This window comes from Teleopsis dalmanni, chromosome 2 (assembly GCF_002237135.1).
Source record: "Teleopsis dalmanni isolate 2A chromosome 2, ASM223713v2, whole genome shotgun sequence".
Taxonomy (NCBI): domain Eukaryota; kingdom Metazoa; phylum Arthropoda; class Insecta; order Diptera; family Diopsidae; genus Teleopsis; species Teleopsis dalmanni.
In genome coordinates, this window is record NC_051847.1 from 193012425 (window position 1) to 193129969 (window position 117545).

At 29.3% G+C, this 117545-nt stretch overlaps 10 protein-coding genes and 1 non-coding gene across 14 annotated transcripts; 6 read left to right on the plus strand and 5 right to left on the minus strand.

The window, feature by feature from the left end:
• Positions 1–17338: 17338 nt before the first annotated feature.
• On the minus strand, positions 17339–17502 carry LOC119686522. The gene has a single exon (XR_005252945.1). It is a non-coding gene; the product is annotated as a U1 spliceosomal RNA (small nuclear RNA).
• A 7473-nt stretch (positions 17503–24975) lies between these two features.
• Positions 24976–40327, plus strand: LOC119684931. Its single transcript, XM_038099072.1, has 12 exons — positions 24976–25186; positions 25325–25406; positions 34515–34797; positions 34871–35833; positions 35916–36212; positions 36274–36511; positions 37478–37620; positions 37684–37864; positions 37927–38295; positions 38358–38503; positions 39598–39739; positions 39814–40327. The coding sequence occupies exons 1-12, from the start codon at positions 25138–25140 to the stop codon at positions 39816–39818; spliced, it is 2898 nt and encodes a 965-aa protein (XP_037955000.1). The 5' UTR covers positions 24976–25137; the 3' UTR covers positions 39819–40327.
• Positions 40328–40492: 165 nt separating this feature from the next.
• Positions 40493–43526, plus strand: LOC119684932. Its single transcript, XM_038099073.1, has 3 exons — positions 40493–40804; positions 42203–42291; positions 42539–43526. Exons 1-3 carry the CDS (start codon positions 40536–40538, stop codon positions 43462–43464), a joined length of 1284 nt encoding a protein of 427 aa, XP_037955001.1. The 5' UTR covers positions 40493–40535; the 3' UTR covers positions 43465–43526.
• Positions 43527–44614: 1088 nt separating this feature from the next.
• LOC119676467 lies at positions 44615–47476 on the minus strand. The gene is made up of 3 exons (XM_038087705.1): positions 46222–47476; positions 45334–46154; positions 44615–45250 (listed from the first exon to the last, which is right to left on the minus strand). Exons 1-3 carry the CDS (start codon positions 46766–46768, stop codon positions 44615–44617), a joined length of 2004 nt encoding a protein of 667 aa, XP_037943633.1. The 5' UTR covers positions 46769–47476.
• Positions 47477–49122: 1646 nt separating this feature from the next.
• Positions 49123–51873, minus strand: LOC119684398. Its single transcript, XM_038098433.1, has 4 exons — positions 51727–51873; positions 50630–51501; positions 49745–50565; positions 49123–49669 (listed from the first exon to the last, which is right to left on the minus strand). The coding sequence occupies exons 2-4, from the start codon at positions 51180–51182 to the stop codon at positions 49133–49135; spliced, it is 1911 nt and encodes a 636-aa protein (XP_037954361.1). The 5' UTR covers positions 51183–51501; positions 51727–51873; the 3' UTR covers positions 49123–49132.
• Positions 51874–53121: 1248 nt separating this feature from the next.
• On the minus strand, positions 53122–55502 carry LOC119676468. Its single transcript, XM_038087706.1, has 3 exons — positions 54610–55502; positions 53710–54536; positions 53122–53649 (listed from the first exon to the last, which is right to left on the minus strand). Exons 1-3 carry the CDS (start codon positions 55160–55162, stop codon positions 53122–53124), a joined length of 1908 nt encoding a protein of 635 aa, XP_037943634.1. The 5' UTR covers positions 55163–55502.
• A 145-nt stretch (positions 55503–55647) lies between these two features.
• Positions 55648–59206, plus strand: LOC119681533. The gene is made up of 3 exons (XM_038094757.1): positions 55648–55873; positions 57867–58136; positions 58523–59206. The coding sequence occupies exons 2-3, from the start codon at positions 57959–57961 to the stop codon at positions 59050–59052; spliced, it is 708 nt and encodes a 235-aa protein (XP_037950685.1). The 5' UTR covers positions 55648–55873; positions 57867–57958; the 3' UTR covers positions 59053–59206.
• Positions 59207–64670: 5464 nt separating this feature from the next.
• Positions 64671–69753, minus strand: LOC119674190. 3 transcript variants are annotated; one of them, XM_038085315.1, is made up of 3 exons: positions 69519–69753; positions 69312–69404; positions 64671–68565 (listed from the first exon to the last, which is right to left on the minus strand). In XM_038085315.1, the coding sequence occupies exon 3, from the start codon at positions 68538–68540 to the stop codon at positions 64677–64679; it is 3864 nt and encodes a 1287-aa protein (XP_037941243.1). In that variant the 5' UTR covers positions 68541–68565; positions 69312–69404; positions 69519–69753; the 3' UTR covers positions 64671–64676. The 3 variants fall into 3 exon arrangements, with proteins under 3 accessions (XP_037941243.1, XP_037941242.1, XP_037941244.1); XM_038085314.1 differs by having other exon boundaries at positions 69312–69416; XM_038085316.1 differs by lacking the exon at positions 69312–69404.
• Positions 69754–71549: 1796 nt separating this feature from the next.
• Positions 71550–85891, plus strand: LOC119674191 (zinc finger protein 436-like). 2 transcript variants are annotated; one of them, XM_038085317.1, is made up of 6 exons: positions 71550–71929; positions 72176–72334; positions 77464–78001; positions 78079–78188; positions 78276–78644; positions 85684–85891. In XM_038085317.1, exons 1-6 carry the CDS (start codon positions 71639–71641, stop codon positions 85687–85689), a joined length of 1473 nt encoding a protein of 490 aa, XP_037941245.1. In that variant the 5' UTR covers positions 71550–71638; the 3' UTR covers positions 85690–85891. The 2 variants fall into 2 exon arrangements, with proteins under 2 accessions (XP_037941245.1, XP_037941246.1); XM_038085318.1 differs by lacking the exons at positions 71550–71929; positions 72176–72334 and adding an exon at positions 74924–75002.
• On the plus strand, positions 85891–89153 carry LOC119674192 (myb-like protein W). The gene is made up of 3 exons (XM_038085319.1): positions 85891–86175; positions 86400–86974; positions 88876–89153. Exons 1-2 carry the CDS (start codon positions 86050–86052, stop codon positions 86703–86705), a joined length of 432 nt encoding a protein of 143 aa, XP_037941247.1. The 5' UTR covers positions 85891–86049; the 3' UTR covers positions 86706–86974; positions 88876–89153.
• A 4712-nt stretch (positions 89154–93865) lies between these two features.
• On the plus strand, positions 93866–95997 carry LOC119685341 (putative uncharacterized protein DDB_G0287457). Its single transcript, XM_038099594.1, has one exon. The coding sequence runs from the start codon at positions 93915–93917 to the stop codon at positions 95619–95621; it is 1707 nt and encodes a 568-aa protein (XP_037955522.1). The 5' UTR covers positions 93866–93914; the 3' UTR covers positions 95622–95997.
• Positions 95998–117545: the final 21548 nt, after the last annotated feature.

Consider the following 117545-nt stretch of genomic DNA (forward strand, 5'->3'; position numbering starts at 1 on the left):
TGTTACAAAGTCGCCAGTCGAATGTCAACTAACAAAGCCCAAATGATTGCATAAAAATTTAAAAGAAGTGTTAAATTAATTTTTATTTCGCTTGAACGGCTGGTTGTGTTAGTGACCGGCTGGCTACGCGCCTCAAAACGGTTCGTATGTATGCTAACTCGTCATAGTTAAAGAAAAAAGGTTTTACTTAGCGAACTTCGACGAGTCGTGCTGCTCGCTTAAACACTGTAAAATAGTAGTAGACTACCTAGTAGTAGTACCTAATCTTTTACGCTCTTATTGCTACTGTTAATCAACAGCACAACAAATTTCAGCAGCACACATTTTAAAACTTTTTGTTAGCTGGCAACTGCTAACTGGCCACTGTTAGCTGGTTACTGCTAGCTGGTTACTGTTAGCTGGCCACTGTTAGTTGGCCAGTGTTAGTTGGCCACTGTTAGCTGTTAACTGATAGTTGCTGTGTAGCTGTTAGCTGTTGTTGGTTAGAAATGCACTGTTAAGCAGAAACTGGGTCTTAACCAAATTTTATTTGTGACGTTTTTGGCTTTAACATTGTACGATTTATTTAGTTTTCTATTGAGACTTGTTTCTTGTGTGTATTTGTGCCCTTGGATTTTTATATTGCAATTTTCAAGTGCTTTTGATTATTTTGAAGTTGTTAGTGTTTTTTGTTGTTCTGTCATGTGTAGTTTGCAGTGGCTGAGCTTAGAGGCTTTAATTAATTCTCAAGCCACAAAATATTTCAAGTTGACTAAAATTGTTACTTAGAATTTAATTAAATTATTTTGGCCTTGCGTGGTTTAATTCTTGTGGGTGCATAATTTTTTACGTTTTATCAGACCAAATAATATAATTATAAAGGTATTATTAAAAAGATATATAATATGATATTAATAGTGTCAATTTAATGTCACTATTGTTATTTAAAACACAATATATGATTGTTTAAAAATAATTTTTAAACAATTTTTAATGAAAGAACAATTGGATTAATTCCCATTTTGTTTAAACAAAAGATTTTTATATAAATAAAATTTGTAAAGAGGTTTTTTTTTGAAAAGTAGTGAACTAAAATAACAAAAATTCATTATTATATTATTTTTAATTTATTGAATTTTTGTCTGACCATACAGCTGTTTCGAGTATTGCCAAATACATGGGTATTTGGTAAAACATCATCAGTGGTCTTGGAATTATTTCTTATATTAATTTGTACATAATTTTTGAGACTACAAGTACCAGGAATCAAACTCGAGCCCTGCCAACTTTGAAGCTCAGAAACAGCGCCAACTGACCCAAAGCCATATTCGACTTTTATGTTCGCATATTTTTCTGGAGTTTTGTTAATTTGCTGTAAAAATTCATTAATAAATTCACTTACTGTGTTTATATTAGAACAAAATTATAAACCAGCTGTAGAATAATTGAATTAATTAATCATATTTTTATTATTAATTGTTAGATTCCAATACTATTCTGTTTGTAGAGGCATTATTTGTTGCACGATAAATAAAATAAAAATCTAGACAAAAAGTATTTGTGGTGTTAAATTGTTTTAAAGTAGATTTCGTTCGATTTATAATTCTGTCCTGAAATGTAAGTGATTCTGTTCTTCTAAGTTACACTTAAAATCTTTCTTGTCTGTTTTTTCAAATACTGTTAAGAGAATAAGCAAATTTTTCGAGTTGCACTTTTCCGACTATGTTATAGTCTATGCATCAGTACTCCAAAAACATCGCAGATGTCTTTTGTTCCTTTAATTTGGTTTATTTTCTATTTGACTAATTATTATGATTGCGATCAGAAACAATAAATCGAAATGTGGCAAAAAAATATGAAACAATAGCACTCAAGGAAGATAGTCAGCTAGACTGATACCAAATATAATCACCTGACTTAAACAGAAATCGGGAGACACAAGACCTAGAAAGAAGAAGAAACTAGGCTAATAAATAGTGCAGAAGAAAATCAAGAAAATGTGATGAAAAAATGAAGGTCTGGATGCATATCGTTAAACACAAGAACATGGCTTGTAATGCCAACATAAAAGAGACCCTCCTCGAATAAATGTAAAAGCGGTTTATGTTTCATACCGTATTCTACATATTAATGTTATGGAGTCGCGCAAATTATTCCGACGATGGACGGTCAGACGAAAGAATTTCATCTTCTCACCACAAAAAATATTATAATTCTTATTACTACTTTTACAACTTATTACTACTTTTAGAGAGTTAAAATATACTACTTCAGAATTTATCATAAAATTATGTCATATAATTACTATAGATTGAATAATCATCAAACGAAGTTAGGAATTCAATCCAACTAAGACTGAAGATACTGTAGAAAAGAGAAAGAAACTGCATACCATGTGTTTGGGGAGTGTCCGGCACTAATGCGCAAGCGGAAGACACACCTAGGAGGGTATTTCATGTATCATAAGGATCCAAGACTAGGAAAGATAGGCTCTATACTATCTTTAATTAAAGAAACCCAATTTGGAAATAGACCCTAATCCGATTAGAGACACAATAGATGTTTTAGGTCGCAGTGCACTACCCCTTTTCACAATAATAATAATGTCATATAATTAAAAACATATTGTTGACCATTAAGTAAATATTTATTTATTAAATTTAAGTTTTATTGTCAGACAAATATGATTATAAACTCAAATACAATGTAATAATTGGAAATACCAAACAGTCTTAATTAGAATAAATATATTCACTTCTTTATACATATAAGTAAGTAAGTCTTAGATATTTGGTTTCCCGCAGAATTGAAGCTTCAAAAAATTATGCTTCAATAATTAAATATAATTATTGTTTACATATTGGAATTTGCATATTATAAGGCAAATTAATTAATGCAAAGTAATTATGGTTGAATCGAAATGCCAGATGTAAAACTACGTAAAACATATTTTTTTCAGATTTATAAATAAAACATTATAAAGTTCTCCAGTTCGGAGAAAAGTTAATACAAAAAATATTTTGTTTGGTCAAGACCGGTTAAGACAAAATTACATAAAATGATTTAGGTACGCAAATTTTGTATTATTTATTTTATATATCATTTAATTCTTTTAATTATTTTATTAGTCACATGAGCAGCTTGCGGTTTAATATGAACTCTTAGTGCAATTTTACACGAGTCATTGTAACTACAGTTCTTGATAAGGAATTTATTGATTAAAATTACAATATAATTAACCACAAAAACAATGTCCTCACCAGTGACGACGCGTGCCCTATCTGGAAGGGTGTGCGGCCCTTCTATAATGTTGTTTTTACATGTACCACTTATATTAAAATATATGAGATGTTTTATTAATAATAACTATATTATGTTAGGCAACAATATATTCGTAATATTATATTAACAATTCATTAACAAAATAACATATTAAACAAATTAAATTAATAATTTATATATAAATTTAATATTATATCAAAAACAAAACTTTTCATATACTTGTAACATCAAACCAACTTTTTTCAAACAAAAGAGTTTTAACTCAGAACCATACATGTTTATCCAGTGATCAAACAAAATCAAACTCACTTGCAACGTACAAATGTGCGCACATGTACTCCGCACAGTAAGAACAGAAATTCGTGGGTGTTACTGTTAAAAGGGGAGAGACGAAATGTGATAGAAATGTATGGTGAGATGAGCTGCAAACTTCAGCCGCTCATGCAATCACTTTGGCAAATCATCATGTTGGATTCGTATGCATGCAGTTGATATTCGAAGAGAACAGAAAATTACTCTCATACAATTCCCACTATATAAATCTCTATTTCTGATATTACGAACGGGAGCACACACACATTATTTTGTTCATATGCAACGTATGAATGTGTGGTCAACTTCTTTGCACACAAAGGGGAGAGACGAAATATAATAGAAATTTTCTGTGATTTGAGCTGCAAATATATGAGCACAACTAACAAGTATAGCAGCTAACAGAAGCAAATTGATTGAGTTTTCATAGACAATTATATTTAATTGTTTTTGCTAAAACTTTAAAAATATATATATATGGAAATGTAATAAATAATAATAATTCTTGATGTGAAGATACTTAATAAATTTATGTACCTATGTTATTTAACATTTTGCAAATTATGTTAGGGTGTTCACCGCACACCTCCGCACCTTAGAGCAGTCGTCACTGGTCCTCACTAATATCCTCACTAAAAATAATTATTAAATGAGTAAAAATTTAAATTTGAGTTTGATTTCCACGAAATTTATCAATCATGCTTGGTATATCATGAGCAAATATTTTGAAATCGAAACACATCGATCAGGAGGTCATTTAAAAATATTTTGACATAAGATGTAGACACAAGTGGCCTGAAGCCCTGAAAAAAATTACCTGTTGGGACTGGGAGATTTCGTCGCTTTAATAAAACAAGCAATGTCTTTAGTTGCTAGTGACATTTGAGGAGATGTAACTTCTGATTGTATATAGGTTTTCTGACGAGAGTGGACAGTGATAGATTATATCATTAATACTCGTACCACCTCTTTTCCTTTTAATCTTTAGCTAAAAAAGTAATGGTTACAAAAATCTTTTAAACGGTCCATAGGCTCACCCATAAAACATTTTCATGTCAGTACGGCAATAGCGTCAAAGATTGAATGGCAGACAAAGCTTTTCAGTTCATCTCTAATCACTTTTTTGTATATATAGTTTGACAAATGAGCTCTTTACGCTATCTTCAGTTCAACAATAAAAATATGGTTAACATATAACTGGCTTAAATGAAACTAAAAGGGTACTCTCATCTAATGTATAACACTTTAGCGACACTACAATTTCCAGGAATACTACTATAATCCGTAAGTCATTACTGTTTAACCATAAAATGGATCGACGTCTTATTCAAAGATATACAATCTTCGATACAATTCAATTTAATATACGTCAATTCCATAAACTATTCAATTTATTTATTATTATCTGGATAAAAATTGTTGCTCAAAAACCTAAAATGTGGTGACCCGTCAATTTTTTATTAAGATGTAAAACTCTTTATTGGATTTATTAATCAAATATAAATAATTTATCTTTTTTATAAATACTGTTTCATACTCAGAAAATATTTCAAAAACATTTCTAAAGCAGTCCTTTATCAGAACTTAATTAAAGACAAGTTGAAGAATATCTCAGTTGAAGAATTGTAACAACTACAATGCAATTCCATTGTCTAACTATGCTTCTATATTAACATACCCGATAATAATAAGTTACGTTGCTAGTTACTTATCGAACTATATAATTAAAACTTGTGAGAATTATAATCCTGATACAATAGATATAATTGTTATATTAATTCTGCGTTAATAACAGTATTCAAAACACATTTACAGGGTTTAAAAAATCTTGCTATTATTCTTTTTTTTCAATTGTTATGTTTTTGTAACTATTAGTATCAACTTTAATTGTTTATAAGTATTTTTCTTTTTGCCGGGTTTTGTCATTTTTTTTCTATATTAAACAATATATACATTATATAAAAATTTGCTTCTACAAACAGATTGATTCAGAATATATGAATAGCTTCTCCAATTTAACTGTCAACTCCACTTACCCCTAATACAACCTATTTTCACTGAAGAATTTCTAACGACCGATATCTGAAGTTATAACAGTCTATATCATCTATTGAAGATATAATAACAGTTCCACAATAAACATGACAAGTATGTTCGAAAGCCTTAAAGGAATCTGAAAAATATATTTATTATATCAGTTATTATAGCCAACATACTAATAGGACAAAGGCTTACTTACTTATTTAGTTAGCCATTGTAGAAGTGACTTGTCCTTGTCTGCGTCTAGTAGTCTCTACCAGCAAGTCCGATCAGTGGCTTGCTGTCGGCAGTTGGTAGTCCAAGTGAACCAGGAGTCCAAGTGGTAGTCCTTGAGTTGATGACTCGAAATATAGGATATATAAAAAAATAATTAACAAACGTTGAATTTTAATTTCAACAAAAAATAACCTATAGAAATATCTAAACATAATTAATAATTAATCATAATAATAGTAATAGTAATTATACTAATGCAAATGATTATATTACCAAGCTGAACTAAATTCTTTGACATTATCTTCTCAACACCAACGGCAAATTTATAAAATTCAGACTTGATTTGTGAAGTCATATAAGCCAGCTTCATCACTGACCTGCCTCGCACAGGAATAAATTGACTACCGAGGCTGTAGTAAAACAACAGATCTATAAAATCAAGGATAATATATTCAATCGATAAAAATCAGATGCATTTGGAAGTATACATTTTATATGCTTTTTTTCAAGCCGATCATTTTTCCATTAAAAATTCCAAAAATAAACTGCGTATGCAAGTATATTGTTTAACTACACTTGAATAATCTAGTAAGAATATTTTTTTTATCTAAAGAAAACAATGAAGAAATTGCGACTAAAAGTGAAGAATTATTTTTTATAAGTATCTTAAAGTACAAAACAGCATCAACACTTCTGTTCTGCATAAATTGTTTAATCTTGGTTTTCTTTTTTACAAGACCGCCTCATCAAAGCAAGCTCAAGTTCATCTTTACACCAGTCAAACCCATACTACGTGCTTTATAGACTTTAATGTGCGTTTGAGTTGAACATCCTGGACACATATCATATTAAGAATTTTTTTCATATATAAATTCATATATAAAATATGTTCAATAAACAATTATTCCATTTTTTTCATTAAATCTAAATCTCTGGACATGCATCTCGTTGGGTAAAGAATATATAAACTACAATTGATATGCGCATACTAAGCAATTACTATGTCATGTCAACTTCACCCAACGTTTTAATAGTGTAGGGTATAAAAATAAACTTTTTTAAATACATATATTATATATATATATGTATAAGAAAAAAATAAATTAATAGAAAACAATTTATGCTATATTATACAAGAGTTCTAAACAAGAATTCACAATTTTAAAACTTATGCTTAAAGTAGAAAAGCAAAGATAGCCTCTTTGCCTTTGGCCTTTATGTAGCGAAGAATATTAATTACAAGTTATACCTGATGCGCCTTGTAACTTATATCGTTGATATTTAACGATATTTTACATATTGTAGAAAATTGGTTTCTTTGGGTAAAAGATTCTGTAATATTCTGTTCATAATTACGTATTTTAGCATATTTTTTAATCAAAACAATAAATCATTATAGTAGCATAAATTGCTGAAAACTAAAACTATTTTTAAATATCTTACATCAACAATAAATATTTCCATAAAAATAAAATTCTTATAGAATTTAAAAAAAAAATAACAAAAAAAACAAAAAGAGTAAATTAACAAAAATAATTTAATATGTAAAAATAAAAAAAAATTAATTCAAATAATATTTACAAGCTAGATTGGGCAGAACTAAAAAAAAATCGCTATATACAAAAAATGTTCAGAACACAAGAATTCTGAGAAAAGCACATAAACAATATACGAACCTAGGGCAACTTCAAAGCGAAACTAGTTTCTGTATTTATTTATTAAAATATAACTTAATCCTAAAAACTAGTCCACATAATATTTAAAAAAAGTACGACTTAAATTTAGCATTAAACAATGTTTAATAAAATACACTTTGCTTACGACATAAGAAAAAATTTATTTAAGTTGCAGAAACCTTTAAGTTGAAAAATAATTAATACTGAGAATATTAATTAAAATCATAAAAACGCCACTTTTTTACAGTTGCCTATGCTAGCTATAAGTAATGATACTCGTCATGCCAATATTAACACCACAATTGCCATTATTACTCGTATGCATAATCTTAAGTTACTGACAGCAGTAAGTATCTTTAAAGACAAACCCAATATATAAAATGAACACAATGCAACACATCACAATGGTGGGCAGGTGTTGAAGTAACCAAGAGTAGACAGTTAAGTTCTCCAAATGCATGTCATTTTCTGTTAACCCTTCTATAACCAAACTTGACTATGGGCAATTTCATCAGCAAATGCAGAAAAGAAGTTTATATCAATTTTTTTCATTATTTTTTGCTTTTGTCTCTCTAATGGATTGTGCTAAACTCATAAAGTACAAACCTGGACTTAGATAATTTTTAAATAAATATCAGATAATATTAATCTTATAAAAATAATTTACTAATTTATTTTAATTTCACAAAATGAAAAGTCGGACTGCATGTATATTTCTTCTTAGTTTTGTAATAAGAATTTTCAACTCTCAAGCCCTATATTTTGAAAACTAAAGTGTATTAACATATAGCGTAAAGACAAACCTCTAATAAGTTATAACGTAAGGGAAAACTGTTCAATCTGTCTGTACTAAAATGCACAAACAAATGAGCGGGCGAGCCCGACTATTATAATCGTGCTCAATCTATCGTTTATATAGATAGGACACACATAAAGGAGGAAACAATTCACTTAACAATTTACTAAAAACGCGTTCTTAAGTAAGATGAATCCAATAAAGACCATTTATCAGCTGGTATTGAGTCATAAACAACTCAAATAGAGCAGAATCCCTAAAATGATAAAGACACGACCCGAGTTAGTATAACAACTAATGATAAATATTAATAAATATATTAACAAATGCATGTTCTAAAATATTTAAAGTCGGAAAAATCGTTAGTAAGATGGTTGAACAATATGGCCAAAGGTGTTTAAAAACGTGTTCATATCTGATGTGTCGCAGAAATATATTGAGCAGACTTCTTCAGTCGAATAAGACATCACCTAGACTGGTATAACAAACTGGTAATAATAATGAACATGTTATATTAACAAATTTATGAGTTTCTATAATTTTTAAAACCAGCCATTTTAATGTAAACATTAAAGGGTTAACAATTAAGATAACTTCTTAAGCTTAATAAACAAATGATCGATAATAGTTAAGATTCTTAGACTTCGACATCAATCAGCACTAAAAAAAATTATTAAAATCTCTTATTTGACTGATGCTAAATCAATTCTTTTCAAAAAATAATCTCTTCATTTCATTATTGGCTTCCCGAATATTTTGTTGCAAACAACAGAATACGTGATCATCAGCATTATTTAACACCTAACAATTCGAATATTTTTTCGAAATAAAAAAAATAAAAAAATAACATAAATAAAACAATTTCTTGCTAAATAAATTTTATTGTTTTTTTTATGTTTATTTCTAAAATCAGAATTGCCCAATCATTTCTGAATCATTCTAGTAAAAAATTTTACTAACATATGGCAACTGCTGCTAACTCTGCTAATAGTAATTGCAGTTAGGATTGAAGGCGATCAAGCAGCAAAAAAGCAAAAATCATAAACATTTAATAAGACACAAACTTAATAGTAGTAGATTGGACTCACTATGCTTTGTTCTTACTCATATGCATCAATGTTTTTATTATGTTTCTTCGAGACTCCAAAAAAAAGTACAGATTTTGTTAAATTATCATGTCACAATTACAGACTGATTACTTAGAAACCGAGCAGGAAGTGTCTGGCAACTGAAAGAAATAAATTTAATTTTTGACACTTTTGGTTTCTTTAATAAGCAGAAAAATAAAACAAAATTAATATCAAAGTAATTATATAAAAAGTGTATAATTTTGTTTTCAATTCCTCTGCAAAGTATGAGTTAAAAGATCTGATTGTATTTAACTTAAAATGTTTTTACCATTTTATGTTAACCAACAATTAAATTGGTAATTAAATTTGAAGTGCGATTCTTCGCAAAAACTTAAAAGATACTTGATTACGTAGTCAAAAAAAAAATTAAAATGTATGTATGTACTTCCGAGTATGTATGTATGTCCAGCTAAATGACGGCATTCGCAAATGATCAAAATAAATAAATTATAAATCCGAATAAGTGTTGAAAAACAGTAGCAGTGTTTACAGCAAAAACATTTATGTATATATTAAAGAAGCAAAGAGTAGATATATCTTCTTAAGAAAAGAAAAAAAACTAAAAGAACTAAAATTAAGTGAAATTAAGAAGTATGATTAAGAAATAAGAACTAAAAGAACTAAAATTAAGCCAAATTAAGAAGTAAGATTAAGAAATAAAAGAAATAAAAATAGTACTGAGGAAGTAATATAAGGATATTTATATAGAAGACTAGTGAACCCTAAATAAAAAATAATTAAATAAAAAAATGATTTTTTGTTATAAAAATTATTTCTTTTTAATATAATCCTGAACTTCAACATAGTTATTCCAACGATCCTTCAGTTTATGGACCCCAGCTCAATAAGTTCACGGAACAATAATAAAAAAATGGATTTATAATTATAAAAATTACTTTTCTTTAATATATTATAATAATTAAATGTCGTTATAAAAATTACTTTTCTTTAATATAATCCTCACCTTCAATATAGTTATACTAACAATCCTTCAGTTTATGGACCCCAGCTCAAAAAGTTTGTGGAACGGAAATATAAAATGTATTTATAGTTGTAAAAATTATTTTTTTTTTAATATAATCCTGAGCTTTAATATAATTATTCTAACGATCCTTCAGTTTATGCACCCCAGCTCAATAAGTTCACGGAACGATAATAAAAAAATGGATTTATAGTTATAAAAATTACTTTTCTTTAATATAAACCTCAACTTCAACATAGTTATTCCAACGATCCTTCAGTTTATGGACCCCAGTTCAAAAAGTTTGTAGAACGGAAATAAAAAATGTATTTATAGTTGAAAAATTATTTTTTTTTAATATAATCCTGATCTTCAATATAGCTATTTCAACGGAATATTTTGATGAAAACCAAATATTTCTCGATTTGATGAAAACCAAATCTTTTGAGATATGAGGTCAAAGAGAATATATAAAAGCGTAAAGGTTGGTCCGAAGACAACTTTCGAAATAAATTAAATAAAATATTGACTTAAGTTTTTTAAGATCTGTGTTTATTGTATCCATCAGGATGCTTGCTTTCTATTCCATTATGTAATATTTTAATCAGCGAGCCCCAAGCATTTGCAAGGAAAATGTTTAGTTGTTTATTTTTTCTAATCCGTCTAATCCTTTTCACAGCTGCTACATATTTAACTTTTCAACACTGCCACACTTTTTACTTCTGTCCTGGCACTGACAAGTACCATAGGGTTTTTGTTATCAATAAATATTAGATTTCTTTCCGCAGACCTAATTTTTCAACTCCACCAAGAATCCATCCATCCAGTAGGATTGTCTTTCTCGATAAATGATAGCTTGGCCATGTTATTTCTGGATTTTTCGCAGTTCATCGTGGTTCACTTTTTATGTATTGGTATTCTTAAAAAATGAGATCAGTACTTATTCCTCGGCTAAGTAAGCTTTTAATCGTAGTATGAGAAGTAGTTAATCTGTGACAGCATTAATAAAGTATGAACAATGCTAAGTATTACAAAAGCATTATACATTATTATTCTTAGGTTACTTTAGGTTATACCGACGATTCCTAGTGGATCCACTTAAGCCTATTGACCTATTGTATTACCGTATATAGAGGAAAAACACGGGATTTGAAACCACCCAGAACCTTTGGCTAAGCTCAAAATGCTGTTTAGTGTCAGGTCTTATAAATCATTACTATCCTCAAGAAATGGAGTGTTAATTTGCCGCTGTGCATGAACATAGCAAATATAGAGTAGATGAGAGGCACTCTCATCGTCTTCCTCACAGCTGCGATAGGTATGATTGAAAGGGAGATTGAATCTTCTGGCATGGTTCCTAGTTTGTAGTATCCTGTAAGTAAACCTAACATAAGACTCATATCTCTACGGGGTATCTCAATAAGAATATTGGATTTCCTTTTAGTGGAAAATAACCCATTATTATTCTCACTACTAGAATAGGTAAGACACAATTTACTATGCTATCACTAAAGCTGGAAGACAACACTGGAGTTTACTGAAACAAATAGTTATAGCACTTAGTTAATTTTTTAGTTGAGTCTGATCCAAACCTATAGCACAGTCCAAATACTACGAAATATCTTTTTGATGGTTTTAACAGTAATCGCTTTATGAATCATGACTTGCAATTTAATATACTATATCGTAAGCATCAGATGGATATTTAACATTCAAGTTTATTTTAGTTTTATTAGAAAATCTTGATTCTAACTTTGCTTAATAGACTTTAAAAACATGACTTGCAATTTAGTATATCAAAATCTACAAATAAATATATTAAACAATTCTATATGTACATATTCAAATGAATGCAAACATATTTATTTAAATTTAGTATCTACACAAAAATATTTGAATTATTTTTCAATATGAAAACTAAAGAATAAACAATGTATTTCATTAATAAACTAAGGACGTTTCTAAAATTTATTAAAATTTTAAACAGTAGTTTACTAGGTCAGTGCAAACTCTATGGCAGGGTCAATATGTGTATTAGTTTTAAAGATTCAATACAGCTAAAATTTAAATCTTTTTGCTAATTTTCTTATATTTTCAATGCAGCAATAAATTGTTCGAAGCGCTACACTAAGCACCCAAACTCAATACTTCACAGTCAAAGGCATTAACTACTGAAGACGTCGAACTGCTCGAACCGCTTCTTCCAGTTTATTTTGAAGCCGTTGTAGCCGGGTGTTTTGTTGTTGGTAAAAGGTTTCGTTTATATTGATAATATGCATATTTTTGCCAAATTAAAAACAGAAAAAAATTTTAACTGTTAGAGTTGTTAAAATTTTACTTTTATTTTGTATCTTTAATGCGTTTTTTGCTGTTATATTCCATAAGGTCAAGTTCATTTCCGTATTAAATTTTGTTTGAAATATTATAACATAGATTTAGTAGTATAATTATTAATTTTTTTTTTTGAGTTTATACGAATATATTTTGTTATGTTCATGCTTTTCTTAATTTTTAAGTACAAAAGGTCTAAGAAACTCTTGAGATACTTTGGCGAGTTGTGGTGTCACGTATGCATGCTTTTTGATTTTAAATATGGGTACATTTGAAAGTAAGATTGTTAAGATAGATATCTCTTATTGAAATATATAAATAAATGAAACTATTTTATAAAAGATTGTTTACAATTTTGAAGTACATTTTAAGCTTTCTAGAATATCTTCTTTTTCTTCTTATTTGATACCACAGTCCAGTGTGAACCTTGGCCTCTCTTACAATCTGCCTCCAACTGTCCCGATCTTTTAAATTTTGTAAAATATTTATCCATACTTTATAAAGAGGTTTCTTCGAACAGTAGTGAACTACAACAACAAAATTCATTTTATATTATTTTAATTAATTGAATTTTTGACTGACCATACAGCTGTTTCGAGTATTGCCAAATACCCATCATCAGTGGTCTTGGAAATAATTCTTGTATTTAATTATTCGTAAATAATTATTTTTGAGACTGCAAGTACCAGGAATTGAAGTCGGGTCCTACCAAATGTGAAGCTCAGAGTCAGCGCACCTAATCCATACTTTATTTAATATAAAAAATTCTCAAGTATCTGATTAAGTTCATGTGATTCAAAAATATTATATTGAAGTTGATTTATATGCAGTAAGTTATTTTTGTTTTCCTATTATAATATACATATATAAGATACTTAATTAAATGATAAGTAATTGTTGTTGTAGCAAAGTTTTTTTTTGATTTCCAAAAAATGAAATAATATATGTGTCTTCATTTTATGACTATCGTTCATAATGCATATAAAATAGTCATAAAAGTACATAGGTATAATTGCTTTTTAGTATTTATAATAATGAAATTAGTTTTGCTACCATAAATTTTTTTAACTCATTTTAAAATCTCGTAAAGCTTATTTATGGTACTAAACATTTGAAGCCATGTAATTTTAAATACCATGAAGTATAAAATAATAAATTTAACACTTACAACATTACAGAAATAATGTCTGTAAAACAAATTACTTTATTACAAAAGAATTTTTTTCATGTTAAAGAAATTATGAAATAAAATAAATTTTTTTAACATTAGCCATAATTGTTTTTAAATTTATTATTGTTGTTATTGTGGCCAATTCTCAATTCAATTTGAGAGCTCTCTAACTCTTAAGAAACCTTATAAGTGAAAAAATAGAATAACATAACATAAAAGACTCGCTTTTTACGTTTCTTTTAGGGACATACGTCTCTAAAGTTACTGGTTACAAGCAATAAAGGCAGGTTTCCACACAGACTTTAAAAAATTTTTTAATTTTGATACTTCAAGCCCGAACTGTAGTAATAAGTGATAATAGATCAATATGCCCCCAGGCAGATAACAACCGCATTTAAATACTAAATGCAGGGTAATAACGCTGTCATTGATATAAGTAGAAAGCAAAAAAAAAGGGGTTTAATAGCCTTTTTATTCTGAGAGAGAGAGAGAGAGAGAGAGAGAGAGAGAGAGAGAACATTATCAATCATAGAATATACTAAACAACGAGAACCAGTTCCAAACTTTATTCAAAGACAAAATGTTGAACAACATCAGTACAAAAAAAAAAATGGAAAATCTATACTAAAATCATTTGCAAATATCTTCTATTAATATAAACTATATAACGAATATGTGACCTTAGAAGCCTTCCAAACATCGGCAAGCAATTACCTAAAGCCACCGAACAAATCTTACTAATTATTTAAATGTATTAAAGTATTAATTTGTCAATGAATGTAAAATCAAATTTTCAAAATCAAACGTTGAAAATTAAATGTTTTAAATCTATATGTTAATGTAAGGTATGAAAGTATAAAAGCGGGGGTACCGCCTTTTTGATCGTGGTAGCCCCACGCCAGGTAATTATGATCTCTGTGCCAAACATTTATGTTAAGAGTGAACTGACTTCTAAACTGAAACACTTCAACATCAAAAGAACAGATAATTTGGTGGTGAGTTGTAGCTTCCTCTATAACAAATCAGTTCTCAACATCTGTCTAATTTTGAGCAAGAAAATTTCGTACAGCGTGAAAAACAATGTATAATTTTTTATATATGGATTTTTTAACAATATACATAATTATAAAAATATACCAAACCAATAGATTAATTATTTATTATAAATTATAAATAAATATTATATATAGTCTATAATCTTTTATCTATATAAAGTGTTATATATAGTCCATATTATATTATATATAGTCTTATGTATGAAAAATTCTAAAATATTAGATTTCTTATAGAATTCCTTATAGAATTTATTAAAAATCTTGAATATGTTTACAATCAGAATCATAGAAAACCATTCTTAGTATTTTTATTTTATTTAACGTAATGCAAAAAATAATTACAGATTTAACTGTAAGAACAACCCACGATTTTCATTGGCTTTTTTATTGTTTTGATTAAATAAAATTAGTAGTTTTTAGAATACAAAAAAGCTTTTCATTGCATTTACATATACGAACATAATCAAGTTTTAATTTACTGTAATTTTTTTTTTTTAAATATGCCAATGCCGTTGCTATATAAAAACGATTTGACTTTTTGGGAACCTCATACTTTTTAATGTCGTTTTAGATTCTTAGAATGGCCTTTAGCTTTAAAATGCCAATATTCTGAAATCATAGTTACTAATACGTACTTGTTTTCGTGTTTACAAAATTCATTTTAGTTTTATAGTGTCAATGTTCTTAAATCGTATTTCTTGAGATAATTTACTACACATATTAAATTTTATGAATAATTGAATATTGTCAAAACTTGCAAATATTTTTAGAATAATTTTAATATTTGTGTTTAGCTTACAAACATTATATGTAGGACATCTAGATCTTTTTTTTATAAAATAGTACAAGTACAAATAGATATATAGATAGATCATTGTTTTACAAATCGGATAGTTTTTGACTTCTTAACCTGGAATGCGGCTATTTTTTTATGAATTTCTCTAATAAAACAAAAAAATAACAGTCACAATCGAGGGAAGAGGTCAAAAGCTAACCGATTTGTGAAACAATGATATATATATCATACATATAAAGCTTGTAAACTATATAAAACGTTTAATATATATACAGATATTGTTGAAGGACTTCCTAAAATATTATAAAATTCGATTTCACAATTATATTACGAGCAAGCACGCACAATTAAAAGTATATGGTTTATAGCGTACAGTAGCTGATAACTCCCACTGTAGTTCAGATATCTTAAATACAGATGTCTCTATGTTTTACGTGATTTCCTGCCAGGGCGGCTCAACATCACGGTGCTCTTAATACACGTATTAATTTAAGCGTCAATCAACGCCCCATTGGAATAGTCTGCTCTATTCCGCCGGTACCAATGAAGAAATTCATGCAAGTTGTAACTTCCACCTTGGTAGGATGCAAGGCCTACCTAATACCTCTGCTACAATTTGGGCTGCAGCACCCGGTTTGAAACGCACACCACGGCGAATGAATGACAAGCAAAACATTCTTTTCGCTTGAGTTTGGGTATTAACCACAGCCACTTCGAAGCCAACACCAATGGCCAGTACAGCCGAAGCTGCTGGGCCACTGACCCCCGAAGTACCAGATAGCATCATCTCTGGTCAGATGTCACAAGTTGCCGCCCACAACTCACTAACATTTGCACTTCTTGCATAAGTGCCAGATGCCATAAGTGCACTGGGGGATGTTAGTCGCCTCTTACGACAGGCAATCCTAACCGCGGGAGTATTCTTTTCCCCTCTCCGCAGGAAATACTTTAAATAAAATAGTCATCGAATATTGTTTAATCGTGAGCAGTGCGTCTGATATGCATTTACTCAACTATATTTTTGAAATTATGAGCTACTATAGCCAACAAACTATGGTCCGGGCATCCTTTTGTTCCCTTCTAGTGGTAAGCGAGATCGTCATGTACACTATAACCATCACCATTGCAAAAAATAATTTGTTACATAGGAAAATGACAATATTTTATGGAGTAGTAAATCTAATTTTTTCTGCACAAAAGAATGATTTTAATAAATATAAAAAACAGTTTCAAACCACCTTATCTCACCATTAGTCTAATGGATAGAACTATATTTAAATATAAACATATTGGCAAATATATAATACATAATGTTATATATAATGCTATGCTTACTTCAAAATCTAATACATAATGCTCGTATGTCGCAATTTTAATATGTTTTAAGTAAGGAACAAAATATATTCATCATTAAACTCAATACTTTACGACCATACATCAACCCTAGCTTACTTTTCCTAATCTCAAACATTTCTTCTAAGTAAGAGAAACACTGCATTACATTACTAACTTCACCACCATAATAAATAAGACTCAGTAAATAATATATGTAGTTTCAAAACCTTGTTTTCGCTATCTGAATGTATTAATAACACCGGGACGGCGCGAACGCCATTCCCGACTACCAAAAATTACACGCACGAGTTATTCGCATTAGGAATAATCGCGAAGGTCAACTCAACCGTAGTGCAATGGCCAAGCCTCACTCCGGGGGAACCGCCTTCTTGATCACGGTAGCCCCTACGCCAGGTAAGTATGATTTCTGCGTTCAAAATTCATACTTTAAGTGAACTGACTTCTAAACTGATTGAGAATTATATTTTGTATACACAAAAACACATAGCATTCTTCTGTGCATAAACACACAAGCACGTAGAAACGTAGAGAATGAAAAATTCCGGCTTATAGTTTCATAATCGCTGCCATACAGAAACATGATAACCCATTTTTTTTTGTTTGTATTCACATATTTCTATGTAAATAAAACAATAAAATAATATTTTCTAAAACAATATGAAAAGAATATTACAATAATAATTATTATAGATTTTAATAACAATAATATTACATTTATACACTTTGTAAGTAAAGTGTATATGTACATATGTATATAATCAGAATGGTTTGAATAAGAACATCATATTTAATTACTGCAATTTTTTTTAAATAATGATAAAAAATTTTAATACATTTTGATAAAATTTTGAGTTTATTTATTAACCTATTCAATATAGACAATGGAATAAAGAGGATGACGCTTAGATATATATTTTATTAATATTAATTTATGTTAGATTCTGATCCTAATGATGAGCCTCAAGGAGAGTCGAAATATAGAATATATTAAAAAATTTTAAACATACGTTGAATTTTAATTTTAACAAAAAGTGATCTATAGCCGGATAAAATAGATATAAAAACCATTTCGATAAAATATATTAATAAAATAGGAATTAAAATTTAATAATTCGAGTCGAAGGCCCCGACAGCTAACGCTCGTTTTTCCTATCTTAGTTATAAGATTTTATATTTTGTAATTAATTATAACAAAAAACCAAAAAAAAAAAAAAATAAAAGGAAAAAAATTATTAATAAATTAGTTAAAACTTCAATATAAATATTATTAATAGAATATATATAATAGAAAATTAATAAAATATATTTCAAAAACATTCAATTTCTTATAATATATTAAACATATAAAAATTCATTATCTATAACATAACTGTATATATGCATACAACATATGTTATATTAGTAAGAACATAAGAACATATAATTATATTAAACTCTTCTCTCAGTGGTTTCTATTCTTCTCTATAATTGAAACTAAGTAACAAGTACCTTTTTAACATTATTTAGCTATAAACTTCATCTTAATTTAATTGTAATTAATCAATTTTAAATTAAAAAAATAAAACTAATTTACTTAGTTTAGCAATATTCATACATCGTGTGAAAGAGTTAATTACTGAATTCACTTTATAACCGGACAATATAAGATAATCTATGTTGCTATTTTAAGCAACAAAAACAGAGTTGCCAACTTATTTTTATATATATTAAAAAATATGAGCTATTAATATTTAGAATAGGGCTTTTTATATTGTAAAGAACTCATAAACTAATAAGTATTGAAAAAATAAAGCGCTGATTCGCTTCAAATTACTTTATATAAATATATATAAAATCTATATAAAGCAATCGATTATCAAACTCTAATATGTTTATTTCGTGTAAATATTGAAGATATTTTCATATATAAATATTGCAGGCACCCGTAGCAAAGCAAGAGTGCATACCTAGTAGACAATATATGTAGATAAAACAATTGCAGTAGTTATATTAGTAAATGTACAATGTAATGTTAATGGACTTAAAATTTATAAGTACATACCGTTATGCACAAAATTATATATTGACGTACTTTTATTTTATATTTTATTTATTCATTTTGACTTACAACAATGTTTAAAAAACTTAAAATAGTAGAAACTTAATTTGGTATAACTAAATTTTATTATTGTAATTACAACTGGCAACTCTACCGCTTTTGTAATGCGTTAAGGGTCTAGTAAGCCATGTGAATTTATATTTAATTTAAATTTTTAACACATTAAAATCTTTTTAAAATGTTTACAGTTTCTAAATTAACTAAGATGTCTTTAATAAGCTAATAGTTACACTTAACATCTATACTAATTTGAAAGAAATAATAAAACTAACTTTATTTTAATACTTGTCCATTTACTCAATAACGGAAACATTACATTATTTAAAAAATAAAAATATGTGCAGTTTAATTTTCTTATTGTCAGCTGTCATTTGAAACACGTCCAATATCGTATAATATGTTATCAAAACTTCTCATATATACATATATTGTTAATTGTTTAATACAAACCAAAATAATTTCGATTAAGTGACTTTCAAGTGAACTAAGATACTATAATTAAGAAACTTATCAAGCAGATTCTTATTGTACTATTATCACTTATTTCTTAATACATTCTATTCTGAACATTCAGAATCTATTAGATTGTATTCCAATTGTATACCTAATTTAGTATATATGTTAATTTATAAAAAATATCATTTTTAATCATTTAATATTGAATCGACTAAAAAAAGTGAATTTTAAAAAATTTTTAATAATTAAAAATGTTAAATTAATTATCTTGTGGTGATAATAATTTTAGTGTACAACTCGTTCAACGTAGATCACTTCTGAAAAAGTAGATCCATGGGTTGTTTTTTTTTATGCTGGTTAATAGGTCTGTCTAATCGATTATCTAACTCTAATGAGCTACACTCTCTCAGATGTTCTCATATATTCGAAAATTTGCTGGTGGAACGCACTTGTGTAACATATACACAGTGTTACTTAAAGTTCCTAAGAGTAGCTCGTGGAACAGACCTAATATAAATTTACTAATTGATTTTTTAAACATTTAAAAAAAAAACAAAATGGCAACGCCATAATAATTTACTAATAAAATAAAATATTTAATTTTTTATTATTTATTTTTATTTTTATTTAATAAAAAATTACAAAATAAAAGTATTTATGTACATTATTGTTATAAGAAGAATAACACATTAATTCGAATTCAATATAACATTTCAAATCAAGCACGTAGCCATGGGGCTGAAGAACGGCATCCCTTTCAAAATAAATTTAAAGATTATATTTATACATACATATGTATTTCAATATAAATGCATAATTATTGTTTAATAAGATAAAGATTTTATTTTGCAAATTACTTAAATTATCTGAAAGTATCACCCCTAATTAAATTTCTGACTACGGGCTTAATTTTTATGTACAGTACTTAAAAATATATGTATGCATTGACATACCTGCCAGCAAGTAACAATGACCAATAATGATCATTAAAAACTCTGCTGCTCTGCCGCAGCGCTGCTACAAAATGTGTTAAAAACGTGTTGAGTAAAAATTGATTACATTACTGTAATGATGTTATTTATAAACTTATCGTTAAAAATATAAAATTATGATATATGATATACTTTATTTTATTTTTATATTATTAATTATTGACACTTTTAAAATTAGTGTATAGCACTAAAATATTAATGGTTATTAATATTTTAATCATTAAAAGTTTAATATGAGCTCATTTAAAATTTTTTTTTTAATATCGTGTTATTTATATACTTATTATTTCTAAATAATTTACTAAGTGTTTATTTTTTTATAGGCTAATTGGTCAAAACTTTTTTTTATTGTTGTTGTTAAAAATAAAAACAAAAATTAAGAATTCACAATTTAATAATTTTTATTTTTCTTCGATATTTCGACTTTATTCTAAATTTAACATTTAAATAATTTACTTTTAATTTTTTTTTTGCACTACAATTCAAAATAGCGTTGAACATTTTTTTTATTTAGAAAATAAGTAATTATAAAACACAGTTGTATAATTATTTAAAAAAATATATGTTTATTAAAATATTTACACTTTTATTACTATTTGCACCTTTAAATGAATCGCTTATTACTTTAATAAATTCAAAATTATTACAATTATTTTGACATAAACAAGATTTTTGCTAAAATCTTCTAATCAAAACAACGCTTCGCCTTAATGGTTTACTATCGTTAACTGCTTTTAATTACACTTTCGTTGTTTTTGTCTTCTTCACTTTTATCAGATCATAATTTTTTGCTAATAAAATTTGCATAGGTGAAATTAGGTAAACAAAAGAAGATGTCAAATGTCAATGCCAAACTCTAAGAGCAAAAAAAAAATGAGAAATGAATGCTTGTTCTTGATTTATGTGTGGGGTTTTATAGCACAAGAATTTAATACAATATTTTAAGTATGGTTTATTAAGTATTGCGTTTACAAATGTTAAATGCAGCACGATTAATTAATAATGTAATTACAGTACAATCTTGTAATTACAAAAGATATAACATCACGGCCTTTTGTTAATTTGAAAGTACTTTATAGATAATATTCTTTAATTAAAGGTTATTTTAATTATTTTTTGGTGTATTGTTTATTTGATCTTACGTTATTTAGAGAGTATATTATGTCGGGCATTTGTTAGTCCTAGAGTCTCATGTAACTTCATATATAAATAATTTCGAAAAAAAAATTGTTGTATTATTTATTATATATAAAAATATATATAAATATAAAAAATTGTTTATTTCTACAAAAAAAAAATATGTTACCTCCATGTGGTAAACAAAATTTTTTTTTATTTTTGCTATAAATCTTTTTTAAAATCAATTTAAAAATGTAAAACTTGAACTTTTCAAAATTCCTCTTACCTGCAGAATCCGAATCAAGGTCATGAAAAACCACAATTGTCTACCATACAGAATCGACACGGCAGCGCTGAAACATTATCACAAAATTTGGATTTTTTTTTTCTATTTGGTGTCTTAACTGAGGTGATTAAAACCAAGTTTCCATTAAAACCGAACTTCAATGATTTTGCAAAGATTTCAAACTTTAAATGCCACACCAAAATTTTAAACAAGTAACAATTTTTCGTTGAAGATAAATTTTTAAAATGCTGTAAGCTTAGATCTTGAATGCATCTAACAGTGACCTTCAGTATTTAGTGGTCAATGTTCTAAAATTTTATTCCATCTAAGAAAATTGACGTAATGTATCATTAACGTATAAACGCAGATGTGTATTAAAAAACAAATTAATTATTTTGGTTAGATAAATAAAATAAAAAGAGTCATCACTTAGCGACAAAATTATACGATGAGGACAACTTGTTAATTCATTAGCGTTGCAGCAAGAAAACCGATTAGAAATGGTCACACTTGAAAGTCTCAACATATATATAATGATATCTTTCACAAAAAAAACAGGTAAGGGTCTAAATTTCTGTATAAGATACTATCTTCATACATAAACCCTCTGTTTCTGGCATCGATCTTTTACGATTAGGGAAGACTTTCACTATAAAAGATTATGATGTGATATATTTCTTCAAACACGCTTTTAGAGTGGAGGTCTCTGGCTATCCTGTTTCAGTACTGAATTTGTTTTAGTGGAAGGCTGCGCCCGGTATTAAGATTTAATTCAGAGCAGTACTTAGCAGGGTCAGTCAATCCAAAATTGATATTTAAGATGTTGTATCTTTTTTGATGTGTGTGATTATTTTTTATTAATTCAACGTTTTTCTTTTGAGTTAATAACTGAGATTATAAATTGGAAAATAGTCCCGAAATTTTATATATGGGTAAATCGCGAAATTTTCAATCCAAATTCCACATCTGCTACTTACCCTCACATAAATAATTATATAAACACATTAATTTATAATTCATAAATAAGTTTTTTGATTAAAATAAATCTGATCATAATAACAAAATAATTTAATTAAATGGTTTGTTCTCCGTAAAAACTCAATATCTACTACCGTAAGAAGCTATGAAAAATTAGGTTGTGTTCAATAAAGTTCAAGAAGCCAAAAACATTTAATTATAAAAGAGTTATAAATGATTTTCTTTAAACGAACTACAGGTGTGCAATTTTTATAAAAATTCTTATATGATTTTTAAATAATAAATGTATAGTAATACATTATGATTAGCAAAAATAATAAAGTAATTATTAACATTCTTAATGAAACATTATTATCAAACACACCTAGTAAATATTCTTGAATGGTTTTAAATAAAAACCATGTCCAATGTGGAAAAGAGTGTGGCGGTTTTTAAACTTTGTGGGCATTGAATACTTTTAAACAATGGCCATGTAACGAATGTTTACACTATTTTGAGCTACTCTTTTTACTACACTATATGCCGTAATAACTTAGTTCGTGAGATATCGGGTTGTTAACTCTTATATTAATAACACTGACAAAAAATAGTCACACCTTTTAACTGCAACTCAATATAGATGCTTATTGCAGTTGTAATTTTATCCCATATTTAATCTTTATTTAAATTTTATATAGTCGTTATTTAATATATCATAGTTTGTGTAATGCTATGTTCGGACACACCTTAATTTCAGAAAAATCTTGATTTCATCTTCGTTTCAGCGAAATTAAGTTGTTTTTTCCATACAAAATACAGTTTTAAGGTTAGAACGAAATTAAGAAAAATGACCTTAATTTCTTTAAAACGAAAGCTGAAATTAAGGGACATTTCAAATGCAACTATACGTTAAATACATTTTTAGCAAAAGATAAAGTTTAGATAACAAAAAAATGATACTTTTTTTAAATAAATGTTAATGACAAATGAAAGTAGTGCAAATTTTTAAATTTGAATATAGTAAAAAAACTTTAACTGTTATTAATTTAAAATAAAGTGAAAATTAATAACTCACATACCTGTAAGCTAATAAAACTACTGTATGTCATTCTTTATAGCTATAATAATCAACTTTTAAAATTTCCCAGATGTAAATAGTGTTTGGAGCATGTAATTTTTGACATTTGATTTGTAAACAAAAAATATATGATTTCCTTAATTTGGGGCAGTATGAGCAGTGTCGAAATTAATTTAATTTAATTTTTACGAAATTAAGGTATTTTGGCTGTCTGAATATAGTATAATTAATTTTTCATACAAAAATTATCACTTTTTTACCAAGTAGATAAATTTATACATTTATAAGGTTTATAAGGCATTTTTCAGTTTAGATGAGTACTCGTACTATTCTAATATCTAATAATGACATTTATTGGCACAAATGCCATTCAATTCATCTTGAAAAGATTATTTCTAATACAAACATATATTGATACCCTGTATAGGTAACTAAAATTTTATTAAACATGTACTAAAAATATTAAATTATTTTACAAATGTGTGTAAATGTATGTAAAATATTTAAAAAATAAAATGCCATTCATTTCATCTTGAATAGATTATTTCTATTACAAACATAAATTGATACAGGTCACCCTGTATAGGTAACTAAAATTTTATTAAACATATGCTAAAAATTATAATTAATTTAAAAATGTGTGTAAATGTAAGTGAATATTTAAAATAATTATATAAATTCATAATTATACAAATATATTATTATTATTAATAATTATTATTATTATTAAATAAAATTTTTAATAAATAATATACATCTTGCGCAGCACTATCCTATGTTTCATTTTCACTATTCCGCAGTGTTTGCATTTTTTTTGCTTTGCTTTTGCCTTTTGCATTTGTCATAATTCTTTCAACGAAATTCTACATTTTTCGATTATTCATTGTGCATTTGGACGTCTAAAGTGACTAAACGATTAAAATAGGGAAGTTGGAGTATTGTATAGAAAAGTATTAATTTAATAATATTTTGATTTAAATTATACAAAAAGTGTTACAAATTGAGTTTAAAGTGTGAATTTAAAATTATTTAAAGCAAAATTAAGTAAAAATGTTGAAATTAAACGTTGGCCTTTGTGCCATTGTTTTTGTTGTTTTCGGTAAGTGTTGGGAAAAAATATCGCTAAAGATTTATATTTATTTACTTATATTGCGTCGTTTAAATTCAATAATAAAATGTTCAAAGATAATGTAGAAGTTTTAAAAAATATATATAATTATATTTATTATATTTACAGGGGCATTTGTTGTAAGTGCAACGCCATTACTTGGTGGAACCAAATGCACTTGGGGCCCGAGCTATTGGTGTAGCAATCTCACGTGAGTAATTTAAATTAATTTATTTTAATAATTCATATTTACTTAATTTATTAAATAAAAATATAAATTTAATTTAACTTGTATTTGTCATTGTTAAATTGTTGTAAGTAAGTTTTCGTAAGAAACGCAATAAGTCATTATTGCCAAAAAAAATACTACGCCGTCTTAACTTTTCCTCTGCTGACGTCGCAGCGTTAATTTTTGATTACGATAAACAAATACAAACAGTAAAAGTAAAATATTTCTTTCTGTAGTGTTTGGTTTGCTTAAAGCAACTAAATTTTGTGGTGAATATGGAAAAATACTATTCCCACCCCACTGTCTAATGAGTATACCGGGTTCATCCATTTTCTTTCTTCACTTATATTTCCAAAGCTAAAGTATGACAATCTCAAATGCATTTTTTTTTAATATTTGTTACGCTGTGCTAATTTTTTATTGTTAATAGATTTTTTAAAAAGCGAAAAAATTAATAAAATCTGAAAAAAAACATGAAACTTGATAAGAAAATATTTATTATATTTTCAAACACTTAGTATTTATTGTTGTTGTTGTTGTGTCGTTGCTATTGCCTTTGTTCTACTGCCTGCCGACCCCACCTCTTTTAATATAAATGTGTGTACTTTTTTTGTAGACTGCAAATCCCCTCAGTGAAAATAACAAATTAATTTATTCTAAATATGATAACCTATGGTTGTGATTATATGCATGCAATTTTATTTAATTATTTAATAATTTTTATTTATTTACATTTAAACCTTTAACAAAGTTTAAATGAGGCTACCAAATTTAAACAATATCTTTTGTTTTTAAAAAGATTTACACAAATTTCTATATTCTTTTTGTATTTATATATACCTACATATATTATAATCTCTTCAATAATATATTGATATATAATGGTGAGATTTACATTGTCAATAACATTGACGATGGCTCTAGAGCGTAGATCTCACCGCTATTGTTGTGGTAATTTCTTCGAATCTGAAAGGTATGGCAAAAGACACATAAATGAAAGAAACTGAAGAAAGTGAAAAGAAGAAGTTTAATGCCGATTAGCCGTTATTGGGAACATCGTTCTTAAAATGTTTCAATAGTCATCGGATTCATGTGTCTAAGCTTCTTTCAAATTTTGTTGAGACTAACTGACTACCTGGTGTTTTGTTTTATCATTTGAAAGGAATAAGAACCACGAAAGAATGTCCAAGTTACAGGAAATTGAAATAGAGTAGATTATCTTAAGAACTAATAGAAATATTTAAACAAAAACAATATTTGCTACAACAATTCACTTAAAATAATCAAAATTTTCTTTTCAAATAAGCCTTTTGTTTCCATTTCATTCGGACTGAACTGGATAGTTTTTTTCTTGAGATATGAGATACTCTCATTAGCATACATTGACTTTAAAGGTATAATAGTTTCCAGTTTTCATTTAAGAAGTATGTTAAAAGAATATAACAACAGTTCTACTACATCAAAAATAACTATTTAAAGATTATGAATGGGCAATATATGATGAGTTAAGTACGTTGAATACAATTTTTTTACACTTGAACAATAAGGAATAGCTGATAATCCGGACGGAACTGGCAGTACGGTCAGTATTAGCTAAAAAATGCAATAACTTTTAAAACATCTGACGTTCTTTGCTTTAAATAAACTATATTAAACACATATTTAGCTATATAGATCTGGGATAATTTTTTCAATCGACTTTTAATTTTAGTTTTTCGATTGGTAAATATCGAGCAAGTTGTATAACACTCTAGAATAGTAATCAGAGTAGCAAGATTACATTGTTATTAACAGCTGTTTTATATTACTTGGCTTATATAGGGTGATTTGATTCGATATATGTATTTATGAAAACTATAAATGTCTACTAACACTACCACAAAAATGTTAGATTACTCTAAAAATGTTCGATTAGGCAAAAAAATTTAACAGATCGAGACTTAATCTAGATTGAATTCAGATTTACCAATCGAAAGAACAAAATGAATTATAACAGTTCCTCAGTTTAAAGCATAGTCCATTTCTTAACTATTTGGTTGTTTATTTAACATTAAAACTCTTGCAAAGCTGCATAATTATTAGTTGCGTTATATTCTCTAGTCTATCCTATATCAAAGATATCTATAAAATTATTTAATGCTTTTGAAAGCTTGTTTAAAGTATATTAATCGAACATACAGGGTTGGATTGTTTTACCTTGAAACAATAGTAAAAAGCTGATCAAGACGTATTTGTTCATGATACAGTCCAAAACTTCTTCAGCTACTCTATTTACCATTTTTATGTATGATATCCATTAAAACATTGTACGTTCTGGTCAAAGTTTACTCCCACAGTCTTGTCAACTTTCTTCTATATAGATCAGGGAACCCTTTTTTAATTTTATGAGATTTTGTTGCACAATATTTTTTTAATTATTAGTTATGGAATTGGAGTTATGAGAATACAAAATTCTAATTAAAAAAAATGAACGTAAATCCCTGTTTTATAACAGTTTTTGAGAAAAAAATTAACAAATGTGTTCGGCCTGACATGGCATTGTACGATATTTTTCTGTTCCCAAAACTGTAATTACTTTTAATGAGTATGAATAATGGATTAGGACTGTATTGCACTTTATGAGGCTTGCATTTTAATTAAAACTTTTTTATTTTATTTAATAAATTTATATACTTTGTATACTTAAAGTGTATTCCATTTTTGCTCATTAAAAACATCAATCGCCAATATTCTAGAATATTCTTCCGGTTCAAAATGGAATATATTATACATGGAATCATCCTTTCCTATTCTTCAGTTATCATTCTGCGAATCCCTTCTCTAATTAATTTCCGTTCTGTAATTCTTAGTATTCGTTTAAAAATATTTTTTTTATTGGTTTCAACAATAATGCTTAATTAAATTAGCAACCGTTTTAACAACAGAAATAAAAACCATGCAACATTACTCGTATGACTTAAATTGCATGAGTAATGCATTTCATTCCATTATTAAGCGTTTTCAGCGTAGTGGAAGTGAACTTGTGTTACGTTTCACATTTGATTTTTAAAACTATTTTAAGTGAAAAATTTTTCTTTTTGTCTGAGTTTCAAATTACATATTTTTGTTCTCTATATGCATTTATTTTTCATTATTTATTCCTCACAATTTCTTAATAAAATTACCTTACAATATTATTTTACAAAAATGTGGTTGCAAATGGACTTTAGACCCTTCCTACCGGTGCAAATTGTTAGATATATGAGACATTTCAAAATTATATATTTTGGAACATATATTATAATTATATATATAATTATATGTGTCTTATATTATTAATAAATATTGCTAAAAACGATTTATTTTTATTGTGATAAAATAGTGGTGAATTTCCATTAATTTTTTAGCTTATTAGATAAGCTATAGAGTATGACACATATAAGAATGACTCGATAGGTTAAGAATAGTTTAAAGCTTCGAAATTGCTGTTCTAAATCTTGAATGCTCAATATTATTTTCTATATATAGCAATAAGAGAATAAGTTTTATACAATAGGTTCTAAATTAATGTTGGAATATAAATTTGTTGAATCTCAACACTACTTAGAAACATAGAATATAAACTCTTTCAACTTTCATTACGATTTGAAATTTGTCCAAGTACTAAAGAAATCAAAACAACACATGTATCAATACCAAAATGTTAGTCGATTTTTCACTCTAAATAGATCTGTATTCAGATTAATCACTAGTTTCTTAAATAAACCGTAATATTTCAAGAATAAGAGTAAGAGTAAAAAGTTCACCCATCTTATCTGTAAGAGCCTTGTTATGTCCTTAAATTACGCCCAATACTTTCATACGGCTTTCAAAAAACCGTTGAGATAGGTTAATAACTCTGTTTTGAGTTGGTTAGCTTAAGACCCTATTTTTTTTAAAAATATCTCGGATCGCGTGTTACCTTTGGCGCTTCTAATACTAAAGTTGATTGTGTACTTTATCTATGATATATTATGAAGATAATAAAGTTCTGCATTAGTTCTCCTACCCTCGAGCGTTTGAACCCTAGTTTTTATCGTTCTTACAGACACCTTTCTGATTCTAGATCTGAATGGTGAATCTCTAACTGAAATCGGGAGAGCGAAAGTGGTTTAAAAGACAGGATATTGTGTTGTCACGAATTAAGTTCAACAATTCAATTATTTTTTTTAGTTTAATTTTTGATACATTTTTACTGCTGAATTATACTTTAATGAAATTTTATGTTTTATTTATCGAGTGAATACTGTCTAACCAAATTATCTATTTATATATTACCATATGTTATGCTTTCTTTATTTTATGCTTTCTATTCAATGATGTATAGATTTTTAATCAAAGGTTTTTTGTAGAGAGGAGTATTTAATCTCTACAGTTCATAAAGTGAATCAAATTTAAAAATTATTTAGGAGGATTTTGTTACTGAAATATATACTTTCTGAAATGAGGATGAGGACAGATTAATGGTTATTTATAAAGTTAAGGAAGTTTATTATAAGAGTTAGTTGTGATTATTGAGTTATCTCTTTATGTAGTTAAATCATTATTTTTCCATTTATATAAAATAAGATTTGTAATAATCTATATATTATATACATTTGCATATAATTCATATAAATTTTGAATTTTATTTGTGTTTGCAAAAATATTTTGCCATGTTGGATTATAATTTTTGAAGCAAAATTATAATGAAACTTGAAATTTTGCAGACTTGCACTTCTAATAAAGCGGCTCTTTGAACTTGAAATTTCCGCTGAGCTTAAGATAACGTATAAACATAACTAACATATATATATATTCTTTTTTTGATTAAGCTATATTGACAAACTTTATTTTAGTTAGTTTAAAGAGGAAGTTCTGATTATAGAGTTTTTTACTTAAATCAAAAATCTTCCACTTGAAGTAATATTAAAAATACCGTGTCTATAATGTACTAAACAAAAAAATAAAATATTAAAAGTATTTATTTAATTATACAATTAAAATTCAAACGTAATTAAAAAAAATGGGAGCAGTGATTACATAGGCTTATGATTGGAATATATAGAACACGGTTTGATTTGCGTACTCTCTAAATATTTTTCCCAAGTAATCAGATTTGCTTTCTTTTCATTTGCTTTCATTTTAAAATAAGATAAGCAGATTGAAGTCCAAAGTATTTCGTATGATTAATACAAATATATTTGTAAACCACCATCTTCTTTGTTTATTATTAGTATATGAAAAAATAATACAAAAAAAAATAATATGGTAATTAAAAACACATATTCAAGTGATTACTTTACCATATGTTTATGATTTATAAATATTAATTTATTTATAAATAGTTATAACTTACTTAATTGGCTTTCGGTACGGTACTCTTTCGTCTCATGCTTGAAGGCCATTGATGCAACTTTAAATGTCTTGTATACATATACAATCTATTCTATATCAAAATGCACCGGAACCAGAATAGATCTATTGTGCATAGTCTTGGATGGATACATTAACTATAAAGAAGTCACGCTAACTGTAAGGAATTTTTAAGTTTATCTAACTTAACGAAGGTACCTTTTTTTAAATTTCCTTTGATGGGATCAGAATTTGTCAAACTTCGTCATAAGACGAAGACACGTCATTCTCAGCAGGAAAAAATTAGAGAATTAGAGAATTTGTCTTATTTGTCGTTGGGTTATAATATTAAACAAAGGATCTAAAACTTTTATCTCTTACTGTTTTAAGATAGTTTCATTTGACACGGTAGCGCATCTGTTACAGTTAAGGGGATGTGTGGTTAAATAATCAATGATTTACATAAGTTTCGTATTCTGGGATGCATTCTAATACTATAGTATATCGTTATTACAAGATCATAAATGAATACCATTCTTTCTATATTTATGTGGTAATTACTTAAACACAACGATATTCTCTGAAATAAACTGGATTAATACTGCGCCATTGTGACAAAGTTCAAACGGAGTATCATATTCTTCGAATTAAGATTAGTGATAGACGATTGCAGCTAGCTGGGGTGGATTCTTTAGTATCTCTACATTATTTGTTAATAACTTCAATTCCATTTATTACATTGCAACAAATCATTCATCAATAGATTGTCAATTAAACAAAACATATTTTATTTACTCTTCAGTTATCGTAGATGATTACGATTACATGCATTTAAACCGCTAATTATATTTTACCCTCTAAAAAATATAAAATAATATTTATTTTTTTGTTATTAAGCCAATCAACTCAGCTTAATCACTTAAAATCATAAATGAGTAAATGAAATGAATACTTCGCAAAAACATCTGGAACATGCTCAGAAATTCAACAAAATTTACATATTATAAATTAATGACGCATAATAACATCAATTTAAATTTTATTATAAATTATATTTAATATGAGGCATTATTTTAAATCTCATAAAATAAAAAAAACTTCAACTTCTAAATTACATTCTTATCAGTTTCAAATAAAATGCGATAAAAATAAATATTCTCACTTCTAAGTCTTCCCAACAATGGCTTAGGCTGAGTAGTCCTCATAGTTTTGCTGAGGTTTGTTTATCTCTCTTTGGGATGCTGGTGGAAATTTTCGTTTATATTTATTAATATTCAATTCATCCAACTGAAACTGATTCACACAATTTTTAAAAAAAATATTTACTTTATAAACTCACACAAAAGTAGAAATATTTTTAGGATTTCCGATATCAAATGCGGGTCAATTTTATTTTTTGTTATTGTGGATTGGATCGTCGCCATTCATGCAAAACTAAGCATTTTATCATATAAACTGAAATTCTAGGAATAATACTGATAAAATACAAAGTACAATAAATGCATGAGTTTGGAAAATAATTTATTTAGAATAGTATTTTTTATATATTGTATATATGTATGTAATCCATATTTACGTATGCATATTGTATAACGGGTATCGAGTATAATTATTTGTTTATTGCGGTATATTTAATGCCAATTATGCACATATTATTATTAAAAGAGTAGACGTGAAAATTGCCAAACAGCCGGTATTGCGGCCAGAAGAGACCTATTGTACCAGTTTCACTATTGATTAAACAAAGCCCCTTAAAGCTTTGTGAATAAAGTCTAGAACTAAATCTAGAGAAGAGTTCTTAATCTGTTCTGGTGACAGAAATTCTTTATGAAACAGGTTTCTTCTGTGCGTTATTAAAGCTGGACAGTCACAAAGAATATGCATGGTCGTTTCCTCATCTTCGAGGCATAATCTGCATTCCGAGTTAGCAGATAATTATAGTTTATGAAAGTGATATTTCAGACCATAACGGCCTGTAATGAAACCCGTTATTATGCACATAAGGTTGAATGGTTTTAATTGTTGTTAAAAAAAAAATTATAGTTTGATTCAATTTAAGAATACAAACAATTTTTAAGGTGAAGGACAACAAAAATTATTGTTCTCAAACTGTACATAATTCTATCAATATCACGAAAGCTGAAAGGGTCAGGAAAGTCGCCGTTATGGAGGGGGTTGACGTAGGATAATGGAAAAGGTACTGAGGAGGTTTAAAGCTTGAATAAGGTCTTCAGGGAGGGTATAAGGAATGGAGACGTCAGCGGGGAGGTCAAAGCCGGGTGAAGTACCTACGGACAAGTAACAAAAGGTACTCGTCAACACAAGTGATCTTGGGTCTTGTCATAGAAGACAGAAACAAGAAGTGCTTGCCGTTAGACTTACGCTTATAGTTGATGCAATCACGAAGCAGTTTCTGCTTAAACAGGCGGATTTTTTCCAACTGAGCGGAAATAATTACTGGCCAAATACGGAAAGCGTAGGTGAGAAGAGGGCAAATAAGATATTTATAGCAGAGCAGCGTAACTTTGTAGTTAAGCTTATTATGTCTTCGAAGTGCATTTTTGAGTTGAGTGTGCCTGAACCGAGCGTTACGGATGGCATAATTAACGTGAGAGATAAAGTCGTGTTGTGAGGAGAACACAATGCCAAGTTATTTTAGCTAAGTTATTTTTAGCTCAGAGAGTTGTTGAGCCTTTGCTCGATATCACAGGCGATCACGCTGAAAAATACTATGTCAGAGATCTTGGGAGGGTTGAGCTTAATCTCTCGTCTGATACAGTAGTCAAAAAGATATCCAAGGTGAGCATTAAAAATGCGGCAGGGATAAGACGACCCTATGAAGACAAGGAAACCAAAATATTTTGATTTTTCGTCAGACTTACTCGTTGTTTTTCGTATACAATCGGATTTTTGTCTACTTCCATGCAAATATCATTCTGTAAACCTCGTTTAAGTGCACGTATGATTCTTTTTTGTATTACACATATAGTATTTTTTGCTGAGCAGTTTTCAAAATAATGTCGACAGTAAATGATGTGTAATAGCAACTTCTTACCAAGTCAACGCGCCAATAATGATGTGTAAAACCCGCTTTAGGAAGGATGAATTAAAGTTCTTGATGCTATTTGTACTCCAGGTAATTTCCCCACGTTCTTGTTGCTGTTGTTGTAACCCTTCTGAAAACACAAACCCGATTACTGCATTGAGTTCATGTTGGGAGAGATGAGCTACGAATAGTGTCTTTACAACTATGATGAGAATTGGCAATTTGTCAGATGACGATTTTAAGTAATATTTTTAAAAAGTATTTTTAATAAAATGAATTTATTTATATTATATACATTTTTAAAATATTATTTTGCTTATCAATGGTGAATCAAACGTTTGTTTAACAATAATTGTTTTCAATCCGTTTATCAAATATATAAATAAAGTTCAATGAAATATAATCATTAGAATGAAATTTACTCAACACAGAACTGAAAAAGTGAACAAATTTATTTATGTTAATACAAACAAATGCACTTTAACAACAAAGAATTGCTGCCAATAAATTTTTATCTTATCTTTATAATGTATATTATATATATATATATATATATATATATATATATATATTTATATATATATATATATATATATATATATATATTTGCTGCTGTTTTAATTTTAATGTTATTGTATTTCCCCCCAAAAATAAAATGCTTTTAACAATTTTCTTTGTTTGAATTTTTGCAGTAATGCTAAAGGGTGTAATGCTGTACGCCACTGCATCCAAACTGTATGGGAGAAGCAATCTGTACCTGTTGATAATGATTCCATCTGTCAGATTTGCAAAGATATGGTTCAACAAGCACGTGATCAGCTACGTAGTAATGAAACCATGGAAGAGTTAAAGGAAGTTTTTGAAGGATCGTGCAATCTAATACCTCTCAAGGTAGTGAAGAAATCATGTTGCAAATTAGCTGATGATTTTATACCCGAATTAGTTGAAGCACTTTCGTCACAAATGGATCCAAACGTAAATTTAATTCAATAAAATATAAGAATCAAGTTCAAGTAAATAATTTTTTTTGTTCTATAAATATATATAGCAAGTTTGTACAGTTGCTGGACTCTGTAATAATGCGGAAATTGATAAGATTCTGCAGAGTTCCTATGCTGCAGCTTTAGATGGCACACTGGAAGAGAAGGATGTTGTAGTTGAACCAGTAAAAGAAAAGAAGGAAATTGCCACAATTACCAGTCCAAAGGAATATAAACTAACTTGCAACAATTGCAATCATATTGGTACACTCATTACAAATAAATTCAATGCAGTTAATCGTGATGAAATGTTGGAAAATATATTACGTCTCTGCGGTGAAATGTCTTCATTTTCTGATGCCTGCGCGAATATTGTAATCACTTATTTCAATGATATTTACGCTAAACTGAAGACTAATCTGAACGCAGAAGGAATTTGTCATTTGTCTGCAGCTTGTGTAAGTAAATATCATAAACACGCAGAAGATCCAAAAGAAGAAGTAGATACCGCTGTACTCGCCTCTGTTATTGGTGATGATATACCATGTCAATTGTGCGAACAACTAATGAACCATTTGCGCGATGTACTTATTGCCAATACAACTGAATCTGAGTTCAAACAAGTACTTGAAGGACTTTGCAGACAGACTCAAGGTTTTAAGCAAGAATGTTTAAGCATTGTTGACCAGTATTACGATGTAATTTATAAGACTTTGGTTGATAAAATGGATGCAAATGGAGCATGCTTTTTGATTGGTGTTTGTCCAAAAGGAAACTTTTCGGAATATAAAGGAGAAATAAGACCATTGTTGCCAGTTGTAGAACCTGCTCAAATTAAAGTTACTATACGCAAATTGGGTGCTAACGAACCTAAATTCACACAGGAACAAATACATAGTATGGCTTTACCTATTGATCATTTAATGGGTGCTGCAAATCCCGGTTTGTTGGTTGAAAATGGAGAATTGTGTACACTATGTGAATATATGTTACATTTTATACAGGAAGCATTAGCTACACCTTCAACTGAGGTAGTTATTAATAGCACCTTTTATTTACTTTATAGAAGAAAAAAAAAATGAAATAAATTTGTATATAATTTCTTTATGTTAGGATGAAATTAAACGCGAGGTTAACACAGTTTGCAACAAGCTTCCAACAGGCATACGTGGACAATGCCATAACTTTATTGACATGTATGGTGATGCAGTCATTGCATTGTTGATACAAGGTCTAGACCCACGTGAGGTATGCCCTAAAATGCAAATGTGTCCACCAAATCTAGAAAACCATGATGATATGGAGGTGTTTGACCCAGCACCTGTAGATAGTAGTGACAAACCAACTTGTCCATTCTGTTTGTTTGCCATAAAAGAAGCACAGGAAAAAATTAAAGAAGATAAATCAAAAGTAAATTTTAAAACAAGTTATTATAAGTTACATATATGAATTTGTCATTTAATATTTGCAGACTAACATCAAAAATGTTCTGGATCATTTGTGCGTACATTTGCCAAATAAACTTCAAGCCGAATGCATTGATTTTGTACAAACGTACACAAACGAATTAGTTGATATGTTAATAACCGATTTTAAACCACAAGAGATTTGTGTTTCCCTTAAATTGTGCACAGATAATAATACATTTTTGGAAGATATGGGCATAAGTCTTGATGATGAATCTAGTAACGAAGATGAAAACTCCTCTGGTATGTAAATATTTATTTAATACAATACATTTCTCGAAAACCGATCCTAAAGAAACTGGCATAAATAGTTAATTTTAAGTGTCAGAGAATTAGTTATTGGATGTAAATATGCACTTTCAGATTTGGTTATATTTAATCAAAAGTTTGTAGTTAGAAAAATTAAGTTAGTACTTAAGTAGTATTTCAATCATAACAATTTTTCAAGCATCGGGAGTATTCATACTCGAATTCGAAGTCGAACATTTAAATAGAGCACTTTAATTGTTCAAGATACTCGAAAATGATGTTTGAGCTACACGTAAATGATTTACTTGATGATCATGTTCGACAGATTCCAAGATAATGTTTGATCGAAGATGATATTCGACTTGATTCTAAGATGAAATTTGCTTTGATTAAAGTTGGTGTTCGAGATACTCGAAGATGATGTTTGACCTCCATTAAAATTATGTTATAGTTATTTGAAAATGTTGTTCGATCTACTCGAATGAGTAGTTGATTCAAAGATATTGTTTGACGTAATTCTAAGATGATGTTTGAGTTGAATGAAGATGATATTCGATTTCATCGAAGATGAAATTCGACTTGATCTAAGATGATGCTCGAGTTTCTCGAAAATGATGTTTAAGCTATTCGCGATGATGATGTTCGCGTTGATCAAAGATAATATTCGGGAGTTAACCGAAGATGATGTTTGAATTAATTGAAGACGTTTTAGCTACTCGAACAGCGAATATGCTTTATCGTTAAGACATCAGTACATTTTGTATTTATATCAGTACTATATATATTTTAATTTTGTATTTATACAAAAGCATATAATAACAAATACTCAACACCATTGTTAAGCATTTAAATCGGGCTCAAGCATAGTTAAACATCAAAAAGCTTCAAACATTTCGAAAAATATTTGAAGTTTTACTCGAAAGTAAAAAAAATAATTGTTAATTTTACATTTTCATATAGATTCAAACGAAATTAATAATAGCGAGGAAATGCCTATTGAAATAGTGTTCGAACGTAATGATGAAACTGTTTCGCCAAATTGTTGGTTATGTGAAGAGATGATTAAGAATGCTGAAAAGAAAATGAAAAAGCATCCAACAAAGGTATTGACATATAATATTATTGTGATTAATATATTTTAATTAATAATTTGCTTACATATTTAGGCTGACATTGAAGCGGCACTACAACAATCTTGCAATAAGTTGCGTAAAAAAATACAAAACAAATGCCATACGTACATTGATAAATACGGTGATAAAATCGCTACGCTCATATTAAAAGAAATGGAACCAAAAATGATTTGTCGTGAATTAGGTTTATGTTTATGGAGTGAACAAGAGGATCGTAAGTTGTCTAAGCTAATATTTATTTGCATTGATGTTCACACAAATATTTTGATTTTTTAGTGGAAATTGATGAAGCATTAAAATATGATGTAGTTGCTCTTCCAAAACGTAATGTTATCTTAACGCCATCTGAACGTTTTACTGCTCTTGAACCAACTGGTATCATAAAAGAACCTCCAACTTGTGTATTGTGTGAATTTGTTATGGCTAAACTTGAAGTGGAATTGAAGAACAAAACTACACAAGAAGAAATAAAACATACAATTGAGAATATTTGCAATCATATGCCAAAAACAGTTGCCAAAAGTTGTGATAAATTTGTCGATCAATATGCTAATGCAATTATCACATTGATTGGTACAGTACCTCCAAAAGAAATTTGTCAAAAAATACAATTATGTTTTGCAAATATGGATAAAGTTGTAAATGGTATGTATACAATAATTAATATTTACTATATTATGAAATATATTAAAAATTATTTTGCATAGATGAAGTAATCGAATGTGGCGTTTGTCATGGTGCTGTTATGACATTATCACCATATTTGAAACAACATTTGGATTTAGCTAATTTGAGTGCACAGGATATGACAACTGCTGCTTGCGGCAGTTTACCAGCAAAATATTATCAAATTGTACGTATAGAATGTTAAAATTAATATTACTTAATTATTTTTTATAATAATTGAAAAATTATTTAGGATTTTATAACTTTTATTATTTGTAATTTTATATTTTACTCAATTCTTAATTAGTTAATCAGGAACCTATTAGGTAATGGACATTTTTAATATTTTTAATTTTTTTTGCAATCACATTCAGATTCTGTCAGATTTCAGAGTCTGTCGGAATTGTAAGCAATAGTGTTAGGCTTATGGGTGTTAGTCTTGATTTATGATGATAGGTTATGGTGCTAGTTTCAGTAAAAAAAAAATACATTAAAGCAACACAATCTTTTGTTTAGGAGTGTTTAAAAAAATCTCAAGTACATAATGGAATTAGAATAGGATAAAGTAGACCCCGTTCAGTGCAATACAACCAACGATATAATTCATTAACTTTGCTTGATCCTCCATATATTTTTCGTATATGGAAAAAATCGAATATATAGATGGTGTATTGTATAACGATAAGTAACCTCGTCAATTTCTGATAGTCCCCAATTTCGCATAACATCTTCTATATAATTGATTAATCCAAACTTAACACTCTGTAATATCTACATCATCAATTGAGCAATTCTCATTTACGGTAAAATGGTAAGGTAAAGGCGGTTCCTAATCTTATCTTTCTGATACTCTAGCAAATCAAAAATGGAAAGAGGCAGTTCCTATTTTTGTTAAGAAAGAAGAAATAATTATTAAATAATTTTTTTGTAAAGATTTAATTACATTATTTTTAAGAATTAAAATAATTGAAGATAATAAGATAATATGCCGTATTTTTATTCCCCAGTTTGCTTTATATTTAAAATAGCTTAAATACCTACGAATTAAAATAAAAAATTTATCGGTTTAAATGTATTTAAACAGAGCTTAGTTATATATCATTTTATTTGCAATTTTAAAACACAAAAAATCGTTGCTATAATACCATACTATTTGAAGGTTCCATAATGCAATTTTTTTAATAAAATAATTTTATTAATTTAATTTTTTTAAATAAAAGTTTTTATATTATTAAAAACAAACTTTATTGTATTTATTGTAATGTATATTCTTTTTTCTAGTGCTCCGAGATGATGGATATTTATGGCATTAGTATGATGCATTTGTTCGAGAAAGATGATGTTGAGGAATCACACATCTGTGCAGAAATCGGCAAATGCTTTAATCATGAAGAGTCGAGCTTGGCATTTGCCAAAATTTCAGGTAAATGAAATACAAATTAAATAATTTAATTAGTTATACTAATATATATATATATATATATATTTTCTTTGTAGCTTAAACAAATCGACATCGAGATACTGTAAACAAATAAAATAAACTGATTGAAATAATGTGATGAAAATTCCTCTTGCACTTTAAAGAATTACTATTCTTTCTTCTCCAAATTATTTTAACATTTGTATATTTTTATTCATATATTCAAAATAATTTTAAACTTTGATTTTTGCTTTCAATTCTTAACTAATATAAACTACTAGTGCATTCTTAATATATCTATCACATATTATAATTTTAAGAAAATAACAATATAAGCGTAAAGAAATAGAATGAATTGTTGTAGGGTGGGCTTGTTGAATGTATTATTTAAAGAACAGTTTAAAAAATAAGAATTGTTTAAAGAATTCGTTAAAATTAAGTAAACAAAATATTTTTATAAAAATTGTGTATTTTTTAACTATAAAGGAATGATTAGATTATAAAGAATCCTAACAAATGTAACAAGTATGCGTTATATAAATTAAAAAAATTTATTGATGAATTGTTTTGATTAGATTAGCTTAAACTGAATTTACGTTTGAGTTTTTTAATGTAAGAATCTATTAAATGACCATCAAGTAGTAGTTGATGTATATTTAGAAGAAATAACTTAATAGAAATAAAAAAAATATATAATAAAACATATATTTTTAAGTCAAATTTGTTTTTGTTGAAAAAGAAATATATATAGTTACACTTTATAGCGATCAAATAATTTTATGTTTAAAATTAATTCAAAATGTTCGAATACTCTTTAATAGTAGTTAATTCAGATTGTTTAGCACAAAGTACTGATATAGTGTTGATGTTAATCAAGAAAGGATTTTTCATACAGACACGTCGGATACTACAATTTTCTGCTGAACATGCCGCTGAATTTTATAAAAATGAAGAAGAATCAACATTTATGAGAAAAGTTATTTTACTCTCGAAAGGTAGATGTGAGGCTATTTTGGTGACTAAAGAAAATGCAATAGAACATTTATTAAACACTATGATTTGCTATTTGTAAGTAATTGTAAGAGAATGCTGCATAATTCTATATGTGAAACTTTTTTTAGCCAGTATATATACGTAAAAAGTTAATGAAACACTCATAAAAATAAATATAAATTTATTAAGAGCTATCCACTTTGTCCGCCTGATTTGGCAGCACTGTTTAAGTGGCATATGTTAAGCAAAATTGACATCCAAAGCTTATAATTAGTTTAAGGATTGTCATCTTACAACATGAATCGTTCAACATCCTATAAACGTAGACGTGACGATTTTCCATAACAGCTGTAGGGTTCCAAGAACGGTCGGGTCTACGTCCCGGAGCCACTCGTCACCTACGACGACCAAGTACCATTCAACACCTCTCAAAGGGACTCCACAAGAAGGTCCCAGCGGGTTACAACAACAACAACCAACTGTAGAAAGAATATACGTAAAATCACTGTATGGTACCGTATTTCGTCTGTACTTGCGGTAGGTTCGCACTTTTTCTTCAAATGTAATAGATGTAACATAAACTGTCAATTTAAAACTCTACAACCATAGGCTTGCTAGTATTTTTTAGAGGTGGAGTGGAGGTAATTCAAAATATGGATGTGGAAAATATGTGCTTTCTACAAGATAGGGTTTTCTTGAATTTGTTATTACTAGCACAAATGTTAGCAATATTATATTAGTTATTAGTCAAGCTTAATACGGTGATCTTAGAGATCTGCTTAGGCACCATTGTCTTTTTCCAAACCATGTAATGATAAATAGAATCACGCTTACTACTTTTAATGGTAATGGATTGATCAGATACAATTCTATTTAGGAATATTTGGGGTTAACTATTGATAAAACCTTGGTGTATAAAGAGCATATTATCGGAAAATTGCTCAAAGTGAAAAACAATATCCAAAAACTGGCAAGAATTTCATGAAATGTATTACTTATGTACTTTGGAGCCTATACTTGGCTTATTCTATAAAGCTGAACTAAATACTTCTTACTTCGTTGTTACACTCTATGATGACGAAATGGTGCAATATAAATTAGATGTGTCAATTAAAGTAAGAATACCTAGCAGCAATGAGAAAATGGGACCTTAAGGGTACTCTAAAGTATTAATATTGTCACTCGTAGCAGCAAAGTGCCCCACATATTCTTGACGACTGTGAATACGCCCTTAGAGTTTTAAGGTTCACTTATGGAAGGTAAAATATATTGAAAGTAAACTTTTGGTATCATTTAAGTGATACCAGGTGCGTGCGAGTCTACGTCCCGGAGCTACTCTTCATCCCGAATGTCTTGTGGTTAAAATTTCAATATGTCATATATGATTTATAAAATATTTTACTATATATAGTTTTTTTTTCTTAATTTATTATTACTAAAAGATATCGCTAATGGCTTTTTTGATTTTTCTAGCTGCTCTTCCAGAGTCATGAGTGAATTCGTGCATGTAAGCAAAAGCAAAGCGGATGCTCTACATGAAATATCATTTGTTTTCCCAAATCGTAAATATATTTACATATTATTAACATGAAATTCACTTGAATAGAGGAGTCGCGGCTTTAAGCGCTATCTATACTGTGACCACTATGGTCCCTTTGGTTTGCGAATCAAAACGGATCATTATTTGGACTGAAAGTGGTTACAGTTTTGCTGTATAAGCCCGCCACTCCACTCCATCCAAGTCTAACATAAAATTTCAATTTATTAATATGTATATATGTAATTATAACATAATTTATTAAATTTAAGATATATTGGAACCCTCACTTGTAGTAGACAAGAAGAGCTTTTGTAAAAGCAAAGTTACAAGTACTGTTGTTGAGAAAGCATATGATATACAGAGTCAAGGATTATTGGAAAATTGGTGTGGTGTCATGTCTGAATGGTTAATGATGTCCAATAGTAACGTACCGATTATGACAAATATGTGCAGTGATACTGTAAGTCCACTAAAAAGAGAAAAAGCACAACAAACTGCATTAGAACATCCAGCACGACAAGTAGAACCCAAAACAAGTACCGATAGTTGTCGAAAATCTACAACAATTATTAGTTCATTTATGTCGGTTGGGTCATCAATGAAATTGAGTTCATCAAGTTGTATTACATGTTCTGATTTTGATGGCGATGATTACCATGCAAAAGAACCGGACCCTTGTTTAGAGTATGTAAAAGCAAAAATGACACGGCCAAAAGTATGTAAGAGTGAAGAACGAGTGAAAACACCAGAATGGGATGAATCATCTATATCTACTAGTACGGAAATTCCTGAGAATCCACTTATGACTTGTTTATTAAAAGAACCTTCAATTGCTAGTAAAACATCAGCTGGTAGCAAAACTTCGGCTTGTAGTAAAAAATCAGTTATCCCTAAAGAAGACGAATGTCAAGATGATTTAATTTCAAGAGCTGCGGAAATGTTAATTTCCGAAAATATGCAGGAGTCTGAATTGCCTGATCAATTATCCGTTGAAGGTGAAGAACTAATGGACCAAGATGAAGTCATACGTGCCGAAATTTTGGACGATGGATATGGGGAAGCTCTGGAACCAGCTGAAGATGAAAGAGGTGATGAAACAGAACCACCAATTGAACAACCAGAAGAAGCAAATATACCAGGTGATGAAGCTGAAGCTGCTGAAGGGGACCAAGCAGAGGCTCCTCCTGCTGAGTAATTTTCTATTACAAACAATAAATTATTTTATAAAATTATTCAATTTTTCAAATTATATGTATGTATATTTTATGCGATTTATTAAATTTAATTTAAAACATATTTTTTTTTAGTCATATCATTTAATATCAATATTATATTGAAAGAATTACCCTTAATTAAGAGTATAAAAAAATAATTAAGAGTATATTTAATAAGAGATTGAAACAAACAATACAGCTCTTTACATAAAGTTAACAAAATCTTTGGATTCCTTATGTTGTTAGAAAGATATACATTTCTTTATATAAATTTGCTCTGTATAAAGATGTTGTAGTAATACAAAATCATTTATAATTAATTATAATAACAAAAATAAGTCTGACCAAATGTATAAAGACACTGAAAACAGAGAGCACTTCTAAAAGTCCATAAAATGGTTTTACTCATAATATGGATTCATCGTTCACAATTCTATCCCTCTGTCTCAACCTCAACCTTACTCTTATTAATACCCATATTAAAAGCATATCCTTAAAATGGATTGATATGATTCATGATGCCACACTCCTATCCTATCACCCTTATGATGAATAAAACCGATGAAATAAGTGCATCCATAATATAGATGTTCCTAGTGGTGTTCTCTCTATTTATACAATTACGAAAATTACGATTCTAATCCGAACGTGATAATCCCAATGCATTGTAAAAGGTATTTAGGCTGCAGCAAAACTGAAAACTTAAATATTATCCACTTTCTTTAATAACAGCCGTTTTTTTCTTTCAGAGTTGAAAAAGAACAGCATTCAGTTTAGTTAAAACAAATTGGTATCACTTTTAAAATATGTTAAATGCTTATTATTGACATATGTTTTTTGTTGTGTTGTGTAGAATATGATATATAAGAATTGTAAATATTAAAAATTAATTAATTTAAATAAAATAAAACAAAATGAATATTAGATGGAAAATAGTAAGCATTTTTATCTTATATATTTAAATTAATTTATTTATTTATAGATTAGAACTTATGAATAAATGAAATGCTCATATGATTTTAATGGATGACTGGAATTTTGCAACATATTACCATTGAAAATATACTGTAGACTGATTTTTGAATTTGGCTGCACTAAAACTTAAGACGTAAAAATATTTGCGAGTAAAACCTAACTCTGAACATTTTCAGAGCATTGTTGTTGCTTAATATTTTTTCTTTCGTAAGTTTTGATTATTTTTTTGTTATTTGGAAAGAAAAAATTACGGCTAATATTATGATCTGAAATATCTAAATCGATATTCTTTGAGTTAAGCTCTTCAAAGTTTAACTTAGTTAAAAGTAAAGAATTTAACGTGTTATTATCTACATTTGACTCTAACTTAGTTATAATTGTAGATAATGCATTGAAAGCTTTCTCCATGAACACCTGTGTAACTGGTACTGCCAGTGCTACTGATGCAACTTTTTTAATGTCATGATCATGCTCTGGTGTATTCCAAAAACTTAATATGTCAGTTTGAAGTGGAACTTTCTTTTGATTTGAGAGTAATGTTAACTTTTGCTGAAAAGTAAGTTGCGCATTTAGATTGCTGACGGATATCATTGACTTCATCATACGTTGTTCCAGTTTTGAATAAGTGGATTCAGAAGAAGTTGACGGAAACTCAAATGAAACATTTGATGAAGTGTTTGAAGAATCTAATTCCATCTTAAGGCCTTCTACTTGTGGTTCCTTCAATTTTAAACCTCCAGGTTTTAAATCTTCCAGTTTTTTAAGAACTTTAAAAGTTTTTAGCAGATTTGCCTAAAAAGAAAATTGTTTATATGAATAATACATATAGATGTATTTACACAATGAATATTATTTTTTTTTAAATGAAAACTTACAACAGCTATTGATTTTTGCTCTTCGGTTAGCACAATTGAGTTTTGAAAATTAAAACGAGGATCAAGATACAGGGCTGAGAGGAAAGCGCCATTATCTAAGAGTACCTTTTTTCTTTTTTGCATAGATTCATGTAACAGTGAGGCATATGGTGTAATTGAGAATAAATCTTCTAACTCTATTTCACAGCATAACCAATCTCTGTAGAAGTCACCTATAATATATTGTTCTGTTTCCATTTTCTTTGTAGATGTTATCAGCGGATTAAAGGCAACTACAAAGTTTCTAATGAAATTCCAATTGATGTTGATAATAATGTCTCTTTGTATATACCAGGTTTCTATTGGTTGTCGTATTTGTAACAAGGAGTATAACATTTCATAAGTGGAATACCAATGTTGTGAATTATCTAGATTTGGTATTTGTATTTGGGCATTACTTTCCGAGAAAGTATTTTGAAGTTGTATAACAATGTCCCTACATTCGTTGAGATGCGTTTCTAGATTTTTAAGTATATCGTAAACTGTCACTTGGATTGTATGGGCAATGCTCTGACCCACATGTAAAGCCATTGAGAATATTGAGTGTATGTTCTCATCATTATTTTCGGCACTACCACATTTTTCTTCAATAAATTCATCAGAAATTTGCTCTTCTTTAACATTGGAAATTATGTTACTTATTTGTGGTATATTTTCACTATTATTAGATGTGCTGAAATAAATCTGTTCCATGTCTATTTGATATGTCTGTAGGTATTTGATAATCTCCTCTTTCTGATACATTGCCTGATGATGTTGTTTAAGCTCTAACATAATGACACCTATAGCAATAATTTTATTAAGTATAAGTATAAGTGTATTTAACAAATATAATTATATGATATTTACCTATTGTATTAATGCATATTTTAAAGTCTTCGATATAGTGTATATTAATTACAAGAAATCTATTGTCCATTGTGGTTGCAATTTCAAATTCTAAAGATATCATTTTATTTTTAATATGCTCTCTTATTATCTGTTGTATTTCTATGCAAGAATTTTTTATGACTGCAATTATATTTCTTGAGTTTAAATTTGTACCGAATTTTCTTTCATATGGAGCTATTAACGTTTTGAAGAATTTATCATCATCATATATGTCAAGCGGTAAGTTATTGACAGCTACTAATCCCACACAACATCTCAAGAATTTACTTATATCAATATCAATACGTACACCTTCCCGATTTACACGCTCTGTGAAAGAAGCCTCTGCACATTCTTCGTAAACGCTTTTTTGTTTTATTTTCCTCGGTACTTCTATGTTATGTACGTCTTTATAATGTTTTCTAATATTCGAAGTCGTTGGTCCCAATACTACTTTTTGGCAATAGAGACATATGCTTTTATTATTTTTTATCTTTGTATAAAATTTACTATTGTCGATTTTCATATTTAAAATTATTTGTTTTATATTCAATAACGACAAGAAAAAAATAAATGAATTCCCAGCACAAACACAAGTTTACATTACAACGTACAACAAAACACTGAGTTCTCTTCTCTATACATAGACTTGTGATTAAGCACCACAGACTAATCATTATTCGTTTGCTTTTTCTGTGCTATTCGGGTTTGCCACGGTACGCTATTCGAGGCGAGTATTCATTGAATTCATAAGTGCTTCTATATATTTACTTACACACACACACACACAACAGTTCGCATGCACATACATACATATGCAAAATATTAAAACGTTTATGTGTGGAATGATAAATAGAACAAAAGCAATATGAAAAAACTGGTGAGCTAGCAAATGGGTTGTCTGTGTACATTGTTATTGTGCTATTGTGTTATTCAGTTGTAGAGTTTATTTTAAATTGCTTTTAAAATTACACAAATACTATTGACAACACTTGTTTTTCGGTTTACACTACATGTTGCACATTCATACTACTATACACGCCGACATATTGTTTTGTTTGCATTGCTCAGCGGGTAAATCTTTCTCCTCATCATAATACTGTGTGTGTATTGTTTCACATTTATTTTTATTGTTTATTTTACACACAGAAATACTAAAATATTTTACTGTTTTGTTTTGGTCGTATACGCGTATAAAATAATTCCATATTTTCTTCTGCTATTCGTTAATAAAATATTGAAAACAATAACAGAACAAAAAGAAAATGAAAAAGATACAAAGTAGATCTGAAACGAAATGACTGTGGAACATAGAGCAGCACTTCTAATAAATGAAACCTCTGAAAGAGAAATAAGTGGAACTTAAAATTATTTTTAGACCATTTCGTTTGCTTTTTTCTATAGATAAATCCATAACTGAAATTTTGAATACCAGAGAGATATTTAAAATACACACTCGTGATTATTCCTGAGCTTAGAAAAGGAATTTCCATATTTTTAAAATTTAAATATTTGCTTTTTAATATATTATACATTTTTTTTAAATGTTTAATTTTATTCATTTTTTTTATTATATTAATTTAAAAATGTATATAAAGTAAAGTAAAAAACTCGGCGTGTGTGAGTTCGAGTAAATTGATGGTAAATTGTGGGAAATAGTAAATTATGTCGGTATGGCAGCAAATGTTGGTATTTACCAGAATTTCAAATAGGGTAAATTAGATAAAAATTAGGTGTTATCATTGTGAAAATTTTATAAGATGTTTAATAAATAAATAAATAAATTTGAAAACATTTAACCAAAAATAATAAATAAGTGCAATAAATAAATAAATAAATATTTACATAAGGGCAGTGCAAAAAATCCCTAGGAAATTTGTGTAGTACCAAAAAGGAACCAAAATATAAGAAATATAAGAAAATATATGTATATCAAAAAATAATATATATACAACTTGGGTTTGACTGGGTGAGGAGGCATATATGGCCTCGGCTCTCATGACTGAATTTAAATCATTTGTTTTTTTCTCTTACTCTCAGTTTCTTGATTTGCATTAAAAGCAACAACAATTTTGATTTTGACGTGCCCGTGACAGTCCACATAACTCTCTGCGGACCTTAAGGAACCGCAGTGGTCAGCGTATAGAAATCGCTATAAGGCACAATTCCCCCATTGAAGTGAAATAATTACATAATTAAAAAAAAAAAAAATGAATACTAAAGAAAATAAGTTTTAGTTTTACCAAATGTAGGATTGAAAATTAAAATAAAAATTTTTAAAAATGATTTTTAATTTAATTTTAATTTATTTTTAAAATGTTTTTCTATAAATTTTTAAGTGTGTGAAAATATTTAAAAAAAAATTAAATTTTGTAGAACTTTTTGAAAAACCATACAAAATACTTAAAAAGATGTGATCATTTTAACCAGTCTATATCTCTGGAACCTTTTAATATAGCTAAAAATTATTAAGAAATTTAATTTTTTTTGTTGCAAAATTTCATATTATCGATATATATTTCAATAAAAAAAATAATTAAAAAATTACGATGTATGCTGTTATAAGATGGAATCAGTACTTCAAAGCCCTACTTCAATAATTTCAGCTTTTTGTTTTAATTCTTTCCATATCTTTTTCCATTCCACTAAGATACTTAATTATGAGATAACCAATGTGACTCGAAAAAAGAAATTTCCAAACACAATTGAGGGCCACTCTAATAGATATTACCCACCCTATATGAAAGATATTCACAAAAATTTACTAATGTTTTAGTGTTTATGTGTTTTTGTCTTATAAAAAAACTTCTGGTACGCATACATTTCTGTTAATAGGTTCCTCACAATTCTCTGATAGTTTTTATTTTTTAAAATCAAAACTTTTCTTATATTAATCTATATCCGCCTCATTTAATACTAATATGTTTTGATCTGCAAAGTCTATTTGGGTATTATTTAGGTAAAGTTCTACAAAATTTAAATTAGTTAAAAGTAATGAATTTAATGTGTCATTATCTACAGTTGATTCTAACTTAGGTAAAATTGTAGATAACGCTTTAAAAGCCTTCTCAATGGACACATGTGTAATTGGAACTGCCAGTGCTATGGAAGCAACTTTTTTAATATCATTGTCAAGTCGTGTAGTTACCCAAAAATTTAATATATCAGCATCGAGGGGAACCTTCTTCTGATTTGAGAGTGATGTAATTTTCTGCTTGAAGGTAAGATGTGTATTTGCTTTGTTAATGGACATCATTGACTGCATCATACGTTGTTCTAGTTTCGAATAAGTTGAACCGGAAGAGGTGGACGCCAAATCACATGAAACAAATGATGAAGTATTTGAAGAATTTGATTTCATTTTACAGTCTTCTGGTTGTGAAGCCTCCAACTTTTTAAGATTTGTAAAAGTTTTTAACAAATTTTCCTAAAACGATAATTGTTGTATATATTTTATAAGTATGTATATTCAATGAAATTTTTTGTAAAAATCAGAACTCACTATAGCTGTAGATTTTTGTTCTTCTGATAGCACAATTGAGTTTTCAAAATTGAAACGAGGATCAAGATACAGTGCTGCAAGGAAAGTGACATCGTCTAGAAACACCTTTTCTTTTCTTTTTTGCATGGATTCATGTAATATTGAGGCATATGGAGTAACTGAGAATAAATCTTCTAATTCTATTTCACAGCATAACCAATCTCTGTAGAAATCTCCTATAATATATTGTTCCGATTGCATTTTTTTTCTACATGTTACCAATGGATTGAAGGCAACTACAAAGTCTGTTATGAAATCCCAATTGATATCAATTATAATATCTTTCTGTATATGCCAAGTTTCTATTGTTTGTCTCGATTGTATGAAAGAAAATAACATTTCGTAAGTGGAATACCAATTTTGCAAATTATCTAGATTTGGAATTTGCACTTGAGAGTCACTTTCTTCAAATGTTTTTCTAAGCAGTATAACAATGTTCCTACATTTCTGGATTTCAATTTCTAGATTTTTAAGTACATCGTTAACCGCAAGTTGTATTGTATGGGCTATACTCTCACCAACAGATAAAACTGTTGAGAGTATTGAATGTATGTCCTCGTCAATATTTTCAACATAATTGCATTTTTCTTCAATAAATTCATCACAAATTTTTTCTTCTTTCACAGTGTGAATCATAGTACTTATTTGCGGCAAACATCCACAATTAGACTTACTGGCATAAATTTGGTTTATGTCTATTTGATAACTTTGCAGGCATTTGATAATCTCCTCTTTCAGATATATTGTCTGATCCTGTTGTTTACGATCTAACATAATGACACCTACAATATTTTCAATTATTTATTATAAATGTATAATTAATTATATATAAATAAATTATTTTACCTATCGTATTAATGCAGATTTGAAAGTCCTGTATGTAGTGAACATCAATTACAAGCATTTTGTAGTCCATTATTTTCACAACGTCGAAGTCTAGACATATCATTTTATTTTTAATACGTTCTCTTATTATTTGTTGTATTTTTACGGAGGAATTTTCAATCAATGAAACGATATTCTTTGAGTTAAGATTCGTGTTGAATTTCTTTTCATATGGTGCTATCAAGATTTTAAAAAACTCTTCATCATCGTATATACCAAAAGGTAGATTTTTGGCAGCTACTAATCCCACACAACATCTTAAGAATTTACTTTTATCGATATCAATACATATTCCTTCCTGGGTTTTACGCTCTTTCACTGGAGTCTCTACACATTCTTCTTTAGTCTTGCTTTGTGTTTCTTTCTTTCTCGGAATTTCGATGCTATGCACAATTTTATAGTGCCTTCTAATATTGGATGTAGTTGTACCACTTAAGGTTTTTTGACAATATAAACAAATAGTCCTATTGACATGTCTTAAAAATTTGTAGTATTTATCGGTGTCTGTTTTCATATTTTAATTTATTTTTATTAAACTCAACAAAACACAAAAAATTAATTCGCAAAAACGCCGGCTGACACTCATAAGTTCAAGTATATACTGACTTCTCTACACACGTAGACTCGTGAGTATGCACCAGAAGTGGTTTTTCATTTACTTGTCGTGTTCGTGTTCACTTCGTTTTGTTGGTTTGGTTTTCGGGTCGAGTGAATCATGAGTGGTTCATTTGTTCACAACTGTACAGTACTGTACGTCATACGCTGAGTTTACATACATACGCACACATAGATTACAAGCAAAACACAAACAGTTTGGAATGAAGGGAGAATAACTAGAAGGAAAAGAATTATGCAGGTAGCAAATATGTTCACTATATACAAAAAATGTTCAAAATTGCAGACCTTTAGGCCTGCATGTTTAAATTCAAAAAGTATTTAAAAATTCTCCTTTGCTTTGCACTTTCGGTCACAAACATTCATAATTCAATTGTATTCATCAACATTTTTGCTCTTTCTTTTGTGTTTATATACATATGTATGTATGTATGTATGTATACCTTATTTGTCTTGACAGAAATATTAAGTTGCTCCTCCACGTGCAGTATTCTTTATTATTATTTTTATTGTTTTGTTTTGGTCATAATCGTATAATACCGTTCCATCTCCTTCTCTTGTTCGTGAGTTAAATGTTATTAAAAAAGACAACAAAACAAAAAGGAACGCCGTGGATATGAAATTGAAGGCATGTGGAACATAAAACAGCTGTTCAAGTAAAACAAAAAAAAAAACAATTCAAAAGAGAAATTAGTGGAGTTTAATTATATTTTAGACCATTTTTGCACGCTTCTATGGACAAAAGTTTGTGGGGAATTTTAGAGTCCCGATAGATATCTGCCTAATAATCAAGATAAGATACATGAACGTGATTATCAATGGCTTCACTAAAAAGGATATTATTTTTGTCTTTACTAAAAATAAAATATATAAATTCCTTTTAAAAATGAAAAAACAAATTAATAAACTTAAAGTTTTTTAATGAAATAAATTTGAATGACGGAATTTCCAACATCTATTATAGCTCACATATAAAATTATTGGCAAAATATTGTGATAAATTAAGTACAATATTTTTACATTATACATAGCTAGACTCTCACTAAATCTATATTTAAGTGATAGCCTTATTATTGTATTCCGCAGAGATTTATCGAACAAATGAAATCAAGTAATTATAAAAGGCGTACACATAGATTAAGATGTGGGTAAGTAACGATAGCAGAAGAGAGGGGGCAGGAATATTTCGGACTAAGAATATATTGGGGCTGCATGTGGGATTTAAATTGAAGGTAACTAGGGTCCAAGCGGAAAACCCGAGCCACTCTAATGAATGTTGATTGGACTCAAATTTTTTGTGCATAGGTGCAGGAAAACAGATCGACAACATCATGGGTTTGAAGTTAGTGTAGACATTGAAAGTTGATGCATATAAGTGTGATAAGTTACTTGGCTATATCCTGATCTTAATTGAGCTAGGACAGTTGCTGCAAAGGCAAGGCGTTGTACGTTGCGATTTTAAGCTGGAGTCTAATGAAAGCTTTGTTGCAGTGCAACCGTGGTTTCGAAATGAATACTATATCTGTGTGCAGGACTGTTCCCGTTTATATTCGATCTCACTAATGTTCGTTCCATTACAAGAGATATTGATGTATTCGTAAAGTGAAGAGAGGGATCGACCAATGCATCCAGTAGGGAGTTTCAACATGATACCATTATTATTAGAAGTATTGACTGATTAGGTATTAAATTTTATGAGGTACATATATGTAAGTCCAAATAATACACCGCGGTCAACAATATTTAACTTTATTTGCTGTATTTTGTTGTAATTTATTAATATCTACCAACTTTTTATGTAAAAATTCTACCTCATCTTGTTTCATTTTAAGTAAATTTTATTTATTCACTTCTTCAACGACTATTTTCTCTTTTACAAAATCTAAATGTACATTATTCACGTAAAGCTCTATAAAATTTAATTTAGTTAAAAGCAAAGTATTTAATGTGTTATTATCAAGTTTTGACTCGAAATTGTTTAAAATTGTAAACAAGGCATTAAAAGCTTTCTCCATAGGCGTTTGCGTTATTGGAACTGACAGTACTACTGATGCTATTTTTTTAATATCATTATCATAGCCCGTAGTTTTCCAAAAATTCAATATGTCAGTATCGAGGGGAACCTTCTTTTGATTTGAGAGTAATGTTATCTTCTGTTTGCAGGTAAGGTGTCTATTAGCGTTGCTTATAGATGTCATTGACTGCATCATGCGTTGTTCCAGTTTTGAATAAGTTGATTCGGAAGAAGTTGAAGGTAACACAAACGAAGATGATGACATATTTGGAGTATCTACTTCCATCTTTAGACAATCTGGTTGTGAGTCTTCTAAATTTTTTAAAATTTCAAATGTTTTTAACAAATTTGCCTAAAAGTGAAATGGTATATACTTATACAAATGAGCATTATATTATGAATGGAAACTTACAATAGCTGTATATTTTTGTTCCTCAGATAGTACGATTGAATTTTCGAAATTAAAACGAGGATCAAGATATAGTGCTGCAAGAAAAGCGTCATCATCTAGAAATACCTTTTTACTTTTTTGCATAGATTCATGTAATAGTGAGGCATATGGTGTAATTGTGTATAAATCTTCCAAATCTATCTCACAACATAACCAATCTCTGTAGAAATCGCCTATTACATATTGCTCTGTTTGCATTTTCTTTGTACAAGTAACAAATGGATTAAAAGCAACTACGAAGCTTGTGATAAAGTTCCAGTTGATATCAACAACGACATTTTTTTTAATATACCAATTTTCTATTACTTGTCTCGATTGTAATAAAGAAAACAACATTTCATATGTTGAGTACCAACGTCGAGAATCATCCAGTTTTGGAAATTGTACTTGAGTATCATTTACTGGAAAATTTTCTTGAAGTTGCTTCACAATATCTCTACACTCGTTTATATCAGCTTCCAGAAGTTTTAATACATCATATGCTGCAAGCTGTATTGTATGAGCTATACTCTTACCCACAGATAATGCCATTGAGAGTATGGAGTGAATACTCTCGTCAGTCTTTTCAATATGACTACATTTTTCTTCCATAAATTCATTATAAATTTGTTTATCTTTTAAATTGTGAGGTTGTGGTAATTTGTTTATTTGCAGTATATTTCCACAATTATTGGATGTGCTGGAATAAATTTGGTCAACGCTTATTTGATAAATTTCAAGACATTTACTAATCTCTTCTTTCAGATATGCTGTCTGTTGACGTTGTGTAAGTTCCAACACAATAACACCTATAATAAAAATGCAGTAATTGATAAGTAGTTAATAATATATGATATATTATATATAATATATGATATTTACCTATTGTATTAATGCATATTTTAAAGTTCTCGATATAGTGTACATTAATTACTATTATACCATCCCGATTTATTGCGGTTGCAATGTCGAATTCTAAACATATCATTTTATTTTTAATACGTTCTGTTATTATTTGTTGAATTTTTAGAGAGGAGTATTCAATCAATGAAACGATATTCTTTGAGTTTAGATTCGTGTTGAATTTCTTTTCATATGGTGCTATCAAGATTTTAAAAAATTCTTCATCATCATATATACCAAAAGGTAGATTTTTGGCAGCTACTAATCCCACACAACATCTTAAGAATTTATTTTTGTCGATATCAATATATATACCTTCCTGATTATGCTCTTTGGCTAGAGGTTCTACACGTTTTTCCGTGCCATTAATTTTTATTTCATATTTTCTCGGAATTTCAATGCTATGTACGTCTTTATAATGTCTTTTGATATTAGATGTATTAATACCGTTTAACGTTTTTTGACAATGTAAGCAAATAATTTTATTGACATGCTTTAAAATTTTATAATATTTATCGGTATCTGTTTTCATCGTTAGAACTGTTCTTAATTTTTTTAATTTGGAGAAATAATAAAATAAATAACTGCATGAATATACACAAACTTACACTGCAAAGTACAACAAAACACTGAGTTCTTAAAATACACGTTCGCGAGTATGCACGAGAGATTTTTAGCTTTCGAGCTAATAAAAAATTACTTATTTATTATTTGTTCATGTTCAGTTCATTCCCTTCTAGCCATTTCCTTCGCGACTGGTTCCTACTCATATTCGGCACGAGTATTCATCGAATCATAAGCGGTTCATTTGCTTACAACAAAATTGCTTACACAATACTTCAATGTACTCAATATATATGTATGTGAGTGTGTGTTGTATGATATATTAAATAGAAGAAGAGTCAAAGAAAAAAAAATTGTTTTGAATTTTTCAGCTGTTTGTTAAATTTTGTTGGGAAATTATTTGCTTTTCAGTTCGCAACTTCTAACTACAGCACTGACTGACGAGTTCTCTGCTTTGCTCACTCATTCTACACCACACTGATAGGCATATGTGCATTTATATTGTGCAGTGTTTTTGCTCTTTCTCATATTTGTGTTGATGTGCGTATGTGACGTTTATTTTGATAGAAAAATAAAGTTTTTATTTGTTGTGTTGTGTGTTAATTATATCGGAAATTGTTTATGGAAGGTTTTATTTCAAACAATTTTCTTTTTAATATTTTTGTGCATATTTTCAACGGTACTTAAACTTATTTGTGTTTTTATTTGTACTATTATTTTTCGACTGCAACAAATTGTTGCTTTTCAAATGCAATTTTGTTTAAAATCTATAATAAACGTTGATTCGTACTGTAGTTGTTTACAGCTGCTTTGCTAGCCGAGTCGGTCTTTTGTGGGTACATTTATTTCAATTGATAATTAGAAATAATTTAGTGTTTCTTATACAATGAATAGTTGATTTTAGATTGTTTATTAAAATAAAAATAAAATAAAATTCTGACTCCTAAAATGGAAAAATAAAAGTTTGTAATTCATGTCTAAATATGCTATTTTTTAGCTCATAGTGTGTATACGAGCAATATGTTTACATTTATAAAATTGCATTTTAAGGGTAAAATGTAAAAAAAAAACAAAAAATTTTATAGTTTATAATGAAAATAGCAATCAATGTGTGACTTAATATTTAGAATAATTTGTTGTTATTGTTTTTTCATGTGTATGTGCTTGTTTAGATTTTCCACCTTCCCTTGTTTGTTAATATAATTTCATTGAATAGAATAACATAACAAAAAGGAATGAAAGAAGATAGCGAGCGAGGAGACCCAAATAGCAACTAATGAAAATACAACTTATGGAACATATGCCATGTGGAACTTATTTAAGTAAACAAAAATTGAAAGAGAAAATAAAAAGAGAATATCGTGGAATTTAATTTTTAGACCATTTGATTTTTGCACAAACGTACTATAGATAAAATCGTCGCATGAATTTTATCTATAGGGGTGATCATAGACTTATATTTAGACCTTGTGCGAATTCGACTAAGGACGTGTGCGAGTTAGGCTAAGTTGATGCTAAACCAAATGGGAGATTTTTTGGGATTTTTCGCACTGCACACATTTAGCCATTTATCAACACGTATCGACACATCACCACATTATCGGCGCAACTTAGAATTTCCCTCATTTAGAACGCAACTTAGCCTAACTCGCACACGACCTAAATTGATGGCAAATTGAGGGAAATAGTAAATTACGTCGGTATGGCAGCGAATATTGGTATTTTCCAGAATTTCGAGTAGGGAAAATTAGATAAAAATTAGGTAAATTAGGTGTTACCATTGTGAACATTTTATAAGATATTGAATAAATAAATTTTAAAACTTTTAATCAAAAATAATAAATAACTGTAATAAATAAATAAATAATTGCATAACTGCAGTGCAAAAAATCCCTAGGAAATTTTAATTTACTTTACCTCAATTTACTTGAACTCGCATACTACCTTAAATGAGAATGCAAATATGAGTGCTATTTTTTCGCAAGTCTATTCCTAAGAAAAATAATTTTTCCAAATATAAATTCTATATAAAATCATTATATTTTTTTAATAGACCTAAAAAAACAGTTTTGTTGAGGTATTTGGGACATCATTTTTTTTTTTCGTAAAATATCCTTTGCTCTGAAAGAGAAACGTAGTTAAATTTGTAGCAATTGCTCCAAAGGCTCAAGAACCAATGATCTATATTTAAGACAGTGATTTACAAACATTTCCAGACTGTAAAATAAATATTGTAAACAAGCGTTTGAAAGGTTAGAAGTCGATCCATTTTTTGCTACAAATGTTTGCTCAACGCCAAAGCAAAATCGTTACATTTTGGAAAGATAAGTCCAATGGTGATTTGAAGTTTAGTGCGGTTTATGGTATAAATTTCATCAATTTATTATTATGGATTGGGTTGCTTTACCAGACCATATTTTTTCAAAGACGAAAAAAAATTGTAACTATCAATTCGTTCCGATATTGAGGCATGTTGAACAATTTCTTGTTTGCAAAAGTGCGTGAAAATGGTCTGGAAGGTGTATGGTACCAACAAGATGGTACCACATGCTATAGTTCTGAAACAATTATGGACTTAAAAAGAATTATAGATTTATATTATATTATATTTAATAATACCAGTATGTGTGCTTATATAGATTATTCAAATATATTTTTATTTTATTAAAAAGGTATAGACAAATGTGTCGAGAGAGAGAAAACTGAAGATATTTGAAGCAACTAGAGAAGTGTTAATCTCGCTTATGAAAGAAACTAAAAAATAATGGAACACATAGATATAACATTATTAATAAAAAAAATAAAAGCCAAACCCGTACTATGGGATAAATTTACGGAAACTTACATGGACAGGATTGCTACGAGAGATGCCTGGCGTGAAGTGTGTGAAGCGCTTCACCCAAACTTTAAAAGTCTGAGTATAAATGAGCAAGCTACATTTCGTAAGTAAATTAACATATAAAACATAATTATTATTATATTATAATTTATGTATTAATAAATTCTTTTGAATTCTGTCAATGTTCACTGTAGAAACATTTTGTTAGTATTTGGTGTCGATCCGATTCTTACGGTTTCATCTCTATTCAAATCATTCAAACTTACCATAGACATTATATCTACTCGGTTTTAAACATTTCTGCTTAGAAAATATTACGGAACAATATTTACATTTATAATGGCAATTGTGTAGTCTATTTAAAAATGATTTTGACGACGAAAGAATACCCATTGATTGGTTTGAATTCAAAAAGCGCACTCGATATATCTGCTGTACGTGTGCCCTAATTAAAAATATATTTTTATTTTTGTTTTCGTTTTATATTAGGTGTAGAAGTATTCAAGAGGTGGAAAAATCTTCGAGACTGTTATTTAAAGCATAAGAATAAAAGAATTCAAGCGACAAAAAGAAATGGATCTGCACCAATAAGAATTAGAAAATATATATATGCTGATCAATTGTCATTCCTGAACAAAATTTATGAAAAAGGTAAAACGATCGATTGCATGGATGAGAAGGAGGAAGTTTCAAATGAATCGTCATCAAGTGCTAAAACATCTACAAAGCATAAAAGAATGAATGAAGTTAGTACGCAAATTATAAAAACTGTAGAGGAAGAGAAATTTTGTTACAAAGCGACTTTCTTGAAAAGCCTTATGCTTCATCTCGAAAAATTTAATAATGCGGAATTTCTGCAGTTTCAAATGGGAGCCTTAAATCTTATACAAAACATCAATGATATAAAGGAAAACTCATCGAATAGTCTTCATGTAACATCAACACGTTTTCAATCAAATCAACCTCTTTTGGACCCGTTAATTACTACTGATCAAATTGAATCACCATCAATGAAATAGTTAGCTGTTTTATGATATTCCAACCAGTTCAATATTTCAAAGGATAAGGAAAGCATCTATCCATTTAGAGACAGACTGATAAAATACTAGTATTTTTTATAATTTCTAACTTTTGTATTATATTTATAAATATATTTTTAAAAACATATATTTTAAGAAATCTGTTTATTATTCAGACAGCCTACTCAATGCGTTTTTTTTTTTGAGATCTTTCTCAGATTACAAGACTCACCTAAAACAAATTCACACAAGCCAGCTGCTCAAAATAAAAGATTAGTGCTGGTAGACTACAGCATATTAGGAAGGCATGCAGTAGGTCTTCCCTTTAACCACTTTTATTAGGTTTGTGGCTTGGTGGATGAGAAAACTGTTTTCCATTTCGGTGTCTATCATTAGCTATAAGAAGATTTAAAATCTATATATCGGAGTTACAGGTCATTGCGTACTAGGAAGACATGCTATGAGACTAGCTCTACAGTATAAAGATATTTGTGACTTTGGAGAGAAGGAATTATCCGTGTTTTATCTTCATGGTAATTGATCAAGATCACATTCGTAAGGCATGTAACTAATTTTTATATTCTTTAAAGGACTTAGTCAAGGCAAAAGGTGTCCATAACGAGCTAGACTGAATGGTTCTAAAATTTTGATTATTTCCACAAATTTTTGTAATTTGAATCAATAAAAAATAATTTCACACAAAAAAGATATTTTCGCTTGATTAGGTAACATTTCAATCGTCTAACCCTGTATATGTATCTAATATATAATATGTTTAAAATTTTAATCATACCATGTTTATATACTATGTTCAGACGTAGCTTAATTTTGTAAAAAGTTTAATTTCATCTTCGTTTCAGCGAAATTAAATTGTTTTTTTCCATACAAAGACATTCAGTTTTAAGGTTAGAACGAAACTAAGGAAAATGGCTTTTATTTCGTTGAAACGAGGGCTAAAATTAAAGGACATTTCAAATGCAACTATGCGTAAGATAAATTTTAAGCAAAAGACAAAGTTGAGATAACGAAAAAGTGACTTTTTTTAAATAAATGTCAATGACGGTTCATTGTAATAAAACCGGGAAAATGTTTTAAAAGTAGTGCAAATTTTTAGATTTAAATGTTGAGAAAACTGTAACTGTTATTAATTTAAAATAGAGTGAAACACAGTAATCCACATACCTGAAATCCACTAAAGTTAATAAAACTATTTAATGTCATCCTTTACAGTTATAATAATCAACTTTTAAAATTTCCCAGATATTTTACGAAATTAAGGAAATTTTGGCTGTCTGAATATAGTATAACATTTGATTTGTAAACAAAAAACATATGATTTCCTTAGTTTTGGGGCAGTATGAATACACACATACATACACTTTCCAAATTAACTTAATTTCATTTTTACGAAATTAAGGAAATTTTGTCTGTCTGAATATAGTATAACATTTGATTTGTTAACAAAAAACATAAGATTTCCTTAATTTGGGGCAATATCAATACTTTCAAAATTAACTTAATTTCATTTTTATGAAATTGAGGAAATTTGAATGTCTGAATATAGTATTAGTTCCCAAACGTCAACTGTTTACGTCAACCCTTTGGGGTTTCATTTTGACAGTTGTTACTTTTGCAATCTTTTTATTTGTTTACTTTTTTACAATAATTCTCAAATCATTTTCCTTTATATTATTTTTCTTTTAGTTTAACGTATTATGGCCGTGTGCGAGTTCGAGTAAATTGATGGTAAATTAAGGGAAATAGTAAATTATGTCTGTATGGCAGCGAATGTTGGTATTTACCAGAATTTCGAGTAGGTTAAATTAGATAAAAATTAGGTAAACTAAGTGTTACCGTTGTGAAAATTTTATAAGTTGTTGAATAAATAAGTAAATAAATATAATAAATATAATTTAAAAATTATAAGTAGTACTTGTTTTAAAGTGAAATTATTGTATCTTTATTAAGAAGTTTATTACTAATTATTTGTGTTTTAGTGGGAGTAGCTTTTTTAACATTATTAGAACGAAAAGTTTTGGGTTACATTCAGATTCGTAAAGGACCTAATAAAGTTGGTTTTGTTGGGGTAGTTCAACCTTTTAGTGATGCGATTAAATTATTTACTAAAGAACAGACTTACCCTTTAATGTCAAATTATATTTGTTATTATTATTCTCCTATTTTTTCATTATTTTTATCTTTATTGGTGTGAATATGTATACCTATTTTAAGAAGATTATATTGTTTTAATTAATTTAAAACTTTTAACCAAAAATAATAAATAAATAAATAAATATTTACATAAGCGTAGTGCGAAAAATTCCTAGGAAATTCCTAGGCCTTAAACTATTATTATAGTACTATTAAACTATACTACTTAAACTATTATTTTATTATAACTATTATTAGTACTATCTGTTATATGTGTGTATGTATTTGGTCATTTTGGTTATATGTTTATTTATATTAAAGTATATTTGTTCCAGTTAAAATGTGGCCAATCTCATCTTTTGGCGAGTTTACTAACATTTTAGTTTAAGTGTAAACAGTAATAAACTGACAAAAAACAAAACAAAAATAAATGTTGTAAGGCGTAAAAAAATTATAGCTCTCAAATTCATACATAAGTTGAGTGCTCGAGAAAGATTTTATTTAATTGGCAACCTGTTGGCTGTGGCAGGCGCAACATAATTTTGAAATTGCATTCATTCACCGCAACAAATGTGTCAGAATAAATAATTTGTATGTGCACATTCTTATTCTAATCATTTATTTAAGACTCTTGTGGCATGCCGTAAGTATGTATGTATTTATGTACGTATGTATGTATTTACACTCGTGGTGAAGTGAAGTTAATATAATAATATGAAATAAATATATTTAATAAGTTTTTATTAGTGAACAAAATTAAATCATAATAAGTGTTAAATACTTAATTATTATTTATATTATTCTAGTATATTTTATTTTATTTTATTTTAGTTTAGTTTAATTATGCATCACTCACCTACCTGGCAAAAGCAATGACAATTTCTGCAGTGTAGTTTTTGCGCAAACGCGGAAATGTGTGCTGCCGCAAATTATGAAATTGTGCAGCAGCGCTGGGCTGCCTTTGGAGATTTTCTGTTTTGATGGCAATTGCAGTATGAGTTCGAAACGCCAACGTATGCGCTGACATACGACGTACGACATAGGACGGTGCAAAGTGCATAATTTCGAATATTTAAATATATAGCATGTAGTGCGATAATAAATATGTGAACGCATACATAAACAGTGAAATTATATCAAATATGAGATTTTAAAAAATTTTCATTGTAATTAAAAAAAAAAAAATTTCCATAAGAAAAATAGCTAAATAAATATACAAAAAAAAAATTATAAAAAAAATAGTTTAATTTTATGTTGTTTTTGCTGATGGTTTTTGAGTGAATTCCGCACGAATGAAGTTGTAAAAAGAAATAAATCAATTAAATCAAAATCATTAATTATTAACCATATATGTATGTATGTATGTTTGTATGCATATCATATACAAAATAAAAAAAATATTAGTAAGTAAATTGCTGGAAAAAAGAAAATTATGAATAAATATGTGCATTTTTATTTGAATGAAAATAAATATTCAAATAATTTTTATTTGAAATAAAACAAATAATTTTTTTTTAAAATAATTTTTTCATGGCATTGTTAATATAATGTTGAATTAATTGTTAATTGTTTTTTTTATATTTAAACTTTTAAATGAATTTATTCAGAAAAGTGCATTATCGATTTTTCCCAAGGTTATTTTCTGTATAATGTGGGGGCGGTCAGTGCTCGTATACGAATTGTACAAAATGTTTATTTGGGCAAAAAGATTTTCCGTTCCTCTATTCTTACTTTTGTATTCCTCTTTATTGTTGTTATTGCGTACACTATACGCAAAAATTCGGTTAACTCAAGAGTTTAGCAACACACACACACACACACGTTCTAACTCACTTCTTTTTTTTTTTTGTAACAGAAATCGTGCAAAACATTGTAGTGTCAACTGTGCATTAACCAAAATTGTAAACATAAATGTTGTGTATAAAAACAAAAACAAATAACAAAAAAAAAAAAGACAATGCGTGTGCTGTTAGCGCCGCAACAATAACCGTTACCACATATTGCAGTCAGCGGTTTTTTGCTGTGTGGTTAATTGAGTTCGATTTATTGTCTTTTCTTCCTTTTTGTTTTGCTTTGTGTTATTTTGTGCATACAAACATTCAAATTTTAATACAAATGCAGCTTTAGTGGAAAAAAGGGGTTTTATAATAAAACTGTGTTTTTAATAAGAACCATTTTTGGCCATGTAAGACATGAAGAATAAAATGGTTGTTGATGAAAAAGTTGATGAAAAAGTTTTTCATTCGAATTCCAAATAATTTATAATAATTTAATTATTTTAAAAATTGTCTAATATTTATTTTTATTATTATTATCAATGGTGTCACCTACAGTTCTAGTAAGTCAGAGTAGTCTTTATTATTTAACATTGTGTTAGTTCTGTTCGAAGTGCAACATGCGTAAGGGGTCTTTATACCCTCAAGTTACCTTATGGTTCCAATCAAGAGCGTTAGCACTAAGATCAATAAAATTATTATTAAGTCTTTTTTTGTAAAAATAAATTATATATTATAAAAAAAAAACTAGATAAAAAATAATTTGAAGTCAATGTTCTAATAGAGGGTTATGCCGTAAGTTTTGTTGTAGCCCGTGGGTATCTAAAAAGTAGACAACCTGAAGAAATTGCACGTTAAATATATAGCATGCAGGTGGGAAATGGTAGACGTGGATGGAGATGGTGGTAGTAGGGGGGGGGGGGGGGGGGGGGGGTTGAATTTATGGAATGAGATGGATTGGTGATGATTGCGAAACCAACTATGATCAACGCGGAGAAATGTAGCCACTGGAATGGGTAAGCCTGCTGGTAGGGCGGGGGGGGGATTGCTTATTTATGGAATACGGTTTTTTAGGGTTTAAATTCAAATCAACTAGGATCAACGCGGCAAAATCTGTTTTGATTGGACTGAGGTTTGTATGTGTAGTGCGGGAAGAGTTAAGATCCTAAAAATTTCAATTTGTTTAAGTAATTTAATCATACATACTTTTGGTTTGAGATGGATAGCACAATAGGTAGAGGACTTTCGTCTAAGGAACTAGAAATATTCAAATATTATATTCTTTCTATTCAGTGCACCTTGTTACAGGTAAAAGTTGATGTTATGATAAATTTATAAATTATATTGAGATAAAAAATATATTAAACAGAAATATATGTGTACCATCAAACAGTCAAGTGATATTACATATAATCAAAATTACATCTATAGAGGGTTTTAACTAATACGTAGCTTTGAATGAGATTTAAATAGTTGTCTCAGCTTGAAAGTAATCGATGAGGAGTGATTTCAATTACTCTGAGATAGCAAACCAACTGCTTCATAAATCTTTTAGCTACTCTTATCGCAATTTCTTATTTATAACTTAATTGATTTGTAGTAATCATATAATTTTTAAAGAAATTTAGTAAAATACTTTTATATTTGTTTTTTAAATTTATTAATTGAATATTTAAAAATTTTTGTTGTACGTAATATTTAAAACTCATGAGAAAACAACTTAACATAAATTATATAAGAAATAATTATGATTAGAACAAAACTTACAGTAGTTATTTGCAATAGAGTTGCTCGGGAATACAATGCATTTTTTTGTAATGTTTCCAGCTCCAAACATAACTCTTCATTATCGCGTGTGATGTCATTCAGATAATCATCGTATACATTTAAATCGACTTTTTTAGCAATTGCGTTATTAATCTCTATATCTGCTTCCCTCATTACATTTCTCTTTAACTGAATGGAATTGTAAATAAGATCACTTTCGGAAGAAATGGCGGATATCATTAGACCAGCTCTTTGTAGTTTTATTTCACGATTGATTTCATCATTGATTTCATTTTCAATTTTGTCATCGATTTCATCTTTGATTTCGTCTTTGATTTCACCACCGATTTTGCGATCGATTTCGTCATTAATTTCATTTTTCATTCCGTCAGTATTCATTCCTCTATTTTCGGTAGGGACATTTTTGTGCTCCTTACGTTTCTTCGCTTTTGACAAAAGAGTTTTATTTTTCTTTAAGGTTTTCTTTAATAGATCTCTGTCATTCGTGAGCTTTTCATTAACTTTCGACAGTGTCTCGATTTTCTCATTTAACAGATCGCATTCCATTTGCATTAATTGTAGAGATTGTTGTGTTCCTTTTTCTAAGTAAAAGATTTTATTATTTAGTTCATATATTATATTTTGATAAGCAAAAACATTGAGTTCATGCTGCTCTTCATCGGTCAGGCCACTAGGTTTAAGAGTTTTAATGGAACTGATAGACTTTTTAGCTGTAGGTAAGTTATCATCATCATTTTGATAAGCAAGAGCTTTGAGGTCATGGTGTTCTTTATCCATAAGGCCACTGGATATTATAGTTTTAATTGAACTATTGGACTTCCTTGTTGGAGATAAGGTAACATCATTATCTGGATATGCAAAAACTTTGAGATCGTTTTGTTCTTCATTGAGTTCATGCTGCACTTCATCGATCAGTCCACTGACAGACTTTTTAGTTGTAGTTACGTTATCATCATCAATTTGATAAGCAAAAGATTTTGATATTATAGTTTTAATTGAACTGCTAGACTTCTTTGTTGGAGTTAAGGTATCAGCATTATCTGGACAGGCAAAAACGTTCAGATCATTTTGTTGTTCATCTATGACAGCACTGAATTTAAAAGTTTCAATGTAACTGATAGACTTGTTTGTCGTAGGTGTAGTATCATCCTTAACAATATCACCAAAATTGAACAAGTTTAGTGTTTTATTTGCTGTTAGCAAAATATCTTCTCTATCATTGTTATTGTTGCACTCCAAAAAAGTAAGAAAGGGATCATTTTTATCATTGTCGATAGGAATATTTTTTGACACTGTTTTCTGAGATGAAGATTTATGTTCAAGTGATTTGTTAGCCTCATTGCTATCGACTTTATTAATGGACGGTGCAGATGGTGAAGTATTGATCTTATCATTACCTTCAGAACACAAAATACTACGTAAGTGCACTGGTAGTCTTGAGCAATTATCGTTAACATCATCACTCGCTAAAAAATGTACTTTTTTTTCTGCTGTTAAAGTTTTAAGCTCAACATCGTTATTATTTGCGGATAATGATGTGTATGCTTTATCATCGTCATCACTATCAAGAGTGTACGATCTCTTCGCTGATAGTAAAGTATTTTCGATATCAAACAAATGAAGATTTTTCCTTGACAATGTTAGAGAGCCAATGTCCGTTCCGTTAAAGGAATTAAACAATGTATTTTCTATTAAGGAAGCGTAGTCATCATCATAAGTTTTACCAATGGCAGCTACCGTCTTTTTTGCAGTTAATGCATAGTTACCATCATCATCGTCGTCGTCATCACCATCATCATCAAGTTCATTAGATGTTGGTGTTTTAACCGTGAATAGAGAGTCCTTATTTTGGGTAAAAGGGTCAGGTAGAAATCTTTTTACACTTATTACATCTGAATCATCTTCGCTATCTGTAGATGTGTTAGTTAAGTTTTTATAAAAAATTAAAACATCGTCATCACAATTGGTTTGAATATCAGTTTTTTCATCGTAGTCACCACAGCCAATATTAATGGAACTTGTTGCTTTTATTTGGTCTTGTAAGTCCTTTCTTGGGCTGCCGTCTTTGCACACTTCATTATATGCTGCTTCCAACATGGATATCGTATTCTTTAGTAACAAGTAATCGTCTTTATTTCTTAATTTTTTATTACACAGTTCATCATTTTCTTGATCAATTTCAGCATCATCGCAAGTGGAGTGGATGGGAACTACAATTTCGTTTGTTTCGTTTCCAATTTTCATTTCCAACGTTTTAAGATTCTCTTGTACATTCTTCAAGAGATTAATAATATAGAAGGAATTTGATGCAGATTTTTTCGGAATTGGTTTATATGATAAGTCTTTTATCTCAATTTCGCTTTGTTCATATTCTTCTGTAATTATTTTTGGGAACTCTACTATAGCATCATTAATTTGCTCCTCAGCTTTGTCTGAGGCACCTACTGTTTCCTCTTTAGTTTTAGTAATCACTTTAGCAATATTTAAGTCCGAAATAATTGCATTAATTGTTTCAACTAACTGGTTCTGAACATCGTTACCTTCGTTACTATCTCCTAAGATTGAAACCTGACTTCTAATAATCTCACATTTCTTTTTAATATATTCCATTTTCTGCATATACTGCGCCACGCATGCTAACTCTTTGTCCTTAAACTGTTGTAGTATTTCGGCTTTTTCTTTTTTACTTTTTGTATATTCACTCTCTAGAGTAAATAAACGACTATTCACCTCTTCATGGTTGCGCCTTATATTAAGAATTTGCTCTGTCAAAAGTTTGCTTTCCTCCTCTGTGGATTTATGTGTTACTTGCAACTTCGACAGCGTTTGTTTCACATCTAAACGTTCGTTATAAACTCTTCTTAGAGCCTCCTTAGCCGCATGCTGATAACTGCTTTTCTCATCGAGTAATTTGAATATTTCACCTTTCAATGCATTCTCCGGCATATTTTGCTTAGCCAACATTAGTTTATTCTCCAAGGAATGTATTATATGTAAAAGTTGATCTTCGGAAACTATGGATCTCCAACATTGCGCTGTATTTTGACGTGTTGCTTCTACTACACTTTGTAAATTATTCAATTTATTTTGTAGCATTTCTTCCCTTTGTATAGATTCTTGCAAAAATATATTCAAACGATGCAAGTCTCTGTAACTTATAACAGTCTCACCGGAATGTGATGCTAAACGTGTATTTGGCTCAACCGGTAAAGCTTCCTGATCATCTGGCAAATACAACTTAACATACGCTATTATACATCCATGCTTTTCCTTTGTATTATTTTCTACTACATCAAGACCAAACTTGACAATATCACCAAAACGTAATTCAGCTGGTTCTGTTTCCAATTTAATATTATTAAGATAAGTACCATTCGAGGATTTTGTGTCTTTTATCCAAAACTTATTATTGTCACTGGAATACCAAATAACTGCATGATGTCTGGAGAGTACTTTTGTGTCAAAACAGGCATTAGTGAGTGATTCCTTATTTTTGCCAATTATGCGACCTACTTTTACACATGTATTTGGATGAACAGTAATAGAACGCATTTCAAAAGGATGAGACTCTTTAGTACTGATAAGCTCAATTTTGAACAGCTTGTTTGGCATATTATTTGGACTCCTAGACTTAAGACCAAGACGTATGTCAATGATACTATCTGCGCTGCTTCTTGAGCTACTTGAGTTAGATCTTCTACATGCTTCCACATCGCATTTTATAGAGTCCATAAACTCTACAACTGATGGCGTATTTGTAAGTTCCGATGCCATCTCTGTAGATATTGAATTTTGTATACTAGAAAGATGACATATAGCAGTTAAATGCATTATTTAAATAAGAATCAAATATAAGAAATCATATAGAGAGTTGGTTGTATTATAGTGGTCAACACTGTAACTTTGACAAAGAAGATGCAAATGACTAATAGTAGCACATCGTTGAGAAGTCAGTCTTAGAAAGTTTTGGATTATGGATAACGAAATTATTTACCTAAACATTCAAAATAAGTTCAATCATTATTAGTGATAAAGAACATTTCATATCATATGGAACGAAATGATCGGTTTTACGTCATGAAGAATCGTCAAATTATTGAAACATCAGCACTTTACGATCATCAAACCATACTTTTTCGAAGACAGTAACCGTCGAACAGATGTGTTATCAGGTTATGATGTTTTGATTTCAATAAGATTATGTACCACCTCGTGCCACAATAGATTTTTTAAGTTTTGTTCCCTGGTTGCCCGATATTTAAATATTCGGATTTATACTGGCAACCGCGTTCGCCAGATTTAACACCGACAGACTTTTTTCTTTGGGGCTAACATTTATATCAACAAGTCAAGAACGCTAATGAAACTCAAGGCCAATAAGCGCCAGGAAGTAGCGGCCGTATTATTACAATACCAGTTGCCACATAATAATCTCCAGAAATTAATGTAATCAAGCTAAACACAAATAAGTTTCCTTTTTTTTTAAAAAAAAAGTGGGTCCAGCTAATATAACCACTCATGTGTATACAATATATAATAGTTTACCTTAAATGAACTGCGGAACTCAAAGAACTATGTTGGTTGTATCAAAATTCTCAATATCCTCATTTATTTCGGTAGCGAGCTTTTAATTTTTTTCTAATAGAAAAACTATAAATTCATATTTTTGGTTATGAGTATGTGATAGCTTACGTATGTTTGTATATATACATATATATTTATATATATATATTTCGTAAATAAGTTACTTACATATTTATGCGGTACAGTTTACGATGATGAAATGCAGACTTATAATTTTTTTGACAAGAAATGCTACAATTTTATAAATGGTCGCTGGAATTTTAAAATCGATCTATCGAAATTATTTTATTTATCGATAACAACGATTTATATGCGCAGATATTTTAGCAAATGACATTTTATTGTTTTTCACATTCAAGCAATAGCGCTTAACGTTAAATTTTGTAAATGTTTGTAATTAAATTTTGTAATCTATTTTGTAATAATGAATAAGAAAAATAATGACTTTTTTTCATATTAAATATGAAAATCTGTTAACTTGATAAGTATACTAAGTTTATCAACAAAATAAAATTACTCAACATCATTTACTAAAGTAACTAAGACAGACGTTGAAAATGTTTCTAAAGTGCGCTTAACATAATTGATTGTAGATGAGAATGTTATTAAGTTTGTATCTTTTAACTTTGGTATTGACTTTTACGACCAAATGTAATCAAATATCAGGTCTGTTCCACGAGCTACTTATAGTAAAACTCAAGTAAACTCAAGTAAACTCAAGTAAACTCAAGTAACATCGAACAGCTTTTTGTAAAATCTGGTGAGTGGCAAATTACGCTCTTTACACAGATCTTCATGGAACAGCTTTGTGTAAAATCTGGTGAGAACACCACTGCCGCGCAAATAAACAATACAAAAATTTTAATTCAAACCAAAACACATCTTACAAATTTTACTTGAAATAAAAGGTCTGTTCCACAAGATACTCATAGTAACTTTGAGTAAACACTGTGTATACACAAGCGCGTTCCACTAGCAAATTTTCAAGTATTTTTGTGTAAATTTTACTTCTGTTTTACTCATGTTTTACTATGAGTAGCTCGTGGAACAGACCTAAAATGTACGAGTAAAGTCTGTGTAGCATTTTCAAATTTCGACAGGGATGTTACGCTCTCTCAGATGCTCTTATTTACTCGAAAATTTGTTGGTGGAACGCACTTGTGTATACATAGTGTTATTCAAAGTTAGCTGGTGGAACAGACCTATTATAACAAAACTAAGAAGATACTGTAGAAGATAAGTAAAAAAATAGCAAACATTGAGTGCGTTCATTGGAAATGATAGGCCAATAAAAAAAATACATATCAGATAAGAATACTACTTGGTCCAAATTAGATACAATTAGCATCAGTTAGCTACTTCAATTAAAATGGGGCCAATTCAGTACTGCTGTTTCAGTGCATCTGGTCCAAGATAACTCAACCAACTCAGTACTGCTGTTTCAGTGCATATAGTCCAAGATAACAAAACTGAACTCATTTAAATTTAATAAAATTTGCAACAGTTATTTGCTTCAATTAAAGGGAAGCAACTCTGCATTACAGGGTCAGTGCTGATAAGTTCTTCATTATAAGTCTTATTGAAAACAATTTGACTTGTTCCACTGTTTAAGGAATTTTGTCGGGACTATGGCTATGCGAATGAAGAAATTACCTAACACTATCTCATGCGTTAGCTATCATACGCTAGGAGAAGATTTGAAATGTGTAAAGTTAGCGCACCTTTGCTTACTGATCAAATAGTTGTCACGCTCTAACTTAAGAGGTATAACCAAATTTATGGACTTGTCAAGTTGTAGGCTGCATTTTACTTGAATGGGGAAGTCCTGCCTTCTCAAAGGAACGTTTCTCGTGTGTTTATGTCTTCGGACTTTTCACTTTAAGATTCTTTAGGTCTAGTTTACGGGTATTATCTCTTCTATGCTTTCTAAACGAATTTTTACTTTTGTTCTCAGGTCGATTTTTTTTTGATGAAGCATTCAAAATAAATTTCTGGCTACAGGACTTGTGGTAAAAATTTTTGTATTCGAGGATAAAATCAAAAAATGCTTTTGATGGTGCCAATAAAGCAAATTTCTGGTTACCGGATTTTGTATTAACCGCTAAGATATTTTATCACATTGTACTATTGCAATGTTTTTTTATAATAATTTTTTTTGTAACTGTTAATAAAAAATTTTTACTTTTTTTACAGCATAACCTATAAAATGTAGTTGAATGTATTGAATCAAAAAAAAAAAAATCAAGCCGCAGTGTGAGCGTGTTGAAAATAGAACAAAATTCCTAGTAATGTTGAGTTCGGGCAATTCACAGCAACAGCATCACACACAACATCAGCAACAACAACAACTCCAACAACAGCAGCAACATCTTCATCACACACAACAACAAAACTCACAAAATCAACAAACACAATCACACACTGTCACGCTCTACGATGGCGATTTAAATTTCACAACATTCGCCGAACTGTGCCGCCTCTGTTCGATACGTAATGGTCCCGCCAAAATCAACCTTTTCGAGAAAGAAGCAGAGCAAAGGAATCTGATTTACAAGCTACGCACGCTATTGCCGGCGAATGTAAGTAAATTTCGCGTCGTCTATGTCTGCATTTGCACTTTCAGCGCACATTCAAGTGCCTGCCTTGAGTGGTGGGTACAGTGGGTGGTGGGTTGCGCTTAGAGTGGTGAATGGGATTTTCTTGCTCTTTTACTGCTACTGCCATTGACATTGGAGTCAAAGACAAAAACTTTATTGCGTGTATTTTTGGATTTACTAAGATTTTGTTTTTATTATTATTTGTTTTTTGTTTTTTTTATCTTTTAGATTTCCAAGGACGACTTTTTGCCGAAAAATATTTGTGAAGGTTGCGTATTAAAGGTGGAACATTTATTCGAGTTTCGTCAATCCTGTTTACATACAGAGAATATTCTCAGAAACTATGCGGACTCGATGCGAGCAGTTACGGCTACCATAAACTTTCAGGTACTTATAAAATGACATAATGATTATATTATAAAATTGTATTTATATATGTATACATACATACACATCGAACCTTATATATATCCATGTTGATAACCAATTTTACAACAAAAAGGTCGGTCCTACATTGAAAATATATGAAATTTAATTCATAACACGCTTCTCCTCCTCATCTTTCACTTCTCAAACGACGAATGTTAGTCAGTGGTTAAATATAAATTAAATAATATAATATTAAAACTAATATATATTAAAATAAAAAAGCTCAAAAATATGTATTATAAACATCGAATAAAATAAATGAAAAATATACGTTCCTTTTAGAGGAAATCACAATTTTGAGTAAAAAAGTAATATGATAACGTTTTAAGGTGCCCATAACGATATATATACACTCGAAACATATTATGTTGTTGCCGTTTTGCACCGTTAGTATATTACTCAGCTATCAAGTTCATTATGCTAGATCGTGAATACCCTATTATTTATTTAATAAGCATTTAAGTTTTGCTTCTATAGTTTTGAGCATAAAAAATATAAAGAACCTGATTAAGTAGTCGTTCAATCCTCCAAACGACTATAAGATCTATCGATAACTATTGGATTATACATTACAAGTAATTTCAATATTTTCCATTATATAGGGGGTATTCACGATCTCAAGAAAGGAGTTTTATTAGTACTGTGCTGTAAGAAATCAGCTAACAGGTTCCAACGTAAGAAATATAATACCTTTATTTATTCGTGTCGACGAATAAATAATAAGGGAAAACCATTTGAATTTTGTCTTCTTGATGTAAACATAAAAGAAATCTTATATCAGCTGATACAAACATTCAGCAATTGCATTGTATTTCTTTGTGTGCGAAATATTTAGTGATCGGATTGAACTTGTGTTTGCGTTTTTATGCTGTTTTGTTTTGTATATACTCCGTTACAACTAATCACTTTTTCTGTATTCTGCTGTTTACATATTCTACGTTTGGTAAGACAAACGATTTTTTTATTGTTGTAGATATATAGTCTTGCATTCATTGTTATACGCATTCCTATCTGATATCAACATATCTTTCACATACCACTACAAGTGGGCAACAGACCTTATATACCGTCTCGTTGGGCACTATTCATTAGAGGAATAAATATACTGCCGAATGTGAATAAACATAAATAGCAATAGCTTTTTCTGTTAGAATTATATGGCATTTACACTGACCTCAAATGACTCATTTTGGTCAAAAATCAAAAATGAGAAGCAAATGACTCATTTTCAAGCGCAAATGGCATTTTGACAGTTTGAGAAAGCTGTTTTTGACATATTTACATAAAAAGGTAAATAAATTACATTTCCTTTGAAAACGATGCACTTCTTTTTGGAACTTCTACTTCCTAAAAATAAATTAATCGAAGCTAAAAATAAGTTTTCAGTTTATATTGTAAAGTTTGAAGGGTATATTTAATTTTCATCCAAAATTTTTTTTGACACCGGCCAAAAATCAAATTAACAGGCAAGTTGACAAATCAGCTGTTTGAAATGAGCACAAATGAACATCAACGAATGAAAGTGAAAGTGTTTATTTCATATGTCTATAAACACTTTCCAAATTATATATTTTAAGACTGCTCTAAATTCAGTTTAAAAAAATATATATTAAATATAATATAAATAATGTATATATAAAATATATAAATAAAATATATAATATATAAATACATATTAAATATAATTAAAAATAAATATATGAACTTATATATATATATATATATATATATATATTTAATATGTATTTTATATACTATATATTTTATTTATATATTTTATGTATATATTATTTACATTATATTTAATATATATTTTTTTAAAGTGAATTAATATATATATATATATATTATATTATATATATTGAATCTTCATTGGTAAAAATGTTGGTAACTCTGCTAAATGTTAAAGCTTTCAAAGCTCCCCAAACTTCAGTCATTAAAAATTTGTATGCTTATTTAATGTTTCATATTCGTTTGTATCCCCCAAAAATAATATCAAAAAGTTACCCCCACATTTTGTTGTTGTTGTTTTTGTTTTATTTTTTCCCAAGTGCTCTGCTACTGCCTACAAAAACAACGACTAACGTACAAGAGCAGAAAACAGAAAGCCGAGTGCGGTGTGCTGAATGTATCTGATATTAAAAACAAATACAACAATAATTTTTTCTTTTCTATACACAAAAGCGGCGGCTCCCCCACAGCCCCATAGCACCACTGCTTTTGCTACAACAACATTATTCACAACATGAAACGTCACATTTACTAACATTTCACTTCCGATTTCTATTTTCATACAAAAAGAAATTAACGATAACATTTGTATTCGCAGTTTGTGAGACAATTCTACTTGTGCCGTCGTCGTGTTGGTCCCACATTGACTCTCGTGCTTATTTTGAATCTTTGGATATCTGCTTTTTTCGCTACTTAGTTTCTTTGCTTCAATTCAATTCTATTTTATACCATTGAATTCGATTTGAATCGCAGTCAGTCGCTAAAAATAAAAAATAAAAAAATTACTCGAATATAAAATTCGAATGCAGGAAAAAGTACGAAAAGGGAAAACGACAATATGAACAGCAAATCAGTTTCGCAATACATACACAAACAAAAGGTGTTGGAAATTTTTGTAAGCATACTTTTAGGCGAAATTTAAGAATTTAATTTTGTTAATAATTTATTTATTTAAAAAATATTAAATTAATCGAATCTAATGAATTTTAAAAAGAAAATGTTTTTTTTATATATATGTTATATATTTAATGTGATTAATTTATATATGTGTTATAATAATATTGATTGTGTTTTGTTTTTGTGTTTAATTGGCTTTTAAGAATTTAGATAAAAAATTGATTTTTTATAGAATTTGAAAGGAAATAATGAAATATATTTAAATTCCTTCCGGATGTAATAAAAGTTACTTAACAATATAGTGTTTATAAGGAAAATAATGAGTAGGTATATATAAAAGTGAATTTGAGATAATCAACGTAAAATGTGCAGAGATTTAATGAAAAGTGAATTTCTATACGTTTGTCACGGTGGGACAAGTTTAACCAATGACCTCTTAAAATTTTATACAATTGTGTTTTGTATTTAACCATCACTAGAAGTTATTAAAAAAAGTTATTTTGATAAAATTAAAACAAAACCACAATTTTGGGAAATATAATGTCATATAAATATGTCGGTTATTTAAAGTTCAGAATACAAAACGACTTGAAGCCCGGTAAAAAACAAAAACATACAACAATTAAGGTCTAAACGAATATTTTTAAAAATATAAAGAAAAAAATAAATCATGAAAACATAAACAATTGTAAAAATGTAAAATAAAATCTTAAACAAAACTAATAAAAATTATTTTACATATATTTAAAATAATTAATTACATAAAATAATATAATAGTGTATTAAAAATGTGTGATAAAAAAAATTTTGACTTTAATGCTTTAAAGTCTTAAGCACTTACTACATTTCAAAAATATTTCAATAAGTGCGGTTAATGGAAAATTTATATTTAAATTAAAATCACAACAAAATACTTAATTGTGAAATTATAATTATTTAAAATATATACAATTTATTTAATAAAAACAAATTATAAAAACAAAAATTTAAATTAACTTGAAAAAAAAAATCATCAAAAATAAAGATATGGTTTGCGATAAAAGAATTGATCAAAATCTATTATTAAAAAATTTAGAAATAAACTTCATTTAGTTATAATTATTAACAAATTCAATTTATATGAATAAAAGTAAATTTGACTAAACTATAATTAATAATTTAAAAAATTAAGTTTTTGAAACAATTGAAGCAGTTTCGATCAAATATCGATGTATGAAAAAACAGTAAAATCGAATAAAATTCAAATTATATATTTATAATAAGCATCAATCTTAATATTTTACTAAAATCTTTTAATACAAATACGCGAAAATCCTTTAATCAGTCGAACAACTTATTCTTTAACTTAAATAAAGTTATTTTTTTGGATGGTTTTAGCACAGTTGAGTTGTTCATCCCGTCTATAAAGCATTTATTTATCTGTCGAATGTATAAAAAAATGTATACACATTTTCCCTATTAAAAGTTTATAACAACAACGATGTTGCCTTGTATACTATAGGAGTTTACTTGAGTGTATAAAATTTATTTAAGTTGGTAGAGAAGATATTATAAACGAATAATTGAAAATTATATATAAACATATACGAACAATGACCGCTGAAGATACAATAACATTCAAAAAAGATGTATGGATAGCACAAAGGTTTCACTTCAACAAATATTATAGATTATATAAATCTATGTAATATAATATAACTATATAGGACGTGTGCGAGTTAGGCTAAGTTGCGTTCTAAATGAATGAAATTGTAAGTTGTGCCGATAATGTAGTGATGTGTCGATACGTGTTGATAAATGGCAAAATGTGTGCAGTGCAAAAAATCTGCCATTTGGTTTAGCATCAACTTAGCCTAACTCGCACACGTCCATAGATTATAAAATTAAAAACTCTAATTATTATTTTTACTTTCAAAAGTACATATACTATTTGCTCCACTGTGCATGTCATGACCATTTGCAATACACATTATCTCATACCAATGCATTCCACCGGCATATGTAAGTTGTTTTGTCAACTGCTGTAATTCTACAAATTTACTAGAAAGAATATTATGTAGCGTTGACAGCAAAATGATTGAAATCCATAAAATTATCCATATTTTATCTTTAAAAAGTGAAAATATATATTATAAACTAATATAGCTAATGAACCCCCTTCACATTAACGATTTAAAAAGATAAATGCCTTAAAAATAAGTGAGAAAAAGCAAGAGAGTAAAGTTGCGGAGCTATACTGGCATTTACAAGCAGAAACGAAATGGAAAAGAAACGATAAGAAATCGTACGCCGTTTGGGGTTGCATTTATTTGGGGCTTGCAGATGTGACTGCTTGCTTATTTTTGTTTTTAGTTTATTTTGATTGATATTAAGTGAAAGTTTTCATATTATAATTTATGTTGAAAAACAATATAATAAAATAGTTCACAATTAATTGTGTGTGTGTAATAAATTTATAGGACGGTACCGTTAACATGGACAAGATGACGGTAGCGCAAAAGAATGCATATCTCGAGGCGCATATGGCAGTACAACAGCAAATGGCACAAGCGGCAATACAATTCAAACAACAGCAGCAGCAGCAACAACAAACGTCCACAAACTCTCAGCAAAATTCACAACAACAAAATTCTCCGTCTAATAACAATGGTAACAATAATAATAATACAAATCAGCAACAACTACAACAACAGCAGCAACATTATGCAAGCACGATAAAAGTACCACAAATAAGTTCCTCTAGTTCCGGTGGCGCAGAGAGTACATTCACAGTACCCGACGATGTGGGCATGGGTTATGAGGGTGGCGTGCGTGTGCTACAGAGTTTAGGCAGTTGGTCACCGGATAATATAACATACAATATACCGAAACCAAATTTGATACCTTTTACCGAACCATACGTGGAGGGTGGTTCAATGCATCCGGCCAGTCGCCTGAAGGCATTGCAACAGGTGCAACAAGCTTCATCAGGTGTGCGCAAAACAAATCCATCAAAAAGTGAGTATGATCAAAAAAAAAATAAAGTTTCATCTCGTTTTTCTCAAATTTAAAACTAAAATTGTTGACTATTTCAGCGACTAGCAAAGCTTTTGAATGTACCGTATGCGGCAAAGGACTTGCACGAAAGGATAAACTGACAATACACATGCGCATACATACCGGCGAGAAGCCCTATATTTGTGAAGTATAAAATTTACCCCATACCCTTTTAATTTCTACAATAACTGGAAAATTAATACTGGCTTCTGTTTTGCTTTCTTTATATGTCCAGGTGTGCAATAAGGCGTTTGCCAGGCGCGATAAACTTGTGATTCATATGAATAAATTTAAACATGTTACACCGACTAATATAGCACCGTTGGGAAAGCGCTTAAATAATATAATTAAGAAAAAAGACCCCGACACTGAAGATAATAAACAAAGTTTGGAGTTACAATTGCAACAACAGGCCGTACAAGTGGCGACCCAAAATATTATTGTACAAACAGCGGCAGGGCAGCATGCGGCACAAGCGACTGCTATACCCGGTATAATAATACCGCATCACCACCAACAGCAGCTGTCGTGGACATGTGAACTATGTGGACGTATGTTTAATAATAGAGACGAATGGACACTGCATGCCAAGAGCCATCTGGAGGTGAGAAAATGTCAGTTGATTGGCAGTAATTTTACAAATACTGCTACTGTAAGCTTTAATGCTGTAGACAGGATAAATTTTTCTTTAAATAAGTAAATACAGGGGAAATACTAGAAAGACAAGACAAGTTAAGTAAAATAGTTCATTTGAGAGTAGAACAGATAGATCAGTGTAAATAGATAACAGAGAATAGAACAGATAGATCAGTGTAAAATTAACAGATACGCATACGCGATTTGTCTACGATATACTATACCTATATGAGAATTTAATTAAACAGAAACATATTGGGGAAGCTTTGGTACGCCAGCACCTAACATATATCGATATATATATAGCTATTTTTATTATAATGAGAGTAATTATTATTAAAGAGTTATTGTTATTATATAGTAAATATTATAAGGAGAGTTATTATTATTATAAGACCGAAGACAGTTATTATTATAAAGAGAGTTATTATTATTAATATAAAGAGAGTTAATATTATTATAATTCATTCATTCCAGTCCGTACCCAGGGGAACATTGGGCCATAACGGACTTTTTCCAACTGTCACGATTTTTTTGCCAGGATTTTAATTATTATTATATATTATTATTATAAAGAGAGTTAATATTATTATTATAAAGAGAGTTATTATTATTATTATAAAGACAGTTATTATTATTATTATTATAGAGTTATTATTATTATTATTATTATAAAGAGAGTTAATATTATTATTACAAAGGGAGTTATTATTATTATTATAAAGAAAGTTATTATTATGAAGAGAGTTATTATTATAAAGAAAGCACTTGTAATTTTCATCAGAGCCTATTATGTTAGAATTCTTAACATACTATTCTTGTTATATTATAGTTTTTTTTATTAGAAAGAATGTTATTATAGAGTTATTATTATTAGAAAGAGAGTTCTTTTTATTATAAAGAAAGCATCTGTAATTTTCATCAGAACCTATACCCATTTTATTTAGGTGGTTGTTTTTCTCTACAGTTTTGTATTAGAACTCTTCTTAGCATACAATTTCTGTTATAATTTTCACATGGTTTTTTGTCAAGTTCAGACATGTCTGAATCTTTTATTAAGAGAGATTGTACATTCCTATAAGCTATATAGAATATAGTACACTGGGTTGATTATTTTTAATTATTAATTTCGAACTACCACTTTATGACTGTAGAACTTAGGTTTCTACATTATATTTTCTTGACAAATTTCTTTAATGTTATATATACATTATGTTAATTGGTTACTGGCATTTGGGTATAGCTTCCATAAATTTAAATTTACGTTATAATTTTGTTAATAAATAAATAAATAGTTTTGTGCTGTTATAATTTCGACTTTCTGAAATGAATAATCCTTTCCATCGATAAGTGTAACTCATTTGTGATTGTATGAGTATTTCCGATCACTATCATCCACTCCAGATATTTCAATTAAGGTGTTATTGAGCCCGACAGGTAGTCAGTAAGAGCATATAATAGAAAGCCTATATATATATTCTCCCTTATAACGCGGTACCCTTATAACATGTTTTCATATTACGCGATTTCAATCCATCGTATAACACGGGCATTCCCCCATATAACGCGGGGTTTTGTACAGTTCATAATTAGCTTCGCGTCATTATAACGAATTTTCCTATAACGCGGAACTATATATATACATTAAATCAATATTGTTAAATGCTCTCTATTTCATATGTACATTAGGTTAGGTTAGTTTAGGTTACTGGGGCTGCCCGAAGACTCACTTAGACTATGAGGTCCATTGTGATACCCTAAAGAATTTGACACCTATCCCTATAAGCATTTGGTACTGGCCACAAAGCCATTGACACGAGCTATGGAAATTGCATTTAGCTCTCTTAGTGAATTGAAAAACTGTGACTCTAAGTTTTTTTTTTTTTTTTTTCAATTCATACGTTATTTATTGAATCTTTCAATTTGGAAACTAACAATAAGTGATCAAATCTTAAAACTAAATTTATTTTTTTTTCCTAAGCCATTGATTTGGAAAAAATTATTAAGACATTAATTTATTTAATAAAATAAAATTGAAAATTAATATTAAAATTAAAATTGAGATTAAATTTAATTCAAGAAATCACATTCAGTTCAATTAAAGAAAATTTATAATATTTTAAATGAAATAAAAATTTTGAAGGTTAACAGATGTTAATGGTGTCCTTCTTTTTTAGACGTCTGTGGCCTTTGTTCAGTAGCAGCATGTAAGCTAATTGGTTAGGATGGTCTTCTAACTTTAAGAGATGCTGACGGCTACATCGAGCAGCTTCTTCTATTACTGTTGGCACGCTCAAATCTCTATGAAGGTTAGCATTTTTCAGAAACCACGGTGCACCTGTTATCATTCTTAGAGTTTTAGATTGCAGCCTTTGCAGTTTTTCAATATTTGATGGCATCGCTGTTCCCCACAGTTGAATTCCGTAACTCCATATTGGTTTTATTATCGACTTGTATAGCAAAATTTTGTATTCAAGTGGTAGCTTAGATGACGTGCCCATAAGCCAATGCAATGAACTTAATTTTATATTTATTTGTGTCTTTTTAGCCTCTATGTGTTTGTTCCAAGTTAAACGTCTGTCTAGATGTATCCCTAAATATTTTACATAGTCGCTTGAAGGTACTTTTTGCTCATTTATTGTAATATTGGGACAGTTTCCTGGTCTTAGAGCAAATGTTACATGGGTACATTTTTGTTCATTGACTTTGATACGCCATACTGATAACCATTTCTCAAGTTGGTGAACATGTTCTTGAAGCATGCGTTGTGCGATTGCGGGGTTTTTGTGTGCACTTAGTATTGCTGTATCGTCAGCAAATGTTGCAGTTAATGTGTTTTCCGAAGTTGGCATATCACTTGTATACAGCAGATATAATAGCGGACCTATTACACTTCCTTGTGGAACTCCAGCTTTGATAGGACAGGGTTCTGAAACAAAATCTTTATATTTTAAAATAAAAGTTCTTCTGCTTAAGTAGTTTTTTAACAAAAGGTGAGTGTTAACTGGCATGAGAGTTGTAATTTTATGTATTAAGCCTTCGTGCCATACTTTATCAAACGCTTGGGCTACATCTATAAATATGGAAGTGCAGTATTGTTTATTTTCAAATGAGTTTCTTACGAATGATACAATACGATGCACTTGTTCAGTTGTACTGTGTTTAGCTCTGAAGCCGAATTGATGTTCCGGAATTATTTCGTTAGCTGAGAGTATTGGCATTATTTTTGTTATTAGTAGCTTTTCAAATATTTTTGATAATACTGGAAGGACGCTAATTGGTCTGTAGGATTCTACTTTGGTTTTGTCCTTTCCAGGTTTAGGTATCATTGTTATTTGTGACATTTTCCAAAGTTTGGGATAATATCCTGTCCGTAAGATAGCGTTAAATAAATGCCTGAGATGTATAATGGCACATTGTGGTAATTGTTTCACCATTGTAACTGAGATTTTATCAGGTCCTGCTGCCTTTTTCGCATTGAGATCTTTTATAATTTTATTGATATTTTCTAGTTTAAAAATAAGGGGCCTGCTCGAAGGATATAGGTTTGTAATTGGTAAAGAAGTATTTTGTGAAGCATTATTTGGAGTAAATACATTTTTCAAGTGTTTTACAAATATTTCCCCTTTCTCTGAGTCACTTCGTGCCCAGTCACCATTTTCTAGTCTGAGAGGAGATTCATGCTGGATAGGCTGTTTGAGGTACTTTGTTGCCTTCCAAAGTGAATAATCCGTTTGTTCATTAGGTGCCAAATTGAATAGAAAATTGTCTAGGGATTTTTGATGTCTTTCCGCTAGTGCATATTTGAGTTCATTTGTACATTTAGCTAGTAAAACTTTATGTTTTGGGGATCTATGCCGTTGCCATAGTCTTCTAGCGTTTCTCTTTCGTTGTAATAATCCCTCTATTGTTTTTGTCACACCGATTTTTTTGGGTTCTTTTTTTTCAATTCTTATAGAAGCTACTTCAACACCCATTGAGATTACTTCAGAAAATTGGTTAACACAAGCATCAATTTCATTATTCACCTTTAACGAAGCATGTTGAGGTATATGACAAGAAACATATTTACGAAATTTTAACCAGTTTATATGTTTTGTTAGACATTGCGTTTGGATAGTTCTATTCTGTTGACTTTGCATTGTTATTATTGTTGGTGAGTGGTCTGATGACAGTTCAACTAATGGAAATGCGGTGATTGTTGATGGTTTAATATTTTTGCTTAGACCAAAGTCGATAAGATCTGGGACTTTTTGTCGATCAGAAGGCCAGTATGTTGGGTGTCCAGTTGAAATCACATTGAGATCTTCACTTTTCACAACTGCTAGAAGTTTCCGTCCTCTTGGCGTTATTAGCCTTGAACCCCAGAATGTGTGCTTCGCATTAAAATCGCCTGCGACCAGAAATTTAGAACCGAGTGTTTTAAAAAAGTTTTGGAAGTCTTGGACTTCTATATTGTGATTGGGTGGACAATATATTGCAGCTATTACGATATTTTCTCCATATTCATCAAATCGGATAGCTGTCGATTGTAGATAATCTTTGCTGAAGTCTTCTAAAACAAAATGTTTAAGTCTTTTTTTTATTATAATACCAGTACCTCCTCGAGCCATACCTTTGGGATGCTTGGTGTCATAAAAGCAGTAATTTGGAATTTTGAAAGCGTTTTTTTGAGTAAGATGTGTTTCGGACACAAGCATAATATCAATTGCATTACTAATTAAAAAATATTCAATTTCAAGTTTGTGGTTGTTTATACCGTTTGCATTCCAGTGACATATTCTAATGGAGTTGCTCATTTTTTCATTATTAGAGTTTGCATTAGAGCAGTTTGATTTTTTATAAGTTCTTGCATCATACTTTGCATACTATACATAAAAAGATTAAGACTTTGGATCAGTGTTTTTAGCGTCTCTTCTAAATTATCTACTGCTGGTATTGCCAATTGTTGAGGTTGAATATTTTCTCTTAATACATTTGCATAACTTTTGCCTTGAGAGATTGTTGCTTCTGTATTGTTTATTTGTTCTTGGTAGTAATTTTTGGGTGGCACAGCGTTTAATTGATTTTTGGGAAGAGTTCTCTGCTTAACTGCAACAAATACGGTACAACCCCTATAATTTGCAGTATGATTTTTGCCGCAATTGCTGCATTTTTTTGCATTTGCATCTTCTTTAGGTTTTGGACATATGGAGGATTTGTGTAGATCTCCACATATTACACATACACTAGGTAAGGTGCAATAGGTTCGAGTATGGCCAAATTCTTGACAGTTAGTACACTGTATTGGATCTTTTCTTTTGAAAGGCTCTTCTACTGTTATCCTTCGATGTAAAAGATAACGAAGATTGTAAATTGGGTGCACTTCTCCTTTAGCGAGTTTTTTTGCGTTTGGCTCAAGTTCTACTTTAAATATTGGCTGAGGTGTTTTATTTTTGTTTTTAATATTAAAGATGGACTTTGCTTCAAATCCGGCTTCTGCTAAGGCTGCTTTTATATCAGCTTCCGGTACGAAGTGTTCTATACCTTTTATTACCACACTTAAACCTTTGCTACTTTTTAGCTGGTAGGTGTAGTAGCTTTTATTATTGGCATCAAAGAAGTTTATAATTTTTCTATAATTTAATTCATCATTTATTTGGATTTTTGTTTCATTAACATTTCCCTTCAAGAGTGGAATCACGTAGAAATGTTTATCACCTATTATGGATGTTATCTTCTTTAAAAGATCGTTCGAATTTTTTTCCCTTAGATAAATTGGAGGTGGTTTGTATTTTTTGGTATTATTTTCGGTATTCTCGTTATTTTCATCAGTTGATAAGATTTGAAATCTATTTTTATTTAAGGAGGCGCCGTTTTCAACTAATTTTGTTAGTTTTGAAATTTGACTAGATGGTTTTGTCATGGGGCTGCGTTTCCGCTTTGTTACAAGAATATATCTATCTATTCCTGTCTGAATTTTATTGCCGTTGTCTTGTTTGGCAGCATTTTGAATATTATTTTTATCTTCAATGCTGATAGACTCATGTTCGTTATGTTTTGTTGTGCAATTTAGCAACTTTTGCATACAAACATTTTTCTGCAACGTTTTTTCTGATACATGACTCTATGTAGGAGAGTCTATATCTTGCGAAAGCAGGACACTGTAGACATGCAATGTCTACAATGTAAGGAGGTCCTGATATTGAGCCTCACGGCATGTCCTCCCAACGGGCAGTGTCCTGTAATTATTCCCAATATCTTGGATGTATTTGCTCAGGTCGATTAATTCCCCCGATCCCTGTTGACCATCTTCTTTTAAACATTTGGTATGTCCATAATTTTATACAATGCCGACAAGAAGCAAGTGGTATACCCACACTTTCTTATCCCAGAAGAGTTTGTGCTTTCGTACCATGTCTTGCTAGTTCATCTGCTATACAGTTGTCTTGGATGTCCCAAGGCAACGATATGTCCAGGGACACAAATAATTCGTATCCGAAAATATTCAGTACTAACCTCGAGTTAATGGTCGACGAGTTTAAAGATTTTATAGCTGCCTGGCTGTGAGTAAATATGTTTATAAACTTAACGGAGGAAACATATATTAATATGTATATTAATATATATAATATATTATTGCTTAATATTCATATATGCTAAATATAAAAAATATACTTTATATTCAAAACAATATACCAAATGCTGTTTATTAGGGAGTGAAATTTTATTTCCACATATTTGATGCTGCGGTAGTTATGTTAGGATTTGATAACTTTCATTCCTTTCCAACTTTTCCTGCTTTTGACAGGAAGGACTACAAGTGTAGAATTACATTACTATTAATATTGGAAATATCTCACACAATACGCATTAATAAACTAGTAATTGGTACAAATATTTTTAATAACTTACATAAGTTGATGGAAAAAGGAAGTGATAATAGGGAAGTTCATTACTAAAGTTGTATATTATGCAGTTAATGATTTTTGTAAACTAATTTTCTTTTTTTTTTTTGTATTTTATAGTATTGACATCAGGAACGAGCAGTAACAGAAACTACAAAATCCACAATAGCTACTAAGTCGTCGGATATTATGAACCAAAATGCCCAGCAACAACACGAGAGCAATCAGGTTGATGTGAATAGTGCACGCAAGGAGAAAATTATTATACAAAATCAAACGATTATTAATATACAATTGCAGCAACAACATCAACAACAACAGCAACAACAACAACTACAACAGCAATTGCAACAACAGCAGCAGCAACAACAGCAACAAATTATTAAAAGATCACATGGAAAAAAACTAACACAACCGCCCAGTATTTTTGCAACATCAACAGCAACAAATTCCAATTGCACGAATGGTAACAACAACATCAACAACATGCCTAACAGCTCCACCAATAATATCAATAATGGCAATAATAACAACAACATGGACAGCAGCAATGTCAATAACAGTATCAACAATAATAATAATAACAGCATCAGCAACTTCAACAATCAAGAAGTAACTAATTTTTAAAGAAAACTTAAACAAAAAACAAAAAAAGCATAAAAAAAATATTGTTAAATATTTTTATTTAATTCCTTAAACAACGGAAATCGTAAACCGTAAACCGTTCAACACAAACAAAGCATACAAAAGCCACCGACACTTATGTCCCTTTTAACCCCTTTTTGTTAAACATATTGCACTTTCACTAACTACACTAATTCATTCATCTTCACCAGATTTCACATTTTATTGCCAACTCCCCCACTGCAGCAACATACGTCCAAGCTCAATTGAACGGTCTCAACATTGAAGCGGCGGACAATGCGGCAGCTGCCAATGCCATACCGATCGTTACCTATAACGGCAATCAATATTGCGTAATAACTCGGAGCGGCGGCGTCATTGAACCAAACCTCACCGAGAAACCGGAATTGCTACACTTTCGTGGACAACTGACCACCACAATTGACAAGCAGGGCAAAGCCAATTTCATTCTGATGTCGCCACTGCAAATGCAAACCGAAGCGGAAAATCCAAACTGAAGTGTGACAATGATCGCCATCGCCATCGACATCGCCATCTCGATCTCGATCTCGATTGACTACGAGGTGATCGTCATGCTCATAACCGATTATAGCTATAAGCGAAGGTGTTAAGTGACTGGAAAATTAAATTTCATACAAATTTGAAATTGAAAATTGTTAAGGTAATTTAAGTAGTTTAATGGGAACCTTAGCGTTGAGATTGGTGTGTGTACATGTAGTCGGAATCACGGTGTAGGGATTGGTTGAGGCCAACTATTTTAAATAGAGTAAGTTGATATGATTTGCTATAATTTTGATAGGTTTGATAGTATATAATTTTTATTCCAAAATTTGAAAATTATATGTTTCTAAAATATCTGTAGGATTATATTTTTTTTTTTTTAAGTAACTTAACTAACTCCCAATGCTTCTGGCAGTGTACAATTTAGTTTAGTGTAATGCATCTGTTGCAATTGCATTCAGTCGATATGATTTGAGATATGTTAATAGTAAAATTGATTTTAATACATTTTAAAGCACCTTTAATTCAAGAATTGTAAAACTCGGGGGCATTTAAATGAAGTTAACCACAACCATATAATTGTGAAATTTATTAAAAGTAAAATTATTATAAAATTATAATTTAAAGTTGGCAATGCTAAATTAAATCGAAGTAAAGCCATCAATAATTTTCAAGATATGTATATGATATGGTGTTAAAAGGTATAGGAAATGTCAGTAGTCATGTTCTTCAAAATAATATAAATGGATTTCAATCATTTTTAAAAATTTAAATTGGCAATATTAAATTGTTGAGCTTACATTATTCGTGAAAACCAGCTTGAAGTTCAATACGATATATCTAAATGTATGATAAATTAATAACAATTTACTATTTTAGAGAAGATATTTTTGCCAGTGCATAAAAAATGGAGACTAGTATTTATAAGTAAAAAAAAACAATACCGTAACACATAACCTCTCAACCATTCGTTATCCTATATAGCGCAAGAAAAGTCACTAACCTGGTGTCTTCTTAAGAACTCTTCTGTGAATTGGCACAGAATTTTGTTCAGTAATATTTGCTGAACAGCGATGTGTATAGTCTAGTCACAGTTTTTGTAGGTGTCAATATAATTTATACTCATTAGATGAATTGAGTTGCGTTGAGATGAGAAGTCAAAATATCACAATTTCAAACTGTTTTGGGTAACCAAAAGATTGCCTTGGATAACCAGTTTATATATGGTATATGTGGTATATAACCAATTTCGTGTAGTATATCCATAATCTAGTAGACTGTGCTCACTATAAATTGTACAAGTGTAACTTGATAGCGCTTGCTGACAAAGGAAATTTCTAGGTATGCGACAGTAATTTCTCATAGCAGTCATTATACATGGTTGTTGCAGTTTTAAAAATTCTTAGATCTATTTTTTTGTGACGTATCAACTGAGAGAGGGTATTAACTGCCGTTTGCAGGAAAGGTTTTTGAAAACTTTTTAAAAATATTTAATTGAAAGAAATCCATTATATTTAATGTGAAATGGTCCGAAATAAATGGGAGAGGCGTTGAACGACAAACGTATATTTGTATATGGCTATTGACATGACTATAGACATGAATATGGCTATGAATATGGCAATGAATAAGTCGTTATATACTTGTTATATAGGGGAAGTTTTATAATTAAATTGAAAAAGCATTTTTCAGAATTGCAGGGTTTAATAAAACCTTTAGTTTAATCCAGAAATATTTTTGATCAATAGTTAAAAACTTTTTTTTAATTAAACTGGAGAAATAGTTCTTAGAATTGTGGGGTTTAAAAAAACGATTCTGTTTGACTGAGAAATATTTTTAATAAATAATTTTAAAAATTATCTCTTATCAATTCTTTGTATCTTCTCTAAGATAGTCATTTGTTAATTTCAAGAAAGGTCTGAGCTGAAATTTTCGCTTCAATTTATATTATTTATAATGGTACTTAATAGATATTCAAAATTCAGTTATGTGTTAGTATAATTCATATAAAAGTTTAAAAAGAATTAATTAAATACTCCAATTAATGGATGTAGCTGTTTTATAGAAATACGGACAATCGAAGTACAATTTAATTTATTTTAATTTATAATTACGATATTTCGAAATTCCTATTAATAAATTTTTTTTTTAATTTAACATTATTAGATGGTACAATAGTAGAGTGTTTCTCAAAGTGGAGCAATTTTAAGAAAGCCGATTTCAAACTATATATAAGTTGATATTGTTAACTTTAGAACGACGTTGAACAAGAGATCTTGACGTTTAAGAATTTCTCGAATTAATATAGCAGTGTAGCAAATAAAAAAAAAAAAGATTGTTTATGGGAAAGGAAAAGGATGTAGTTCGTCTTTCGTCGCTTAAAAGGGGATGGTAATCTCACCAGGCACAAATTGCTATTTGACCAAGAAGTAACTTAAATAAAACAATAATATTTTAATTAATAAAATAGGGTTAATAAAGCCTATTGATTCTTAAGAGAACGTTTCAAAAACCTAAATATCACGAATGGAACGATTAAACTAATTATCAAAAATAAAACGAAATCAAAATCATAAAATTTGTATTATTAATACTAATAACTTACTTACTTAGTTAGCCACTACAGACATGAGACGTCCTTAGTCACCTCGAGTAGCCTCCGCCAGCCATTCCGATTAGTTGCTTGATGTCGTCAATTACTGGTAAATCAGTAAATCGTTTCCTTATCCGAGGCTGCCTCTTCGTTTTCATTGAAAGGTGTGTTTAAATGGTGGATTTCAAGCCTAACGGATAACCTTATATATTCATGAGAAGGATTTCGCTGCACTCATTTGTTCACTACGCACGGATGATTATAGCTATTCAAAGGGGGTCACGTAGAAGGTGTGTGTTAAATTAGAGAGAACAGTTGTAAGGATCGCGCTGGCATTTACCATGTTAAATGCAAACAGACACTTTACCTTGTATGTTCATTTCTTACAAAAGTATAAATATTCAATGTTTAGGAGAAATTCAAAACTCCTTGTGGTAAATAGTTGGGGTATTGGAATAGTTTTGAACCCCAAAGTTAAAGTGGGATGTATCGCAAAAAAGTTGAAGAAACACTGCTATACCGGGACAAATTTTTTTTATAATTTTAATAGAATATTGTTTTAAAAGTTGGCTGAATTGATAGTATTTTAAGACTTAGATTAAGAGTGATTCTAAATTGATAAGCTAGGGCCATTGCAATACAAATATTGAATAAATTTGAATACTAAACATAGACCGTGATTTTCAGTTAACGTGGAAGGTTCTTAGTTTTAGATAAAATAAATTATAACTGATCTCAATGATTGTTTTGAAAAATCTATGTAAATAAAATATAATATTAAATAAAAATGAAAATAGTTAAAAAAAAATAATAATAAATTCAATATTAAAAAACGAAATTGATAATTTAAGAAAATTAATATTAAAGTTTTGCTAAAATGTAGTTTTGCATTAAATGCTTTTAAATGTAAAAAAAAAAAAATAAAATCAATCTTTGTAATTTTAATTAAAATTTTTTAAATTTTATAATTTAAATATTTAGATATATATTTAAATATATATAAATTATATATATATATAAATTTATAAAATTAGCAATAAGTGAACTAACATATCCAGACTAAATTATATTCCAGCTTGAAAAATAATAATAATTAAAAAATATCAAAGGTGTAAAATATTAATGATTAATGATTAATTGAAGTATTGTACTTTATATGGTGAATATATTTGTATAAAATGCAAAAACACACATATTATTTATTTATATATATAGAGAGCATAAAAGGCGTGAACAAATACATATATACGAGTATGTAAGTAGTTTATAAAATTACTAAAAAATAAATTTATAAAATAAAATTTCCAAAAAAAATAAGTATTAAGTATTAAGTGATTGAATTGAGTCGTGCAAGTCATGACTAAGCTCAGCTTCTTCTCATTACTGCAATTCACATTGTTAATTTGGCAAACTTTTTTAAATGTTGATAATAAATTTAATTTATTTAAGATTTAGTTCATAATTATTATCAATAATAATTATTTATTATTGATTGAATTTAAAAAATACGACACTATTTTTTTAGCAGTATAACTTAAGATTAAAAACAAAACATACTCGTAACTATAATTTTAATGTGTAGATTTAAAATAAATAAATATTTATAATAAATTGTAGTAGATACATAAAAAATATGAGTGGTCATATAATCAATAAATGAATCAAAATCAAAATAATGTTTAATAATTTTAATTTCAAAATGTGCCAATATATATTTTACTGTTCTATTTTTTTTGGAATTACAAACCGGTGGTCGTAGTTGCAGGACAGTGAACCTTATACAGTAATCCAGTAATCCAGTGAACCTTATACGGTAGATGGGTTCCGCGTTTTAAGGCTATTCCCGTATATATCCGTGCAAAGGTACGCGAAGCTAATAATGAACTGTACAAATCCCCGTATTATACGGGGGACTGAAATCGCGTAATATGAAAACGCTTTATAAGGGTATCACATTATAGGGGGGATTACTGTATATATAAATAGTGGTTAAATACATCTGTTATAGAGTACACTAAACCATTTGTTCACATCCGAATTCGCTTAATTATACTACAAAGTCTGAGATTCTGGTTTACATCCCTGTATACCAACATTATTTTTTATTAGTGTTGTAAAAACCCACAGAGAAATCCTATAAAGAAGCAACATGAATCGATTACAATACAAATACGCGAGATTTGATGGAATAGGTACCCACTCACCCATGATGAAATTTTGTTGCTAAAATATATTGGCCCTAAGAAACACAGCGAGGAGAATAATGATTGGGAGTGTAGGAGAATTGGTGTTAAGTTAAATGAATTTTATCATCTGAATGAGGAAAGCGTGATAATTAAAAGGCACATAGGTAAATATGTGTGTGCAATAGGAGAGGTAAAACAGATAAGCGACGTCATGAGGAGTAAAGCTGCAGTGGGAATACATATTGGGAATAGATATATGTATGCATGACAAGTGAGTATAGATACATTCTGAAACGATTTGGACAAGCACAGGCTTGCTGCATAAAAAAGTCATCTAATCGTATAGATTATAGCTGAAGCCATGTGTACTGAGTGAACATAGTCTCGTTATTGTATTGATACCCGAATTCACTAATGTTGTCTCTGTTACAGAGAGAGGTCATAGTTTTTAACGTGATTACCTATCTTTAAGTCTTTACATCATCGTACTTTTAACACACTTATAAGTATAACATAATGTGCCGATTGTGACTCGAAGGAATTCCGGAGGTAACAATTGAAGCTCTACATTTAGAAATAATTTTCTCTTTCATAGGAAAGAATGTCTATATAACACCTTTGTTATACTTTAGGGTGCAGCACCCGGTTCAGAAATGCAGCTTCACATCGAGCGAGAGTAATATAATCATTTTGCTCAAATAATTTTGAGCTTTAAATGTAACCACAAATATTCTCCCATTAAAAGTGCCAAAATTTAGTGGTTTTTCTTCAACATTCTTCAACACTGTTATGTCAGATTTACACGTAAATAATATATATTCACTATCATATATACATCAAACAGTATCAGGAAGTGCCTATTGGATTTTATTTTAATATCCTTCCCTCCGGAGATGTCTTCGTTTCAATAGTTATATTCAAGATGCCACGAAAAATATCGATAATGTTAAAAATAATTAATGATATCATATCATATCCATTAGATAAATATGCTGAGCTTCAAACTCATCAAAATTCTACGAAGATCTGTTTACAGTGGATTATTCAAATTGTCACAATTGGATAAAAGTGTTTTTTGGACAGTAATTCGCGCTTCATTAAGCAAAGAAGAAGAAAAACCAGAAGAATGTTGGAATAGGTTTTGCTTTATTCAATTCTATTTTTTTAGTGAGACTAAATCTTTGAACAGTTGGGTTGAATTTAAAATTTGATACTACTTACGTTGCTATTGAGCGAATTATTAATGTCAATATCTTATGTTGTGATATTATGAATAGCATATTGAATAAAAAGATAATATCATACTTAGTAGTAAATACAATTTAAAGATACTAGAGCTTATTAACTGTGAGGATTCTTGCTCGATTGTGATGTTGGTCAATAAGATCAATATTTTTGAGGAGTTGAGCTTTCTCTTCCATTTACTGTAATAATAGGTGGCTTTCGGAATGTGACTCTTAATAGTCATTATGGGTGCTCATTTTTCCTGAGACGAGATAATTATCTGCGTAGCAAATTGGTTTAGCGCATTAGGTTGCTATTTACATTTTATTTTTTATTATAAACGATTAATATCATTCTCTGATATTCTGAAATAGTACACGTGTTGTTTTAGAGCCACTTTTTTGTAGTGCTCAACACTCAATCACTTTACGAAATTCTGAAAGTCTAAGTGAAACGGTTCAGATTAATAAGTCTTTAAAGTATTTACGTTAAGAACTTTCAATTTTACCTTTTTTTCTTTCAAGTACTTGGTCAGTTAAAAAGGAAATAATCAGTTACCATTTATATAGGCATGTATATAAGGTGTAACATAACAGTTTCGCAAAAACTTGCAGTCTTTTAAGGCTGAGTAACAAAAAAACTGTTTTTTAAGACTAAAGATATTTTACTTGATATAACATAGGCTGTATAACAACAAGAAATATTTTTTTAAAGAAACAAACGAATATATATAATAATTGGCAAGTCCACTTCTGTCATACGTATTGCCAACTTGACCATATTTAGAAACTTGCTATGTTAAAATAAGCGCACGACAAGTTTTAAGGCAACTGAAGAGAGAAATAAATTTAACAAAATATTTTGGTTCATTTTCCAAAGAACAGCAAAAATAATATAAAATATACAAAATAAATAAAAAAAAACCAAAACTAAATATTTTTAACACAGCAAGTGTCTGTTTTTGTGAGCAATCAAAGCAATCACGGCAATCATGACAATCTCGGCAACCACAACGTATCTCGTATCTTACATACTTAAAACGCCTACAACTTAACGTTCGTTTATACTAATTGCTTACACTACACCAAAAACATTTGACTTAAACGTTCTCGACTTCTTAAAGCGACGATGATAGTTTACTTGAGCTCGGAACTTTGCGCGGATTGGTACGTTTGACGCTGTGTAGAGCGGATTATTACGTTATGATAAATGGTAAATTTTTTACGGGCTTACCGCCCGGTATGATAGAACGTACTCGAGGTACAAATCGCTTGGAATCGCATTTATTTTGGCCGGATGATACAAAATTAGAATCAGCCGTGGAGAATCGTGTAAGACGTAGAGCAAGTTTACAACTTGGAGAAGTTGAGAGACCACGTCTTAGGACGCAAACATCTATGGATTTAGATGATGTTGATACTAAAAAACGATTTCACAAAGAGTTTGCAAAATCCTCTATACAATTCTATGATAATATAGCAGAAGAAGGTGAACAACATTATAATCCACCAGCGCGCAGAAATAATAAGAGTTTAAAAAAAGAGATCACATTAAAACCAACTGCCACAAAATTCGATTTACCTGATGAGGAATATAATACTGCTTTAAAGAAAAAACAGACACTTAGTTCAAAGATACAATTCTATGATTTCATAGATGATGATAGGCACAATCGTAATAATATCAGAAGACCGAAAATGGATATGAATGATAAAAAGGAAGTTGAACGTAATAATAAAAATAGTCCTAAATTGCAAAATAAGCGTAATGTCCGTATACTCAGTGGAGGTGAAGAGCCAGAAGTGAATAGAGAATTTATTAAGGAACAAAATACACCAGAGAGAAGTCAAAATTATGAAAGTGATTATGAAGTAGATGAGAATTTTAGAAGAGGACGAGATAATTATGAAAGACCGGCAAGTAAAAGTATTGCGAAAAATAGAGAAAACTCACATATGTCACAACAAGTGATACGAAATACAATGGAGGAACGAAGAGGTAAGGCAGCAGCAACCAGAAATAGCGATAGAGTTTACAATGAACAAGAAGACGAATTTGAAGTTCCAACATATTCAAGAAATATGAATGTGCAATCTAGACAAAATAATATGCCTAAAAAAATACTTAAAAATTCAAGAGGAATGCGTGAAGAATTCAATGATTTTGGTACAGGAGAAATAACTGACTATATAGATGAAGATTTAAGGAGTATGCGCATAAGAACATCTCCAAAGAAACATGTTAGCTATGAAGATGAAGTCTATGAGCAGGAAAGTGTTTATCATGAGCCAAGAGTTAATGATGTAGCCACATATAGACGCAATAATTATAGAACTTCCTCCTCAGCCTCTAATGGTTATAATAAATCTCCTTATATGAAAACAGGAAGCAGTCAACAACGCCAACAATTTGTATCTAATAATACAGATTTTGATTATGAAAATGCAGATTACGATCAATATATGGAAACTGGTAATGAAATTACCACACAAGCACAACAATCATCATTAAAGAATAATAACTACAACAACAATGACAACAACAACAAGAGAAACCATAACCACAACTATAGCAATAACAATAACAATAAAGTTAAACTTAATAATCAAACACAATCATCGCGGAAAATCACACCAAAATTGTCAGCAACACCAGTAAAAGCTTCAATAAAAACAACAACAACAACAGCAGATACCACAACAACATTTAATGATGCTGATACGTATTCAGATGCCGACGTAGCAGCGTTGGATGGTAAAAAGCACTTGCGCAGCAGCATTTGCTTTAGTGGCGGCGAAATAGTTGCTAATAACATCGTCGATACAAAAACTCCCACTTCGAATAATCGACGCAGCAGTGCGCGCAGCATCTCTGCCTCTCAACGTATTAGTGTGGGCTTACCAGATTGAGCGCAGTTCACTTTGCTACGTTGTTTATATTGCATTGTTGTATTGTGTTGTATGCTGTCATGTTAATAAGAGTTAACTAAGAGTTAACTAAGAGTTAACAAAGGGTTACGGGTTAAGGTGGAATTTCTTGTTAAGTTGCAAATTGAAGTAAACGTGTTCGTGTGTTTGTTTGTTTGTGTGTGTGTGTGTGTTTAGATATTGCACTTAAAATGTAACAAATTAATTAAGATTTGAATATTGTTTAGTTTGTATGAATAAATGTGTGTGTGTGTGAGAATATATATGCAATTTTGTTAATGTAACGAATTCATTAAACAATTTCAAGTGCTGCAAATGCTAATTTCGTTTCTGTTTTCTTTGTTTATTGATTTTTCTGTTTTTTTTTTGTTTATTAAATAAAATTTTTTTTTAATAATTTACATAAAAAAATGTATATATCTCGTCCCACTTTAAATTCAGTAAATAATTTATTTTAAAAAATTTATTATAATTTGTATGAATATAAATTTCAGAAAAATTAAATTAAAATAATTTATTATTCAAATAATTTGTATTATAAAAAAAATATATTAATAAAAACATTAAAAGTATTAATTGAACTAAGGGCTTCTGGTTTTTTACTTCTATATCTTTTATTTGAAATTGTTGTTTTTATTGTATTTATTTATTTATTAATAATGATAGTTATTGCATTTTTGTTGTATTTTATTGTTGTAAAACTGCCCAATAAACATTTCATATCGATGCCAAATGTAACTGAACTTAAATTTGATGATTTAAATTTGATATTTTTTTAAATAGAGTTTTGGAGATACAAAGCAATATTTTTCGATCAACAAATTCAATAGTCAACAAGCCATATCGGTTTAAAGTTGACCCAATTTTTACAAGAACTAAAAATTTCATAAAACTGCAAATAACTTAAGATTAATAAGATCTTAACTTATGCTATGTTTAGACAGTCAAATTTCCTTAATTTCAAAAAAATGAAATTAAGTTAATTTCGAATGTTTTTCGTTTACATTTCGAATATTAAAAATCACATGCTCCAAACACCATTTGTGTCTGGGAAATTTTAAAAGTTAAATTAAATTTATCGGATTTCAGATATGTGAATTATTATTTTTCACTCTATTTTAAATTGATAATAGTTACAGTTTTTCTTTATATTCAAATTTAAAAATTTGCACTACTTTAATAAAATATTTTCTTATTTTATTAAAGTTAAAGTCACTGACATTTCACTGACATTCACGTTATCACAATTTTATTTATCTAAATTTTTTCACGCATAGTTGCATTTAAAATATCCCTTATTTTTAGCCTTCGTTTCAACGAAATTAAGGTAATGTCACTTAATTTTATTCTAACCTTAAAACTGAAGTTTGTATGGCAGAAAACAACTTTTTTCGAAGATGAAATTAAGATTTTTGCGAAATTAAGGTGCGTTTGAAGATAATGTAAGATCTTAACTTAAGATGAAACCGGATCACTCCAATTTTTTGCTGGAATTTGCATTTTTAAATAGGGTCGGTGACCATTTGTATTGACCATTATAGTCTAATAACGGTAAAAAAATTTTCAAAAATTAAAAAAAAAATAATAAAAATAAAAATATTAAAATAAAAAATATTTTTTTAAAAATAAAAAAAAATGTTTGATAATTTTATATAGAGGGTGAGTGTTGTTGAAAGTGGATGGTAACAAAATGCTTTAAACCTTACTAGTACACTACAACTATTTTGTATTCTTAATTTCATTTTTGATTCTGTTATAGTTTTTGAGTTATAAAATAGTAAAGGAAAGAAAACCTTATTTCAGAAACTAGATATAAGGTAAATTAATATTTTTACTGTTTCAAAAATAACGAATTTTGATAGTCTAATTTTAATTTTGCCTCACTGTGCAATGAGTTTAGTTTTTAATAGTAGAATTATGAAATCTATTAGCCAAAAGTAATATATATATAATTATAAAAAAATTATAATTATAAATATCATATATTGCTAATTATATATATGTGAAATACATATTGATAGCTACTCAGTTAAATACAAGCCGTTTTGAAGCATCTAAAACTGATAAGCAGTAGAGTATTCTAAGGCTCTTAATAAATCCTAATATGTTATCATGAAGGATGTCGATGTCATCCGACATCGCTTTGTGTACCTGGGCCTGAACCTCGGCTAGAGCTTGTCTCAACAGGGAATCATCATGTTCACCTATATCGTTGGGTATCATAATTGTATTCTGACTACACTATCACAGTCTGTGAATAGATGGAACGTTCAATATCTATTTTTCTATAGCTTGCTTGAATTCAATAAATTGTAAATTTGCTTTAATAAATTCATTTCTTACTTTTTTTCCAATTGGTTAAGGTCTTTTAAATCATGTTTATGTTTCGTAATATATATTTCGTCTGACTTTGGGTTTATAGCATCTGAGCTGGGGAATTATCCGGTTTTATAGGTTAGAGGAAAGTATTTTATATTAATAATAATTTTAATTTTTTATAATAATTTGTCTCTATAATTTTAATTTATATATTATAATACTAAAATTAACCAATAACAAAAAGAGGTTTTGTACTTAAAAACCTAAACTATTTTATTTACCAAAAAATTTTATAACCCAAAAAAAATTTAAACACAATGGACACATTCCTTTTACATTGCAACAGCATCGAAGGCATGATCTAATGCTTTCAGCTTCAGGTCTATTGATTTTCCTTCATTAGCAACAAAGAAGGTCATAAATTCTTCAAATGCCTTTTCATCTCTGGCAGCTTCCTTTATACCTTTCTCAGTAGCATAGAGACATCCAAGCGATTTGTTGCATTCCGGAAGACCAACATTAATGTGGTATAATGCATTAGAATGCAAGTTAACAGTTAGGACGATACTAGCGGGGTCATTGTCTTTGATAATACGTAAAATTTCTTCGAAAACTTTTTCGTTGAGTACCTTTAACTGCTTGTCTTTACAATATTTGCAATCTTTTAATGCGTCTTGAAAATCCATAAACATGCTTATTAAGGAGAATTTTTCCAATGGATTTTCCATAATATTACTTTCCATTAATGTGAATAACTTTTGTACACGGTTGCACTCAATCTCTTTCATTTCACATTCCTTTTGTTTGCATTCACATTTAAATTGATTGGAAGATTTTCGCGAAAGACAACGTTTAGATGAATTGTCCACCTTAAGACAAACGTTAGGTCTAAGACCTCTACTTTTAAACAAAATCGACGATTTTGGTGTTAAAACTTGTTTTTCAGTTGCAGAAACACGGTGTTCTTCTTTAGAAAATGTGTAGTGTGTTTTCTGTTTGGTCTGTACTTTTCTCGACAAATCGGAGGATTTTGGTGTCACAGTTTCCGTATCAGAATATTGACTTTCTTTTAGCATAAACTTGGATAGTTTTCGGTTGGTCATATAGTTCTTGTACGTAATGGAAGAATTTGAAGTTACAGATTGTGACTCACTCAAGTAGCTAAGAGTCTCCTTTGAAAATAAACTGAGAAGATTTTCATTCTTGGTCATATTTTTTAATACACTTGAAGATTTTGGAGTTAAGTTAGCTCTCTCATCAGAACTGTCGTCTTTACAGGGTAGGTTGTGAGCTTTGACTTCAGATTGTGCATTTTTGGAATAACCAGAAGATTTTAAGGTTGAAGATTTTGTCTTGGTTTTGTTTGATTCAGTTCGTAACATACCAGGTTCATGTTTTGCACTTTGCTTTTCACTTTCCCTCTTGTAGTTCCTCTTATTACTAGCTGTACTTTTCATTGAACCAGAAGTTTTTGGCGTTGGTACTTTTGCTTTAACTTCAGAATGTAGAGTTTCTTTCTGTTTGCTACCGGTATCTTTCAATATACCAGATGATCTCGGTGTTGCTGCTGCCGATGCGGCTTTACAATCATAAAACTTATTTGACATTTGTGCATCGGTTTCAATTTTAATGTCAATAGTTTTGAAAACATTTGACGTTTTTGGAGTTATTATTGATTGCAATTCCGTTTCCAATTTTTTTGTGTTGTACACTTCTTTTTTCATTTCTGTAACTTTTGACAATCCTGGTATATTCTGGTATGAATCGATAACAGCTCGCTGTACTGTTATGTGATTTACATGACTTTCGACTATACTGCTGCCCCCACTACTGCTACCCAACTCCCTGCTATATTTAGGATAAGTATGATAGGTGACATCAATGTCGTGCATATTAACATTTTTTTCTGGTATAAGTAATGATTTATATCTGCCAATTTCTTCGCTTATTTGTTTTATTTTCTTCTCCAATTGACTGAGACGTTTGAAATCATATTTATGTTTCTTAATATATGTTTCCTCTGATTTTGGGCTTATAGCGTCTGAGCTGGCGTCTGTTATAGTTTTTTGTATAAGGAAATCGGGCTTAGTCCACAACCGACTGAAGTCTATTTTCTCCGGTTTCACGTATGCATCAATATTTATTGCATCTAATATATCTATTTCATTTTGGACTATCTGTCTATACTTTTCTTCATCTATCACATAAAACAAACGTTTTTTGTCATCGTTCACAGTGCTAGTTTGTTTGTTTTCTGTAGATTTCTTCAAGCTTTTCGGACTGAGTTCAGTTATTACGCTGACCTTACGTTTTATTTCCTCTACTGATGTTGATGGCTTTTGAGAGAGTTCAACATTATATACGTCTTTAACTTCATTTCTAATAGATTTTACTATGCTTACACTAGACGTTTTAAGTGCTTTATTAATTTTCAACTCAACATTCCTAGTATTGATAATATCCTTAGGTTTTGTTGTGTCTACTAATGCAGCGTTTCGGTTTTCTAAAAGGGTTTGAGATTTATTGACTTGAGCAGTTTCTGTTTCTGTCACACATTTCTGTACAACTTTCTCTGCTTCTAATGTGTTAGACACTTTCTTAATCGTTTCTTTCTGCTCCGTCTGATTATCTATATTCTTTGAGCTACTTGGATACAATTTTGCCTTAAGTTCATCAATATACTTGCTTTTGTCTCCACTGTTTTTTGCATTCGCATTCTTTTTATCTGCATTCGCATATAAATGTTTGAATTCAGTAAAGACACTTGTCAATAGTTCATCTCCTCCATACGATTTTAAGGTGGTGTAAGCTTTAAGTATATTCATGCCACAATCCTCCAAATCTTTACCCTCCTGCCCCGTGAATATTTTTGTGCCAGGACTCACACTGCTTTCAGCTTTAGACTCAATTTTCCAATCACGATCGTTCACAGATTTTTTAGATATATCCTGACATACCTGTTGAGCTAACTGTTTTGGCAATGGTAGCTCTAACTTTGTCTGATATGCTAAAGCATCCTTAGTAGTTGTGGGCTTTTGAGCTGCTTTTCCTAACATTGTTTTTAGACTTTCTGACTTTGGTAATGGAACATAGTTGGAACTCTGAGTTGTTTTGAAGTGTTCCGTTTTATGTTGCTCAGTTAATATTTGAGCGCAATGTCTAGCTATACTCATTTTATTGGTAACGCTTGACTCTGAATTACGTATTTTCTGCGCGATATTTTCTATTTCTTTGGGACTGAAAGTTTCAAGCGGACTGACACTATCCATTGACATGTAATCATCATCTTGAGACGTTCGTGCTCCAACTGCCATGGAATTCGCTGAGTTTGATGGAGAAGTTAGCTTTGTAGGATATTGACTAGGAGTTTGTACATTGGCGCAAACAAGTGTACCCATAGAAAACTTTTCAGGCAGTAAAGTTTCCTTACTCCAGTTAGTTATGTGCTTTATATTCTTTTTATGTTTATCTAAATCAATTTGAGAGTCTAAGTTTTCATCAACAGTTTCATTTGCCTCACTTATACTTGCAGTTAATCTCTTAATACTCTTATGATAATCGTATTCGGTACTATATTTTGATTGATTATCATTTACTGATATTGGTTTCGTTTGAACATACTCTTGAGGTCGTTCAGAATATGCCCTAAACTTAGACGGTTTATTACTTCTGTCAAGTTGGGATTGTTCCAAAGATAACTTTATCGTTGGAATTTGTGGTCGATTAATGTTTGAATCAAATTGGGATTGCTTGTTTAGGACAATGCTACCTTGCATGCTATTGACTCCACCCTGTGATTGTTGGGTTCCTGTTGCAGGCTGGAATTGTATAATTTTTGTTGCGAATTGCTGAGAATTGTCAGCAATCTGTGATTGTTTAGTGTGTGCTGTAACGTGTTGTTGTTGGAAATTTATTGCATTCTGGGGTCGTACAATGTTACCTGCATCCTGAGTTTGGTTTTGGTTTCCTGCAAGCAGTAGTGGTTTTCTGCAATATGGCGCCTGAGGACGTATGCTGTTAACTGTAGTGTGAAGTTGAGTTGGTTTAATAGATAATGAAATCTGAGGCAGTTTGCAGCTAATTCCAAGCTGAGCTTGTTCATTGTGTCCAGCTGCTTGAGTTTGTCTACTTGTAGCTGGTACCAGATGTATTCTATTTGAAGTAAACGGAGCTTGTTTACTGTATGCTGCAGCTTGAGATTGCTTGCTGGTTGTATAATTCTGAGCTTGCTTGTTGTGTACAGTAACCGGAATCTGTTTACTGTAAACTGCAGCTTCAGATTGCTTACTCGTTGCAAAAGTCTGAGCTTTTTTGTTGGTTACGGTTACTGGAGTCTGTTTATTGTATACTGCAGTTTGAGGGTGTTTACTAGTAACAGTGCCATGAGGTTGCATACTGTAAGCAGTTGGTTGGACTTGAGTATATTTAGTCTTCTCATTGTTTGAAATAGCTGTCTGATATTGACGTCTCTGTACTGGTACTTGAATACGTTTAGTTTGTGCCGGAGTTTGAGATTCATTATTTATTGCTTGTACTTGTGATTTCAGAGTTTTTGAGCTGTTATAATTTTGCTGAAATTTATATGCTACATCATTATAGCTCTCATTAGGAGCATCAAACAAATCAGTACTGTAGTGACCTTTTGAATGTTCTAAAGTAGTTTCGTATATATTGGCTTCATTATTTATCTGATTATCGTATTCATTTTGATAGGCACTTAATTGTGCATTGTTCGAATCAGGAACACTATTGCGATACGCTTTACTTTGCAAAATTTCTTTAGGGTCGTAATCATAAGTAGACGGTTGGTTTTGCGTGGTTTCGTCTTGTATTGGATCTTGAAAGGCTTCATCTGATGAAGCGCTAGTTATTGCTGTATCTGAATAATCTGGAATGAGGTCTTCGGATGATATGTCTTCGGCCAGTAAGGTAGCGTCTGAATCGTACAATATATCCTCTTCATTATAATCTGCGTAATAATCATTTTGTGTTGGTAATTCACTATGTGATAGCCATGTCGTAGGTGATTCACTTCTTAAGTACTCATCATTTTCTAATTCACTTGTTGGTATTCGATCCGTCGCTAATGATTGCGAAATGTTCATTTGATTAGTTGCAGCACTAAACATCTGTGTATTTTGTGGCTGCACATATGCCGTGTAGTTACTGGGATCCTCATTTGGTAGTTCGTAGGGTATGAGATCATCATCTTGTTGTGTTGAACAGCCTTGCGTTGATAATTCTGCTTGTGACGTTGGTATGTCAAAAGATACTGAGCGCCGAGGTACATGGTTGCCAAATGATGTATTGCTTTTAAGATTGGAAGCGTCCCATCTGTTTTTCTGATTCATACTTAGTTTGGTGTACGGCGGTTTCTCAACAGTCTGTCTCGATCTTTTTAACACACTTTTAGGATTCATTACAGGCTGGTTAGTAGAAGTTTCGCTGCCTTTTGTTGCTTCGGAAGACGATTTGCTGGAAGTTGGCTGTGTAGTAGCTTTGTTGGATGGTTTGTTACGTTCGTTGCGGAAATATCTTTGTGTATTATTGCGTGCTGAATGATGAGTATGACTGTCATTAGAAATACGGTCCTTACAAGAATAATATAGATCGCGTATAAGTCTTAACCTATGCATTGGAAAACAGTCACGCTGACGAATTTTACAACGTACCTTAGGAATTTCTGCAGTACCACCATAGAGACGTAACTCTTCTGGATTGTTGCCATTATTTATCAACGTTTCTTTTATAATTTCCAAAGAATCTGTTCGCAAGCTTAAATTTGATTCACTCTTTTCAGCCATATTGTACACCAGATTATTGCACACTTTGATTAAATCTTCTTTCGAACTATATTTTAATTGCTCAATACAGGGACAACGCTTTGCAATACTTCGTTTCGATGCATTACGATTTTTTTGCAGCATTTTTTTCAAAATTTTGTGCCAACGTCTTTGAGAAATTAAATACGATCGATTCGTTTGAGTGCTACAACTGAACATATCCCCAGATTTGGTAGGATAGCTGTTGTGGACGGCAGTAATATTATTTGTAGGTGCGTCCATATTTTACATATAATTTTATGTATTTTGTTGTAATTCTATTGCCGAAAAAAAAGTTCACTTGAATTTCGCATTATTTTACTAAGAAAAGACTGTTCAATTCAGGAAATAATAATCGGGTTAATTTTGAATGGAAAAAAATACATATGAAAAAAATATTTTCAAATAATTTAACTGTATATTTCAAAATAAAAAAATTTATGAAAACATCTGCTTACTTTAATTCAAAATAAAAATATTTAAAAAAAAAATTGTGACTATTGAACAATTTGTATAATTTTAAATATAATAATATGGTAAATGCTTAAAGAATTCTAGCCATTACAAAGTAAGTATATGAACGAAAATGAGAGTAACCTAATTTTTTTTATATACTAATATATCGCACAGCTGTTATATATACACTACTAAATATGAAAATATAGAACAGTTCCCTATATCACAACAACAGGGACTGTTGTTAACAACGTTCTATTCCAATATTATTGAGTTAAGAACCTTCAAGTGTGCGAACCACTAATGCAAAAAAAAAAAATACAAAAAAATATTTGTAATATATAAGTACATATAAGACTTTTTATTTTTATTTAGAAGCTGATATATATATGATGATATATATTTATTCTATCACATATTTTTTTCATATGTAAAATTTTACAAAAAATTTCTGCATGAATATATATTATTAGATTCTTAAATATGATATATATATATCACAACTAAAGAAAAAATACCATTTAAATTTTTTGACAATTTATTCTAAAACTAATTGATTAAAATTTATTAATGTTACGAATATTCACATAAATAAATCCGTATATCTCGATATTAAATATATAAGGTGTTTAAATACACTGCTCCAAAAATACGACTACTAGAATTTCAAATATTTGGATATTGAACCATCTAGAAAGTCATATTTATTTTCTATATATCACCACTTTAGCTATAGTTAAAATATATGTCAAGTGTCAAAATTATTTTGTATATATATTATAATAGTGCGTCACAATATATCATATATGTCCAGTTTAACTACAATAAAATCACATGTTAAGTTATATAATGTTTATATATGTAATTCAACCATATATATGCAATCGCAATTTTTCTATGACATTATTTATTTATTAAGCCGTATTCCATCAGGAACATAGACTATTTATATAGAATCGCCAGGTATTTCTCAAGACTTCTGTGGTCTCAAAATCACCACAAGTCTTGTGTTCTAACCTACAAAAATGGAATAATAGTTGTGTATAGTTTGTGGTTTGGCTAAGTTTATTTAAAATTTTATGGGAAGTGGTTTCACTCATTTTAGAAAATAGTTTTTAATATGTTTTTAAGCACAAAAATTTCCCTAATCTTTTCTGACTTGTTATTAACCAATTTAATTTTTTTGTATTTGGAGTTGCTCACGGGTCCAAATCCGAATTACTCACTTATCTCAGTTGAGTTTTGTACTACTTGACTAGCTTTAATTGTTTATTTCTAAAGAACGAATCGAGTATTGCAGTTGTGCAGTCCAAGAAGATAACAAGTTGTTGGTTTATATTATCATATTTAAATATACTGCAGTTCATCATAATAGACAGATTGGTTATTGCAATTTTATGATGAAGATAATGTATTATTCAACTTTACTACAGTTCGTCTTAATAAACAGATAAATTACTACAATTTAAAGACGGAGAAAATAAAGTAAAATATATCATCAGAAACAGATGAGTTGTCAAAATTTTAAGATCGATCTAATGTATTATTCAAATCACTACAATCGTTAGATAGGAAAATAAAAATTTTATTCAGTTTGGAGAATATGAATAAAAAAAAACGGAAAGTGATGATGACAAATAGTTAAAAGTAGTATATTACCTATATATTTTCTCCGACAGTAAATCTGCACTCCTAGCACTTCGCTCACCTCGAGTGACCTTTGAGGTCACTCTAGTGTGGGAATGCTTTCTACTTTTCAAAGACCTTGCTGAAAGAAACAGTGTTCACTTAATATGGATCTCAGGGCACAGCGGATTTGAGGGAAACGAAAAAGTAGACGAACTAGCCAGAAAAGTGGCGGCTTCATATTATATTCGGCCACAACCATTCTGTGGTCCTTCATGGAGCTTTTTCAAGCTTAAAATTAATGAGTGACTGGAACGAGCAGCTCAGACTGATTGGTAAAATACAATTACCTGCAGACAAGCTAAAGAATCTATGTCGTGTCGATCAAAAGTCAGAACTAGGAAGCTACTTATGCTAAACAGCAGTGGCACCCGACTTTTCTTAGGATTTCTCACTGGGCATTGCGGAATTAAAAAGTATCTATCGAATATTAACAAGTTTATCAAATCGAGTTGAAGATGTTGCTTTATTATTAGCTATTGCTTGAATATTAAATTATGGATCGTGAAATTATATTTTATTACTAGAGCTATTGCAGCTATTGTCTGCAAACTTTGTTGCGAAGAAGAGGAAACAGCAGAACACACTGTGATAGTCTCGGCAGACTCAGACTTTGGTACTTATACACTGCCTATCCACTTATAACGGAATTAGGCAATATTCTAAATAATAGCGTTCCTTAATGCTACTCGGCTGTTGAACTGAAGTGGGTGTGTCACAATAATTCTTAAAAGATGCAGTGACGTGGTGTTAAGTTCCTAACCCGTTTTAAGATCTAAGCTAAGAAATAGTTATCATAATTTTAAAGGTGGAATGGTTTTGTGATAAAGTTGTTAAGAAAAGTAGTTCTAATCCAAAAAAATTAAAATAAATTCTAATAAAAAAAAAAAAATAAAAAAAACTTCAATAAATGAAATAAATTGTGATTGTTACTTTTAGAAACTGGCTGTTCAACTATTTAAAACTACGTACATTAATATTAAAAATTAAACTCAAAAATATATTTGTTAACATAGTATCTTAATATTATGGTATCTTAAGAGTACATTACACAAAAGTGATTTTAATTTTAACATAACTTTTGTTTTTTTAACTAATTTTAAAGAACTGAAGGTCAACGCCTTATAAGGTGAATCTAAGAACGACTACCGTCTGTCTACCTTAGAAAAGTGAATATTTATGTGTAAGAAACAAATTATATTTGTGGCAGGTAATAACCTCCATAAGACTCCAAATCTCCACTGAACACACGACAACAAATCGACGGTCTCATTTACATGTTTGAGAAGTGATTATCTCTGATTTGACTGGCTGTGAACTTCAATTTGACCACATTCAAATTATGAATTCCGACTCAACGAAAAAGAAACTTAAAGTATAGTAAACTATACAGCAAAGCTAAAAAACACTATCAACATTTTTGAATAATTAAACTTAAAATTAGTATAATAAACATAGAAAATGTTAATAACAAAATCAAATAAAATACAAACTGAAAAACTTAAGCAAATTTCGCTCTATTAAGCGATAATTACATATTGGCGTGCAATTTAATATGAAAGTCAGACAAAAGTTAAAATTATGACATTTTGCTATATTTATACCCTATATGATATACTATATAGCCTACGTTTAAGATACTAGAAAGGACAATTATCAATTTAAAACTTATAAAAATTAGATGAATACGCAGTATCTGATTATCTGGTTGGCAATTATATTTTATAACTTCCACCTACCGTTCAAAATGATGAAGTATATGAATATAATAATAATTTTTCTTTCAACCAAAACTCTATTTTCATCTTCTTCCGTATTGGAACCGCATCCTGTAAATTGTACGCTACCCCATCGCGAATGGTATATTTCTGTAAAGAAAGTAGTCCAATTTGGCACACGTCGAAATTTCTTTATTTAATATTGCATTTATAATTATATAGCATAAAATTTTATACATTTTTGTGGCTAGAAATGGTCACTGGCCAAAAAGGCCAATCAAGCTGCGTTGCGGTGTATCTCAACTCATACTTCCTGCAGTTGAACCTGAACTTCAATTGAAATTTTCTTGAAATTGCCAGGAAAATCGTTACAATGAAAGCGAAATTATTACGAATATATAGAAAAAACAAAACAAAAAATAAAAATAAAAAAAAAATTGTGGAAATAAATTCAAAATGTAAATAAAAAGAAAATGAAGTTGATGGAGGCAGTAATTCCAAATCGCTTTCGATTGCATTTACAGATTGCACTGCGCTTCGCCAAAAAATTACGCAACAAAATTTTTTACAATTTTGCAACCAGTTCTACACGCTCCTCTATTTTGGTGAAGACGGCAGCTCTTGGCTCCATTTATTTATTGTACGAATATATCATTTTTTTCTGCTGTGTTGCACACATATTTTCCTAAACAACCTGTCCAATGCCAAACTTAAGTGGCACGCAGCACACTGGCCACTCTGGCTAACACGCTAGCCAACACGCTAGCCACAACTCAGTTGCTTACTCCTTCTCCCTATCCCTCTTTCTATCACTCACCAGCACTCTCTCTCTCCCTCTCTCTCTCTTTCTCACTCTCTCAATCTAATCTTACTCGCATTTCATCTCTGTCCATGCACCCATATGAGTAACATTGCTACTAGCGTTTATGCTCGTAAATTTTCTATTTAATTTTTTTAACACTGCTTCACTTAAGCTTGGCCTTAATGAAGCTATAAATCATAAAAAATTAAAAAAAAATTAATTTTTTTGCAATTAAAAAATTTTTTCGCAATAATTCGATGGCGTTAATATTGATCAAATTTACGATATTCGATATGTTATCTCGTACGTTATGTGTCAATTTATTACATATTTTTACCCAATTATGGTGACAATTTATGTTTATTCAGATAATTAACACTCTACAGTCATCATTTGCTTTTAATATGTTTTTAAAGATTTTCATAATATTAAAAATATTATTAAGAAAATTATATCACTGATACCCATCATTTGACAATACCCCAAGGAGCTGTATGGTCAGCCAAAAATTTAATTAATTAAAATAAAATAAAATGAATTTTTGTTGTTGTAGTTCACTACTGTTCCCAAAAAAAATCTGTTTAGAAAATTATTTTCTTATCATAACTTTTTACTGCTTAGAGTTGGCATCTTGACTGTTTATATATTTTTTATTTTACTAGTTAAACCTGTTAACTGGCACTTTGACGGTTGCTTATTTCAATATAGGATTGTTTAAAGTGTTGATTGGTTGCAAATTAGCAGTAGTTTTTAAAACATGCAGCAAATAATGCCACAACAAACAGATTAGTATTGAAATTTAACAATTAAATATAAAAATATAATTAATTAATTCAATTATTCTACAGCTGGTTTATGATTTCGTTCCAATATAAACACAGCAATTGTTTTGTTAATAAAACTTTCACAGCGAATTAACAAAACTCCAGAAAAATGTGCGAACATAAAAGTCAAGTACGGCTTTGGGTCAGTTGGTTAAGGTGTGTTGACTCTGAGCTTCAAATTTTGCAGGACCCGAGTTCGATTTCTGGTATTTGCAGTCTTAAAAACTACTGTTCTAAAAAAACCTCTCTACCACGTTCTTCGCAATAAAGTTTAAGATATGAAAACTAGATAAAAAATAAATCCATCCTGTTGAATTTCGTAGTTTAACAGGTCTGTTGAATAGTCTGAAAACATTTTTAAAAAAAGTATTTCACTAAATATTCGTTTCTGCTGGACATCAAAGAGAATTCAAAGAGATAATTCTTAATTATTTCTTAATTGTTTAGAAAGATGTTCTCAATATTTTTTTTTCATCAGAATAAAAAATCATGTACATATATAATGCACATATATTTTATTGAAATATATCTGCTCAAATTTGCATATCTTCTACTATCTTTCTGAGAATAGAATGATTTAAAGCTCATTAATGTTTCAATCGGTGATTAAAATACTTACAATTGGCAAAAAAGTATTTATTTTTATAGACAAGTACAAAAATCTTCCATCTCTCTGTTCTTAAAAAAAAAAAATGACGCTCTTACTGTAACAGAGACTAGAACAATACTAAAGCCTTTCTTCTGTTTTTTCGAGGAAGACGATGTGTCAGTGATTAAATATATATAGAAAATTACTAACAAGAATTTCGGCAACAATCTAATAAATAATTAAATAATAACATGATATCTTGCATTAATTTTTTGTCAATGTAATTAATATACATATATAACAATATATTGTCGGACGTTCGGACAGCGCACCGTCCAACAAGTGGCACCACGGAAGTGAAGAATTAGTCGAAATAGACTACCAAATGACTTGAGTGTTTTTTCGTCTTTAGATTCTCGGATATCGTTATTGATTTAAAGTGGCTTTCCTTTGCATAATCACATCTCTTGTTATTGCAAACAGCAACCCAATGGTGTCCCAAGACAGTCATTCTCCTGCTGGTCAGTGCTGGACATTGACACAATATATACACCGCCATCTCTTTTTCTTCTAAACATAGTCTGCAAGTGTATTTCTCAACAAGAGTTACTTTTTTGAAGTGATACTTGAAGTTTCCATACCCAGTAATCAATTAAGTCAGCCAACTTAAGGTGCTTCGCGGATAGCTAAGCACTTTTATCGCTTCCAAGGCCAACGGTTTCGGCATCATGAGTTTAGTCTATCTACAAGTGCTCATCTCTCTTCACCTGTTAAGATAAAGTTAAGTTATCCACTTTTTCCGGTAGATAGTGTAAGACTAGAACTCACTAAAACCACTTCTTAAAAATGTAAAATAAACAAATTCCAGGTATTGGCTCGTTAAGGTTAAAAGCTGATTCCAGTTATCAAGGGAAAAGCGTACATTATAAATTTGTGAATAAGTTAGAGAAAGAAATGAGATTGTTTTTGCTAGATAGTAATTACTGACTAAGAGTAAACTCTATGGGAGATAGATATAAAATTAAGCTGGTTGAATAATATCAGGGTAAAGATTATGACGCTGGGTGAAATATCTTCGTGCTAGGGATAATAAAAAGTCATATAAACGCTCGATGTGAGAAGACTTGTAGATAACGGAGTTGGGAAGTGCCTGCCATATTACTATATTACTATACTTTGAGACAACCAAAATCATCTAACAATTTATTCCATATAACAGAATTTCTATCTCAGTTTCTAATACTGTTCGTAGAGAAATATAGTTCCTGTATGGATTTTGATATATGAGATATTTTACAAAATATCCGTGGTAATTGTAAATTAATTAAGTGCTTAAATTGATTAATATAAAATATGGGCTATAACTCTTCGTTGTCCACAGGTGATATCGTTAGTCTACAAAATAAATTTCCGAAATGTAAATTAAATGCAAAATGAATTATTGAACTTGAACTTCAACAATCATTGCCTCTGCTACAAACCACCGATTACCTAACCGATAATTTGTCTGATTACATATGCGAAATAACACTCCAATCGAGAGACTAAAGAAGTGAAGACAAACTACCATAAAAATAGCTCACCATAAAATTAATATTAATTTTTCATATCTTTTTTGGAATGTTTTTATTCAATTTTTTTTTTGGTAATTCACGTCTTTGTTATGGTTTTAACTTCCCTTGATCGAGTGATTAAACTCGACTGTGTGGCACACATGAAGTACGAGTACGACGTTAGAGCCCAGCTTAGAGCATACGAACGAACAGGTGTCGGAGCAGTACAAACAAAAAACAAAACCTTAATAATCATAAACCATACAGAGCAGACAGATAGATGATGACTTGTTTATTTACCATTTTTGCAACTTTTTGGAGCCATCAAACTGTATCTGAAGCTTGGCTTGCAAGTGCAGCACTGCCGTGCAAGAAACTACGGAGTAGACGAAATGAAAATTGCTTTTGCCATTAGAAAATTGGCATAAAACTGTTATGTACATTGGAAAAACTTTCAGTTTCATTTCGACAACGGACGTGTGCTTTATATAAACGAAAGAAAAATACTTAAGATACAATATACATAATAAATTTTTTAAATTTATTAAATATTTCATTTGAAATTTTGAAGTAGTTTAAGTGATAAATTTTTTTATTAAATAGTGATTTTTTTTTTAAATTAGTCAATATGAAATTAATTTGGAATGTAAGTTACTTAAGTGTTTATTGTTTTAGAGAAAGCAATAATTTTAATTAAAAAAAATCTCAAATATGATTAATTAAATCAATTATAAAAAATTAAAAGTTATTAAAATAGTTAACAATATAAATAAATTCCACAGACTGTTAAAATGAAAAAAATTGATTTGTTTTTTAGTGCCAATATTTGTAATATTATTTGTAAAGTAAATATATATAAAAATTCTACACAATTTGATTTTGGAATTTTATATTTTACATACCCACACATATATATAGGTATATATATATATATTTTATATTTATATTATTTATATATATAAATACAAAAAAATATATAAGTAAATATATATTTATTTATATATGTTGTATATATATATAAATAATATAAATATAAAAAATATATATATGTACCTATATATAGTGAGTTATATAATATTTTTTTTCTATATATATATTGATATATAATATTTATAATATATATAATAAATAAATAATTATATTTGTAATAAATATAAAAAAATAAATTAAAAAAATATAAAAATAAATATAATATATTTATAATTTTTATATATATTTTTCTTTATATAATAATATTAATATAAATATATATAATATTATATTATATATTTTTATATATATAAATAGAATATATGTAAAAAATTATATAAGTATAATACCAAATTTAAAAAATACAAAAAAAAAAATAAATATATATATAAAATATTTATATATTTTTAATACATTTTTTCTCTTATATATTTAATATATTATATTTAAAAATTTATATATATAATATTATAAACATATATATAAGATATTAAAAATTTAAAAATAATTTTCAAAAAATTATAAATAAATATATATATAACTTGAAGTATCGTTCTGCAAAGAAAAGATTCGACTTATGAAGACTTCGAGTTGAAGAATTTTTTTGTTATTATACATAATTTGCTCTCTAAACCCTGTTGCACTCTATTTAGTTCAAGTTATAGAAAATTTCAGTTAAAGAATTTCGAGTCATGGAAGTTTGACTGTATTTATATATAATTTATTATTGCCCTTGAGTTCGTTTATTTTCATATTTCTTTCTTGAAAAAATTTTAAACTAAAAACAATAAAAATGAATTCATTATAATTTTAAGTATATGTATTTTCATTACAAATGACCCCCACGGTAAATTAAAAACGTAAATATTTCATAATAAATCATTAAGAGAATTTTTATTTATAACAAATAAATTGAGCAAATGCTTTATTATTTATAACAAGGTAGGTATTTTGAACTAAAAAATCATATTTTCGAAATAAAAAGGTGATATTAAAAAAATTTAATGAAGTAATTGTATACTATACACTATACTATATATATTGGAATTCATCATGACTTGACCACGGTTTCGTTCGATGCTATTATCGATTACAAAATAATAAATAATTATTTTTAATTGCCATTTGATTTTACAATTTGAGAATTATTTTCTGAAAGAAAAAGAATGGCATTCTGCAATACTTATATACAAGCGATTCAATCAGAATCCATTCTTTCATATTTTATTATTTTTTAAGTGGCTTGTGCGCTTCGTACGTTGGGTAATATAATTGCTAACTTTAAACATCGCAAAAAAGTCTTTCCAAAGACACCAAAAATTAAAAACCGTCTTTAATCGAACTGATGCCATATGTAGGTTGGACACACATAGGTCAAACTGATCCGTGGTGACACCACATAATTCCAGTATGATCTCTATATAATTCAACCCTTTTTAAACCATTGTCTTGTTGTAACAAATCAAAGTAGATTTGTTGAAGAATTCCTAGCAATACATGAGTTATGCCTCACCTGATAATAAACTATTGTTTTCTGATTTTTGTTTTTGATTATGCGTTAGAAAGTAACAGAAGATATGTATGATGGTGTTCTCTTCTTACTCATAGCCGTAGATTCAATATACTCTAAAAATTTTATTCTACTGTTGGCAAATATTTCATGACTCAGTAAAAACTTTATTTTCATTTCTTCATTAATTTGATTTAAACATAGTATTTTACAACAAAAAAGAAGATTTTATATAATTGCATTCGATACTTCATACAAAGAAGAGTATCGTTTTTGTTTTGTATTACCCTCTTATTAAAATAAATACTATCACAAAAGGAGTGGCATACTACGAATAAAGTAATACTATAAATGTTTTCAGAACACCTTGACAATATCTGATGGCATATTCAATTTGTTGTTCAAACAAATCTTTCTTTAAATCAAGAGTATTAATAGATCACTCGACTAAACATATTTCATAATATAGATATCATGACCTTGGAATTGATAATAGTCATTTTTAGGCATTTGTACAGACTGTTGATAAGATTTAACAAAAACTTAGTTTATTGTTAATACCATATATGTTCTCTTTTAATGAACTCCAAAAATTCGAATGTATTTTACCTTTCCTATTATGGTTCTAGTCCAGTTTATTCTAGTCTTTCGCTAGCTTTTTAGCTATGCTACACATGTGTACGCTAGATAAAACACTTATAGAATCTATGATTTTTTGAAGCCTTTAAACCTAATCCTCATGCAATAGAGTTTGCAATATAGGTATGTAGGTAGTGTTGATTGGCCGAGACTACCCATATATCGTTAAGTCCCTAGAGATGCAATAATAAAATTCTTGAAGATAGTTTATAGCAGTACACATTACTTAAGATTTGTCCGTCGTTAATAAATTTTAATAATTTGTTTACTTCATTATTAAGATTGAAATTCAGTCTCTCAAAACTCATTTCTCCAATGAATTTTATTTGACTTTTCGGGAAATACGGACATTCGTCACTACTGGTAGGTTCCAGTACTTTATATTCTTTCAATCTTTGATTTGGGGTATTTGGATTTGAATAAAGTTTGCGATGTATGCCAGATGTTATATTGTAGTCAAATTAAATTTTCATTTAATGGTGTATTTTTAGATCGTCTATTGAAATTTTGGATTTGAAAACTATTACTCCACTATAACTATTTATATTTTTTGATCACACTATTTAGAAAAACTTTTCTGCCTTGTATTTGGCAAGTTTGAAGAATATTGTAGTTTTGCTGTTATATTCTGGAATCCGCAAAGCAGTAGAAACAAATAAATCGATAGGTGATATGAGATATATCACTCGAAATAAGTAAAATTGAAAAACTTTTGTACAAACTCTTTGTGAATAGGCTAAGTTTATACAATTCAAATATTTTACAGAACATGCCATAATAATAAATATATATATAAATAAATATATGTATGTTATGGTAGATCTGATGATACTAAAAATATTCACCAACTTTTTTTTATAACTGAATTAATAGATCTTGGTAATATTATATTAAATGCATTGCCCAATAAATATTGTAATTTAGCTTATTTAATCTAATAAATTAAAGGACTAAATAGGATTACTATAGGTAATAGAAAATTACAGGCTTATAGGATTTCATAAGCCCTTAAGTTTAAATAAATGATATTGCAGTTCTTTGAATAATTTTACATTTATTTGTGAATAGCAAGTAAATGTGTGGATTTCAAATAGAGTGAATGCTTGCGCTAAAAAGTGAATGTTACGCATTTGCGGAAAATTTAAGCAAATGAATATGCGTAGGTCATTGCATATTTACCAAAACTTGTTCTTTAAATAAATCTTTCATAAATTTTGTGTATTTTCTACTTACGGACTTTAACTGTCTAACTGTTTAAATTAAAGTCAAATCCTAAAACAACTTTCAACTTATATAACATCTATAATATAAAATAGCAAAAAATTGTTATCTTGTAGCGTAAAAAATTTAACGCCCATCGCACACATAGTCCTAGAGTGTATCTATTAACTTGGTAAAGTGCGTTAAATTACATTTCTTTCAGCTACATAACTGCACATAGTTAAGTTTTTCTTGGCATTTGCATCTAATGATGTTTCGCTGTCGATAAACGACTATTGCATCTACTCATACAGATACTTTTTGTATTACATAATATGCAATCTTTTTGTTGTACCCCGGTTGGCAAGTTAATGGTAAAATAGCTTAATACAATTTAAACTAGATCTACTTAAGACTTAAGTGAACTAATATCAAACACACCAGCTAATGTGTCCGATAGCAAAAAGTAGAGCAAAAACAAAATAATTTGGTATTAAAACTGCATTCATTCGATAGATAAAAACTCGTTTCTATTGATAGAAAAATGTTTTTGTAGACAAAAACAAAAAATGGAATTTTGTTTATGCGCTTTTGTCATTGATAAAAAAAAACTTGCTGAGTTCAGATACAAAATATGCTAGATGCAATATATGCTAGATATTATATGTGCCAGTCAATGAATTGGCAAATGAGTTGGCGCGTTGTTTCAAAAAAAAACCTTATTAAAATTATGACGTATAATCAATGTCGTTATGTTTTGTTTAATTTAATTTATTTTAATTATACATAACATAATTTAAATATTAATTTATTTACAAATTTTTCATAATTTAATTATTAACAAACTGCGTTAATATTTAAATACTTTTCATTGCCTTCGAAAAATTAATTCAACTGACAGATACATTGCGAGATAAACACCAGCTTGTATTTAATTTCTTCTCCAAGCCTGGGAAAATATTTTGAACTGAAAATGTCTGTCTTAAACCAATTTATTTCTTGTAAATTGGAGATGTTGCATAAAATAATTTTCTTGAGAAAATTTGTAAAATACTTTATACCTTATATATAATTTTTATTTCAAATTTTTCGAAATAAATTAAATTCAATGATAAAAATTTTTATTTATAATGGAAACTACCGTGTGATCATAAGTAGTTTATCACGAAATAAAAAAAAATATGCAGATCATTGTCATAAGCATTTTATATATCTTAGATTTAAAATTATCACTTTACTATTACACATTAATATATATTATTTATTTAATAATTTATTAAATATAAATTATTAAATATTTTTCATGAATCAGATTATTTAAATTTTTTTAGTCAAAGATGAAACCCCCATGGAAATTATGTTAAAGAAGTTAAAGAAGTTAGTCTTAGCCATACTGATATACCTTACCTACAGATTAAAAAAAAATCTTAAAAAAAATTTAAAAATACATAGAAAAGCTGTCCCTTTCAGGTAAGACACAACTTTGGGAATAAAAAATGTTTGTTTTCAGTTCTATAATTTAGCGGCGGCGCACTATAGATCCAACTGTGATCGCAGTGTAGAAGGTTCTTTAAAACCTACTGTCTTTTGCAATAGAATCAAATCTGTTAACTCTTTAACTGTCGATTTTAAAAGTAACTGGGATTTGCCTTTGAGATAAGATAAGACAGTTTTTTAACTCATATTTCCAGAACTGTCGTGTTTGCAGCGATACGAGAGTAAATAAATAGATCAACTATGTACTAGAAATTATTTTAACTTATTATTTATTTATATTAGAAATTTTATTTAAAATTTTTATTTAATATTTAAAATTTAA

Bases quoted from the DNA above. Each gene is read 5' to 3' on its own strand.
- LOC119684931 (XM_038099072.1), top strand. From the start codon at position 25,138: ATGTTGAAATTAAACGTTGGCCTTTGTGCCATTGTTTTTGTTGTTTTC. The intron at 35,834-35,915 runs GTAGTTATTAAT...TCTTTATGTTAG, and splicing joins TAGCTACACCTTCAACTGAG to GATGAAATTAAACGCGAGGT. The intron at 38,504-39,597 runs GTACGTATAGAA...TCTTTTTTCTAG, and splicing joins CAGCAAAATATTATCAAATT to TGCTCCGAGATGATGGATAT.
- LOC119684932 (XM_038099073.1), top strand. From the start codon at position 40,536: ATGTTCGAATACTCTTTAATAGTAGTTAATTCAGATTGTTTAGCACAA. The intron at 40,805-42,202 runs GTAAGTAATTGT...TGATTTTTCTAG, and splicing joins AACACTATGATTTGCTATTT to CTGCTCTTCCAGAGTCATGA. The intron at 42,292-42,538 runs GTAAATATATTT...ATTAAATTTAAG, and splicing joins ATCATTTGTTTTCCCAAATC to ATATATTGGAACCCTCACTT.
- LOC119676467 (XM_038087705.1), bottom strand. From the start codon at position 46,768: ATGAAAATCGACAATAGTAAATTTTATACAAAGATAAAAAATAATAAA. The intron at 46,155-46,221 runs GTAAATATCATA...TTATTGCTATAG, and splicing joins AATATGCATTAATACAATAG to GTGTCATTATGTTAGAGCTT. The intron at 45,251-45,333 runs GTAAGTTTTCAT...TTTTCTTTTTAG, and splicing joins AGCAAAAATCAATAGCTGTT to GCAAATCTGCTAAAAACTTT.
- LOC119684398 (XM_038098433.1), bottom strand. From the start codon at position 51,182: ATGAAAACAGACACCGATAAATACTACAAATTTTTAAGACATGTCAAT. The intron at 50,566-50,629 runs GTAAAATAATTT...AAAATATTGTAG, and splicing joins AATCTGCATTAATACGATAG to GTGTCATTATGTTAGATCGT. The intron at 49,670-49,744 runs GTGAGTTCTGAT...TTATCGTTTTAG, and splicing joins AACAAAAATCTACAGCTATA to GAAAATTTGTTAAAAACTTT.
- LOC119676468 (XM_038087706.1), bottom strand. From the start codon at position 55,162: ATGAAAACAGATACCGATAAATATTATAAAATTTTAAAGCATGTCAAT. The intron at 54,537-54,609 runs GTAAATATCATA...TTTTTATTATAG, and splicing joins AATATGCATTAATACAATAG to GTGTTATTGTGTTGGAACTT. The intron at 53,650-53,709 runs GTAAGTTTCCAT...TTTCACTTTTAG, and splicing joins AACAAAAATATACAGCTATT to GCAAATTTGTTAAAAACATT.
- LOC119681533 (XM_038094757.1), top strand. From the start codon at position 57,959: ATGGAACACATAGATATAACATTATTAATAAAAAAAATAAAAGCCAAA. The intron at 58,137-58,522 runs GTAAGTAAATTA...GTTTTATATTAG, and splicing joins AAATGAGCAAGCTACATTTC to GTGTAGAAGTATTCAAGAGG.
- LOC119674190 (XM_038085316.1), bottom strand. From the start codon at position 68,540: ATGGCATCGGAACTTACAAATACGCCATCAGTTGTAGAGTTTATGGAC.
- LOC119674191 (XM_038085317.1), top strand. From the start codon at position 71,639: ATGTTGAGTTCGGGCAATTCACAGCAACAGCATCACACACAACATCAG. The intron at 71,930-72,175 runs GTAAGTAAATTT...TTTATCTTTTAG, and splicing joins GCACGCTATTGCCGGCGAAT to ATTTCCAAGGACGACTTTTT. The intron at 78,189-78,275 runs GTATAAAATTTA...TTATATGTCCAG, and splicing joins AGAAGCCCTATATTTGTGAA to GTGTGCAATAAGGCGTTTGC.
- LOC119674192 (XM_038085319.1), top strand. From the start codon at position 86,050: ATGCCTAACAGCTCCACCAATAATATCAATAATGGCAATAATAACAAC. The intron at 86,176-86,399 runs GTAACTAATTTT...CATCTTCACCAG, and splicing joins GCAACTTCAACAATCAAGAA to ATTTCACATTTTATTGCCAA.
- LOC119685341 (XM_038099594.1), top strand. From the start codon at position 93,915: ATGATAAATGGTAAATTTTTTACGGGCTTACCGCCCGGTATGATAGAA.